We start from the raw sequence: 144,179 nt of genomic DNA, 5'->3' as shown, positions 1-144,179 counted from the left end.
AGATTCATACCAACTATGCATTATTTTTAAGATACATACTATTTCTAAAATATTGAATTTTCTCATCAAAAACAACTGTAAACAGTTGCTTTAAATTTGTCTTACAATTACATTTATTGACATTTTATATTTGTGTGTGTATGCTATTGGGATTAGAATGTACTTACTTATTGCTGATACAGAGAAAACTTTTGTGTTTTATGTAAAGTAAAAGCCCTACAGCAAAGCAATCAGAGTGCCGAATCAGTTCATTGAAAAGTAGTTACCAAAAAATTAATTTTAAATTTACTTATTCCTTGCAATTTTTAACATATAATTCCATAAACACATGCAAAACATATTATTGCATTTTTTTTACCCCCAGCCAAACCATTTCTGTGTGTTTGCTTTTGGTTGGCTGATTATTGAAAACTGCAGTGTTTTCTTACTTAAACCACACTTATTAGTCATCATTTGTAATTTTCAAGTCAGAAAAAGACAAGTATCATATGATTTCATGCATTAAAAAAATCTTTTTCATGTTCATAGTTCAATATTTTGTACACTATTTTATTAATTTGAACAATATCAAATGTACTTGGCTTATTACAGTTGGAAACAAAAACAATGGACTTGATAAGCAAAAACCTCAACTGAGGGAATGTAAATGCTCAGATGTATGGAAATGAAGACTACTCACCTAGAATTAACTCAGTGTGCTGTGAACACTCAACATGATATTTTACATACAGAAAGGAGATCAAGTGGTTAAGTACAAATCAGTTAACTACTAGCCATCGTAAAACCTTTCCTTATATACGTCCTAACAACTTCTCTCTTGGCCACATTGGGGTTTTCATGGAGACAATCAGATGCCTGTCATGTCTTTTGGTTGGGGATTGTGGTTTATTTCATGTTTTGGAATTTCCAGAACATGTTCAGATAAAAAGAGTGGTAGTTTTTATGTGACACTGTATTTTTGCCTCTTAAAAATATTTTGTTTCTTAACTAAATCTGAACATCTTTATGTTTTAATACAGTATAATGCCCATCTGTATCTATTGTCCTAATTGATAATGTGTCATCCTGCATCTGACAACATTGCTTAAAAGATTTTTGTTCTATGGAATTCTGCTTCCATTTTGTCCTTTTTCTTTTGAATGATACCTTCCTTCTTTCATTTTTCTCTTCAATTTTGGGTAAAGACATATATATGTATATTATACATATGTAGAAAAATAGTATTTTGTGCTTAACAGTAAAGCGATTAGTATTAAATTGTTAAAGAATAAAGAATAAACTTTTCTCTAATCATCCTTTCCTCTCTCTCCTTTCCCTTCCCCATTTCTTATATTTTTTTATATCAATTGAGAGGCTTTAGATCTGGATTGCTATTAAACCTTATTTTTCATAAGGAATGTCTTAAGAATTATATCTGAAATTTCTGTTCTTTATAATACAATATTTGAAAGAATTATTTAGATACAATAGTGTTTTACTATGTTTTACTCCTCACGACTTTTATATCACAAAATACCCAACACTTACTTTTTATTTTAATTTTTTAACATACTAGATTATTTGAGTAATTGAGCTATTGTTTCTTCACAAAACAAATCTTGTAATCCTTTATTTTACTCAAGCAATAAAGCAACTTGGCAGAGGGAGATTCAGCGCTTCCCCACTCTTCCTTTGCAGGACACATGTTCGCTAGGAGCCCTGTCCTCAACCAATCCAGCCCCACTGAGTTCTTCTTCCGCGTGTTGACCACCGTCCCAGAATTCCAGGCCCTGCTCTTCCTCCTCTTCCTCCTCCTCTACTTGATGATCCTCTGTGGCAACACAGCCATCATCTGGGTGGTGTGCACGCACAGCTCCCTCCGCACCCCCATGTACTTCTTCCTCTGCAACCTGGCCTTTGTAGAGATCAGCTACACCACGGTGGTGGTGCCTCTGATGCTTTCCAACATTTGGGGAGCCCCGAAGCCCATCCCCCTGGCTGGCTGTGGGGCCCAGATGTTCTTTTTTCTCACTCTTGGTGGTGCTGACTGCTTTCTCTTGGCAATCATGGCCTACGATCGCTACGTGGCCATCTGCCACCCGCTGCACTACACCCTCATCATGACCCAGAAGCTGTGCGCCCAGATGGTGGCGTGCGCGGTGGGCCTGGCCCTGGTCCTCTCCCTGCAGCTCACGTCCTTAATCTTCACCCTGCCCTTCTGCGGGCACCGCCGGGAGATCAACCACTTCCTGTGCGATGTGCCCCCGGTCCTGCGGCTGGCCTGCGCCGACATCCGCGTGCACCAGGCGGTCCTCTACGTGGTGGGCATCCTCGTGCTGACCGTCCCCTTCCTGCTCATCTGTGTGTCCTATGTGTTCATCGCCTCGGCCATCCTGCGCATCCGCTCCTCTGAGGGCCGCCGCCGGGCCTTCTCCACCTGCTCCTCGCACCTCACCGTGGTCCTGCTGCAGTACGGCTTCTGTGCCGTGGTCTACCTGCGGCCCCAGTCCACCTCCTCGGTGGACGAGGACCGCCAGTTTGCCCTGGTCTACACCTTTGTCACCCCCCTCCTCAACCCGCTGATTTACACCCTCAGAAACAAAGATGTCAAAGGTGCTTTGAAAAAGGCCATCAGTAGCAAAGCAGCATCTGAAGCTCTCTGAGGTTTTATTTTTAATTTTTTTTCTTTTTACTAGATACAACTTTATTGTTTTGACAGAATTATATTTCACTTTAATCTTGCATGGCACAAGATATTATTATTGTATTGTAGTACACATGTCAACAGGCGCATAAATTGTTTCTATTATTATACATAAAGATTTCATTGACCAGTTTTGTCAATATGGATGCAAATATTAAAGGGCAATATTTTTTAGCTCTCACTTTAGTTATTGGAAAAATTTTAAGGTTGTTTGGAACAATTGGGAATTTAATGCATATTTTATACTTACAGCACAGATGCTGAGTTCACATTGGAAACATCATCTATATTTTATGTTTCATTAAATTCCCAATTGTCTCTGAGGTTTTAGAGGGACTTGAAGGAGGTGCTTGAGCATGTGGCAACAGGGGAACTCTTACATACAAATGCCAGATATACATTTAATTCTCCAAAGTTTGGATTTTCATTAACTCTGTTCCTGACATGTTTGGTTGCTACACCTCATTTTCTTTTTTTTTTTTTTTAAGTTCTCTGAAACCTTAAAACTCTGAAAACTGGACAGGGATACTGTAGGCTATTGTTCAGTTAGCCACAAATTAAAAGTCTACATTTCCTTTGAAGCAACATCATTATCTTTGAAGCCTTTCCTCTTGAGAAACAATGGTCTTCATTGATTCCTTGAAAAATATTCATAAGGAAATTTCACCTAATATGCCTTATTCTTGTGTTTGTCTTTAAAGTATGATAAGTAAATGCCTGGTCATTTTACCCATTTCCTTTATAAGCCTCTTTCACATGTTACAAGGTCCCTGTTGATGGGTCTAATCTATGCTCCTACATTTCAATCCAGGAATGTACAAGTAGATTAGGGAAGGTGGAACAGAGCCAGTTTGCTCTGAGAATTAACATGTGTTGAGAGTAAACTGCCAGATTTCCAACATAAGACCCTAAATTGTGGGAAAACAAGAGTGGATCATCAAGCGTCACAGTCAAACTCTCTAGTGGTCCTCCTCTGTATTGGTCAGCATGATTTGGAGAAACAGGATCAATAGGATAGAGAGAGGTGTTTTTAAGCAGTTGGCTCATGTGATTGTGGAGTTTGGCAAATCCAAAATGTTCAGCCCAGGCCAGCAGGTTGGAAGTTCCAGCAGGTCTCTTTGTTGCCATCTTGAGTTTGAAGGCAATGGAAGAAGAATCCCTTCCTTTTCTAGGTATCTCAGCCTTTTATCTCAAGACCTAAGTGATTAGATAAGACCCATCCACATTATAGAGGGTAAGCTGCTCTGCACAAAGTCTACTTATTTACATGTTAATCACATCTAAAAAAACACCTTCACAGCAGCATCTTGAGTGGTGTTTGACTAAATGACTGAATACTATGGCCTAGCCAAGTACTACCCCTTGTCAGTTTGGCACTCAGACTCATCTCCTTAAACCATACTTGATCTCATAAAGACAAGAACAAAGCCATACATCTGCTCACCTGATATAATTATCCTGCATATAACCAAATATTGCTAGCACTTTCCCCAGAAAAGAATGCAAAGTCCTTGGGTGATGTTCACCTTTCTCCTTTTTACTCTGTAACTTAAACACTATTATGTAAAGTTAATACATTTTATGTTAAATTGCAACAGGATGAGAGAGGGACAAAATACACACATACATGCACACAAACATATTCATTAAAAATATAGAAAAGTAAAAAAAAAAAAAATATATAGAAAAGTACACTCAACTATTACAGTCCTCATTTCTGCAAATGGTATGTGTTCAAAACTGGTATTTATAAATCCCTTCTTCCAATACCCATTCCATATTCCCTTTTTCCTCAGAAAGTATCACAGCTTGTTATGGTTCTTTGCCTAGTGGAGTGACCAAAATTTTCCTTCCTGAAAGCTCTGGGACTTTAGCAGGACTTTAGCAGTCCTGCTTGAATTGGGTATTATAGTGGTCCATTAATTTTAACCACAGGGCATTGTAGTGCTAAGAAATACCTGAAGGGATCTCCTGTATTAACGGCATACTCTTCATTACCTCCACTGTGGAGCAGCAGTGAATTCCCCCTTCATAATCAGGATCAAGTACCCGAGTCATGTGTATTTACCTGTTGATACAGGGTCATGAGGAGCCCAAAATGGCCAGGTGACAGCCTTAATTTCCAGTTCAATAGAATCATTTTTGCATCTCCTGGTGGAATCATTCCTCCCACTAGTACAAAGACCTGACAAAGACCTGTTGACTGGGCAGCCCAGGTGGCTCAGCGGTTTAGCACTGCCTTCGGCCCAGGGCATGATCCTGGGGACCTGAGATTGACTCCCACGTTGGGCTCCCTGCATGGAGCCTGCTTCTCCCTCTGCCTGTGTCTCTTCCTCTCTCTCTCTCTCTCTCTCTCTCTCTCTTTCTCTCTGTCTCTCATGAATAAATAAAGAAAACAAATCTTTAAAAAAATCAAAGACCTGTTGACCAGCAGAACTTAAAGTCATGGGGGCAGAAAGCAATAATTTTGCAAGTGGATAACCAGAGTGCCACTCCCATTTCCACCCATTGATTTGTAAGTCCTCGTTATGGAAGGAGTAGCTGGCACCATAACTAAATCTTTAAAAGGTCATTCACTTCACGAAGCCAGATACTTCAGAATGGTGCAGAACATGGTAAGACCATGAACATGGACCCATTTATGTGATTCATTTACTATAAAGTAAGTTCCTTAAGAAAAAAAAAATGTATGGAACACCATGACTGTAAAAGAAACACTCTGTAAGTATGTAGTTTAGGTAGAAGCATTATGTGCAGGGAAGACAAACTCATATCCAGAGTAAGTGCCAGTATGCTTCCCAAACCAGGAGAAAACCACAGGATGGGATAAGGGACCCACTGGACACACTGTGTGATAAATTTGGGCTTAAAAATCCATTAATCGGGGATCCTTGGGTGGCGCAGCGGTTTGGCGCCTGCCTTTGGCCCAGGGCGCGATCCTGGAGACCCGGGATCGAGTCCCACATCGGGCTCCCGGTGCATGGAGCCTGCTTCTCCCTCTGCCTGTGTCTCTGCCTCTCTCTCTCTCTCTCTCTCTGTGACTATCATAAATAAATAAAAATTTAAAAAAATAAAAAAAATAAAAATCCATTAATCAAGTGGCATCCAGAAGCACCTACTCTGACTAGGGATTCCAGCAACTTCTGGTTTTCCTGGAGCTAGTGTCATTCACTGCTGGGGTATAGCAGTCCTAAAAATTCTGATTATTTTCTTCCTCACAATGTAGTCATTTTGCTAAAGGTCTATAGGTCTGTTTGGAGAATTCAGGGGAATAGCTTAATGGTATAAATTTTGGCAGCACACTGAGATCCTTCCTCATGAGGACTTAGTCTCCCCTTCATTCCAGGGGTTCTAGGTCTGTACACTAACTTATGTCTGGGAATTGATTCTCTGTTTTATGATTCCAGTTAGACTTTTGTTTACTTGACCTGAGACTACTCCACATATACAGATCAAGTAAGAAGGTAGTAGACTTCTCAACCATTTCACTTCTAGGAACACTGTGATCCACTAGCCAAGGCCATAGGTCTCTGTAATCAGACAATTCTGACCACTGCTTTGGCTCTCTGTGCATTATGGCAACCACACCCACCTTGCCTTTCACAATTATGTACTATCACTTGGTTCTTACCACCCTGGGATCCAACTATTTTTACTGTACATTTCCCAATTTAGTGGCAGCAGATCTTACTGTACTTTCTTTCTCTTAGGATTTTATTTACTTATTTATTTAAAATAAAGAGAGTGCTTACACACATGTGCATAAGCAGAGGGAAGGGCAGAGGAGAAGCAAGCTCTCTGCTGAGCAGGGAGCTGGACATGATACTCCATCCCAGGACCCTGGGACCATGACCTGATCCAAAAACAGGTCAACTGATTGAACCACCCAGGCATCTATCAAGGTTTTCTGACAGAGAAAAAAGCAATCACTCAGCTCTTGAAAAATACTGGGGCTCCCCTTACAAATTTTTTTCTCACTATCATTATGAAGGGTGTGTCTTCTGGACTCTCCTGGGGTAGATAAGCAGGTTTTAAATGACAAATCCACTCTCATATCCTATCTCCTGAAGCCTTTGAATTATTTTCTCTATGGTATACCAAGACAGGGCTGGTATTTCAACTCATTTTGGTGTAGACCACCTAACAATCAAATTGTTAGAGCCCTTTCTAATCCCCCAAGCTGTAAAATTAATCTAGAATCCATGCTTTGATGGGCCCATGTCATTAAGCTCAGCCTGATACAGCATTGTGTACCTACCATCATTAACCCACATATGTAATATCCATTTCTACACATATTCCCACAGATATTTATGTAAATTGTAAAAAATCATGTAGCTCTTTTACAGTGCAATACCTGTTCATAATAGGTTAGACCTTGTACCTCACTGGGTACTTGAGACTAGTTATAGGTCTAGAAGCAAAGAAGAATTGTGGGAATGAGTCCTATGGAAAACCAGCAGTGTCTCACAAGACAAATCCCTCAGAGGAGACCATTACAGACAAGTGTAAGATTAATCTCCTCAGTGGGAGTAGTATGGCTCATTCTGTTGGCAAAGAAAACTCAGAATTTAGAGGTTCTATGCCCCAGATTCATCAGCATTATCCCGTATATCCCCATTCCAACTTTCAAGATCCCATTCCTTCCCAATTATTTTTTTCAGTTTTTTTTTAAACTTAAATGCAACTTGCCAACATATAACACCCAGTTCTCATCTCATCAAGTTTCCTCTTCAGTGCCTGTCACTCAGCTACCCCATCCACCCACCCACCCACCTCCCCCTCCCCTTTGGCAACCCTTTGTTTCCTGGAGTTAGTCTTTCATGATTTGTTTCCCTCTCTAATTTTTCCCACTCAGTTCCCCTCCTTTCCCTTAAATGGCCAGCGACTTAGTCATGTACCAAACCCGGGGTGGAGGTGGAAGAGGCCTAGAAGCCCCACACTGCTCTGACTAGTGATTCACATCCCTCAGCACACCCCCCAGCATGCCCTTTCCTGGAAAAGGCAACGTCTACACTGAAACTACCTCTGCCGCCTAGCTTCACTTCACAATCTGGCCTGGGGAACTTGATGGAATATTCTCTACAAGTGAACAGAAGAATAAAAAGATGGTCTTCAAAAAAAAATGGCAAATTGAATTTTATAAAGGACTATCAAGGGACTATTTCTTATATTCTACGTATGAGTAAAACCATATGATGATTATCCTTCTCCAAGGATAATGACTTATTTCACTCAACCTAATACCCTTCAGTTCCATCCACATCATTCCTTCCCAATTAATGCCTTTGGGTTTCAGGAGGAAACCCTGTGAGGTTGGGAATCTCATTTGCATTGCAAATCAGCCATTCACAGAATGAGATTCTGGGTTTGGTTTTCAGAAACCTCAGCTCTGCAACTATAGGACACACTGGTCTCTCAGGGCAGACATGGAAGTTTTCAGGTCATTTATGCAACAGTTGAGAATCAGGATTCTCCAGGAAGCAGAATCAATAGGTTGTATGGGGAGAAAGAGGAGGGAAAAAAGAAAAATTTATTTTATGGAATTGGCTCAGGCAACTGTAGGTCTAGTGAGTTCAAAATCTGCAGGGAAGGCCAGCAGGCTGAAGACCCAGGTAAGAGTTGATGTTACAACTTGAATGTGAAGTTAGTCTAGAGGCAGAATTCCCTTTTCCTCAGGGAAGCCCAGTTTTTTTTTCTCTTAAGGCTATCAACTAATTAGATGAGATCCATCCACATAAGAGATGGTACTGTGCTTTACTCAAATCCTCCTGATTTAATGGTTAATCTACCTTATAAATACCTTCAGGAAAATAAGACAAACCGTGAGAGTCTCCTAACTCTAGGAAACAAACAAAGGGTTGCAGAAGGGGAGGTGGAGGGGGGGATGGGGTAACTGGGTGACAGGCATTAAGGAGGTCCCATGATGAGATGACCACTGGGTTAGTTATACTATATGTTGGCAAATTGAATTTAATTTTTAAAAAGTACCTTCACAAGTAATATCCAGACTGGCATTTGATCAAATATTTAGGGACTGTGTCCCAGCCAAGTTAACACATAAAATTGACTACTGAAGCCCAGGAAATGACAAAAAAGGATCTGATATAACTTCAAATCACAGTGGCATTATTTATGTTTCTATATTATAAAACTGTGAGGAAATGCCTTTAACAGCATTTTATTCACTAGGAACTCATAAAGTATTACTTCAAAATATGCAGTCATCTAGGTCTTAGAACTATATTGAATTTCAAAAAATTCTCACTCTGATTAGTTTTAATCTTCAGAAAAAGATTAAAGCTTTAGTCTAAGTTGTTGAAAGCAGTGTGACATTCTTTTAAAAATAGATAATCTTTCTCTACTCAATTCCCTTGGGATCCTGAACCACTGAGTTTTCATGCTCAATATTCAGTGGACATTATTAGATGAAATCACAAGAACCAAGTTAGTTCTATTTTTGCCACCGACTTGTTGTATGCTATACAAATCAGGTCACTTCTCTGTATCTCATTTTCTTAATGAAGGTCCCTGGATGATAGGATCTCCAAAGTCCTCATGCCTGGATATGCTTAAATTTCAGTATTTTTTATTTTAGGAATGCTGGGTTTGTTTTTTGTTTGTTTATTTTTCAGTTCTGAGTTCTTTATTACTTCCATTGCATTTCTCTCTGTTTGAATTGCTTTCTTCCCAAGATTTCATGGCTAACTTCTTATCATATATGTTTCAGGTCAAGTGTCACCTCCTCAAAAAAAGGTTTTTGATGACCTTCTTCCTCTAATCATTATCTATCCCTTTAACTTGTTATATTTTCTTCATGGTAATCATCACTATCTGATAATATCTAACTGACTTATTTACCGTGTTTATTGCCTGTTTCACTAACAACAATGTAAGCTCCTTGAAAGCAGGAATCTTGCTTGTCTTATCTGTCTTTGTTCCCAGACTCAACAGTGATGGGCACATCATGTTACATAAATACTTGTTTAATCAATCAATCAATGATGAACCAAACTCTAAATGAGTGTACCCTAAGTCTGTGTAATTATTAACTATCAAAAAGACTGTATCTACTGTGTGTTCCATTGTGAAAGATCTAACAGACTAATGGAGGCAAGGGAAAGAGAAATGCAATAAAGGTAAAGATATTAAAAATTTGCAAGTTTAGTATAGCAAAGTAATATCTGAGCAGAGACATAATCGAAGCTAGAAAGTCTGTATGGTACATCAAGTGAAAATATATGGTTTATTCAAATTCTGGAAGACCACACTAAGGCAGTTATTCAAAAAGTAACAGGAAAGTTAAATATCTGCCCAGTAACCCCCTCAATTCATTCCTTTATGTTCAACCAAGGTTACTAGGGCCCCTTTTTCCGTATAAAATATAAAATACAGTCTTAGTTCCCCAGGGTGATAATAATTTGGGACTTGGGCTGGCCCAGCTATGACAATAGGATGAGAGTCAATTCCCTGAAGCAGGAGGCACAAATGACCTTGATTAGCAGCCTTCCTATTTCTCAGGAAATTATACTGGATGCTGAGAATGTTGATAAAGGGTTTAATACTGGTCTTCACTTTGACAAGCATACAGCAGCTCTTCCATTGACAGGAGATCCCAAGTGCAGGGACAGTTTTGATTTGGACTCATTATCTAGTAACAAGGGAGATCAACAACCATCCAACTACCTCCTGGGAGATGGAACTTATAGGACAAGACTCTAAATAGCAGAGCAATTTACTCCTCCCACAGCTTTTGGTTCTCCAGGCTCACAGTCCTCCTCTCTCTCTCTTCACCAAAGCAGTCAGCCCTCACCTGCTGGTTTCCATCCCTTATGGGCATAACCAAGGAGACTGGCTTGGTACACTCCTTTCTCTTCTCATGATGAAGGTAAGAGGAAGTCTTTTTCTGCCTCCTTCTAGAGTCACTATAATCCAGGCACTCGGTGATACCAGGCTAGAAAATAAGTAATGTTTACATATAGAGATTCTAGGATTTCAGAGCTCCTTCAGCCAACCGCTTACAGCATTTCTCTGAATTCACTTGGAAGGCTTGTTCTTCTGATTAAAATGGTAATAACTAATCTTAGCCTAAAAAATATTGAATGAATAGCTAACGTAAATTTGGAAAAGGCTTCAGGATTCATAAAAACCCTCTTCTTAAAAAGCACTTCATTTAATCCTCTGCTATGAAGCAGGTATTATTAATATCATTCCTTTAAAAGATTCAAAGAAAAGAGAGAAAAATTAACATTTATTATGCAACTTAATAGGTTTCACACATCAAACCAAGTGTTACTAAGTATTTTATCCCATTTAATGTCACCACAGCTCCATTAGGTGGAATATTATTACTTACATCTTCTAAATATAAGGAAACAGAAATTAATATGAGTTGATCTTCCCCAGTGACATTGCTATTAATAGTAGATTGAGATTCTACCTCAACCTGGTATTGCCAAATCCACCAACCCCCTTGTTTTACACAATGCAAACTTGATATTGAGAGCCACTCTAGTGTAGACTCCCTGTATTTCCAGAATGCACATGGACAAGGTTTCCCACGACACTCTTGCCACCTGGGGCTGGACTGGGTGGAGAGGTAAGAAGGAAAATGCAGATACAGATGTGGGATGTGACTTGGAGACATTGAGGCAGGTGTGAATTCATGAACAGATGCCAGCCTAGACAGATTTCCAGAGATGATGCTAAAGTACTTTTATTTCACATCTGCCCTAGGCAACATGTTTAGTAACAACTTGGAATAACAAGTTGATGATATGTGGATTTAATAACCTTCACTCTCTTTGAGCCACAAAATCTACTATTTCATCTGTCCAGAATATAGACCCCATTACTGTGCCTACCTCTCTTCTTCTAGTTAATTCCTGCTTTTCAGATGTAAGCTTAAATATTACTTCTTCTAGAAAGCCATTTCAGAATTTCCTAATCACAAACTATGCCAGAGCCACATGGTGTATAATCTTATAACACACTGCTCCTTTACAGCATTTAATCACACACACACACACACACACACACATATATATATATATATATATATATAAAATAGCAAACATATAAGATATATGTAATATATTATCAATCATAAATACAAATATAAATACAGCAGATTCTTTAACAGCCTCTCTGTTTAGGATATACAACTACTTGGCACAACTGTGCCATTTTGATTACCATTGTTATGTGGGGCTTAGCACTTAATCAATACAAAATAAAGATGAGGGATTGCAGGAAGGATAGTTAAGGATAGTTAAGTCACAAATTGTGGAATTTTTTTAAATGTCAATTTCAGGGATGCCTGGGTGGCTCAGCAGTTGGGCGTCTGCCTTCCTTTGGCTCAGGGCCTGATCCTGGAGTTCCAGTGTCATCATAAAATTCTCCAAAGTCATCATTAGCACACAGATTCCAAAGCCCTCTAGCAAATATAAGTGGAAAACTAGCCCTAGATGTGTTTGTTGTAACTTTCTACATGTTATGTTCCTGAATGGCAGCATTTTTTCCACAATGCAGCCTAATGTTGGTTACCATGTTGTTTTCCATGAGGCTCTTAAATAGGTGATTTGATTATGAAATCATCTCAAAAGTAAAAGGGAAAATGAAAAAAATATATGTACATTAGGCTTGGTGATATGGGAGATGAAAATGTAGTTCAAGGAAGATGGCTGCCCTTGAACTTACAAAAAATAATAATCTGTTATTAGGCTGCTTTTGCTATTGCAGTAGATACTTTACATAATGATCTCTTTTACTCCAAACAACAGCCCCAGAACTAAGCATAAATACTATCCCTATTTCTCAAATAAAGAAACTAAGACCTAGAGAAATTAGATATTGCCTAGCATCACAGAGCCAGGATTTGGGATTATACAAGCCACATCATTTAATTTCAAAACTCATCTCACACACTGATGCACTGCCCCTACTCCTCATGTTTTAATAAAATGTTGAATATGACAGACGATGTTAGAAATCATTTGGAACATGATTGAAGTTCAAAAAAGGAAAAGAGAATGAATAGCTTTTCATGCCCTGGGTGTTCTGAATATTTGTGACAGTCTAATTACATTTCCCCCTATGCTTGTAACACAGAGCTGGGTCTATTTGGATGATTTGTCCTGGAGTGGTGCTTCTGGATTAAGATTTTTCTTCAAAGCTCATCATAAATAATGTTGAAAATAGGCAAATTGAAACAATATCACACTTTTTCCTTCTTGAATATGAGGTGATCTTGGGAAAATAGTGGAATGGATGCCCTATGAGAGTTATGTCTGTTTATCTCAAAGTTTTTAAGGAAACAGCAAATCCAAGAAGGAAGCTGGATTTCCCTTTAGCTCCTTAGAAGAGAAGAAAAATAGAGGGAGACTGAGTGTCTTTCTTATTCACCCTCACACTCAGGGGGAGGATTCTTAGATCTCCAACAGCTTATGTTCACACATTTCCCTATACCGCCACAAGTCAGGAGGAGCCCTATGATAAATCTCCCTGTTTCCTTCAAGTCCTACACTTCTGATTGGATATGGATAGAGAAACCAGGAGAGGGAAGGTTTTGTATTCCGAGGTTCATCTCTGATACATCTATCTCAGACCTATGTGAACTCTTTGTCCATGGGCATCTTTTTATTTCTTAATTTTCCATCATTAGACTAGCTTTTCAGTGTTACATCTATATACATGTGTCAATACCTCAGGAGGCATTGTGTGTAAATAAATGTATGAATGAACAAGTGAATGAATGAATAGCTTCCTGCCCTCTCCTTAATGACCCCCATTTTCAAGAATTCTTGACACTTGTGAATTTACTGAAAGAATTAATTTTCACTGCACTTCCACTAAAAATCATTTTGAAGACCATAAACTTACTTTGCCTCTTTTTCTCAAGAAATTCTTACACAACTCTTGGGACTTAGAAATTAGGTTGTAGATACTTATGTCAGGAGATTTCATGAAAGAGGAAGAAAAGAAAGAATTAGCTCTAATAATTCTAAGTTTCTAACTCCAGACCTATTATATTAGAATATGGCTCAGAGTGTGAACTAATAATATATTGGTCTGATTTTTCTTCCTGTCTTTATAACTCTTGGCAGAAAACACTCTGTTAACTCAATGACCTGGGGAAATCGCTCACTGTTGATGGAATTTGGGTTCCTGGCCTATCCCTCCCACCCAGAGCTCCGTGTCTTGTCCTTCCTTGGAGTCAGCCTAATTTATACCTTGATCATCAGTGGGAATGTTCTAATTGTAGTGGCCATCCAGACAGAAGCCCGCCTACACACACCCATGTACTATTTCTTGGGAAGCCTCTCGGGAATAGAAATATGCTACACTGCTGTGGTGGTGCCCCACATCTTGGCCAACATCCTACGGCCAGAGAAGACCATCACCCTCCTGGGCTGTGCCACTCAGATGATCTTCTTCATCGGGCTCGGCAGTGCCGATTGCTTCCTCTTGGCTGCCATGGCCTATGACCGGTATGTTGCTATTTGCCACCCTTTGCAGTACCCTCTCACCATGACTTTAACTCTCTGTGTCCGCTTGGTCATGGCCTCTGTGGTGATTGGCTTGTTCCTGTCCACACAACTGGTGGCCTTCATCTTCTCTCTGCCATTCTGCCGGGCTCGGAGTATCGAGCATTTCTTTTGTGATGTCCCACCAGTGATGCGTCTTGTTTGTGCCAATAGCCATGTCCATGAGCAGTCAGTGCTGGTGGCAGCCACACTGGCCATTGCCATGCCTTTCTTCCTCATTGCCACTTCCTACACCTTCATTGTGGCCGCTGTGCTCAAGATTCACTCAACAGCTGGGCGTCACCGGGCCTTCTCCACCTGCTCTTCCCACCTCTCTGTGGTCCTGCTGCAGTATGGCTGTTGCGCCTTCATGTACCTGCGCCCCAACTCCAGCTACTATCCCAAGCAAGATCAGTTCATCTCACTGGTATACACATTGGGAACCCCACTGCTCAACCCACTTATCTACACCCTGAGGAACAGTGAAATGAAGGGGACCTTGGGGAGAGTTCTTACCAGGAATTGCCTCTCCCAGAACAACTAGGGGAGGGTACAACCTTCAGGAAAGAGTTTGGTTCCAACTCGTGCAAATCTCCATGCCACTGGGATTTCTCCCAGACAATGTTAAAAGTAATCTTTAAAAAATGGTATAAACTATCTGGATACCATCTAGCTATGTGTGCCAGAGACCTTTAAAATGCTTCTACTATTTTACTCGGTAATTCTGTTCTAGAAAGGAAATTAACAAATGAGCATAACAATAGGAAGTGACAAGTATAACACAGCATCTCAGGTATCATCTGGAAAGAGATAGCTCAGTCAATAAATTCTGACTGAAATAAAATAATAGGAGGATTATATAGAGAAGTATGAGTAAAGGAACCAACATGGATGGCAACACACTTACATACTAGCCATAGCAGGAAGTCATGATAACTCTTAGACCTCAGGCACATAAGAGCATACAGTATTATCAGAGATCAGTAAAAGCTAGATTTATTGAGAGAAAACATTTGGGAGTAACTGTGGCTTTAGGCGGGAAAAGTAACAATTGACAGAACTACAGGCATGCAAGTAGAGAGTAGGAAGGTAAATACCCCAACATCTCCCTGCTCATACCATCCTAAACCTTTATCCTGTCTCCCATTGGCCAAACCCAACTGGAAGCAAGGGGGCAGTGTTGACCAAATGTTCAGTTCTCAGAAATTAGCCTATTGGAGCAAGACAGTGCAGAAAAGGACGTTGAGAATTAGGGGCAAGCAGAAAATAACCAGAAAAAGATTATTATATAGTATTTTATGTAGAAAAGAAAATATGTTAATAATCCCATAATAAAGTATTGGCTAAACAATTAATGTATGCAACAATATTGTTCAGACCCTCTGCTCTCTGATGCATGTCCTCCAACCAACTCTTATTTTCCGGGAAGAGTAAAAGTAACTTCCATGCTACCTTACTGAATTCTTGTTTTCCCATCACTTATATGTGGTAATACTTTGTTATCTTGTCAGTGTTTGAAGTTTTTAATGAGATGATTTTTTTGTGTCTTTTTTTAATATTCTCTATGTCATCTAGCATTTTAGGTAGCAAATGACTTCTTAGTAAGTTCATTTATCAGTGATTTTCTATAGTCAATAATCTCTAGTTATATAATTAAAGTAGTGGTTTTCATGCAAGTTTACAGATAGGCAATGAAAAAAGATTTGTGGCACAGCACAAACCTTAAAACCACACTACCTGGGTTTGTATCTTTCTACCTGTGTGACAAGGGAAAAATCACTTAAACTCGCGATACTTTGATTTTATTTTCAATCAAATGGAAATTACAATAAATCTATCACTAAAGGATCAAATGAATTAATACAGGTTTTATAATAAGCCCTATATACATGATATCAATTATTATTACTATCATTTTGGGTACACAGAGGTAAAACAAAGGAAGAGAATTGGAGAGAATATTTTCACAGGTGATGTTATGAGAGGTTCCCCAACCATCTTCTCTATATTCCCTCAGAATGTTCTGCTGAGTTCATCAAATAGAGTTTAGTTCTACACCATTTTCAGGCTTGAGGGTGTTAGCAATAACAATGAAAGGTAAATTTACCTGAGATAATTCCTTATTTTGGGAATTTACCAAAAATTTAAGCCGTTTGAGATACTTTGAGGTGAAAGAATTGTATTTTAATTGTAATTTTTAAAGTAGTAATGAATGTAATGACTTCTTAATTTTTAATTTAAATTCAATTAGCCAACATATAGTAAATCATTAGTTTCAGATGTAGACTTCTGTTATTCATCAGTTGCATATAACACCCAGTGCTCATTACATCAAGTGCCCTCCTTAATGCCCATCACTCAGTTACCCCATCCCCATACTCATTTCCCCTCCAGTAATCCTCTGTTTGTTTCCTATAGTTGAGTCTCTTACAGTTTGTCTTCCTCTCTGATTTTGTCTGATTTTATTTTTCTCTCCCTTCCCCTATGATCCTCTGTTTTGTTTCTTAAGTTCCACATGTGAGTGAAACCATATGATAATTGTCTTTCTCAATTAACTTATTTCATTCAGCATAATACCCTCCAGTTCCATCCACATCAAAGGAAATGGTAATATTTCATCCTTTTTGATGGCTGAGTGATATTCTATTGTGTATATACATTACTTCTTCTTTATCAAGTCATCTGTTGATGAACACCTAGGTTGTTTCCACAGTTGGCTGGATGTAGTGATTTTAAAGGAAACCTTTCTCATTCTACCTAAATCTATTGAAATGATTAACAAAATACATATGTTTTAGTCAATTTGGGCTACTATAACAGCATACTACAAATTGGGGTGCTGAAACAGTAGAAGTTTAATCCTTATATTCTGGAGGCTAGGAAGTCCAAAATCAATGTGCCAGCAGATCCAGTGTCTGGTGAAGACACTATTCCTGGTTTGCAGACAGCTGTCTTCCTATTGTCGCTTCATATTGTGGGGAAAGAAAGAATTCCAGTCTCTTTCTCTTCTTATATGGACACTAATCCATTCATTATGGCTCCACCCTCATGAGCTAGTTATCTATCAAAGACTCCATCTCCAAATACTGCGACAGTGGGGATTAGGCTTCAACATTTAAACAGAGAGGTGGGGGTGGGAACACAAACAAAACAAAACAAAAACAAAAACAAAAAACAATGGTAGAAGACATAACCAGGGATCAAACCCAGGCAATATGGCATCAGAGTCCATACACTTAATCAATATGCTCTATTGCTCTTCCCAGAACAGCTTAGTGTCCAGTGTCCAGTGAACCAAACAGCAAGGAGGCAGTGTTACTTGAGACACAGGGTGAAGCAGAGAGCAACAGAGACTGGTATGGTAGGAGATAAGATAAAATATGACAGAAGACAAGATAAGAGATTACAGAAAGTCAAAATCATGGAGCAATTTATAGATCATAGTAAGAACTTTGATTTTACCCAAAATAAGGTGCAAGGCCACCAAAGAGATTTGAGCAGAGTAGAAGCATTATTAGGCTTACATTTTAAGTGATTCACTCTGCCTGCAGAGTAGAAAATATGCTATTAAAGAGGAAAGAGGGGATCAGAGTCTTGTTAGGCATATATTGTAACCATCTAGGCAAGTAATCATATTTTGGATATCTTTGAAGGCAAAGCCAATAGGATTTTAAACAGACTGGACATGGGATGTGAGTAGAAGAGGGGAGTCAAAGATGACTCCAAAATTTTGTGACCTGTAAAAGTGGAATAATGAGATGCTATTTACTAAAATTGAGAATCCTATGAGAAAATAAAATTTAGTGCAGAAAATCAAGAATTGTTCAAGAATTTTAGGTATGTTGCATTTGAAATATGCTTTGGATATCTAGATCAGAAAAAAAGAAGGCTGGTACCATCACAAATTCACAATGACCAATACCTGGATGGTACTTCATTAAGCTTACCTGTCCTTATTTTCATCCTCCTCACACTCCTTGGCTGGATTCTTTATTGTCCTGACACCCAAATGTTGGTGCACCCCAGGCCTCAGTCCTTGGTCTTTTTCTTTCTGACTTCACTCACCTCTTAAAGTAATCTCTCTTGATGCCGTAGTTTTAATATATTTGTATATTTATATATACTTAAAATTCCTGCAATTGGCTGGCATAGAGTAATCATTCAGAAAATATTAGCAATGTTATAAGCTATTCCCCCTGCACTGGAGCCAGGGACCTCACAGAAGATTTCATGATACTAAGCTTGGACCAGTGTCATTGCAATTACTCTGGAGCATGCTTGATTATGTGGTATTGAATTTGTTGAGGCTGATTCTACTGAATTCCAAAACCTGGAACTTTATCAAGGAGTCCTCATGAAAGGCAAATAAGTCTATAAAGATCATTGATATGTACTTACTATAATTGAGCTAATTAGATACCATTGTTGGCAAATACCATAAATGATTTCTATAGAACTTTTCCTGATGTTTTAAAAATACCCTTGCTGTACTTTAAAAAGATTTATTGCGGTTCTAAAAAAATTTTATTGTTGCAAGAACACAACATGAAATTTATCCTATGAAATGTGAAGTGTATACTATATCATAATTACCTTCTAAATCATTCAAAAATATCCCTGTAAACTAAGTATAGGGGCAATAAGTAAGTGTTTCAGATGATTAAAGGAATCAATCTAAATTAGCTACGTATTTATCTGAAATACTAAAAAATAAAAACCACTAAATGTCCAATATTAGGGAATAGTTTAATAAATTGTGGAATATCAATACTACTTATTAGTCGCAAAAAGTGTAAGTGTGAACATAATATTTAAAAAGGAAGACATTCAGGGCACCTGGGTGGCTCAGTGGTTGAGCATCTGCCTTTGGCTCAAGTCGTGATCCCCAGGTCCTGGGATGGAGTCCCACATCAGGCTCCCCAGAGGGAGCCTGCTTCTCCTTCTGCCTATGTCTCTGCCTCTCCATCTGTTCTCTCATGAATAAATAAATAATTTTTTTAAAATTAATTAATAAAATAATAAAATAAAAATAAAAGGAAAGACATTTAGAGGCACCTGGGTTGCTCAGTCAGTTGATCATCCAACTCGTGATTTTGGCTCAAGTCACAATCTCAGGGTCCTAGGATCAAGCCTGCATCAGGCTCTGCATGGGGCAGGGATGTCTGCTTGAGGATTTTCTCCCTCCCTCTCCTTCTGGCCCTCTCTCCACACTCTCACTCTCTCTGCGTGTGTGTGTGTGTGTGTGTGTGTGTATGTGTATGTGTATGTGTATGTGTATGTGTATGTCTCTCTCTTTCATTAAAATAAATAAATCTTTTAAGATAGAAAGAATGTAAGAAAAGGAAGGAAGGAAAGAAGGAAGGGAAGGAGGGAGGGGACATACTGTTACATGGAAACTATTGCAAGAGTGTAAAATGTTTGTAGGAATGAGGTCATCTGAACAAGTAAATGTATCTGTGTGGGAGAAAAAAGGAAAAAAATCTGAATGCAACCTCCCTATGCACTAGCCCACTCCCTCAGTTATAAGAACTGGCATAGACTTACATTCCATTGTCATGAATATAAAAAGGCAAACTGTCTTCATTCACATGGACTTTAGATATTTTGGAGCTTTATGGATAAGTTTGATTTGCTTATTTTGACTTTATTTTTTTTATTTTTTTTTTATTTTGACTTTAGAGGAGATCTTTTCATGTGAAGTTGCCTGTACCCTAAGTTTTCCCTTCTTTCCCCTGGCTGGTACGTCATTTCATAGATTAGTTGAATGCCTGGCAGAGGCCTTCCCAGGACACAGGGTAAGTAACCCTTGTATCCCACTTGTCTACAACATCACTCTCTTCCACTGTCTCTTCCATTGCCCTTACCTTCTTCTGCTTCTTTTCTATAGCACCCATTCCTCCAGCACATTATTAAATGAGCTTATTCTTATTTATTGCTTATGATCTGTCTTCCTCCCTCCAAGAACATAATCTCTATGAGGATAAAATCATTGTCTGTTTTGTATTCTGAAGGATCCCAAGGATTGGAAGTAGGGCCTGGATGACCACAGGAATGCAATAAATATTTGTTAGATATTGAATAAAAACTCATCTTTGATAATGGACATGAAACAAGGAGGCTGAACATGGCTAAAAATTAATGGCAGCAATGATAAGAAAGTATGTGATTTAAGCCCATGAAGTCTGGAGGAAGGTGGAAAAGGAAGAAACAGAGAAGAAAAACATGGTAAGGCAGAGTTGGAAATATCACTATAACAACAACAACAACAACAATACCTTTCAATGAGTAGGAAAGTATCGACAGGAGAAAAACCTTGATCAAGAAACAAAAATAAGTAAGACAAAAGAAAATGAAGCCAAAGGTCAGAAGGAATGATTATGGGAAAATCCTTCATAAATTTTCTGCTTCTCAAGAAAAAGGTACCCACCATTCACATAACTTTAGAGCTATAAGGATCCATGACATCCATTTAATAGCATACCTCACATCCCAAATCAGGAGCCCACATGAGAGCTTCATAACTTGCCTGGTCAAAGTACCACACAACAGAGCACTAACTGGACTCCAGATCCCCAGATGCCTAGGCTAGGGCTGAATTAGTGCATCACACATGGGCCATGAGCTCAGGCTGAAATGAATGTGTGCATTCAACAATGCTCAGTGGGTGGTTGTCTGGAATACAACATTGAAAAATTCCCCAGTGTGTGCAGGTAAGGAATGAGGATACCCTCATGGAATTCCCAGATAGTAATTGTCTATAGTGACCACTTAGAAGACTTGTCCAGTAATCTGGCTTAGTTGATCAACTTGGGAAATTTTCCTCAAATTCTTTCTACTTGGGTTCAGTTGAAGGGAAAACCACGGGGGAAATTCCTCGTCTTTGGGGACCCATTAATTTTAAAGACATTTCATAAAGGACACTGAACAATCTGATTAAATCAGGCAAGACTGGACTCTGAGTGGATGTATCAGAATCTATTTTCTATCACTAAGAAAGAGACAGCTCTTCGAATTCAGAATTTGAATTAGGATTATTCCATAGTATCATCCTTCCAGAGGATAGGTCTCTCACTCGGCTCCACCTTGATCATAAATTTATAAGAGATGTCTCTTCTCTTGGCTTTTAGTATGTAAAGGACACTTCTCTGTTTTTATCTGGACATTACAGAGGTATCATATACATCTACTTGTCCTCTCCAGAAGATACTGTGCAACACAAAGTCCATGGATCTTCATTCTGTTTTACCCTAAAAAAAGTCAGTGGGCTCTCCTTATTTTCCATGGCAAGAACTCAACATCTCAGCAAAAGAGTTAACCTTCTCTTTAGTGAATTTCCTTAGGTGGCTGATGGATTGAAGATAATCTCAAAGCGGTAAGGGAGCATCTCAAGAGACTTTATTCCTTTGATTGATTTGATTTTGATTTGATTTTTAAAAATGGTAATAAGACTGGGACGCATGGGTGACTCAGCAGTTGAGCCTCTGTCTTTGGCTGGGGCATGATCCCAGACCCGGGATGGAGTCCCACATCAGGCTCCCTACCAGGAGCCTGCTTCCCTCTCTGCCTATGTCTCATCCTTTCTCTCTGTGTCTCTCGTGAATAAATAAATAAAATCTTTAAGAAATAAAAAATAAAAATGGTAATAAGAGACACAAATTCCTCTAAGGTTTTACTACTGGAGAAAAACATTCCTATATATCAATATTGAATTGTGGAAAACCAATGAGTTATCAGAGTGGCTGTTACTATCCACTTGTGCAGATATAGAAAAGATAACTCTGATAAGTGGTTGATTTGCTCAGTATCATATAGCTAGTAAGTGTAAAGCCATAATAAAATAGGTCTTTTGCCTTTTCTTTCACTATTTCTTCCATGGGACCACCCTAAAGAGTATAGCATGATATTCACTTTTTTCAAGTAGCATTATTAAACCCTAAGCATTATTAAACCATTCAATGGTGCTATGTGAGGGGGAAATAGTCCATGGTCAAAAGAGTTGGAAATTTTTCAAGTAAAAGAACCTGTTTGCTCTACAATAGGACCTCAGAGAACTTTGTTGTGCTAATATGCATTGGAAATCTTGAAAGGAAGTGACAATGTTTTCAATTTTCTCATGAAAACTCATTTCTGAATGAGTTTCTTAATTCTTAAAGAATTAAGAATTCTTAAAGTTTAAGAATTAGTTCCTCAAAGGATGTTTCAAATTTTTTTTTTTTAAGATTTCATTTTATTCGTGAGAAACACAGAATGAGAGAAAGGTGGAGACACAGGCAGAGGGAGAAGCAGGCTCCATGCGGGAAGCCCAATGTGGAACTGGATACCAGGACCCCAGATCACCCCCTGAGCCAAAGGCAGGTGCTCAATCACTGAGCCACCCAGGTGTCCCAAATGTTTAAATTCTTTTGTTATGTGCCCTGTTTCCTTATGAGGCTGAAGTTGGCAATTATGTCATAATTTTCCTATGTCTATCCACATAGCTGAGCCCAAGACTTTAGTTTATAATGGGCACTCAATAAATATTCGCTTGATTCATTTATGGGTAGGGCACAGTATCTTAGAGTTGGGGTGAGGAGGAGGTTCTCTAGAGGTTCATAGAAGGTGCACCTATCTCTAGATTTGGGGGAAAATGACAATCAGGGAAAGCTTTCTGGGGGAGATGTCACCTGGGCTGAGTTCCAAAGGGATGTATCTAGGGAGTGTGAAGGGATACTCTTGTACAAAGTAGCCAGAACAGATAATGTGAAGTCCCCAGAACAAGACCATGGAAAGGAACTGAAAGTGTTCTGTAGAGCCGGGGTAGAAAGAGCAGTAAAGAGAGTGGGAAAAGAGCAACTCTTAGAAATTGGGCAGAACATTTAATGCACACTACTGTTAATTCTCACCGTAGCTCCAAAAGGTAACTAAAGTGTACTTAGAATTCTGAGATTACTAGTCTATCGCAGAACCAGAACACTCACTCTTGTTGGGAGATCAAATATCTCCTAAAAGCGTAATTAACTTGATAATGGTGTGGTGGGCACCATTACGGGAAAGACCTTGGGGCAGAAGATGTACTGAAGAGTTCTCAAAATATTCAATAAAAGATGTTTCTTCCCTTACCGGTGTGCACAGTGCTCACCTGAGTCTGGACATGCTTTTCAGTAGCAGTACCAGACTCACACTAACTATCCTTTCTGCCTGGATGTTTGCACCCTCTAAGTTAAGTAGCCTTTGATGTAAATGAAAAAGTGAGCTATAGAGATATATATAGAGTCCAGTCTCTGCTAACTAATACACTGAATGTGGATGCTGGCCTCAGGTATGCCCATCACCAGCCATATGCTTTTGGACAGGCTTAGTCTTGACAGACCTCGGTTTTTGCATGTAGGATACAAAAGGATAGAACTGGTCACTCTTGAGTCCCCTTACAATTCCCAGATACAGATTTGACTTTCTGTATGTTTTATAAATGAGCACACATTTAACCTATGACTAGACCTTGCTGTGGGTTTCGTGGTTCCTTGAATTTCCCAACATTATCAAACTTATTGGTTCAACAAGTACATCAAGAGTTTAATTACTAGCCTTCCCACCATTCATTTGTCAACTGAATCTATACTACCCAAGCCCTTCAACGTGTAGTGGATAAATGACCATTGGCTTGAGAAAGCCTCAGTCTATGTGGAGCTGAAGTAATTGCAGGATAACTGGGCTGTAGAAAGAGCCACTGAGTGTTGGCTCTGAAAGGAAGTTTAAAGGGCATGACATTTAACTACAAAAGAATTCAATTTAGTTCAAATCAAATCAATCATGATAGGGATATACTGGTAAACAAGACAGATGTTCTTGCCCTTGTAGAGCCTAAATATGGCCCTGACTGATATGTTTCTCAGACTGGTGCTGCCAGAGTGGAGTGTTTAAACATCAAATCTCCAAGGAAGGAATACAAGCACCCAAAATTGAGTGAATTCACAAGTAATGATGGTAACAGGGTTGGGAGGTTCTCAGAATAGTAGAGTGAAAAACCTTTGAAAATGAACGCTGGAGAGGAAAATCCTAATTTGTAAATACAAATTCTGATGTGTTTGGTTTTTCAATAGGCTATAGTCTCACCTTGGATATGTGTGTGAGTTTGTCCTTGAAATCACTCTGTAGTCACTTGTCCTAGCAGACATCACTCTCAAAATGCTACATGTCTTGCTTTATCTCCAAATTATGTTTTGCACCAAATGTTGTATGTTCGTATTTAGGTACGATGTTGCTCATTTGAGGTTCATGTCTTACTAAGATAGAATCATCTTTAAATGTTTTCCTGAATCCAGATCTAGCTTATGTGGTTTTCATCATATATAATTAAAATTATTTCACTAAAATCTCTTTTCTTTTTTGTTTTATTTTCTCTGTTGCTCATTTTATTATTCACAGTTTAGCAGAGCAACTGAAAGGCCTGGAGGGATTCAGCTCTAGAAGAATCTCACTATCCATTCTGGAAAAGATAAGAACCAAAGGGTAAATATCTAGGGGAAACTCACCATCCTGAAAAAAACAGGGGAGGGCACTTACATTCATTGGACACTTGTTATGTCCCAGACACATTATATATTTGAAATATTTAATCTTCACAAATTCCGTATAAGTTTCCATATTCACATCCCGAATCACACATCAAAGAACCAAGGCTTACCAAGCAACACAATTAGCATAAAATTAAATTAGCAAAAAAAATTAAATTAGCAAATAAAGGGACTAGATTTCAACTCCATATCTAATTGAATCCAAAAATCCATGTGATTGACACCCTACCAGCTTTCCTTCCCAACACCGTGTTGAAATACCAATGAATAAAGGAAACCTGCTAATTTACTATATATTTGCCAAATTGCACATGTTCATTGTAAAATTTGTAAATGCAGAAAAGCATGTCATAAACAAAAAGATTCGCAATCCTACTCATTCTGCAATATCCATTATTAATATTTTCAAAAATGTTCTTTCGTATTTTTATGAACAGATATCATTATTTTTAATGGAATCATGATGTAATGCTTTTTTATAACCTGCTTTTCATGAGCCATCCTCATCTTATTAAGTATATTTCTGCAGCATCATTTTCAAATGATTGCTTGTCCTATCCCATGGAGAGGCCACAATTAATTTAAGGTTTTTCCTATTACTGATATTTTGGTTGATAGTTTTCACCACAATATAGAACAGTGGAATAATTTTATGCACAGACTCATGGTTAGTTTATTAGAATAAATTCCTTAAAATAATATTGCTGAAGCAAAGCATATGCATTTCTTTAAGTCTTTTATTACATATCACCAAATTGCACTTCACAAATTTTTCTAGCACCTTATACTTCCACTAGCAATATTTGGGGATGTGTCTCTCCTTGCAACTTTAACAACAGCAGATACTTTCTTTTTTTTCCCACTGTCAGTTTGCAAGTAGAAAATAGTATCTGATACTATCTTTTTTTTCCCACTGTCAGTTTGTAAGTAGAAAATAGTATCTGATTCTGCTTCATTGTATGTTTATTTGAATATTAATGAGGTTGAATTTGCATGTTTGTATTTGTGGGTTTTTTTGAATTGCCTATTCAGGTCCTCTATTCCTTTTTTCTAATGAGGGATTTATTTTTGCCAGATTATATAAAATTTCATCTTCTACTCAGTTTGCTTAGTGTATTTTTGACCCACAGATCTTTTAAATTTTTATTCTGTCAAAATATCAACATTTTTGTGGATTCTGCTTATTTGCTTGCAAATCTTTTGTAGTCTTAGGTCTGAAAAAAGTTCATCTACATTATCTTGTGGTTTTCTTCCTGTTTTTTAAATATTTGAATCTCAAGTCCACCAGAAATAAATTTTGATGCATAACGCATTAGGGAGTTCTTTTTTTTTTTTTTAATGATTCACCCATTGCCCTAAGTCCATATTAGGAAATTGATCCTCTCTAACTGATTTGAATAGTGACAATAGTGAATATACATTGACTGTGTACTCTATGCCTTGACTGTTCTAAGTGCTTTTGCAAAATAATTCGAGTCTCACAACAACCTGAGAAATAGGTACATTTATTTTCAGATCCATTTTACAGATGATAAAACTGATGCAAAAAATAGAGGAAATATAATGCAGTGATTAAGACAAGAGACTCTGGAGCCAGCCCATGTTTTTTTCTTTGTTTGTTTTGTTTTGTTTTTTCCAGCCCATGTTTAAATTGTCATTCCAACACTTGCTAGCTGTGTGACATTGGGTAAGTCATTTACCCTCTCTGTGCATTAATTTTCTCATATGTAAAGCAAGTGTAAGAACCCCTTTCTAGAAGACCATTGTGAAATAAATTAAGAAATGGAAAGTGCCCAAATTAATGCCTGACCCAATGAGTACTATAGAACACTTGGCTACTATCAATGGTTCTTTCTGTTCTAGTGTGCTGGAGCTCTAGTGCTCTGCAGATACCATTTTGATTTATGATATAACATAGGATATATTTTATAACATATGATTGTGATATGTTTTAATGTCTCGTGATGCAAATTTTGTTCTGTTTTGGCACTTTTTTTTAACATTCTCTTGTTCATTCTTCCACGGATTTTGATAGAATTATATAGAAGTCACACGTTACTTCAGAGCCAATTAACACTAAAATATTGGGTTTTCCATACAGGTATATATATATACACACACAAAGCTTAGCAGTTTTCTTCAAGTAGTTCCTGCTTGTTAGTTTTTAGGTTGATTCACTGGCCTATTTATTATTCACCTATTCATTTTGGTGGTTGTTTGAGGGAAGGGCATTTTCTAACTAACATTGATAGAAAACAGAAAGTCCTACAATCCAAAGCATGGACTACATACTTAATCATTTTACTTTAACTTAAAATATTCCAATGGGCATTTATTTATCAACCTTTTGATATAAAGCCAGGGGCTTTGAGTTTGTATCACCTAAAATCAAAGCCTTTCTTCTCAGACATTATCTACTAATTCCAGTGTTAGCTTTTGTAACAACAGAGTGAACATTTAGACTCACGTTCAATATAAATATTAAGTTATTCCAAATTTCCCTCTAAGTCTTTTATTGTGGTCCAGCTCATATGTTATTCCACAAAAATTTTTGGCAACTCATAATTATCAAGCATTCAACTCTTAGATTTTGTAATACTTGAGAAAATTACATAATTACAACACAAATACAAGCAATATAAGTTGGTTTGGGGAAAATCCAACTGCCATGTATGCAATTCAGACATAGTAAAATAGCAACAGGTCTCTTGTGTTCAGCATATCATGGTCATCATTTAGTATGTTGAATAGATGTAATGAACAATGTGATTAATCTGAAACAGCAGTTCAGTGAAGATTATTAGTTAAGAGATCCTCTGCTACATGTCATTTGGATCTAGCCACTCCAATGAATATTTTATTAGTCCAAATTTTTCAGTTGGTTCTGTTGTGTTTTCAGCTAGATAGTCAAATCTAACTCCTGCCTAACTTTGTCTCCTTCCATTGGTTAGATCACAGAACACACCACGCTAAACTAAAGCAATGCTAGCCTTCCTTTGTCACTGTATGTGCACCTGGTGGATTATATAAATATGAAATTCCATCTTTAATAGAACACAAACTTCATTTAAACTTATTTTCAGAAGTTAAATATTTACTTTTCTTATTTAAGCTATTTTATCTTATATGCTTGCTCACATTTTCTTTGTTTGAGCCTTCTGTTCCCTGTACTATCTTTACTTTTTAAATCAGATCATTTGGAATGGATATGCTGAGTTTTATTCTACTGATGATCCTTGTTCAGAAATATATGTTTGAATAGGTATTTCTCTGATTAGTCACATCTAAATGAAATATCTCTTGAGTCTTTCCTTATATAGGCTGTGGAAATTATTTCAGGATTATTTTATTTCCCCCATCCTTCCCTATCAATTTCCTAATGCTACAGTTCATGGTTTTAAATGTGCAGGGTTATTTTAATTTTTGCATTTTGCATTATGAATATTTTCAAGAACTATCCTCAGAATTTTTTAACAATATTTTTTGCATCAAGCATTTGGTGTTAAATATATATTTGACTCTTTGATTTCTCAAATCCAATTTTTACATTACAACTTCTCCAGTCCTGGATTATGTGCTCTGATTAATCCCCCAGCAATCAGGAGTCTTGGTTGAGGAATTGTTTTCATTGTATTTAGTCTGAGAAAGTCTGTCTGTTGCTTTTGAACATAAGTCACTAAAACCTGGGTACAGAATTCTTTCACACCAATTTGTTTTTCTTAGAACTATAGATATTACTTTATCATCTCTTGGGTTATTACATTGAAAAGTTGTAGTATTTTTTTGTATATATTTTTTGGAGTTCAATTGAACTGAAGTTGCTTAGTCTATAGGTACTTTTCCCTTCCCAGGTGCTTTTAAAGCTCTTTTCTTATTCACCTGTGTGTTCTGATGTCTATTTCAATCCTGTTATTGTATTTTTCATTTCATTATTGTCTTTTCTTATCTTGGGCAGCCACAACTTAATTATTCCTTAGTCCCTACAGTCCCCTACTATGTGCATCTGTCCAAGTCCAAAAGTTTAGGTTCCTGACTGGAAATTTAGAAAAAAAAAATAAGCAAACAAGAGGATTTATATTAAAAGTGCATATTGGGGGGTGCCTGGGTGGCTCAGTTGGTTAGACATCTGCCTTCAGTATGGGTCAAGATCCTGGGGTCCTGGGATTGAGCCCTGCATTGGTGGGGGGAGGTCCCAGCACAGCAAGGAGTCTGCTTCTCCCTCTCCTCCCCGCTGCTGTTCTATCTCTGTTGCTATCTCTGTACCTCTCAAATAAATAAAATCTTTTAAAAATAAATAAATAAAATAAAAGTGTATATCGGAAGGATTGGAATAAAAGGGGTTTGCCCAGTTTTATGTGAGCCAAAATAACTGGATGAGAAGTGAACTCATGAGTAAATTATAGCCCAGCCATAAAATGGGATATTATAAAACAACAGAAAGCAGAGTCTTGGTACTCAGAACACCAAGAATAACTTTTGTAGACACAGTGTTGCAGCCAGTTAAGATATGATACATACTCTATCATTACACATATGAATTGAAACAGAAACTGATCTACAGTGACAAGAGTCAAAGAATAATTCACCTTTGTGAGGTAGAAAGGAGATGAAAAGGCATTGAGGGAGACACTTGATGGGATGAGCACTGGATGTTATGCTATATGTTGGCAAATCAAACTCCAATAAAAAAATATACAAAAAGAAAAAAGAAAAGATGCTTGTAGGTTTCCTGGAATTGTTCAGTTTGTTCATGTTGGTGATGGTTATACTAGTGTAGTTACTATGTAAAAAAAACAAAAAACAAAAAACAAAAACTGTACCTTACTATTCATGAACTTCTCTGTATATTTCAATAAGAATGTTTACAAAAAAAGTGAGCAATACATCCATTTGTCTAATTTTGAAAATATCTGCAACTACCCAACTCTTCCATTAAATACAAGCAAAGAATTAGCCCTTGTCAATGAGATGTAAAATATCAGAGCAAAAAAAAAAAAAAAAAAAAAAAGACATTTCACCAAGAATAGCTACACGTCTTTGACATCAGAAAGTTCTACAGAGGAGTAGCTATGTCAATTATGGAGATTTCCATGGACAAAGATTCCATACTCTCTAGTGGGAATCACCCCAAGTGCTGAAATCAGAAAGTAGATACTAAATGCTAAATCAAAGATCAAATTTACTATTCTGCTTTTCTTCCCACAACAAAACAGTTTGGCAGAGGGAGATTCAGCACTTCCCCACTCTTCCTTTGCAGGACACATGTTCGCTAGGAGCCCTGTCCTCAACCAATCCGGCCCCCCTGAGTTCTTCTTCCGCGTGTTGACCACCGTCCCAGAATTCCAGGCCCTGCTCTTCCTCCTCTTCCTCCTCCTCTACTTGATGATCCTCTGTGGCAACACAGCCATCATCTGGGTGGTGTGCACGCACAGCTCCCTCCGCACCCCCATGTACTTCTTCCTCTGCAACCTGGCCTTCCTGGAAATCTGCTACACCACGGTGGTGGTGCCTCTGATGCTTTCCAACATTTGGGGGGCCCCGAAGCCCATCCCCCTGGCTGGCTGTGGGGCCCAGATGTTCTTTTTTGTCACCCTCGGCAGCACTGACTGCTTTCTCTTGGCAATCATGGCCTACGATCGCTACGTGGCCATCTGCCACCCGCTGCACTACACCCTCATCATGACCCAGAAGCTGTGCGCCCAGATGGTGGCGTGCGCGGTGGGCCTGGCCCTGGTCCTCTCCCTGCAGCTCACGTCCTTAATCTTCACCCTGCCCTTCTGCGGGCACCGCCGGGAGATCAACCACTTCCTGTGCGATGTGCCCCCGGTCCTGCGGCTGGCCTGCGCCGACATCCGCGTGCACCAGGCCGTCCTCTACGTGGTGGGCATCCTCGTGCTGACCGTCCCCTTCCTGCTCATCTGTGTGTCCTATGTGTTCATCGCCTCGGCCATCCTGCGCATCCGCTCCGCCGAGGGCCGCCGCCGGGCCTTCTCCACCTGCTCCTCGCACCTCACCGTGGTCCTGCTGCAGTACGGCTGTTGCAGCCTCGTCTACCTGCGGCCCCGCTCCAGCTCCTCGGTGGACGAGGACCGCCAGATCGCCCTGGTCTACACCTTCGTCACCCCCCTCCTCAACCCGCTGATTTACACCCTCAGGAACAAGGATGTCAAAGGTGCCCTGAGGAATGCCGTCCTCCATAAAGCAGCCTCTGGTGCCAGTTGAAGCTCCAGGGGCCTGGGGAGGCTGTCTGTCGGTTGCCATGACGATGAACTCTGAGCAACAAATACAGAATTAGAGTACTTACTTTCCCACACTTTGAGTTGCTCATTCTTTTGCCATATTTGTCCCCATGTCTCCACTCTGCACTTAGTTCCTTGAAGCGCTCTGAATAAGACTGGAAATTTTAGGCAAAACTTTCAATGCGGGACCTCAAGTCTGCTGGCCCTACAGTTGTTTTTTTTTAAGATTTTATTTATTTATTCATGAGAGATAGATAGATAGAGAAAGAGAGAGAGGGAGGGAGGCAGAGACACAGGCAGAGGGAGAAGCAGGCTCCATGCAGGAACCTGATGTGGGACTGGATCCTGGGTCTCCAGGGTCATGCCCCAGCTGAAGGCAGGCACTAAACCGCTGAGCCACCCAGGGATCCCCTGCTGGCCCTACTTTAAAGGTTCACGGCTCAATCATGGCAATTGCTCCATCAGGACCCCTACCCCCACCCCATGCATGCTATGAATAAAGCCTGGTACCTTCTGACGCCCTGCCTCCTATGAGGGCAAGGTTGCTAAGATCTATTCACAGAGACATATATCTTACTAAAAGAAATATATTTGATTATTGTTTTAGATTAAAAGGGGAGTGTATTTTGTTTAAGATTTTATTTATTTATTTATTCATGAGAGATACAGAGACAGAGAGAGGCAGAGACATAGGCAGAGGGAGAAGCAGGCTCCATGCAGGGAGCCTGATGCAGGACTGAATCCCAGGACCCCAGGATCATGACCTGAGCCAAAGGCAGACGCTCAACTACTGGGCCACCCAGGTGCCCGAAATGGGAGCATATTTAATGCATCAATTTCCTTCCTTCCATACATCCCGACTGGTGCCCTTCCTTGTCTTTCATTCCTGGGTGTCAGGAAGTGGTCAGACTTGGCATCCATTGACTAAGCACGTACAGGGAGCCACTCATGCTGTGGTGTGGAAGCTGCATCTGCTCGATGTCTGTATAAGCCATCTGTTCTGGCCTTCACATGGCTGTGCTCTTCTTCCTCCCTTCTATCTGTGCTTTCTGAATGGTTGTTGTTTGCAGACCCACTCAGCAGGTGGCGCCACTGGTCCTGCCACCGCAGCACGTCCTGCTGGCAGGTGGTGGTTCCCTGCTCCTGGACCTGTGCCTGGACCACAAACAACCCTCTATAGAATTGGCTTCTTCTGTGCTTTGCACAGCGGACATCACGCTGCCCAACCTTCTCATTTACCCTGCGGAACAATGAGGTAAAGAGAGCTCCAAGGACAGTTCTTAACCAGAAATGACCTGCTCCAGAACAGCTTGGGGCCTGTCAGGAAAGGGTCTGGATCCAGCCCACAAAGTGACTTTAGTTAGCAATCCCAGGAAGAGCGAGAGTGTCCTCCAGTGAGTACTATAATTAATGTCAGGACTTGGTATGACCTTTTTAAATGCCATAGGGCTAATTATACCAAAGCCCTAAACACATTCCTTTTCATTGATTCAATAATTCTTGTTCTAAAATCATAACCCCAAAAAATTAAGTCAAAAACTGAAACTATAAGGCTGACATTTACAAAATGAAAAGATATTAAAATCTCACTCCCAGTGTTGGACACATGACTACAACATACTTACCATTGTATATAAATTGATGTTTTATAATAAGGGACAATACTTATCATTATAATAGTAAGTGATAAGAGCTAGGTATAAAACTGCATTTACAAGAGCCCAGTTTTGTAAAAATATAAGTGCAGAATAATGAACAGAAGAACACCAGAAAGTTAATGGTTCTCATCTGTGATCTGTAGAATTATAAACAATAGTTTCTTCTTTAATAATTTATTCATTTTTCCATGTTTTGTAAAATGAAGCTGTATTACTCTCATAAGCAGAAAAATGATAATTTCTGAAAGGAATCCAAGGCTAATATAGATTCATTTTGCCACAGAACTCAGAGCATGATCCTCCACCTTTCATATTTTTCCTAGGCTAGCACTTTTTGTTTCAGTTACTTCTCTTTGAAACTACTGTTTTTGATGCTTTTAGTTTTTTTTATAATAAATTTATTCTTTATTGGTGTTCAATTTGCCAACATACAGAATAACACCCAGTGCTCATCCCGTCAAGTGCCCCCCTCAGTGCCCGTCACCCAGTCACCCCCACCCCCCGCCCTCCTCCCCTTCCACCACCCCTAGTTCGTTTCCCAGAGTTAGGAGTCTTTATGTTCTGTCTCCCTTTCTGATATTTCCCACACATTTCTTTTCCCTTCCCTTATTGCTTTTAGTTTTTTTTAAGATTTTATTTATTTTTTTTTTAAATTTTTATTTATTTATGATAGTCACAGAGAGAGAGAGAGAGAGAGAGAGAGAGAGGCAGGCAGAGGGACAGAGGCATAGGCAGAGGGAGAAGCAGGCTCCATGCACCGGGAGCCCGATGTGGGATTCGATCCCGGGTCTCCAGAATCGCGCCCTGGGCCAAAGGCAGGCGCCAAACCGCTGCGCCACCCAGGGATCCCAGATTTTATTTATTTAAGAGAAAAAGAGAGCACAAGCAGGGGGAGGGGCAAAGGGAGAGGGACAAGCAGACTCCCCACTGAGCTCAGAGCTCCATGTGGGGCTCAATCCTTAGACCCCAAGATCATGACCTGAGCTGAAGTCAGATGCTTAACTGACTGAGCCATACAGACACCCTGATGCTTTTAATTTTTTACATGATACCACATGGGAATAAGGAGAAGGACTACACAGTGTTAATTATTCTGGGAACTGTCATGGGTTTTAACAATGTATTAGAAATGCCTTTGCTTCTACCTGAATGCTAGAGGAGAGGGAAAAAACTCCTTGGTTGGCAGGTTGCTTATCAACCCACGCAGGCCAAGCCACATCAGGACAGAATGAATCATTAAATGTACACACTGTGCGAGGCATTGTTGGAAAAGCAAACACAAGGAAAGTTTCCAACTGTGTTTCCATGCCTTCTTTCATTTTTATCTAATGTCACAAATCATATAGAAAATTAACTTGGAACCCAAAAAGAAGATGAACTGTTACTCTATCAGGAAGAAGGCTCTAGAGCGATGATCAGTCCTTTCAGCTGAAATCCTAGGCTGCTATCCCAGTTACCTTGTTCTACAGTTTTTAGCTGAATTAGAGTTCTTTTTTTCCTTTTTCTTTTTAAATTAAACACCACATTACATGCAGTACAACATGAGAATCACTTCCATTCCCTGAAATGACAGTGTTTACAAATAACTTTGCTAGAAACATCATCATGTCTTCTTTTTTTTTTTTTTTTTTTTTGTATTTTTTTTTTATTGGAGCTCAACTTGCCAGCATATAGAATAATCATGTCTTCTTAAACTTTTTATCACTGGTACCTTGACACACTGGATTTCTCCAGCTCCTTTCTTATGATTCAATCAGTACATGAAAGGAAGGGTTAGCCACAGTGGTGGGAGTAGGGTTTTCATGTGGGAATTTCTTCCCAGCATTTCTCAAAAACAATTATTTATTTTCAAACCCAAATTCTCAGAAAAGGTAGATGAGAAATTTGGAAGACTGGAAAAGGTATTATAACTCTCCTGCAAGAACTAAAGTATAGTAAGCAACACAGAGAGGCTACTGGTTTAGAGGAATCCACTCTAGTTGAGGGCAAAACAAGAGCAGGAAACATGACACTCAGAGTCAAAGGTTAAATTTATGTTTCAGCAATGAGGACAAGAAGCACTGGGTGAGAAAGAGTCATAACTAGATCAGTCTTGCTGGTAGCTGTTTCCATGTGTGAGTTCATGGCCCTGTCTGCTGCTAACAGTGAATCATCCTCGCAAATAAAATAAACATTCATAAGTGTATATGCCTAGGAAACTTTATACAAATCCTATGAGTGATTTTCCAAGAAATAACACATTTTGGAAGCAAATAAGTCCTTAGATCGGTGGTTTTGACATGTGATTCTGCACAGTACTGTTAATGTTAAAGGGAGATCTGAATGTTTATTTATACAGATACCACCCAGTAATGTTCATGGGAATTTTCCAGATTTGAGTATTTTCTGCAGTCTGGAGTACTTGGTAAATACCAATACACCTAATATTTTAATTATTAAAATTTAAATACCTATAATAATGAGTAAAGAGGAGAAAGAATGGCGAGAATCTTTTTACATGGCTTAATTTTTTGCATTCCTGAAAATCTCTAGGAATTCCAATTTCTCCTTCCCTCATGTTGAAGACCAAGGAAACCATATAAGGAGTGTATGTTTGTGCATGTGTGTATTGTCCAGTTACAGCTAATGACTGCAGATGGAGAGATGGCTACATAAGAGAAGGATGGAATGAAAGAGATGAAGCAACAACACATCTTGGGCAGATTGTTTGCTTTGTGGGTATTATATGCCAGAAATAAACTACAGTATCACTCCATCAAGCATTGCAACAGACATTTTCATAATGACGATCACATTCCCATTCCTCACCCCCTCTTTCCCTCTCCTTTTCCCTCTCCTAGTAGTTACTTTGAAAACCACATTATAAAATTATGGATTCTAATGAAAATAATTAGAAGCTTGAAATATGGTGGTATTGCCTGAGCCTCTTTTTGCCCACCAGCTCAAATCTGAGAATTGTTCTAGTTGCTTCTTCTTGATTTCAGTCCAGCTCTCATAAGCAGGAAAAAGCATGGTGATCATAGCACTGGGAAAAAGAAGCTACTCAACAGAGATGGTGTACAATGTTGTGTAACCATCCCCAGAGACCACAGATCATATACTTGGTGATCTTTATGAAACTATTTTAGAAAGACACTTTGATGCCATAATACAATTGCTTCAATAAATATTTATTGTGGGCATTCATTTACTCATTTTTAAACAAATATTTAGAGAGAATCTACTATTTGCCAAAGTTTCTGACTCCATGGATCTAATGTTCATGAGGGAGAAAAAAGACAATACATAAATAGACAAATGCTATGAAAATAAGGAGAAGAGGGCAGGGATTTGGGATAAAGAAGAAGAGTGTTGAAGGATGGTGACTTGGGAATGATAAAGAGCCTATATTATGTACCTGGTACTGGGCTATATGCTTGAATTCATAGACAAAACATAAGATACCTGCTTTCAAGGAGGCTACCAACTATGGGGAACAGAAACACACAATTATAAGTCAATCTTTTTTTTTCTAAAGTGGAGAAGAATAATATATGCAAGAAGCCCATGGTATAAGATATGCCCATGTCTTCCTCAATGTAAGTTTTGGTAAGTTTTTGCATGTGTTCTCAAAGGTTTATATCATTTTCCATGACCAAGGAGCTTTTAGAAACACTGACTCCAAAATGTCTAAGATTCCTTCCACTTGCACATATGAGACCACAAGCCTCCAGCAAATCCCTGTAAGTATATGTAAGTGTCCACTGGCTTGTTATATCTTGACCCTTCTTATTTCTGAGAAACTGCCACATATCTGGTCTCCTCTCTTGTCTAGTGTGGACTAACTTCCTATTAGACCATCTTGGAGGATGATAGCTTCTCTCTGGATGTTACTATAAGAGCATCCTTGGCTTCACACTGCCTCCTAGCTTCTGTTTCCAAAAATCCCACCAAAGATTTAATATCTCACCCTTTGCTTATCTGGGAGAAAAGACAAGGCAAAAAAAGATTTTTCCATGAACTCCAATGTGAACATAATTCAAATTTCACTTTAAGCAAAAAGGAAAATGTAGTGAGCTTACTTTGTTTTTATTATATTTTAATCAAAATGTAAATAACATACAATAAAATACATAGATTTCAAATGGTTCAGTTTGACGTATTTGGGCAATAGATTTCAAATGGTTCAGTTTGACGTATATGGGCAATTGTATTCAATAATAAAATCTTTCCATCACCCTGGAAATTTGCCTTGTTCCTCTTTCCAATCAATCCCTCTCCCTGCCGATCGACCACTATTCTGACTTCTATCCCCAAAGACAAGTGTGCCCATTCAGGAATTTCATATGAATGGAACTCATATAGTAAGTATTCTTTAGCATCTGGCTTCTGTCACTTAACATGATGTTTTTGAGACTTGTACAGGTGGCTGTGTATTTCAGCAATTTGTTCTATTTAATAGCTGAATCGTATTCCATTGTATGAATATACAACAATTTGTTAATACAATTTCTTTACCCACTGTAAGCTTGATTCTAATGTCTCCTCTGCACTCCTGTTTCTGAATCTCTTATGCTTGACACATGAAATGGGCACTTATCATTGGATGGGTACTCTGACCCCCATAATCCAGATCTTCTGCATTCCCATGCTCCACAGGCCAGAGCCTAACACACGTGTCTCAACCAGACCTTTCTGGAGATATTTTGTTATCTGAGCTGTTGGTGCTTTTTATCAGTGTTTATCTCAGACCAGCTGAAAGAGGAGGCTGGGAGTGTGGAGCTCTTAAGATATACTCCCAAGGCTGCTGACACCTCAGAACAAACAAAAGAGAAGGGCCTAGTGTCTGTTGAGCTGCTAAGTAGGTTCCCGGGACCATAATCACCAGTTTTTTGGTATGCAAATAGGGGATCTTATAGGTTAAGTGACATGCCTAAGGTCACACACCCATTAGGTGGCAGAGCTAGAAGTCAAAGCCAGGTCTGTCTCACTTCAAAGTCCCTGCTGCTTCTACTACCTCTGCATCAAAGAGCATAACCAGAAAACACTGGATTAGAAACCACTTAATGTGGTTCTACTTTTGGTTCTAAGCCAAAACTAATCAACTGACGTTAACAAGTCATCCACCCCTCAATTTACTCATTTGTACAATGAGTGATGCCTTAGTTGAGCTTTGCAGTGCCCTCCAGCTCTAGATTCCATGACTGTTTGTGGAATAACTCCACACTGCAGAATTTATAAGTGACTAGAAATGATTAGTAAGGAAATGGTAAATGCAAAAGCAGCACCTTTCCCCGTCATTAAAAGCGTGCCAGGATCAGGTTCCAAGTTACAACATTTCAACTTTACTCTTCTTTTAAGAAGCCTCCATATTAGCAACATTGGTCTCTTTACTGAACCCAGATCATGGCATACATGGTCCTACAGCCTGGCCTCTGCTCATACCATCCTCCAGCTTCAGACTCCCTCTCTGTGTCTTCCCACCTATGTAAACCCTACCTATGTTAAAAGAATGCCTCTAGTTTATGTCCACCATGAAATATTTACTTATTACCCCAGTCTACAGATAGTTCTCTCTCTGAATTCCTGCAGCATTTTCCCTACCATGCTTGGTACCTGACAGCAAACACTGTATTTGTCTCCACCTGCCATTTGTAACTTTAAGATCTTACTTCTTGATCACATCTTCTATCTGCAAGTCCACTATAGACTCCTGGAAGGTAGAACCTGAGTGTTAGCCCTCAGACTTCCCCATAATACTTAGGCCAGAACAAGAACAGGATATGGAGAAAAGCTCAAGTAATGTTTTATTAATAAACTTTGAACAGATCAAATATAGTTGGAAGCTTAGGAGATTTTCCTAAGTCCTTTTTTGAGAGGGCTAACCCTTAGTTTCTACCTTCACAATTTCACAGCATGGCAGAGAAAAGGGACTCCCAGTTTCTGAAACCTTGAATCAGGGTAATTCTGAACTCTGGAGGAAAGACTCTAATGAACAATCACAACAACCAGAACCTGAAAGGTCAGGACAACTAAGTATTCATACCCCTCAGGGGAACAGAAGACAACAGAGATCAGCCAAAATGTGAGCCAAGAGCTAGGGAATCTAATGAAAGATGAAGAAGAGAGATGAAGAATCTCAGTCAGAGCCTTTAGGGCCAGCTACAGGCAGGAGGACTGTGACTTGTTTTGCTAACACTCTTGCTGCAATTTTCCAAGAGATCAAGACTCACCACCTCCTTGCAGGGATCTCCACAGGGACGTTATCACCCCCACGTGGGCAAAAATTAGTACTTGGAGCTGAAAAAAGAATCTTAGATTTTTTTTTATTTTTATTTTTTATTTTTTTTAATGGGGGTTGAGAAGCAAAGGGAAAGAAAGAGAGAGAATCTTAAACAGGCTCCACGCCCAGTACAGAACCCAGTGCAGGACTAGATCTCATAACCCAGAGATCATGAAGTGAGTCAAAATCAAGAGTCAGACACTTAACCAACTGAGCTACCCAGGCACCCCAAAAATCTTAAATATTTTATCCATTTGTGGCTCTCCAAAGCTCATCCCTATCTGACAAAATCTTATTCTGTAGTATTTAATTTCATAGGAGCTGGACAGGATTGAAGATAAAAGATATAAAGGGTCTTTAAGAGAATACTAATGGAGGATAGTCAGAAGAAAGGCAGGATAGGGGCCCTATCCTAAGAGGAAACTACCCTTAAATGGAAAAAGATCCCATCTTGTTATTCCACACCACCCTGAAAGGAGTCGAGTAAACACCTGATGGGTAGATGAGCATGTGAACAAAAACTTTATTGGGTGACAGGTGCATGGAGGGTTAATCAGATTAAAACAGCTCACCAACAATCTCATAAAATCCCTAGACTTAGAAACTCCAACAGCAACCCCTCAGGTGCTCTCCCTCTTTGGGAGCTTTGTACTATCGTCCAGTAAACTTTGCTTTGCTACCCACCACTCTTCATCTGCCTACCTCTTCCTCTCCAAGAACCCCATGCACTGAAGGAAAAGAAATCCTGAACCAGTACCTGGGCAATAATGAATACAAGATTGAGAAATGCTGCTCTTGACTGACAGAGCTTCTATTTCCCTTCTCGGAGTATTTTTACTCTCTTGGAAAAATGGAGGCCCCACAGTATGGTATGAAATGTAGAGATGAAAGCAGCATGAGTACATCTGAGTAGCACAGAGGTGGGTGAATTAGACACTAACCCTATAAATACTGTCTCATTTCTAAGGACACTGCTTGCCTCCCAAACTCTCTTTCCAAGGCCTCTGAGCCACCAGACATCCACAAGAACCCAAATACCAAACCTGCTAACACAAAGCTCCCCTCGTCTTCCGGACTCAGATTAATAGCCATGTTTCAGAACATGGTTCCTGACTTCCTGTGGGGCCTGTAGAAATATAAATCCAGGCCAACAGCTTTTGGAATCACTTGCCCCAAGACTTCATTGCAGTTTCAACATCTCCAGGAGTGGAATTTTAAACCAATCTTGGATGATCTGATCAGCAGCAATGAGGTCATCCGTGAGGTAGGTTCTGTTCCCCATGAGAAGATGAGGTGAACTATACAATAAGATCTCCAGCCCTTCCTCCTAAGGGAATATGGCCTTGCCTTGAAACAATCCTTTTCTTTTATTAAGAACTTCCTTGTCTATCCCCCTACTTTCTTTAAAAACCTTCCATTTTGTACAGCTCCTCAGAATTCTCCTCTACTTGCTAGTGCAATGGCACTCAATTCATGAATCCCTTAGTAAAGCAAATCAGATTTTCAAATGTACTTGGTTGAATTTTGTCTTTTAACACCATGAAGGGCCTAATTGGGTGACTAGAAGTTCAGAAGAGTCAAGTCCCCACGGTCAACAAGAAGCAAGAGATGACAAGGAACAAGGTTCAGGAGCATCTCTTCTTTTTCTCCTCCCTGAACTCCTGGCTGTGGTATCTCCTTGGAGTGGAGTCCCACATGCTGAGTGAACACGTCTGCTAACTGATTTTGGTCCCTTCATGCTTATGTGCAATCTCCCTGCAGTAAAGCATTTTGCCATGTTGTTTGCATCTAGCCTTGCCTCCTTCCCTCTGATGTCTGCACCTCCCTATCTTCCAAACAGAATGTCAAGATCTAAATTCGTGCTCCCAGGTCTGCTTTCTAGAAGACCCATGCTGAGATAGTAGTTGTCTTAGTCATTTCAGGCTACTATAACAAACTATCATAAATGAGGTGGCTTATGACAACAGAGCTTTATTTCTCACACTTCTGAACGTCGGAAGTCTGAGATGAAGGTATGGGCAGATTCATTGTCTGGTGGGAGCTCACTTCTTAGCTCATAGATGGTTGTCTTCTCCATGGCAGAAAGGGAGAGGGGACTCTCTGGGGTCTCTGTTCTAAGGGCACTAATCTCATTCAAGAGAGATGACCTCATGACCTAATCACCTCCAAAAGACACCTCCCCAACCTCCTACTACCACCATTCCAGGGGTTAGGTCTCAACATATGAATCTAAGGGGGACACAAACATTCAGACCATAGCAGTAGTAGAAGAAGGAACTCATAATTATGTCTCATGGGCAAGGTGCAGAAATAAATGCTATGGTTCCACCCACATTTCCTACCTAGCTCTGACCAGATGGATAGACAATAGAATAATAGCTCGCCCTCTCTTTCTTCTCCATTACCCAGTTATTTTAAATATTACCAGTGAATAACTATACAGTTAGTCTATAGGTCAAATCATTTCCTGTTGAGGAGGGAGGGAGTGTTCCTGGTTTGGGCAAGAAATACCTGCACTATGTTAGGAGGCACATGTAAGCATTAAAAGGGATGTATTGATTTAGGCCCTATCTCTGGCTATATAGCATTCCTTGCTCCTGCCCATATCAGGGTTTGCCCATTTCAGTATATCTGTGAACCACCCCAAATCATGTCAGTATTTTTTTTTAAGATTTTATTTATTTATTCATGAGAAACACACAGAGAGAGGCAGAGACACAGTTGGAGGGAGAAGCAGGCTCCACACAGGGAGCCTGATGTGGGACTCAATCCCAGGACCACAAGATCACAAACTGAGCCAAAGGCAGACACCCAACCACTGAGCCACCCAGGTGCCTCCAGTATGTTTCTTTTCAATATTAAAACCCAGAGTTTATTTCATTCATTAGTCACAGCTAAGAGCCCTGCCTGTTGAATTCCTGAATCCCGGGATTCCCTTCCAACACTACCATCCATTTAAGTGGTACAAAGGCATCTCCCCTTCCACTACAGATGGCATCTCTTTGGAGTCATAACCCCTACTGCGGGAATTTCACTCAATTCTTGAGGTATTTACTAAGTGCTCCTCCTCTACTAGGCATTACATAGGAAACAGAAGGAGTTCAAAATATTTACCATCTCTGAGAACACAAGATACACAGCAAACTATTCACTTGCTCCAAAGAGCAGCAACAAGGAAAGCACAAGTGGAAAAAGACACCTGAAAACAAAAAAAAAAAAAAAAAAAGAAAAGAAAAGCAGAGCTGCCCATCTATTCCCCATTTACATCACTGAGGCTGAGATTTGAAAACAACAGTCTGTTTGAGGAAAATGCTTCAGGGATATGATCCCCAGTGACATCGAAAGAGCTTAATGTCCCCTGAGAGCCCAGCACCAGGACTTGTACTTGGGCAAAGAGTTTGGTTCTGAAAAATACATAAGAGCAGCTCTCAGGCTCTCCCCTGCTACCCTGTCAACAGTCAGTTAAGCTAATGGGTCTAGATTCCAGTAACTTCCGGAGATCTTACCATCCTTCAGAGGTGGGCCTTTTTAGACATTACTGCTGCTCTTCACCAGATAGACAAGTGCCTCAGGGACTCAAAACAATTAGTGTGGGACTGGGGGGCAGTGGGAGAGACAGCAGAGGAAGGTGAAATTAGAGATTGTCACTCAAAACTACACATGTCGCCTTTTGCCATTTTAGTCAAGCCCAAACCCAGGGCTCGGTGAACACAGGATCCTCTAAAGCAGGTCTGTGTCTTGTCCTGAGATTTAGATATAGATGTATGCCAGTTCATCTCATTGTAGCTTTGGGTGGGAGTCTCCCCTCTGTAGGTAAGTTTCCTCTCTCGGATTTGTAAGCCAAACTTCTCAGGGGCAAGGAGACCTGCTCAGATCTACTCTCGGTATCCACTGCCCTTTGGTTTTCCAGAATCCCAGAGGAGGAGGATTCCTGGGTTTTGGCTTCCTCATGGAAGGAAAAGCCATTTGGGGTTGTGGCTATCCCTAACTTTTCAGAGATTAGTGAAGAAACAGGAAGAGTGAGAGGAGGCAATACGAGGAGAGCAGAAAGATGGGAAGGAACCCAACACTCTGGCTCTGGGGCCACTGTTCTTTTCAATTGGCCACAGAGAAACCAGACTGGGTCCAGTCTCCCTTCCCTGGCTCTGGGCTACACCTTGGGTGGTCGTTCTAGCTTCCTGGTCAATTTTAGTTTTAAAGATAACTTCTACTTTGGTACTAAAGACCCACTTCCAGGTATTCAAAAGCCTAGCCCAATTTCAAACTTCAATTTCACATGCTTCAAAGCATGGGTCCTACCCCCGGAGCTCAGGTAGCCTGAGTATGCGTAGTGGGAAGGAAGAATGGGAGTGGGTACTAGGATTAAAGTCTTCAAGTCTGCTGCCATGGAAGACTGGCAGTGGGTGAGTTTAATGTGGCAGGCATGCTCTGTCATGACACTATTTGGGGTTCTCCAGAGGCCTCCTTTCCCAGACAACTGCTTCAGGGCAATGAATTTTCTCCCTGATTTTTTTATGATCCCCCTTTCATGAAAGAGCCATTCCATGACCTCACTGCTACAGCTTCCTCTCCTCTGTCAGGTACTTTTTTGGCTGGAGTTCCAACAGCAACCGACAGCACTTACTTGACCTGTGGGAAACTCACCTATTCATGCCATGTCGTGGTGAGGGTGCAGAATTGCCCCCACCCCTGCCACAAGGGCCTAATCCAGTGAGCCTCTCACCTTTAGAAGTGGGACACAAACACAAGTCTTCAGGTTCTTAAGAAGCCCCTTAAACTTTCTCCGTTCTTCACCTAACATCTAGCCATCAGTGAAGCAAATGTCTGGCTTCCCTTCCTGCACACATTGTCCAAGAGCAGCTCTTCTGGCGGCCTCCCCCTAACGAGAGTGTGCAGGAGCACCCACATGGCGGTGTATTTCAGTAAGCACTCCTAACCCCTACCTCATGTCTCCTTCCCAAAAGCTTCACTCAATGACTCTTCCCATTTGTGTCTTCTTAGATTTCAAGATGAAAGTGAATGCTGAGGAAGGGTATAGGGCCATTCTGTTCATTTTTAAGTAATTCCTTTCAGGGATATCTAGCATCTTTAGAATATGGAGTACATCTCGTCTGTTATCCTTGGTTTAAGACATTTAACTACATTTAACTACATTTAACATAACCATCACTCTCAGAGTCATGCTCAAATTTAAAATGTGTTCATGGGATCCCTGGGTGGCGCGGCGGTTTGGCGCCTGCCTTTGGCCCAGGGCGCGATCCTGGAGACCCGGGATCGAATCCCACATCGGGCTCCCGGTGCTTGGAGCCTGCTTCTCCCTCTGCCTGTGTCTCTGCCTCTCTCTCTCTCTCTCTGTGTGACTATCATGAATAAATAAATTTAAAAAAAAAATTTAAAATGTGTTCATGGAGAAGTGTCTATGGTGATGGCTGTCTTTCCTTTCTAAGGCATTTCCTGAGTGTCTGCACTGCTGACATAGTTCCTTATTAAGTAGTCTCTTAAAAGTTTGTTTTGCCAAAAACAAACTCCACCTCCTTGCAATGGCCATAGCCAAATGGTACCATACTGGTTTTTCTTTGGGGGCATGAAGACTTTGTGTTTCTTTCTCCAGATCAGCAGATATATGCATCAAGGAAATCGAACCACCATCTCTGGGTTCCTCCTTCTGGGACTCTCCAGCCAGGCTGAGCACCAAAAGCTTCTCTTTGTGCTTTTCCTAGGTATGTACCTGGTCACTGTGGTCGGGAATGGGCTCATCATTCTGGCCATTGGCTTGGATTCTTACCTTCACACTCCCATGTATCTCTTCCTTGCCAATCTGTCCTTTGCTGATATTTCCTCCATATCCACCTCAGTCCCCAAGATGCTGATGAATATTCAGACCAAAACTCAATCTATCTCCTATGAAAGTTGCATCACACAGATGTACTTTTCTATTGTGTTTGTTGTTATTGACAATTTCCTCTTGGGAGTCATGGCCTATGACCGCTTTGTGGCTATCTGCCACCCTCTGAACTATGTGACCCTCATGCAACCCAGAATCTGCGTTTTGCTCACAGTCATTCCGTGGGTCCTCAGTAACGTGGTCGCCCTAACACACACCCTTCTGCTCATTCCATTGCTCTTCTGTGACAGCAACATTCTCCCACACTTCTTCTGTGACTTGGCTCCTCTGCTCAAACTGTCCTGCTCAGACACAAGTATCAATGAACTCATGTTGTTTATCGTGGGCTCATCAGTTGTCACCTTCCCCTTTGCCTTAATTCTCTTCTCCTACATCTGCATTGTCAAGGCTATCCTGAGAATCTCATCCATGGAGGGAAAACGGAAAGCCTTCACCACCTGTGGCTCTCATTTGACTGTTGTATTACTCTTCTATGGGACCATTATAGGGGTTTACTTCTTCCCCTCATCCACTCACCCTGATGACAGAGATAAGATTGGTGCAGTGCTCTTCACTGTGGTGACACCCATGATAAACCCCTTCATCTATAGCCTGAGGAACAAGGACGTGAAAGTTGCCCTAAGAAAGCTCATTAATAGAAAACATTCCTGTCTTTGATGCCCTGGACATCTGAATTCTTTTTATCCTCATAACCATTTGGATGATTCTGCCCAGAGTTTGTGACACTGATGTGACAGTTCAGCTTTAGATCTGCCTCCTATTCTAACCCTTGAGGGGTTGGGGCTTTTCCACATAGCTCTGGTCTTGGAAACAAAGCCCTAACCCCCTTGGTAAGTCACAAGCATAATGCATATCTTGATTCGAATCTATGTTACTACAAATGGGTGAAAATTGTTTATACCTCAGACAATATCAACTGAAGGTAGTACATACAGTCTCTGTTTTACAGCTTTGAAAACAGTTGCCACTAATTCCTTTATTCAATATAGATTTTTCTAGGTCAATTTTTCTCAAAGTTTGTTTTGCCAAAACCACTATCCAGTAAGATGTTCATAGAAAGGTCCCACATCCAAATAATTTGGGGGCAACCCTGAGCTCAATGAAGCAAAATGTCTTCTCAGAGACATTTGGTACTTCTCAGAGCCTTTGGTATAGTATACAGTTCCAGGAGGATAGTATGGCATGCAGCAATTCTAAAAACTAAACTTAATCATATATAACGTGATTCATCACAAAGTAGTTCATAGGACCAGTATGCAAAGCACATTTGGGAAAATGCATTCAATGAAAAATCAGAGAGCATACATATAGAAGGCATCAGGTCTAGTCCTGACTCTTCCCTGAGTAGTTATGAGATGTAAGGCATGTCAACTCACTTTTTTCAGCCTATTTTCTCATCTATAAAATAAGGCCATTGGTTCCAGTTGTTTCCCACTGAGGGTATATATTAGAATTATCTAGAGGAAATTTCCTAAAGGAATGCACATTCTCAGACCTTGCAGGTGCCTTCTCTGCTCAACCAGCTGCAGTGGTCTTGGGTTCAGTTTGGCAATTAAACTCACAATATATACCAATTGTCAAGCTTTGAGAAAACTGTAAGTAAGGGTACAGGACAGCCACATAACATACACAATGACATCACAGTAGAGGTCTCATGATTCCCAGGCACAGCTTCTAAATATCTTGGTCTTTCCATACTTGGAATGTTCATGGTCATGAGAGAGAGAGTACTCAGTGGGTGTGGACCACCTAGGTTCAGGAAAACTTCAGCTCTGGGGTTCCTTAGGCATTATGCCTTCTTTCTTGACAGTCCCCTTAAGGGTATATGACTACCCCTGTTCTGGTGCAGCTGCATCTCAGCAAACATAAGTTTCTCATCAAATACGGACTCTTCCACAACCAATTTTAACAAACAGATAAAAGTGGTCAAGCGCTTCAAAACCATTACAGCACAGCTGACCTGCCTCTTGGATCCAGCATACATGTAGACAGTTTTGGAACTTATTGCAAGAGGGATTAGACCAACAGTCAAACCTCAGACTTCTTTGAGGCTGAGAAAGGCTACAAACAAAGTTTTACTGTTTGCTTTCCAAAGTTCACCCTGCACCTACTAACCCAGACTCCAGCGAAGGAATCGGGCTCTTATATTCTGGAAACTTCCCTCAGGTGACCTAAAGCATTATTGAACCACATGAACTCTGAGTTCCACTCTTGCTCTGGGATTTCTGCGAATCTGGATGCCAACTGGTTGATGGAGATGTCTGCTGCAGATATCTCTACCTCAAATATACTCTAGAGCTTCCCAGAAGAGCGTGGTCTTTTTCTCTGTCCGATTCTTTTAAAAAATATTTTCAGCTTTGGAGCAAACTATTACTAGTTATTTAATCTAATTCCTCTAACAATTGCATTGTAGTATGAGGAGATTTGGTTCTAAATCCTGGTTTTTCAGGAAGTTGTGATTCAACTGCGTGATCCAAGGAAAATCATTTAATTTACTTAAGCTGTTTGTGGCTAAATGGACATGTATGTCAGACAACTACCATAGTTCTTAGTATATCATGGACACTCGGGGGGAAAAAAAAGTATTCCTCTTTTGTAACTGTCCCCTGGCTCCCAATCTCAATCCACTTGCCCTACCAAACTATGTTTATTTATCCCCAATCTAATAAGACTTCTCTTCTTCTCTAAACTTATAAAAATCTAACCTCTTTAAGAGGAAATATATAATCAGCCACCCACCTTTCTCTCTGGTATCTCAAACTTTTATGCTTAATTTGAGTCTTCATTATAAATTTAAAATCCACTTGCTTTTATATGAGTTACCAAACTAGCCTCTTAGTCCTTCCTCAAATACCTCAGAATCCACCCAGTTCCACCCACAGCTCCCACATGAACCCTGCCTTCACTACTACACGGAAAGCAGTAGAGAGTCTTATATTTGTAATCAAGAGACTTGGAGTCTGTAGCTAACTTACTGTGTGACAAGCCATGTTACCAACCTCAGTTTCTTTCTCTGTAATATAACAATTGGTCTAATATGAACAAAGAAGATACTACAATAGCATTATCATGAAAACCCATTTATGTAGAATAGCATATGCAGAAAGAGATGCCTAGGAAAAGAGTCAACAGAATATTGACAGTGGTTGTTTCAGATCGTGTTTTCCAATAATGGTCACAAGAATATTTCCATCCTTGAAGAACTTTGCCACATCCTCATCAAAAAATGGGAGTCTGTGTCTCTCTCCTTGAACCTGGAGGACTTTGGGGCTGTTTCGACTAATAGAGCACCCTACAAGTTGTCCTGCATGATTTCTAAAATTCTTAGAAAAGCCAGTACAGCCTCCATCTTCCAGCTTCTCAGGACAGCACCTCTGGAGTTCTGAGTTTCCCTGTAAAAAAGTCCCACTACTCTGAAGCCACCATGCTGGAGAGACCATGTGGAAAGGTCTCAGCGAGTCAGAGAGAGATGCCCAAGGAGCTCCAGCTGTTTCAGCCTTTGAGTCTCTGGGTGACTCCCATCAGTCTCCATCATGGGAGTGAGAGAACATTTAGCTGATCCAGTGTCCACATGGGCTGTCAGCACCAGAGACCCCAAGTGAAAACTTCCTAGCTGAGTCCTGTCAACTCCTAGAACTGTGAGAGGTAACAGTAAAATGACTGTCCTTGTTTTAAGTCCCTACATTTTGGGGTGGTTTGTTATACAACAGTATGTAACAAAAATAGTGGGTTTTGTCTCAAAAAATGCAGGGATTTACATAACACTGTTATTGCTTTAACATTTTACACTGACTGTCACTCTAGGAAGAAAAATAATTTTTTTTATTTTAAGAAAGATAAACTATCTTGCCTCTTACACCATCATGCTTAACATGGTTCCAGAATCTTCTCAGTTACAGAAACATCAATTGGGCAGATCTGTAATTTTCTCTCTTCCGGTTTCATCCAGCCCAGTATGTGATAGAATAACAACCAGCAGGGTTATAACCAGGTAATATGGTTTGAATTGGTCATCATCCTTGTGGGCCAGCCCTCCATTTCCTCCAGCTCCTAGGCTCCAAACCTTATCCAATCTAAGACACAGCTCCATTCTCAGTGAGTAACAGGGAAGCTAATTTGGTAGGGATGGATTTGGATGCAAGTTGGAATTTTGCTTGAGGAAGTGAATTAGGATTAAGTTTAAGACACAAAAGACAAATGATTAAGAAAATAAAGAACCGCAAATTTTTATGAAAGCCTTGACAAGTTTTCACAGAAAAGAGGCATACATCTGGACCTAGATGCCCGAATTCCCCTAAAAGATTCTTGTATTTGTCATCCCAACAAACATCTATGATAAACCTTCTATTTGCCAGGCTCTGGCCCTGGGACTAAAAGGATGGGTAATTCACAGTCTGTGCCCTCGGTGCGTTCACAAACCAGAGAGAGAAACTGACACAAAAATAATTTTAAGTGATTTGTAAGACTGGATAAACAAAGACAATATTTAGCCAATAATTAATGTCATTAGATTTTAGAATACATAAAGATTTTGCGCAAAGCACAGTCAACTGAACTTTATACTATTCTTGTGCTTTTGTGTTAGCCGTACCTGAAAAAAGCCAATTTGTGGCCTTATGAATAAATTAACAGAAATCCCTGCCACCTAAATGGAGGTAACACAAATGCAAGAGAAATGTTTAGAAAAACAAACTGAAAAAAAATCCACACATGGTGGTAGGCATGACTTGTAAAACCTGATTCAGGGAGGAGGCTGGTGGGATGGCGTAACTGGGTGACGGGCACTAAGGAAGGCATTGATGGGATGAGCACTGAGTGTTATACTATATGTTGGCTAATTTAATTTAAATAAAACATTTTTAAAATAAAAATTAAAAAATAAAATAAAGATGCCTGGGCTTTTAAGAGACCTTTACCATAATTCATAAAGATGGAAATGTGGATAACTATCGACAATACGAAATAGAAAAATTAATTGCTCTAATAAACATAAGCACATACAAAAAAGCCTAATGCATAAAGAGTCAGCAGATATGCATTAATTTATTTACTAAACAAGTAAGTTCTGAGTACCTAGTGAGAGTCAAAAGCAAAACAGGACAGTATCATTGCTTTCCTGGCTTTTCCTTCACAGAGGAGGCGACAGACAGGGAATGTATGAATAAATAAATGATGGCCATACTATGATGTAGCAAGAAGGCCTGTGATAAAAAGTGAAGGAGGGTCAGAGGGTAGACAGTGACCCTGCATGGACTAGCTAGCTATTTGAGATGGAAAGGAGAGGAGTTGGGGGAGGCCTTTCTTAGGAATCTGAGTAGAGAACTGAAGAAAATAAGAGAGTGAGCCATGAGAAGATCTGGGTAAACACAGTCCAGGAAAAGGGAAGAGTAGGCGAGAAAGATCCTGCTGCAGGAACAGGGTGGCACCCTCACAGAACAGTGAGCCAGGTGGACTAGGGGGATGAGGGAGGTAAACAGTCATGGTGGTAGCTCGGGACCCAACTTGGCTGAACCGTTTCAGGCCATGGAGAAGATTTTGGGGTTTTTTTGTTTTTGTTTTTTAATTTAAATTCAATTTGCCAACATACAGTAGTATAACACTCAGTGCTCGTCCCATCAAGTGCCCTCCTTAGTGCCCATCACCCAGTCACCCCATCTCCCACCCAACTCCCCTTCTGCAACCATTTGTTTTGTTTCCCAGAGTTAGGAGTCTCCCATGGTTTGTCTTCCTCTCTGATTTTTCCCAACTCAGTTTCCCCTCCTTTCCTTATGGCCCCTTGCACTATTTCTTATATTCCATATATGAGTGGGACCATATGATGATTGTCTTTCTCTGCTTGAGTTATTTCACTCAGCATAATACCCTCCAGTTCCATCCACGTGGATGTAAATGATAGGTATTCATCCTTTCTGATGGTTGAGAAGACTTTGAATTTTATTTAAATATTCTCTGTATTTGATCCATGGAACTGGGTGAAATTACCTAGGGGCGACTACAGAGAGACAGAGAAAGACCTATGACCAAGCCCTGCATGACTCTAACATTTAGAAATATGGATCCAGCACAGAAGTCAGAGAAGCAGGAGCTGGGGAGGCAGGAAACTAGAATAAAGTCAAGTCAGGAAGACTGAGGAAGAAAGTGAAAATTCTTCCAAGAAAAAAGAGGGATCATCTGTTTCAAATATCACAGAAGCCAAACCATCAGCTATTTGATCTTCCTTTGTGATCTGCTCATCACCCCGGGGCAGCAGTCATCCCCAGCAACCTGTCTACCAGTCCCGCAACCTCAGAATCCAATCCACATGGACTCCTAACTCTGGGAAATGAACAAGGGGTAGTGGAAGGGGGAGGTGGGCAGGGGGATGGGTTGACCGGGTGACGGGCACTGAGGAGGGCACTTGACGGGATGAGCACTGGGTGTTATTGTTATACTATATGTTGGCAAATCAAACTCCAATAAAAAAAAAAAAGAAGAACAATCCACATGGAAACCACCGCCCGCACAACACTTTCCCAGAAGATGAAAACATCTCAAATTTCTTCTTTGTTCCCATTTTCCTTCCATTGCTTATGCCTTTCTCTCTTTATTCTCCTTTTAATAGAGGAATTTAGATGACTCAGAAGTACAATCTCCTTTTAAAACTGGCATATGGCTTTAGGCAATACCATCTGTGATCTTTTTAACCAACCAAGAATGCTCAAGAACATCTTCTACTTTTTTTTTTATAATAAAAGCAATACTATATTGTAACCAAGTACAGTTGATCTTAAAAATACAAGAATCGCCTAACATTCCAAAAGCAATCAATGTAATCTACCTATTAATAAGCACAAAATAGGAGATCCTGGGTGGCTCAGTGGTTGAGCGTCTATCTTTGGCTCAGGTCATAATCCCAGGGTCCTCGCAGGGAGCCTGCTTCTCCCTCTGCCTGTGTCTCTGCCTATCTCTCTGTGTCTCTCATGAATAAGTAAATAAAAATCTTTTTTAAAAAAAGCACAAAATTAAACTATATGATCATCCTAGTGAATAAGAAAAATCTTCTGACAAAATTCAAAATCCATTAATAATTAAAAAAAAAAAAACTCTCACAAACTAGGAATCAAAGGGAACTCCCTTAAGCTGACAAAAAGTATCTATGAAAACCCTACATAGTGATTGGTGAAAGTTTCTCCTATAATCAACAATAGGAGAGGAACGTGCCATCTCATAATTTCTATTCAGCACTGTATTGGAAAGGAAATAAGTCAGGCAGAGAAAGACAAACACTGTATGATCTCACTTGTATGTGGAATCTAAGAAAACCAAACACAGAAGCAGAGATTGGATTTGATAGATGACAGATAGGTGATAGATGATAGATAAAAATAATTAAATACATATTAAATGGTAAAAAAATAACAATTGGTCAGTGTTTGGAAAGAAATATTGAATTCTTAAGCCATTACTGAAGATTGACAAGAAAGACATGAAGGCAAGGTCGGTGACTGCTTAGAGGCACCATACTGAGGAACTACGAACTACGTATTGGAAGCAACAGAAATCCAGATGCTTCTGAAATGATTTTCTCCAACCTGAGAATTGGAGCCTGGGAGGGACAGAAGGGGAAATTCCCAAAGAATATCATCTGGGAGCACACTCTTTGGAGTGAGACTTGAGATAAGGTACTCTCTGGTCAGCTGCTCCTTGCTGCAGAACTTGGGCAGGTTGTATCACCTGTTTGGCTTCTGTATCCTCCTTTTTGCTAAATGAGATCAATCAGAATGACTTTCCATTCAAGTTGTTAGGACTAAAGTAAATCATTCACATAAAGCTTTTAGCATAGTGCCCAGCATTAATTTGTGTATTTAAGTGTATGTTCCTTTAAGAGCCAAGTTAAAAAAAAAAATTAGTGAACTCCACTTCTGGAGGTGTCTGGACCCAAGGCTGATCTCAGCCCAGAAGAGAGGTTCCAGAGAGCTCTGAAATGAAGAGGCCCGCAGATGCCCACTGGGCTGTGAACCCTGGGACAATCACCATAATCACACTAATTAATGTTTACAGAACTTCACCCAGCACCTTCCTGTTGCCCACATGCACCGAGTTGCCATGAGAATAAATGTGATACACATAAAACCAGGCTCAGAGTAAATGCTCAATAAGTTTTATTTCACAGTTGAGAAAACAGACTGACAGGCCCTCACTAATCTGAAGTCATACAGCTGTGAAGTGACAGCCTGGACACTTTGGTGCCAAACCCTGAGATGTCCTACAACACGAACGCCTCTATCCCTTGCCACAGAAGCTGAGGTGTCAGAGGAACATTTGCATGGCAGTTAATGTTGGAAAAACAGCCCCCAAGAGGCACTCTGTGGGGTTGTTTTACCCATTCTGCAGCTTCTAAGTGATTTGTGCAAAAACACATATAAAGACTGGCGTGTAAACTCAAATCTCTTGGCTCCCAGGGCAATTTTTCCTCTATATCTTCTCCTAAACATGCCCAGCCAACTCTTTTATAAAAGTTTTGTCCTGTAGGTCCTTAAAATGAAAATTCCTAAAGCTCAAGAAGCTGCCATTTATTTAACGTACACACGTCATTTGCTCATATACGACAACAGGCCCACGCACACACACACATACAGACACCTGCTCTCACATCATGCAATACTAGCACATCAGGGCTGCAAAATAAATCTGTTGACTGCCTGATACCTTTACAGATTGGACTTGTATCTTTTCTTTTCATGATAAAAGAAAAAATAAATGTGCAATAACAATAAATTCCAGATTGAGTGACTGAAGATTGTAGAAGCAGACCGTGTATGGCAAGTAAGAGCTCAGGCTCCACTGGGCTGGAAGCCCCATTCAACCACTTGCTTCCTGTCCTGGGGAAAATTGCTCAGCCTCACTGAATCTCTGGTGCCTCCTCTCCCTACAAAACAGAGCTAAGCCTCCCCATGTCGTGGTGAGAGGTCAGAAAATTCCTGCAGCACACATCACAATTCCTAGAAGGTGGTAACTGTCTGAAAAATGTTAGTTACTATATATAATTTTTTATTATTAGTCAAAATCCACAGAAACATTAAGAAGGAAACAATGAAAGAATAAATGATGGGATTTGGAAAAATCCCTTTGGATCAAAACAGAGGTTGCCTTTGTAGACAGCTTTTGGATTTGCCAAATATTTTTACTTCACTCATTAAGTAAATGCTGTGTACAGCATTCAACAGATATTAGCAAATAAGACAGACATGGTCCATGCGTTGGATCCTCAAGAATCTAGTCCTATAAAGTAGGTAAACACACTTGGCGGATAAAAACAAACAAACAAACTGAGAACTAAGGAGGTTGGACACAAAGGTTGACTCTGGAACCTGAGAGTCATGTATTTATTCAACACATATTTACTGGGTGCCTTTTACGTGCTTACTAGGTGCTGTCCTAGGTGCTGTGCTAGGTGCTTGGCTAGGCACTGCACACCACAGAAATGAATCTCACAGATAAAAATGCTTCGCCTCATGTAGTCTACTTTTTAATTGTTGAGATTGAGACAACATCGAATATGCAGCATATAGTATATCAGATGGTGGCAAGTATTTCATAGAATAAGAAGTCATGAAGTGGAGAGGGGAAGTTCGGGTGCAATTTTAAGTAGAGTTGCCTGGGAAAGTTTCCCCAAGTAGGTGCTACTTAAGGATAGGATGGAGAAACGAAGGAACGACATATTTGGCAAGAGTCCATCTAGGTCCTTCCAGAAGCCTTTGGCCTGTTCAGAGCTTTCCTAAACGCCTCCTTCACTTCCTTATTCCTCAGACTATAGATGAAGGGGTTCAGCAGAGGGGTCACCACTGTGTAGAGCACTGACACCACTCGGTCTCCCTCGGAGGGCTGGTCCTCGTTACCTCGCAGGTACATGAAGATGAGGGTGCCGAAGAAGAGGGACACAGCCGTGAGGTGAGAGGCGCAGGTAGAGAAGGTCTTGGCCCGGCCCCCCGCAGAGGGGATCCTCATGATGGCCACAACAATAAACAGGTAGGACACCAAGATCGCCACCACACAAATAGGCATGACAAAGATGGCAAACACAACAATGACCACCTCCTGGGTGTAGCTGTCCCCACAGGTCAGCTTTAACAGAGGGGGAAGGTCACAGAAAATAAAGTCAATCTCGTTGTCCCCGCAGAAGGAGAGGGAGAAGGCTGTGATTGTTCGAACAAAGGCGCTGGAGAAACCAGCCCCATAAGCCCCAGCCACGAACCCCCAGCGCGCCTTCTCGGTCATGATGGTGACATACAGCAGGGGCCGGCACACGGCCACGTAGCGGTCATAGGCCATGAGAGCCAGCAGGTAGCAGTCGATGGAAGCAAAGAAGGTGAAGAGGAAGAACTGAGCGGTGCAGCAGGTGTAGGACAGCGCTGCCCCCCGCTGCAGCAGCACCGCCAGCATCTGTGGCACGATGGTGGACGAGTAGCAGATGTCCACGAAGGACAGGTGGCCGAGGAGGAAGTACATCGGGGTGTGCAGCCGGCCATCCACTCGGATCAGAAGGACCATCCCCGCGTTCCCCAACAAGGTGATGACATAAAAACCCAAAAACAGCAGGAAGAGAGGAAGCCCCCACTCAGGATGCTCGCTGAATGCAGTGAGGAAGAACTCGGTCACGATGGTGTGGTTCCTCCTGGCCATGTGCCTGCGGAGGACTGACAGGAGAGGCAGGTGAGGGGGCTGGAGGCAAGTGCAAGTCATCACAAGTAAGAAAGCTTTAACCAGGGTATCTGAGGGGAGGCACCAGACTCGAACAAAGTTTGGAGTCTAACTGGAAATGGACAAAAACAGAGCTCACTATAAGGTAAGATAAAAAGTCGGGCACCTGGGTGGCTCAGTAGGTGAGGCATCCAACTCTTGGTTTTGGCTCAGGTCATGATTTCAGCTGCAAGAGCTCGGGCCCCACGTCCTCTGGGCTTGGTTCTGGTAGGCGGGGGGAGTGGAGTCTGCTTAAGATTCTCTCTCTCCCTCTGCTCCTCCCCCACTTCTCTTCCTCTCTAAAAAACAATAAAATAAAAAGTGATGAATGCTTCGATTACACTAAGAATGGACAGCAAGCGATTCCCTGACTTACAAGTCAGCTCTTGTATTTGCAACCCTGTCCCCAATTAGCTGTTTGATCTTAAACAAGGCACTTAACCTCTCTGAACCTCAATTTCCTCTTCTGCCAGAGGGGGATCATAATATCTGCCCTACTTACCAGATGAGGTTAATGCATAGATTAAAACAGATGCAAAAGTGCATTGGAAAGCTAAAAGCACTGCATACATATATGGTAGCTATTTAAAATTTTAAATGAATGTTTTAAGGAAGGAAAATTTATATTCTACGAACAAAGGAGCATGAACCAAAAAAAAAGTTTAAAAAGCCCATTAGCAATCAGCAATGGGCTCCGCTTGTAGGAATATTTCTATTCTCAGTCTAAAAGCAGGCATGTTTAACAAATAGCTATTATCCTAATTAGGGGTGGCTGGCTTATTAAGGGTTTTTCGCTTGTTGTTTTTTGTAAGTACTAGCAATAACCTTGGAAGCAAAACAACCACCATAAGCTCCTTTCAGCACCTAACAAAACACAGTAAGCACTATTTGGTTGCTCTCACCATCCTGGAAAACAGCAGTAGTGTGATAATAGCATCCAAATTTGAAAGCAGAAATATTTCTGCACTCTGGTGTCTTAGGCTTGTTAGAGGAGTCTCAGCTAATGGATGTGAAGTCCTTAGGGTTCTAGAACAGGGATGTAAAGGAGGACTTTGATTCTATTTGATTACCTGATGCACCAGCGGCCAGGCCAATATGGAGCAGAGCCATTAGCAAAAATAGCAAAGGAAAGAAGTTAGATCTGGAAGCTGAAGGCTGGGCACGGACCATCATCACCTGAATCTCTCTTTGTTAATGCCTTCCTCCTTCATGTAGCATTACCTCTGCCGGCAACCTACCGATCCAGAGGAAACCTGTGTTCTAGATCACCCACACAAGATGTGTGACCCTAAGCAAGTCACTTTTCCTTTCTGAACTTCATTTACCTTGTCTGTGTTCCCTTTCAATAAACAATGATACAGCATGAGTCCATAATCATAGCAACCAAGGTGAGGTGAGGTGGCTTCCAGACCTGTCTGTCCTCACTTCATGGAGTCTCTCTCTTTCCTCTCACCTTTGGCAAAATAATAAATCCCTGACACTAGAGCTTCCTGGGACTTTGTCAGACTCAGATGACATAACAGGTCTAGAGGGGCTAGCCTTTCTTGCTGAGCTTCTGATCCAGGAGTAAACCTTGCTGGCGGTGCTTCCTATATTCACTGCCCCAGCATCATGCCTGAATTGGTCCCTGAGGGGAGTCTCCAGGGAAAGGCAATTTATCCTCATGTGACTTCTAGCGAGGTGTCTAAGATCTTTGAGGATGTCTCTCTAATTTCCAACTCCAAAACCCACATCCCACGTCCTGCTGTCACTCAGCAGCATCCAATGGGGCTGGTTCCTGGTCTTGCCACATTTCTGCTTTGTGCCAAAAGGAATGTGCTTTTTTGAAGGTTTCCTATATCTCAGTTGGGAATTTTGTCAAGGGATTTGCCCACTGCCACTCTAGCCAGCTCTGACCTGATCCCAAAAGGAGACTGTTTTGTAAGTGTAAGCTTTTACTTTCCATCACCAAGAATTGGTGACTCTGAAAGTTCACTGTTTGGCAGAAACAGAATCATGCAAATGGGGAGTCACGAGAAAAATTGTTGGGGAGGCAGATGTGTGAGTGGTAAACAAACTTCTACCAGGCAAACAGCAAATTCTTTATGGTGATTGAGCTCTCCTCCATAGTACTGGTTCTCAAACTGGTCCTCCTGGTGCATAAGAATTGCCCAGGGAATTTATTTAAAACATGAATACTATCATCCCACCTCCAGAAATTCTGATAGAGTGCCTCTGCTGCCATGGGGAGCAGACTTCTACATTGTTAACAGGCATCCCAGGTGGTTCCAGGGAGGAAAATACTTTTACTGTTCTCACAGGTTTGAAAATCCCTGCAGACTGTATCGCCCATGTGGAAATTCATATAGCATAGCAGCATATTAAATGATCCATGAGGTCCTATAATTAAGAAACTTTGCCAATGCAGGGCACCTGGGGGGCTAGTCAGTTAAGCATCTGACTCTTGGTTTCAGCTCAGGTCATGTTCTTGTGGGTTGCGAGATTGGCCCCACCTTGTGCTCTGTGCTCAGTGCTCAGCAGGGAGTCTGCTTGGGGGTTCTCTCCTTCTGCTCCCCCCATGCACACATGTGCCCTCTCTCTCTGGAGTGAATAAATAAATCTTTATTTTAAAAAGGAGAAGAAACCTTGCCAACATTCTTAACCCACTGTTTCCCAAAAATATTTGACCACAGAACCTTGTTTTCACTGAGAGCAGATTAGCAACTTTGCAGAATTTGAGTTCCCAGGGATGGATGCGCCTTATGCATTACAGCTCTGAAAAAGTTCAGCAGTTGACCAAATGCCAAACAGCAAAGCCATAATCATTCCAAGAAAAGGCATCTCCTGATGACTCATCATCTCGAAATCTGGCTCCATTAAGTCTCTGCAGACTGGCTGCCCCAAGAGCAATGGCTCCTACTGTGAAAGACTTTGGGAGGGGGTCAGGCAGGCAGTAGCATCCTTCCAGACAGATTCCTCGGGAGCTTTTTAAAAAAGACTTATCTTTCAGTTCTGAAGAGGGTCCAATGGCTGATCTCCTGCAGCCACTTCTTCCCCAGGAGAAATAGGCTGCTGAGACCATCAGAACCCTACTTTCAGGAAGCTATGGTACAATTTTAAACTACCATCAGATAATTAGTAAGACTTTAGTCATCATGAGGCCAGCCTCAGGAAGCAGAATGGACCTCAAAGACTGTAGACCCAAATGTCACACTTGTGAATATTGGGGTCTATATAATACAGTAGGGGAAGTTTAGAGGTATGTTGCTGAGAACTACAGATATGACCAACTTGTCTCCTGATTTACAAATTCAGGGCTTGGTGGTAGCTGAACCAAAATGTGAAAGGGAAATCCAGTAGAATAATAATAGCCCAATAAAAGACCATGTAAGTGGCTTACTATAAGCCAGCTGACTCTTCTATGATGATAAATGATGATGATGATGATAGATAGATAGATAGATAGATAGATAGATAGATAGATAGATAATTAGGTAAAAAGAAAGATAGATGAATTAGCTGATTGAATCCATGCAACAACTCCATGAGTTAGGTACGGTTACAATCCTCATTTTAAGGGGATAAGAACCTGTAGGCAGACAGTTGAAGCAGATCATCAATACTGCCAAAGTGAGGGGCAGAGCCAGAGTTTGAATCCAAGCAGTCTGGCTCCAGAATGCCTACTCTTAACCTCTATACTCTATTGCAAACCCTCATGAGGATGTCTCTGAACCCCATATTTGGGGTCTTTATATTCTTTCTAGCCTTTTAGAAAAGAAGGACTGGCCCTAGAATGGGACCTATATTGCAGAGTAAGCAGATTATCATAGAAAATTCTGAGAGTACTTGGCCAGGCAGTATCACAGCCCCAGAGAAAGGATGGACTCAGCATTGCCCTCAACCCCATATGACCTCACCCTTCTAAGGGCAGATGATTGGATGAGGAGAAAACTTGACCTGAGCTCATCGCAGGAATAATCCTTTCTTCCTCCAAAAGGCTCTTTTCTTGAACTACTTTAAGTGGGTATCTGTTTCTTGTGGCTAAGGAGTCACATCTCACAATCTGCAGGAGGCGTTAAGAAGACAAGTTTGGGTGTAAGGAGGACATGTCTTCAGTATTTACCCTGGGATCCATCTCTGTTATCTTCCACCACCCATGGTGGATCTCATGCCAGTAATTCAAGGTTAAGGACTCCTGTGGGCCCATAAATTTACTTTGGAAGCACTTATCCTGATGTGACAGTTCATCATTGTTTTCCCCACCCTCGCTTTACATATTGTGGAACTGCCAGATTTTTAGAGGATCCCATAAGATCTAGAACTACAGGGGACATTAGAAGTTAAATGGCCTGAGCTTTCCAATTTATAGGCAAACAGGCTGCAGTCCCCAAATGGGAAGATAGTCAGTGGTTGGATTAGTTCATTTGATTTCCAACCATAACTTTTCAAGGCCGAACTGGATAATTGGCACCTTACCCAGTGCCTCCTTACTTCTCCCAAATACAGAAAAAGCCCCAAATAAAGATGACCAGATAATCAAGTGAGTTTTTCATGATTCAGTTCTAATTCTTAAAAATGCATTATCTGCCCTTCCTAAACCCTGGTACAAGTCTCTGCCACTGCTTCCTTGATAGTTGTCTCAAAGTTTTCTTGGAGCTTCTATATCTGAACTTCCCAAAATGGTGGAGTTAGAACTTTAGGGATCTAGTCAAGCTCCTCATAAATGTGGAGAATGAGATCCTAAAAGTCATTCTGGGCTTCTCGATGAAGTCTTTCTTCTCAGTGGTAAGCCACAGAAGCCCAGCACCTAACATGGCTGAAACACACAAATGAATTCACTTCAAGACTCTTAAAATCTTGGGAAGTGAAGAGGAGGGTGCAGCTAAACATTAGGAACAACTGGGACTGGTAACTCTCATGAAAACAAAAATTTCTCTAGTGTCCATAATGGTCTCTGACTATCAGCTTTAGTTTTTCCCAACCCAACTTCTTCCACAAAGTAGAAAAAAAATGGCCAATGGTTATGTCCACCCTTCACATGCCCCAGCTTTTCCACCACAGAAAAGATGAAAATCACTTTTTCTGGTGCCAAGTTAAAAAAAAAAATTCTAAGGAAGGCCTCAGACGTCATATGGCCAAGGGACAAGGTACCAGGATTGGCCTAATGTTGGTCAGGTGCCTACCTCAGGGCCAGTCAGTGGAATCCAGAAAGATGGGCTCTACAGAGAAGCAGAAGTGCTCATGTGAACTCAGGGTCAGATTCCCAGATAAGAGGGGATGCTAGTCTGCTTCTAAGCACCAACTTGGGGAAGCAAGAGGCATTAGAGCTGGAAGCAGATGTGTCGCTGTTGTTTAAACAGTTCATGTTTATATCCTCCCGACAGATCTAACTACCATCAACAGAGCATTGGAAAGACAATTGCTGTTTGATGATGTCTTTAAGCTTGACATCCTGACCACCTAAGGCCCATGCAAAGTGTGCAGAGTTCATCTCTGGCCACTCCACCTTCCTTGGTTTGAGGCCCAGTCCCACACTTCTCCATTACTTAGGTTCGGGTGCTCACTCATCCTAACCTTTGCTCAGGGAGGGCTCCCTATCAAACAAAGTGGGTGGTGATGCATTATGTGGGTCCTCTCCTCAAATACTTTATACTTTAATAGGGTTAAAGGCCAGATATATAGAATGTCAGACCACAGAGGGGCTCTTAGAATTCTCATATTCCAGCCTCTCCCCAATTTTTCAGGTGGAGAAATTGAGGTACAGAATTGGGAATTCCCTTATGGAAGGACACAGAGCTAGTTAGTGACAGTCACCACCCAGCATTCTTTCTATCAGGCTCTGGTCCCCAGAAAAGAAAGCCACACAAGCTGATTTTAAGCAAAGGAATGGAAAGCAAAGAAAGGGGATCAAGAGGGAATCATGCCCCTTCTTGATTTCTTGCAAATTATGCCTTATTGCTCATGTCTACTGCAATCAATGTATGGTAATATCTACTAATTGGGGCTGCCCCTAGAAGAGCTATGGTTTTTCTTTCTCCACCTCCTGGACCAAGCAGTGTGGTCCCCAGGACCTCTCTTTCAGGTCTGAAGCAAAAAAGGCTGGGAGAGTCTCCTGAAGCCACCAGAGAGCCCATGATACCAATAAGTCCCTTCTTTGAGAGCTCCTGGAGGACCCGGCTTCCTTCCTTCATGAAGGAAACCATGTTCTGGCAGGCACTTGAGGAGGGTTAGGGGAGGCATCCAGCTGAGTTCCAGGCAGGAGACCAGGAGAGTGTGGGTAGAGTATTATACTCACCAACCCCTTATTGAGCTGGATATCCAACATCTCTCCAGAAGACCTTTTTTTATTACCCTTTTAGGTATTACAGCCACATTCAGAACCTTCCCACAGATGGTCTTTTCTGGTCTGAATAGCATAGTATGCTCTATGAAGATTTTTGAATGATTTAATCAACTATATATTTTTTATTAAAACAGGACTTTTAAAGTTAAAATATCTCAACAAAAAGAATCACAGTTTGTTTTATTTGAATGACTTCAACACAAGATGTAGCAAGATGTAAGAAAATACCAACACTTATTTACAACCAGGTAACCTTCATGTTATCAACTACTCTTTTTTTTTAATTTTTATTTATTTATGATAGTCACACAGAGAGAGAGAGAGGCAGAAACATAGGCAGAGGGAGAAGCAGGCTCCATGCACCGGGAGCCTGACATGGGATTCGATCCCGGGTCTCCAGGATTGTGCCCTGAGCCAAAGGCAGGCGCTAAACCGCTGCGCCACCCAGGGATCCCCAACTACTCTTTTAAAATATCTAATGTAGGGGTGCCCGGGTGGCTCAGTTAATGAACCATCTGACTCTTGATCTCAGCTCAGGTCTTGAGCTCAGGGTCAGGGGTTCAAGCCCCTCATTGGGCTCCACACTGGGAGGGGAGCCTGCTTTTAAAAAATAAGTAAACAAAATAAAAATACCTAGTTTAACTCTGTCTGTACTTCTTTTTTTTTTTTTAAGAATTTGTTTATTTATTTATAGAGACACAGAGAGAGAATGAGAGGCAGAGACACAGGCAGAGGGAGAAGCAGGCCCCACGCAGAGAGCCCGACACGGGACTCGATCCGGGGTCTCCAAGATCACGCCCCAGGCTGCAGGCGGTGCCAAACCGCTGCGCCACCGGGGCTGCCCTCTGTCTGTACTTCTATACATATGTGGATACCTCAGGATATTTTTTTTAATTTAAATTCAATTAGGCAACATATAGTACATCATTAGTTTCAGAGGTAGAGGTCAGTGATTCATTAGTTGCATATAACACCCAGTGCTCATCACATCACGTGTCATTCTTAATGCCCATCACCCAGTTACATTTTTCTTGACCGTCCCTGAGCTCTCCATATAGAGTAAAAAGTGTATGACATCCCCTATACAACACTGGGGCTTTATGGCCACTAGTTCCTACAGACAGTTCAGTTGGCCCCTTCCTCTTAAACAGCAGCCTTCAACTACCTGCTTAGAATTCCCCCTGCTTAGAAGGAGTTGTCTCCTTAGGCCTGGCAGCTCATTCTCTTAGCATTTACTTTCAATTCATGGTGTGCTCCATGCCTTCCAGAAGATTCCAAGAGAGCAGATAGCTATTTGGCATACTGCTCTTATTCATACAGATCCCATGTTGTCTCTTCAATCAGGAGGAAACTTCGCATAACTGATCTGAGCTTTCTAAGCCCTTCCTTAACCTTTGCCACCACCTATAACACAGTTGACATGGAAGCTATCTATCAACCATCCCTCTTGTGGAGCTGTAGATTTTCAACCTGGGCTTTCATAACCAGACAAACCACCATTAAATGGATCAAGTATTTCTTATGACAATTATAATATATATTTTAAATCATCCTGTCCTCTAGAAATACACATAACATCTTTGAAGATTTTAATGTGTTTTATTTTACTGCAGGTGATCTTAAATTGAGTATCCTTTGTACAAGTTCACCCTGGATCTTCAACTTTTCATTTAGCTGCTTCTTCCAATTTAAAATCCTGCTACTGGTATTCTCTGCTTTTCAAAAGTTCACGTTGCCCCCCTTTGCTTTTACAAAAGACCTGTTTTTGGCTAACTGAAAGAAATCCAAAGAGCATTTTCCCTTTTACAAAAAATGACAAAAGGCTAAAATAATGTTCAGCAGACACCCCGAAGAGCCAGAGCAGCCCCACTAAGCTTCCTCCCCAGGAACTATACTCAGCTGCTCAGCATCAAGCCACCATAACTCTGAACTGTGTCTGTGAGCATCTGTGCTTTATCTCAACTTATTCTGCATATCTATTAGCAAGATATGTCCTAAGGTATCAGAAAAGCCTAGGAGAGGTTATTTTGGTGATCTGGAAATGCTCAAAAAATTTTCCATATAAACTAGTGGTAATTGCTTCTTTGCTTTATGCCAATTTTGGCTTAAGAAAGGTTTCATAACAAAAAAAAAAAAAAAAAGAAAGAAAGAAAAGAAAGGTTTCATAGGAGGCCCTACTTTCAGATACCACGGCAGAGCTATACTGGAATCCCAGGTATGACACTGCATTTTTGGCTGGCTGAGTTTGGAATCATCCCTCGTTTGCAAGATACCGTCACCTCCCTTTTCTCTTCCATGATGGTTTACATCATTCATATGCCTGGGATCTTGTCTTTTGATATCCAAGGGACAGGGAGAAAAGGAGTTTGACTTCCAGGAATAAGGGTCAATATAATAACAGAAAATGAGATGTGAGTGGCCTGTTCCTCTTAGTGCCTTGATTGAGCACCTGTGAGTTAGAGAAGTGAAGATCAAGACCAACAGACTCTGAAAGCCTTCAGACACAGGTTGAGCTATTACAGACACAGGCATCCGATGCAGGATAACCCTCCAGCCCACCTGTGTGTGGAATGCAGCAGTGCTTTGCCTCCCTGAGATCAAAAACTGTAAGGACGTAAAGTCTATATTGATGATATACACACTGCAGATACTCTCGTGGGCAGTGGGAATGGTATCAATTCACAAAATGGATTCTCAGCAAATAATATGACATGTGGGGGCTGGAACAGGTGGGGAAGAAGGAAGAACAGGATATACTTCCAGTGGTAATCAGAGTTGACAGGCATGTCATCCTAGGCAATTTTTTGGTGATTCCTGTCAGGCACTCCTATAAACTACTGCAAGAGTCTGAAGAATACTTTGAGCAGGGTCAGCTTTATTAACTGGACCATCGAACTACTACTTTAATCATTAAACATGAATGCAATCTAAATGTTGAATCCTAATTGATGACATAATTCTGAAGTGTATCGGAGTGAAGAGTACTGATACTGATATCAGCAACTCACTGAGAAATGCATTTTTAAAATAAGATGAATTGGAGGACGAATTAGTGGATGGGTAAATGAATATCTGTGATAAAGCAAATATAACAATATACTGGCAATAGCAGAATCTAAGTATTTGGGTATAAACAGCTCACTATGCATTATTTTCAACATTTCTATATGATAGAGATCTTTCATAGGAAAGTCTGCAACAACTGCCATCTTGTTTTATAGTCACAGACCTGTCATGTGCCACATCTGGATTACCCAGGATTTAACTGCACATCCATTTGTCATTTGGCCTGGAAGTAAGAGCTCTTCTCCCAATCTTCTTGCAGGTAGCCTCTTCCTTTTCTTCTCTTTTCTCTCTGGAACTAAAAGTTCTGGTTCCTTTTTATACCTTGTACCATGACACATCTATTTAAACATTGAGCGTGCCATGAATAATGAACGTCCAGAACACTGGCACTGCAGAAGACATGATTCTCAGGATTTTCCAAGTTGGAAATGATCAGTACAACTCAGCTCTTTTGAGAACTTTCCTCAGGGCCTCCTTCACTTCCTTATTCCTCATGCTATAAATGAGGGGGTTCAACATGGGGATCACTGTTGTGTAGAACACAGACACCACCCGATCCTCCTGTGAAGAGTGGCCAGAGTTATCTCTGAGGTACATGAAGATGAGGGTGCCGAAGAAGAGGGACACAGTCGTGAGGTGAGAGGCGCAGGTAGAGAAGGTCTTGGCCCGGCCCCCCGCAGAGGGGATCCTCATGATGGCCACAACAATAAACAGGTAGGACACCAAGATCGCCACCATGCAGGCAGGGATGACAAAGATGGCAAACACAACAATGACCACCTCCTGGGTATAGCTGTCCCCACAGGTCAGCTTTAACAAAGGAGGAAGGTCACAGAAAATAAAGTCAATCTCGTTGTCCCCGCAGAAGGAGAGGGAGAAGGCTGTGATTGTTCGAACAAAGGCACTGGAGAAACCAGCCCCATAAGCCCCAGCCACGAACCCCCAGCGCGCCTTCTCGGTCATGATGGTGACATACAGCAGGGGCCGGCACACGGCCACGTAGCGGTCATAGGCCATGAGGGCCAGCAGGTAGCAGTCAATGGAGCCAAAGAAGGTGAAGAGGAAGAACTGAGCAGCGCAGCAGGTGTAGGACAACGCTGCCCCCCGCTGCAGCAGCACCTCCAGCATCTGCGGCACGATGGTGGACGAGTAGCAGATGTCCACGAAGGACAGGTGGCCGAGGAGGAAGTACATCGGGGTGTGCAGCCGGCCATCCACTCGGATCAGAAGGACCATCCCCGCGTTCCCCAGCAGGCTGATGACATAAATGGATAGAAACAGGAGGAAGAGAGGAAGTCCCCACTCAGGACAGTCGGTAAATGCAATAAGGAGGAATTCGCTCACCAAGGTGACATTCTTCTCTGCCATGGAGCTGGAGGTGCCTGATGCGGCTAAGGACGAGAAGCCAGGTCAGAAGCTATAAATAGGACTGACCTGATTTCTAGCTTATGTTCATTTAGCCAGTGTTATGGGTGAAATGTGCCACCTGCTGTGTGGGACTTCAGAGATGACTGGTTTTGGCTCCTGCCTTCAAGGGGATTCTGAGAGACAGAGTCATCATATATGTCAAGAAAGCCATGCATGTGAACATTTCAGAAGAGGATTGCACCTTTATTGCTAGTCAGCTGTGAGCTCCTGTGAGTCAAATGACCATTTAAAAAATCTTTTTAAATATTTTATTTAAATTCAATTTGCCAACATATAGTATAATACCCAGTGCTCATCTCATCAAGTCTCCGCCTTAGTACCCATCACCCAGTGACCCGCTCCCTCATCCACCTCCCCTTCTGCAACCCTTTATTTGTTTCCCAGAGTTAGGAGTCTCTCATGGTTTGTCGTCCTCTCTAATTTTTCCCCATTCAGTTTCCCTCCTTTCCCTTATGGTTGGTCCCTTTCACTATTTCTTATATTCCACATATGAGTGAAACCATATGATGATTGTCCTTCTCCGATTGACTTATTTCACTCAGCATAATACTGTCCTTAACCAAAATTTCCCAGTCACTCCAATAGGGGCTGATACATCCTGTCTACCAGGAGAGTATCTATCTCAGGGCTTTGTTGCTTTTTCTCTAAGACCACAGTTCTTCTCTTAGTTCAAACCCTCGTCATCTCTTGCCTGGATCAAAACCACAGCAGTGCAACTAACAGCTCTCTCTGCCTTCAGACACACTCCTTGCCAAATCTTGCTCTTCATTGCAGCCAGAGTAATCTTTCTAAGACTGTAATTAGATCACGCCTTACTCCCCTGTTAAAATCCAGCTCTGGTAGCCCATCACAGGTAGTACAGGATGTTCTGCAGACCCCTCAGCATGTCAGGGAAAACCCTCCACAGGGTCCTCCCTCCCTACTTCCCTGGGCCCCTTGCTTACCTCTTACAGATCACACCTGGGGCCACACCCCATCCTCTCACACGACTCTTCAGCCACACTGGATCATTTGCAGCTTCTCTAATCCCCATGTTCTCTCTCATCCCTGTGCCTTCTACAGGCCACCTCTTCTGGCAAAACACCTTATATTTCCCATCCCCAGGGTCAGATCATACATCTCACAAAAAAAAAGTCTCTCTTGAGTCTGTCTTCATTGGGTCTAATATGCCTTTGTAGAATAAATGAAGTTGTCAAATAAGATACAAAGTACCTTGCAAAGGGAAAGGCTCTATACAAATGTTCAAGTGATTATTTTCATTTTCTGAAAATGTTTAAAAGCAAAAAAAAAAAAATGTCATGAAAACCAATCAACATTCACAGAGATCTTAAGCCATGCTTAGGCTTCATCTTCCATTCTCAACCTAACAAGGAGCTTCCTTAACAGAAAGCCACTGACTTAATCAGAGCCTCTTAGTTTGCCAAAAATTTATTTTATAAGAACTGATATTGTCCTTAATAATAGAAACACAGAGATAGAAACTATTCTAAATGGGGGCACCTGGATGGCTCAGTTGTTAAGCGTCTGACTCATGATTTTGGCTCGGGTCATGATTTCAGTCAGGGTCATGGGATCAAACCCCACATGGGATGCCCCACTCAGCAAGGATTCTGCTTGAGATTCTCTCTCCCTCTCCTTCTGCCCCTCCTCTCTCTCTCTCTCTCTCTCTCTCAAATAAAAAAAATACATATTTTTTTAAATGAAAGAATTATTCTAAATTATTTCAGTATTAACTCATCTAATCCCCATGACCACTTTCCAAAGTAGGAACTTTTATTATCCTCGTCTTACAGATGAATCTGGAAACAGATCGAAGGAGATGATGTCACATGCCCAACACTACACAGCCAGTAAATAAAACTGTCATTAAGAAGAACGCTGCACACAGAAGCACTATGTGTATCATTACTGGGCTTTGCACACATTACATGTCTGCTCCTCTGGCCCAACTGGACATGCAGTGATAGCTGCACAGCAGTCAACTCCTTTCCAAAAGCTGATGGGGACTTTTTGTGCTAACGGACAGAAAGTCCTTGGCAGAGTTGCAATGCAGCAAGATAAAGAAGATATTTGATCATCTTTAAAGCATTAGATCTTGGCAGCTAGTTGAACTGATGTACTGGGGCGGGGGGAGGGGAGCGGGGGGGTAGAATTATAAATAAAAGAAATTGGATCTGGGGATCTAAACTGAGCATGAACCAAGAAAACTGGATCTGTTCTCTCCCTTGAATCTCACTCCACCTTTACCTGGCCAGCCCTCTTCTCTCTACGTCCTAAGAGGTCATTAGTCTTCCACGGCTCAGAGCATCCTACAGGTATAGGGGAAAGACTACCACTCTGGCAGCAGGAGGCCTGAGTGGTTCCTGCCCTCCCATACCTGCTCAACTATGATGATGAGCAGGTGACTTAATCTCTTAGGGCCTCAGTGTCCTTTCCCCCCACACACACTCCACTCACACACAAAACAGTGAATCAACCTAGGAACAATCATGTCGTAGCTATCCCAATGTCAGTGCCTCGTCTTCAACCACCTTGCAAGTTTTGATCTGTCAAGAACTCTCTTCTCTCTGCCCTCAACCTGTTTTCTTAATCTGGGAAATCTGGTTAAAAGGAATATCTCACCCTGGTTTTTGTTCAGTTGTAGGCTGGAATAGAAGAAGCTGGAGACCAGCCTCTTTTTGTGGGCTCTTGGCTCTAACACAATGCCCTTTAGGAGAAGACACTAATAGTTGGTATAAAAGCTCTAAAGTCTCCATTCGGTGGCTAAAGTGGTGTCTAAGGAAAGGCAATTATTGCTCACGTGGATTTTTAATGAGGCTCCTGGTCCCAGTCCCAGCCCCCAAAGCCCTGTGACATGCCCACTGCACGAGGGATAAAAGTCCTGCATCCTGGTTCTGCACAGTGCCCTGAGGAGTGAGACGCCTCTAGTCTAACTTCTCCAGTCAGAACCATGTCAGAAATCCTGCCCATTGCTACCCTTGTCATAGTGGCCGTATCCTACAAGAAGGGTGTTTTTAAACAGAAGGTTTTCATTTGCATAACCCAGAAGCACAAGCCCAGGAAGACCTCAGAAGACAAGTTGTATCTTCTAAATTTGCCCTCCCTAGGGGTGGAATGTTTCATTAAGTGTCAGGCTCTCACTCTCCCTCTTACTCACTCTCTCTCTTAAAAGCAAATAAAACCATGGGGAAAAACAACAGCCTAGTATATTGCCCAGAGGAGAAACTGGCAAGTTCTTTCTGTTGGCATGGCCAGCAATCTGCATCTTTGACACTGTAATATTGTTTAAACCCCAAATTCATAAGCATTTTGCCAAGTCACTGAATTTCAATACATTTTAGTTCAGAAAAAGAAATAAGAGTAGTGGGAGGGAGCAAAATAATTGTTCTCTTTGACAGGAGAAGAGAAAAAAAATCACCACATAGTTCATTAACCCATTACTGTGCTAAGAATTCTTTAAAAAGAGCATGAGATACAAAATGAAACAGACCTCTCCAAAAGAGAAAACACATGCCTCTCCACAAGGAATGTGCAATCTAACAGATAATCATCCATCTGACAAGGTTACAAGCACTAAACTCTTAATTAAGGGGATGTACACAAGGTGTCATGGGGATTCAGTGTAAATCAAGATTACTTATAGGGGGAACAGATCAGGGAGGACTTCCGAGGAGGCGATAGTTTGGACAGAGGTAGGGGGGCAGGGATGATGGGCAAAACTCTTCAGGAAAGGAGCCAATGTGAGGAAATTTCCAGGGTCAGAACAGCCTGGGATAATGGGGTGGTACAAGACAGGTCCAGGACTCAGGTGAGGTGAGTAAGGCACTCATCTTGTATGCAAAAGTTAAGGTGGTACTGAAAACAGTAAACAAGGTATACAATAATGTAAGATAATTAAAAAGTCAAAATTAACGCAAAAATAAAATCTAGGGGGAGCAAAATATCAAGCTTTCAAATAAAGACAGCAGTATCATTGATTGTCCTTCTGCCTCCATGTCTAATGGCTTAACCCAGCAATGGGACTAGGAGGTGAGCTTGAAAAAGAAGGGCAAGACCAAGAGCTTCCAGGAACAGGTTTAACAAGTGCTTTTTAATCATCTGGATGTATTCCACTTCTTTTCTCTCTGCCCTCCACTTAGGAAAAGAACATGAAGGGAGGTCAATTTAATTAAGATCTAATCCTTGCAGAGAGGATCCTCATTTCAAAGCCTTCTCTTTATCTCTCCTCACTAGAGCCCATGGATTGAGAGATAATTTCTCATTTGTATCAATGAGGAAAAAAGGACAAGAGGAGTCCAAGGTCATTAGTTAAGTGGCGAGTGGACTAGAAATTTGGTCTGGCCCATGCATACTGGTTGCTAATGGTCTCTGCCCAGACCACAGCCTGAACTGCCCAAGAGGACATTGTTTTATGACATTTCCCTGCCCAACACACACACATGCACATATACACCAAAGCTCATTGGGTGAAAAGGTGAATCCTCTGGGCTACGCTGTATTAACAAATTACCTTAAAATCACAATGGCTTTGCACACCATCTGTTCATGTTTGCCCATAGAAAATCCAGGTTAGATAAGTTGTCCTCCATCTGATAGCTATGATGTTTGAAAGAGGTAGGCACCTGGGGGGGCTCTGTCAGTTAAGCATCTAGGACTCTTGATTTCAGCTCAGCTCATGATCCCAGGGTCGTGACATCAAGCACTCAGTTGGGCTCTCTGCTCAGTGTGGAGTCTGCTTGAGATCCTCTCCCTCTGCCCCATCCCCACTTGTGCTGTCTCTCCCAATCTGAAAAAAAAAAAAAAAGAAGAAAGAAAGAAAGAAAGAAAGAAAGAAAGAAAGAAAGAAAGAAAGAAAGAAAGAAAGAAAAAAAGAATGTTAATGCAGGGGATGAGCAGGGAAATGTCATCATACAGTATATCACTAAAAACCAGGCCCCTGGAAGTGGTCTGCCTCACTCCCCTCCACATCCCCAGGGACCAGAATCTAGTCATCCAGTCACATGGCTTCTGCAGGGGATGCTAGAATATGTGCAGAAACACATAGATATTTGTGCAAACAAATGTATGGGTTAAAATCTCTGCCACATCCTATGTTTTTTGTGCAGAACAAACTCTAGAACTAGCCTCCCCCCACCATGTTTCCAAGGACACTCAAGGGCTCACTATTGCCCTCTGTTTTCCTGCATCCACTAAAGCATTGTTGACATGCATGCTCACTTCAATGACTGTTCACCCTTCCCAGAGCCACATCACACCAAGCATAGAGCTTGGCCTTTTTGCGTATTCCTTCATTCTCTAAAGCAAAATTAACATGATGTTTATTTGGGCAACTGATTGACTTTTAATAAAGATGTTGTAGAAAATGTAAGAGGTTCCTGGTACTAGACAGAAGGGGGAGGGGGATTCCTCAGCTATTCCCATCACAGGGAATTTATCACTGGCTGCTCCTCACCGTTGCCTTAAGGCTACCTGTTCCCAAAAAGACCCAAAGATTTCTCTGCTCAGATAATCTATTATTTATATTTCTCTTCTCCTGTTCCCCAGTCTTCCAAATTCCTACGCAACCCAATCCACTGGAAGAAGACTCAAAATTGTTGAGCCCCACATCAGGGTCCCTGCGCAATGGGAAGCCTGCTTCTCCCTCTCCCACTTGAGCTCTCTGTCACTCTCTCATTCTCTCAAATAAATAATTGAAATCTTTTTTAAAAATTCCAGTTAGTTAACATATAGTGTGATATCAGTTTCAGGTGTACAGTGTAGTGATTCATGACTTACATACAACACCCAGTGCTTATAACAAGTCCCCTCCTTAATGCCCATCACCCACTTAACCCATCCCCCACCCACCACCTCTCCAATAATCCTCAGTGTGTTCTCTATAGTTAAGTGTCTTTTTTGTGGTTTGACTCTCCTTTCCCCCCTATGTTCATATGCTTTTGTTTTGTTTTTTAAATTCCACAAGAGTGAAATTATATGGTAGTTGTCTTTCTCTGATTTTTTTCACTTTACATAATACTCTCTAGCCTCATCCACATCATTGTAAATGGCAAGATTTCATTATGTTGATGGCTGAATAATATTCCGAGATTATATATATATATATATATATATATATATATATATATATATCCCATGTCTTCTTTATCCATTTATCAGACAATGGACATTTGGGCTCTTTCCATAGTTTAGCTATTGTTGATAAAGCCACTATAAACATTCAAGGTGCATGTGTCCCTTTGAATCAGTTTTTTGTATCTTTTGGGTAAATACCTAGTAGGGCAATTGCTGGATTGTAGGAGAGCTCTATTTTTAACTTTCTGAGGAACTTCCACCCTGTTTTCCAGAGTGGCAGCACCAGTTTGCATTCCCACCAGCAGTGCAAGAGGGTTTCCCTCTCTCTGCATCCTCACCAACATCTGCTGTTTCCTGAGGTGTTAATTTTAGTCATTCTGACAGGTATAAGGTGGAATTTTATTGTAGTTTTGATTTGTTAATACCTTCAATTTCAATCATACATTAGAGATTCTTAAATTTCTTAATCAAAATGCTCTTTAGGTGTTTTTCTCAACAGAGAGAATTTCTCTTTTTAGGAAAAGAAAATTAGATCAAACCCCAGCTAACATTTAAATTTTTTTCTTTTAGCACACCAAAAAAAGGATTCGGGGCTCAAAGATGTCTGGAAAACTAGGTTATATGAAGCTAAACAATTGTCTTTACTAAAGGATTTCTCAGAGACCTCAGTTTAATAATACACTTTGCAAATCTCTGAAATGAAGTATATATTATGCAGCACTTCTCAAAAGTATTTGACCATGGAATATTTATTTGGCTACTGTGGTGTGACAAACAACCACAAATTCCGCCATACATGACAACAAGCATTTATTCTCACACTCTTTAGTCTATGGATCAGCCAGGATTTGGCTTTCTCAATTTGGCTTTCCTAGCTTGGCCAAGCTGGAGCTTGGCTCTCAATTTGTTTCACGTGTCTCTCATCATCTATGGGACAGCAAGCTACCCAGGACATGTTCTTCTTCCAACAACAGCAGAAGTGCAAGTGGGAAAAGCCATATTACCAGAGCACATTTCAAGTCTTTGCTTGCATCAGGGATGCTAATGTCCATCAACCAAGGAAAGTCACTCTTTCGAGCTCAGCATCCTAGAGCAGGGGAGTAAATTCTACTCACAGTGGAAGATGAATAAAGCAAATATTTTCTCAACAATAATCCAGTCTTCCCTATTGTCCATAAACATTCATGTTCTACCCATCAATCAAATGCCACATACACTTACCACCTCCCTGCAAGCTTCAAAAAATTACATGATTTGGATCAAAGTTTAGATTGTGTGATCTCTACCAGGTCCAGATGCAGCTCATCTTGGTCCAGAAAACTATGAACTAAAAAAACAAGTTTTCTACCTGCTCTACAAACACTCAACCTACATTGGTGAGCCAGACAGGATCACCACAGTAAACACACTCATTAGAAAAGGAAAGAATGGGAGGCACGTGGTAGTTACTGGTCCATAGCAATTCTGAAATCCTACTAGGCAGAGATCACCATGTTCCCCTCACCCTGAGGTAAGAAATATGCCTCATGAGAATGTGAATCTCCTGCCTGGTGGTGGCTGGGGGAGTGGGAATTTCTCATGGATGTTAGAGCTTTTTCATATCCCAAAGTGCCTTAATCCTAAATGCAGATAGCCTTTCCTCCTTTTAAAAAAAAAAGATTTTTTATTTATTTATAAAAGTAAGAGTGAGAGCAAGAGGGAGAGAGCATGAATGGTGGGGAGGGGCAAAGGGAAAGGGAGAAGTGGAATCCATGATGAGCAGGGGCTCAATCCCAGGACCCTGAGATCACAACCTGAGCCAAAGGTAGCCACCTCACTGACTGAGACACCCAGGAGCTCACCTTTCCTTTTTCAGTTAGGATTCTCTAACCCATTAGAGTTTACAAGAAAAAAGACATTATAAATTTTGGTCAGGAATATAAATCCTAGTATCCAATGGCCTGGACTGGAATCCTGGTTCCATTATTTTCTAGCTGTTTAGTCTTGGAAAATATTCATAATCTCTCTGTATTTCCTGTATATTGGGAATTTTAGTACCAACATCATAAAGTTCTGGGGAAAAAATCAACAAAAAAGCAATGGATGAGAGAATATAAAGCTACTCTTCAGTAAGATACCTTGTACTTCACCATCAGCAGGCTCATTCCCAGACCACTTCCCAAATTCCACCTTTCTTATGATTTCCTATCTAAATCTCTATACATTCACTGATGTTGTAGAGTTCACACCAATTCATTAAGACAGCAGTAAACCTTTCTACACATTTTAATTAATATAGAACCAATTAATTATACTTGAATACTTCTGATAACCACAAAAATAGCTACTGGGTGTCCACTATGTGCTGCGCATCATACTAAGCACTTTACATGTAACTTATCACTTAAAAATTTTAAATGTATTTTTTAAGTTTTTATTTAAATTCCAGTTAGTTAACACAGTGTACTGTTAGTTTCAGCCATACAATATAGTGATTCAACACTTCCATACAACAGCTAGTGCTCCTCCCAACAAGTGTACTCCTTCATCCCCCCAAAATAAAATTTTAAATCACTTAAACAAAACATAGCATTCTCACTCCCACAAGGAAATATTCTCACAAGTGATAAGGCCCTCTTTCTTTGGATGATAGTTCTCACAAATCCATTATGCAATTCCATCCCATCATCTCCCGGACCCATTTTTGTCTTCTCTACATCAATATTAATGTTACTGCTGATATCAACCCTCCCTGTTGTTGTTATTACATAATTTAATTTAAAATACTTAGCAACATTTCTGCCCATTAAATATGGGATTTCTTTGTTGATATTCTGTCCCCATTTTCCATCACTTCCCCTGGAGGTAAGCTTCATGGGAAACTCCTTACTGGAAGATTCTCTACCTCTGAAGGCCTGGTTCCATGCTTTGTATGCTGTTAACACTTGCAAACAATAATGAAAGCCCAGATGGTTACTTAAACAGAAGACGCTTTTCATGAGCATTTTGCAGAGCTCTGATGATAATGAGTACAACTTGGCTTTATTAAGAACTTTCCTGGGATTCCTGGGTAGCTCGGTGGTTGAGCATCTGCCTTTGGCTCAGGGTGTGATCCAGCTCCGGGGATCGAATCCCACATCGGGCTCCCCGTGGAGATCCTGCTTCTCTCTCTGCCTGTGTCTCTGCTTCTCTCTCTGTGTCTCTCATGAATAAATAAATAAAAATTATTTTTTAAAAAAAGAACTTTCTTCAGGGCTTCCCTCACTTCCTCATTCCTCAAGCTATAAAATCAAAAGTTCAGCCTGGAGCTCACTACTCTGTAGAATGTGGTCACAGCCTTTTCCCCTTCCAGGAACTTGTCTAAATCATTGCATACATCAAGAAAAGCTCGAGTCACAAAGGTCGCCCCAACTGTGGTTATATATAAGGCAAAGGTAGAGCAGGATTTGGATGACAACCTAATTTGCAAATGTTTAGATATCCTGATTGATGAAAAGGTAAATGAACAGGATCAAGCTAGTCTGGTCAGAACTGTAGAGAGTAAATCACATATAGTAGCAGAAATCACATAAGGAGAAATCAAATATAGCAGCTCCCTGCCCCCAGGTCAGTGCCAGCAACAGTGGGAGGTCACAGAAAATGAAACCAATTGATGAGGGCGACAGAAGGAGAGGGATATGTGATATGCATAGATAGGATTACATTTGTCAAACGCTCTAAAATATGCAGCCAGACTTTGGCAGCTTCTGCCAGATATCTTGGGAGTCATGCCGGTGGCATAAAGCAAGGGTGACAATGGCTACAAAATAATCATAGACGCATCTGAAAATCCAACCAGTATTTCCAAAGATGAGACCCTAATTTCAGTCAAGTAATATTTGAGATTTTAAGCACTGGCTTTCCACCCCTGCCATCAATTCCCACTACCCAATGCCCTCAGTTCCTTATAGCCTTGTTTTACCTCTATGATTCAGGAAGCACCCATTACTTGTCATTCACTTTTCCTTCAAGAGCAGACCTGATATTTCCTGGACTAAAGGAAACAATTAAATATCTAAATAGATTTTTAAATGCATTTTTAAAAAATAGTCTTGACACTAAATCTTTTAATTGCAAAAGAAACGGTTTTGAAAAATAAGATTTTCCTTGATATTCCCTAAAAAGGATCTTTTAATTTAATCAGCAATCCTGGAAGACAGGAAGCAGACAGTTTATATCCTGAGTACTCATTTCTTACTGAAAAGGGGAAAGAAAAGATGTTATCAGCAGGTGGGAGAGGAGAAAATCAGAGTATCCTGATTAGATTACAGACATATGGCTAGATTATGTATAGATAGATTATAGATGTTAAGAAGGGGTTAATGCCCCAACACCCTCCAACCCAACATGATTCCCAAAGGAGGTCAGTAGGTGATGTAAACCCCCGTTTCATTTTGTAGAAGTCTGGAAGAGAGGATACCTGTGCTTTACTTTCTCAGGTGGTGGTAAGCCTACTAGGGAGACTCTGTATCCAACATGGCAGCAGAGCCACATACCAACAATGGTTGATGAATGTGTTTAGACAGAGGGACTAAGAACATTTTCACAGAATACTGATACCTCACTATAAAAAACTGATGAAAAAGATTAGAACACCAAAGGAGCATTACAGTCGTACAAAAAGAATGCAGGGTATAAGTTTTAAGAGAGAAGCCATGATGAGGACAGCAGCCCATATGATCATATGACAAGAGGAACCAGAAACAATTGGCTCCCTCTGAGGAGGATAGTGAGAACAGAGGAATTAATTGTACTAAAAGTCCTACTCCCAATGCCAAGATGATACATTAATCTTCTGGGAATTTAGATTACTACCAAGAGAAAGAAGGGAATAAAGGAGGAGAGAGAATTTTGAACTGGTTTTGAATCCTAAATAAGCCATGTTTAAAACTGAGTTTCCTTGGGGTGCCTGGCCAGTTCAGTCTATAGAGCATCTGATTCTTGATCTTGGGGTCATGAGTTCAAAGCCCCACATTGGATGTAGAGATTACTTTTTTAAAAAGGAATAGAAGGGGTGCCTGGGTGACTCAGTCAATTGAGCATCTGCCTTTGCCTCAAGTCATGATCTCAGGGCCCAGAGATCAAGCCCCCGTTGGGCTCCTTGCTCTGTGGGGAGTCTGCTTCTCCCTCTCCCTCTGCCCCTCCCCCTTGCTTGTTCTCTCTCTCTCTCTCTCTCAGGTAAATAAAGAAAATCTATAAATAAATAAATAGGGATAAAAAAACTTTTAAAAAGGACAGTAAACTATAACAAATTTTTTAAAGAAGTCTAAAAATATTTTTAAAGTAAAACAGAATTACTCTGGGTTGGGAAAGATTCTTTTTCTTTCTTTATTTCTTTTGCCTTCAGTGGGAAAAAGATTGAGTTCAGTTTAAATAAAATTTTAAGATGTTATTTTTGTTGCCCACCTATACTGCGACTATAAATTTTATAACTATTATACCTATTGGAATATAGAGCAAAATGTCAGCAAGAGAAACAAGAATCATGAAAAAAATTACAAGGCACAAAAAAATACTTATCTGTTTAATTAAAGCTCAAGGAGAACATACAAAGAGAATGATAAAACTTAAGAAATAATTGAAGGAAGTTCCCTTGAGCTAAAAACAAAAAACAAAACAAAACAAAAAAACTTAAGCCTTCAGACCCAAAGAGCTCACCAAGATCCTGATACCAATATTGAAAATAGGCATACTTCTAGACTCAAGAATAGAACAAGTAGAGGGGCCTGGTTGGGTCAGTTGGTAGAGCATTTAACTCTTAACCTTGAGGCTATGAGTTCAATCCCCACATTGCAAGTAGTGTTTACTTAATAAAAAAAAAAAGAATATTTTAAAGAATACAATGAATATACCATACATTTCTGTAAAAGAAAAAAATAAAACAAAACAAAGTGATCTATAAGGGAACAAGAAATAGACTACCATCAAATTTTTATCTACTATATCAAATGCTAGAAGTCAAATGAAAGAAAATGTCTATAAAGATTACGGAAACTGATTTTGATCTAGAATTTAATTCCCAACTATTCTCTCATCACAATGTAGGGCACAAAGAAATTACCAAAGGTCTAGCCAAAAAGAACACCAACTATTTTGACATATCAAAAGAGCCTGTTCAGTTACACTGGAGACAAAATGGAACTCATACTGAAATTTCAAACTTTTTAGAAATAACAGATTAGTATATATTAAAATCTGTGAACAATCAAAAGAGAGAAAGGCTAGACTTGTAAATGCATTCATTAGAAGATACGGAAAATGAAACAAACTAGGTGTGTTGCAAGTAAATACTAACACACATATAGACACACACACACTCATGAACAAAAGAAGCCAGAAGGAAGTAAAACAGGGAAAGAGAAGAGAAAAAGTAAAAGTTACAATATATAAGACAAATTGTTTAGTGCACTTGATAAATAAAACCAGGAGCTGGCTCTTTGAAATGATCAGTACAATAGAAAACATATTGTCAGTCCACTCAAAAGAGACAAACAACAAAACAAGTGAACGCCATTAGGACTGAAGAATGAAAAAAATACAGTCCATAGAGGTCATTTTAAATTATGAGAAAGAATAGATCATATATATCAGATCCATAAAAAATTAAATATGACCCAGAGCCATGTGTATCAATAAGGATAAAAATGAAATCAGAGATGGATTCATAAAGGTTTCAAAAATATCATTATACTTCTATCTTTTTAAAGATTTTTTTATTTATTTATTCATGAGAATACACAGAGAGGAGAGAGAGAGGCAGAGATACATGCAGAGAGAGAAGCAGGCTCCATGCAGGGAACCCGACGCGAGGTTTGCCAACTATTAACATTTTACTATGTTTATCTAATATTTTAAAGTTAAAAGTGGGGCAGCCCGGGTGGCTCAGCGGTTTAGTGCCCCCTGTAGCCCAGGATGCAATCCTGGTGTCCCTGGATCGAGTCCCACGTCGGGTTTCCTGCATGGAGCCTGCTTCTCCCTCTGCCTGTATCTCTGCCTCTGTGTGTGTGTGTCTCTTATGAATAAATAAATAAGATAGTTTTTTAAAAATTCTTTATATTTTTCTGGATGATTAAGATATTACATAATAAAAATTAAAGTAGGATACCCTATATAATTTTTTAACATTACATTTGGAAATCTAAATGCCATCCTTTATTTCTCTGGAAAAAACAAATTATTAAATTAGTACAGAAGAAATAGAGAGCTAAGTACATCACCAAAGTCGAAAAGCAATTAACCCCACTTGCATCAAAGGCATCAGAATAAGATAGATTTTATGGTGATATTCTTGGAACCTGCAAAAAATAGTTCCTGACATATTTAAACACCAAGTATATAACAGATATAACAACACTAGTAGTAAAACCAGAAGCACTGAGGGGGGCATTTGATGGGATGAGCACAGGGTGTTATGCTATATGTTAGCAAATTGAACTCCAATTTTAAAAAATACCAAAAAAAGAATACACACACACACACACACACACACACACACAAATAAAAGTGAACATTAATCTCACTTACTTAACTCAATTACAAAATTTTGGAATAAAAAGTTAGCAAAGTGAGTCAGTCTATTGGTGTAAAAAAATAAACCTTTAAGGATCCTTCTTCTGAAGAAGCAAGGATAGTCCAACATTAGAAAGTCTCTTAATGTTAAAAAAAAAAAAAAGTCTCTTGGGATCCCTGGGTGGCGCAGTGGTTTAGCGCCTGCCTTTAGCCCAGGGCGTGATCCTGGAGACCGGGGATCGAATCCCACGTCGGGCTCCCGGTGCATGGAGCCTGCTTCTCCCTCTGCCTGTCTCTCTCACTGTGTGCCTATCATAAATAAGTAAAAAAAAATTTTTTAAAGTCTCTTAATGTGATTTATTTTTAGCATATGCTAAAAGAAAATTTCAAATGGCCATAGTGATATATGCTCCCCCCAAAAAGTGCTTGATAAAATTTAACACTTATTCTTTACTTCAAAATATAGACAACAAAAAAGAACAAGTTTGAAAATCAGGAATAGACTTATTTATGTTGATAAGGGAGGTTGTATTCCAGAAATCAGCAGTGGACACCATACTTAATGGTGACACACTAAAAGCATTTCCATTGGGATGCCTGGGTGGCTCAGCAGTTGAGTGTCTGCCTTAGGCTCAGGGCCTGATTACAGGATCAAGTCCCACAGCAGGCTCCCTGAAGGGAGTCTGCTTCTCCCTCTGCCTATGTCTCTGCCTTTCTCTCTGTGTCTCTCATGAATAAATAAATAAAATCTTTTAAATAAATAAATTAATTAAGTAAAAGCATTTCCACTGACATCATGTCTGGAGCAAAACAGCTGCCCTTCACAGTATTTATTTAACATGTCTTTAGAAGTTATAACCAATGCAACAGATTTTTTATATAAAATAAACTGTTAAAAATTCAAGTGGAAGTGGAAAATTGTTATAATTTATGTATTATATATATTGATATGGAGAAAACTAGAAAACAAACTGAAAATCATCATAAGTTCATAAGAGATTTCTGTGTGACATCTACATGCACGAAAAACATTTTTAAAAATTAATAGCTATAATTGCCATGCTGGTAGCAGCAGCCATATGTGACTATTAAGCTCTGGATATGAAGCTAGTCAGAATTAAGATGTATTCTCACATAAACACTGGATTTTAAGGATTTAATATGGAAAAATAAAGTAAAATATCTTATTAACAATGTTTATAAGTTATACATTGAAATGATAGTATTTTAGATACATTGTGTCAAATAAAATATGCTATGAAAAATTAATTTCACCTATTAATATTTAATGTGACTGTAAGAAAATCTTAACTGTATTTGTAATTCATACTATATTTCTATTGAACAGTGTTGGATTAGACAATGCAACAAAAGAGAGATTTTAATTCATACCATAACACAAAGAACAATCACTATTTAAGAAGCAACTTAATAAGTATCATTCTATATAAAGAAAATTATAAAATCCATAATTATAAAATCCATAAAGGACATAATTTTATAAAATTACAGAAAGACACAGGGCGCCTGGGTGGTGCAGTTGGTTTAGTGCCCAACTCTTGGTTTCAGCTCAGGTAGTGATCTCAGGGTCGTGAGATGAGTCCCACATCAAATCTGTGTTCAGCAGAGTCCACATGGGATTTTTTCTCCCTACCCCTCTTGCCCTTCCAGCTCCTGCTCTCTCTCTCTCTCTCTCTCTCTCATTCTCTTTCTCTCTGTCTCTCTCATTCTCTCTCTCTCTCTTTCAAATAAATACATGAGGGGCACCTTTGTGGCTAAGTGGTTGAGTTCTGCCTTTGGCTCAGGTCGTGATCCCAGGATCCTGGGATTGAGTCCTGCATTGGGCTCCCCACAGGCAGCCTGCTTCTCCCTCTGCCCATGTCTCTGCCTCTCTCTTTGTGAATAAATAAATAAAATCTTTAAAAAAAAATAAGTAGGTGGATCTTTAAAAGAAAAAAAAACAGAAGATATGTATAAGTGGGAAGAGATTGCAATTTTGTTAGAAGGGAAGGCTCATTAATAATGTAAGAATGTCAGTTCTCATAGAATTAGATCTATTATTTCAATGCAAGTTCAATCCAATAAGCTTTTTGTTTATGCTGTTTGATTGCTCGTGAGGATTGTATCGATGACTCCTACAAAGGGCCACTCTTTCGCATGCCTTTTGCAGTGTGATTGAAGCTTTGAGAAAGAGTGTGGCCCTTGACTGGGGTCATAGAGAGTGAGTCAATTTCCCCACCCTTTGAATATTTGCCTGCCTGTTTTATGACTGTATTCAGCAGAATGCAGCCGAAGAGACGGCATTCTAAGTTCTGAGGCTCAGCCTTCACAGACCTTACACATGTCTGCTCTGATTCTGAGTCCCTGCCACTGCTGTGTGCACAAGCTTGAGCTAGCCTGTTGGAGGATGAGGCACCACTGGGAGGAGAGCCCAGTGGTCCCAGCCAAGGACTGCCTCCAGCCAGCTAAAACCCCAAATATGTGGGAGAACTAGCCAAGCTATGACCCAATCCAAAGTTGACCACAGATATATGAGCCTCCCCAGCTAAAATCAGAAACACTATCTAACTAACCCATAGACTCGTGAGCAATAACAAAAGCTTTTTCTTAAGCCAATGAGTTATTATGACAATGGGTAACTGACACATTGTTAAAGCATTGACAAGTTGATCTTAAAGTTTATCTAGAACTTTGGATGCATCACCAAAGACTGAAATATCTTGCTCTAACAGACAGCAAAATACATTCCAAACCTTCAAAAATTAAAGACACTACACTACTAAAATATATCTGGGAGTGGGGGGAGTAAATACTGAAAACAAACTCAAGAACATGTGGAATAAGATATGAAAATGAAGTGTCAGATTAATGGATAAAGAAACTAATAAATAGTATCCAATTAGCTTATCACATCAAAAAACAATTTATGAATCAAAATTATCCACAAAAATACAAGAGACTACTTTTATAAACTTTGGGTAGAGAAGGACAGCAGGGAAGCTGGCATCCTTTATCATGAAACTTAAACATTGCACCTTGCCCGGTGTTGGACAAGCTTTGGGGGGCACCTGGCAGGAGCTGATACGGCAGCAGTCTGAGCAGGGTGCCACAGCAACTAGGTGAACCAGAAAGAAAGAGACCAAATACCTAAAATCATAAATCACGGGAATAAATAAATAAATAAATAAATAAATAAATAAATAAAACACTAACAAAAATATTTGAGAATCCCAGGCTCTGTACTCAATGCATTTAACCAGATATCATATATTAGGGTAAAGGAAGTTAGTAACTATTATTATTGTTGCTGTTATTATTATTATTATTATTATTATTACTATTACTATTATTATTTGGTTAGCTCAAGGAGGCTTTTTGGTGACACACCATTTCTGCCTCTTTCTTGCAAGTTGAAAGGCTTAAGAGAAGCAATTTTTAAATAAGAGGTCTGGGGAGTATGTTGTAATTTTCTTGCACTGAATAAACAGCAGAATTCCCATGTTCAACCCTGGAGCCCCGGGAGGTGCATAATCTTGTACAGGTTGGATCTTCCGATGGAATTTCCCTAAAGATGTGTGCACTGAGGTACCTGAGGGGAGGGGTTTCCCTAAAGCATTACTCACTGGGGTGCGTGAGGTCAAGGAACATATTTACTCTCTCTCTGCCACTGCTGACAATACCTGGCCCCCTCAGTCAACAAATACTCATCCACTGTCTACTAGGTGCCAGGCAGGGTCCTGGAAGTGTTGGGAACATCACCAGGGAGGCTCACATGTGCCCCCCCCCCCAAAGCCTGTTGGGGGAAAAAAAACCAGACATTATTAAGTGGTTTGTGTATTTCAAAAGCAAGCCCAAGGGTGCCACAGGAGCAAGCCACCAGTAAACTTAGTCTCTCTGGGGGATCAGGGAAAGCTCCATAATGTGGCAAAACTTAATTTGAGAGCCCAGAACATGGGAGATACCATTGGTAAAACAGTCCCTTCACAAAAGCAATCACGAAGTCATGAAGCCACGGGTGGTAAGAGCAAATGATCAGGAGAGTTTTAAATGAAACCCTTGGAAGAAACAAAGGTGGTCTTCTCTCATTCCATACACAGCCTGTGTTACGTGCTAGGAGCTATGATAAACGGGTCCAGCCTGGAGGAATGCATTCTCTTAGCCATCATTTGTTCCACAAATATTTACTGGGTGTTACTAAATGCCAGGAGCTGCTTTAGCCACTGAGGACACAGCAGAGAACCCTGCCCTTATGAACTTACATAGTTGTGAGGGGACAAAATAAAATACAAAAGGAAAACCCATAGTATCGTTAGAGGATTGCTGTCCCCCTAGGACCCATGGTTCCTGGTCATGCCACTCCAAAGAATGAAGAAGGAGACCAGACCAAGACCAGCAAAGCAAAGTTTATTGAGCAAGAGTGTAAAGCTCCGGGAGAGGGAGGGGACCTGAGAGGGTTGCTGTTTTGGCATTCAAATCTAGGGGCTTAAACTGTGGAAGGAGCCTTGGTGTCCAACGAAAGATGAATGGATAAAGAAGATGTGGTTTATGTATACAATGGAATATTACTCAGCTATTAGAAATGACAAATACCCACCATTTGCTTCAACATGGATGGAACTGGAGGGTATTATGCTGAGTGAAGTAAGTCAGTCGGAGAAGGACAAACATTATATGTTCTCATTCATTTGGAGAATATAAATAATAGTGAAAGGGAATATAAGGGAAGGGGGAAGAAATGTGTGAGAAATATCAGAAAGGGAGACAGAACGTAAAGACTGCTAACTCTGGGAAACGAACTAGGGGTGGTAGAAGGGGAGAAGGGTGGGGGGTGGGAGTGAATGGGTGACGGGCACTGGGGGTTATTCTGTATGTTAGTAAATTGAACACCAATAAAAAATAAATTAAAAAAAAAAAAAAAAACAAATCTAGGGGCTTTTTTTAAGATTTTATTTATTTATTTGTTTGTTTGTTTGTTTGTTTATGAGAGACACACAGAGGGAGGCAGACACAGGCAGAGGGAGAAGCAGGCTCCCTGCTGGAAGCCCGATACAGGACTCGATCCCAGGACCCCAGGATCACGACCTGAGCCGAAGGCAGATGCTCAACCTCCGTGCCACCCAGGTGTCCCTCTAGGGGCTTTTATAAGCTCTTTAGGGGGACAATCTTAAGCATCCTGAGTGTGGGCCCCCTGTGATTGGCTGCTAAGGTGTGCCAATAATGGCTTCGGTCATATACCTGTTTACCTATCGGGTTATTGTTCAAGTGTTGTTAGTCTTTTGGGCTGACATCTAGAGACTAGCTGCTTCCACTTGTGATAGCGACCAATGTTTTATGGTTACTTGTTTTGTTTCAGGATGTTTTGCAAAAGTCACTTTTGCAGAGACTGCTAGACAGGATGCTATTGTGGTCTTGTCTAAGCTGTAAAACAGGATGCTAGTGTAATTTTGTCTTAGCTGTCCAGGCTTTTTTGCTTTTTTGTTGGGGACCCTGGCCCTGACTACCTAAGTGTCCAATGAATTCCTAACAGTATGTCAGATGGGGTAAGTGCTATACAGAAAAATACAGCAGAAAAGCATGTCAGTGGGGTGCCTGGGTGGCTCTGTGCTGTTGAGCATGGAGCCTGCTTAAGATTCTCTCTCCCTAAAATAAATAAATTAATTAATTAATTAATTAATTAAAAAAATTTCTCTCTCCCTCTCTTTCTGCCCCTCCCCCACCCCACCCCATCCCACCTCCCCTGCTCACATGTTCTCTTCTCTCTCAAAAAAAATAAATAAAAAAACAGGCCACCTGTATGGCTCAGTGGCTGAGTGTCTACCTTCTGCTCAGGTCGTGATCCTGGAGTTCTGGGATGGAGTCGCACATCAGGCTCCCCAGTGGGAGCCTGCTTCTCTCTCTGCCTATATCTCTGCCTTTCTCTGTGTGTCTCTCATAAATAAATAGGTAAAATCTGTTTTAAAAAATTTTAATTAAAAAATTAAAAAAAGAAAGAGAAGGATGCTAGGGAGATTGTTTGCAATTTCAAATAGGGTGCTTGGAGGCTGCATGAGGTGATATTTGAGCAAAGATTCGAAGGAGTCAAGGAAGCAAATTATAATGGTATCTGGAGAAAACATTACAGCAGGGGGAATAGCAAATGCAAAGACCCTGAGGTGAGATCACTGCTGGTGTGTTCAAGGATCCACAAGGAGTTCAGAGGTTCAAAGTCTATCAGAAGAAACAGTAAGTATTACATGGCCGACAAGTAGATGAGGAAATGCTCTGCATCACTTGCCATCAGGGAAATACAAATCAAAACCACAATGAGATACCACCTCACACCAGTGAGAATGGGGAAAATTAACAAGGCAGGAAACAACAAATGTTGGAGAGGATGTGGAGAAAGGGGAACACTCTTGCACTGTTGGTGGGAATAGGAACTGGTGCAGCCACTCTGGAAAACTGTGTGGAGGTTCCTCAAAGAGTTAAAAATAGACCTGCCCTACGACCCAGCAATTGCACTGTTGGGTATTTACCCCAAAGATACAGATGCAATGAAACGCCGGGACACCTGCACCCCGATGTTTCTAGCAGCAATGTCCACAATAGCCAAACTGTGGAAGGAGCCTCGGTGTCCATCGAAAGATGAGTGGATAAAGAAGCTGTGGTCTATGTATACAATGGAATATTGCTCAGCCATTAGAAATGACGAATACCCACCATTTGCTTCAACATGGATGGACCTGGAGGGTATTATGCTGAGTGAAATAAGTCAATTGGAAAAGGATAAACATTATATGGTCTCACTTATATGGGGAATATAAAAAATAGTGAAAGGGATCATAGGGGAAAGGAGGGGAACTGAGTGGGAAGTATCAGAGGAATACAAAGCATGAGAGTCTCCTAACTCTGAGAAACCAACAAGGGGTAGTGGAAGGGGAGGTGGGAGGGGGTATGGGGTGACTGGGTGACGGGCACTGAGGGGGGCACTTGACAGTATGAGCATCGGGTGCTATGCTATATGTTGGCAAATCAAACTTCAATAAATAAATAAATACACACACACACACACACACATATATATATATGAAGGAAATATTTTAAAATTACCATGACAACGGATGATGCCATGTCGTTTTGCTAATGAATGAAGGGAGAACATGGTAGACTTCTGGTGCTGGGCAGCAGAGAGAATGTTGGCTATTGCTAGAAGAACCTGGGCAGCAAGGTCAGTGTTACACTGAACCACTTTGCACATGACAGGTGGGAAGAAACTGATTTGGCAGCATGGGGATGGGTGCCGACAAGGCCAACCCTATCATTCTCACCTGAAACCCACCTCACCTTCCCCGAACAGTATTTTTCCACCTCTGTACATTGTTCTTTTTTGGCTCATGACCCGCTCTTCTGCAATTGTAATCTCAATCTGAGGGTGTAGAAAACACTGCCGTGTGCCGCAGCAGGACCCCTGGGTCTTCCTCCCCGTCCCCTGCCCCTTCCCTGACTGGCTGTGTGATCCTGGGAAAGCCTCTCTATCTCTCTGCTTCCACTTCCTCAGTTGTTTTATTATCCCCCTTCCCCACCCCCAGTTGAGGACAAGAATCTGGACAAACTGTAATATCATGATTATCTCCTCTTTCTCTTTCCCACTCCACCAGTTCTTACATGTGGTTACAGGTAGGGTGGGACACGTCCTCGGTCTGTGGGCTCTGGCCTCCCACAACACTCGGCAAGTGTGCTCTGCCCCCGCACCGTTGTGGCCAATCAATGGCTGACCCGCGTCCCCAAGGAGAGGTCATTGCTGATCTTGGGGTTCCTTGCACCTTCTCTCCCATCTGCATTGGTAAAAGCATTTGCCCTGTTGGGCTATCTCTAACAATGGTTAAGGGAGCCCCAGTTCTAGTTCTGACTTGTCCTGTGAGGAGTCACCAGTCTTCCAGAGTCCAGTTTCCTCTGTCTGAATAATGAGGATCATAGGCCCTGCCCCCCTCACTAGATGTGACCTGGGAGAAAGTCATTTTGTAGGTACAGGGCTCACTCCACACTCTGCCCAGAGGTAATGGGAACCTATTCACCCAGGGAAAGACAGGGCCCATTGTAGCCACCAGTCTGTCCCTCTGGGGTCGGCTACTTCATCAACTTTCTCCCTTTAATCTTCAACACAAGAGAAACCTTAGGGGAAAGAAGTAGGACAGGCACAGTGCCTGGAGAAGCAATTGGCACAGTCTGCAGGTTGGCATGACCTTTGCCAGCTCTCAGTGGTTGAGAAATGGTGGCAATTATTCTTAGCATCTGATGCACAAGCATTTTATGAGTCTCAAAATGTCCAGGCAAAAAAAAAAAAAAAGAAAAAGAAAGAAAAGAAAGGAAAAAAGAAAAGGAACAAGGTCAGGGAAATACTCCTGTGATAAAGGGGGTACCGGGGAGGGTCAGGTGAGAACCACCTGCAAATTCAGTCAGGGTCTCATTTTTCACTGTGGAAGGTACTCTAGATTCCCCAGGCTGAAACTCATACAAACACACACAGACACACTGTTTGTTAGCCTTAAAAATAGAACTGCCAGTTATTTCACCAGCAAACAATGGGCTTATTTGGGAATAGCAGAAATGTGCTATCGGGACAAACAAGCTGCAGCAAAAGGACAGGCAAGTCCAACAAGAGAGAGGAACATGCTTTTAGGGAGAAGGAGAAGGAGGGAGCTGGGAGGGATAATTTTAAACAAAACCTCATTGGAGAGAGGCAAGAGTTCAGGGTGATGCTCCTCTCCTTGGCTAGGTAGCAGGGGTAGCTGATTTCCTGTAGGAAACTCAATGTACACCTTTCCCTGTTGGGGCCTGTACTTGATTGTGTTTTCCTGCGGCAGTTGCTCAGCCAGGGGGTCTGTGACTGATCATTCCTCCTGCAGCTGACACTGAGTAGGAGCCTCCGCCTCCCCTTCTAGCATTCTGAGTCCACTTTCATGAGGTTTCCTTTTATTATAACTTCCCACAATACATACACCTATTTCCTGCCTTCAAGAATTACATAAGCTACCACGAGAGGTAGATCATATATGTAATCAATCATTTCCAAACCAGGATAGAAATCCAAGGGAGATAATATCTAAGGAAGTGGCATTTGAGCTAAAACCTGACACACAATTGCAAATTCCCTATTCACCTTGCCTTGCCTTATTTTTCTCTGTAGGAATTATCTAAAATAACATTTAATTCAGTTATTATATTTCTGGTCTATTGTCCTCACCCCTACGTATACTCTGACCACGGCTTCTCCTTCGCTTTTTTCCCACTGTATTCCTTCTAGTAGAGAAAAAAGCAAAGAGATAAAAACTGATGAGCTCTTATATTTGCCAAGTACCTTAGACCTTTCAGAATAACGTCCCCTTCATTTTATCCTCAGAAGAGCTCTATGAAGAACTGAGGTCCTTTGACTCTCCCCATTCTATTTAAGCAGTAACATAGGCAGAGGGTAGGGGAAGGGGATGGAGGGTTGCTCAAGGTCATTCACCTAACACCCGCCAACCATACAGAGGTATCTTAGAATCTCTCCTGGCATTTAGGAGGCACTTGAACTACAGAAATTATGATTTCATTTTTCTTATACCATATTTTTCAAAAAAAAGTATTAAACTACTTTTTTAATGCTATCAGCTGGCTCTGTGAATATTTTTCTGACTCCTTTGACTTTCTTGCTTCCTTACAGTGCCAGAAAATAATTACCCTTCACTTTAGCACCCTTGTTTCACTGGGACCCGGGAAGGTGTTTTTCCCTCTACCAGAGGGTGGCATAGATAGTTTGGCTAATGCAAGGCTCCTGCCTGTCCCTTGCTGCTTAATAGCATGTGTTCACGAATCATATCATTAGTACAGTTGCAGGTTACAGAGTCTGAGTTCTACAACCCTGACAACCCATTATTACAATGATACTCCTTCTATGTATCATTATGAAAAACCCATTTAAACAAAATGCAATATTTCTAAAGGATGAAAAATTATTTTCTCCAAGATGTTGGGACATTTTTACTGATTATGACTTCTCATTACTGGTAACAGATGACACTAATGGCATGTGAGTGTGTTACACAGTTGCAAAGGGAGGTTAGAATAACTGTCAGGAGCTTTCCTGAAGGGCTTCTTCATTTTTTTGTTTCCCCAGGATTGAAATCAAAGCATTCCCTGTAAGAGCCCAAAGTCCACAAGGTTTTTCACGAATGCCCCCCAGCTGCTGCCTACAATACGATTTGTTGCAGGCTGAGTGGAAGATGGTGGGATCTGTAAAGATTCCTCAATTCCTCCAAGCTATCATCAATCTAACAATAAATCTTTTGATCTGGACTCTGGAATATCAGCTATGTGGGTTCTGTATATTTTCCTGGGGGACATCTGGGCAAGAATGTGCTTCTATTTTGTTGCTCTCTACCAAAGGCTGTGAGAAGCAACATATATTCTAGTATCCTGATATTTGGTCAACAAGGCCCCTGACATCCCCATTTCTGTGGGCCTGTAGTCTGAGTCCCAGGTGATGATAGGTGATAGTCCTTCCTTTGCCAGCATATACCAGGAAATGTCAATTACTCATCCTACAACAGGGAGGGAAGTCCCCACAGTGTCACACGTGATACCACATGTTTTCTCAGAGTCTGGTTTTACACATGTTACTCCTGATATCCCTTGATTTTTGTACTAGTTAAGATATTTAGAATCAAGTATCAGAAACCGACTCAAATGAACTGAAGATTTTTTAAAAAGGATTTATTGGGAGGACTGAAGGGATCCTTACAGAACACGCAGGCAAGCACAAAGCCCTTAGAGAGCACATCTCCTGACAAGCTACCAGGAACAGGAGCTACCAAGCAGTGTAGCTCCTTGGTACCAGGATCTACCAAGCAGTGTGTCTTTCTCTCTTTTTTTTTTTAATTCTTTTACGTTTTATTGAAGTATAGTTGACACACAAAGATACATTAGTTCAGTTGTATACATAGTGATTTGACAAGTCACAACCTTCTTAAAATTACAGTAGGAGCACATGTTGTAGTAGTAAAAACAAAACAAGAAAAACAATAACAAAAAGAGCATTGATGATTTGGTTGGGCATAAAAAGAAAGGTAAAAATCACCTTTTCCACCCCACTCAGAGTCATCATGCAGAGACAACCACAGGAACTAGGGTAACATCTGCTCTGAGGTCTGGCTTCTTCCTCTACCTAATTGCTGAATATTTTTGAGCCTTAGTTTACCTAACTGTAAAATGGGAAGAAGAATAAGAGTTGCTTTGTAGGGCTTTTGCAACAACTAAATGGGCAGCGTTTCTTCACCTCTCATCTCTATTTCTCTACACATCAACTTCCTCTTTCTCTTCCCCTGAAGAATTGCTTCCTTTGTAATTCAGTCCTCATGATAGCATTCGGCCAAGCACTGCTCCCAGTCACACATACCGCAGGTCCAACTCCCTAGAACAATTTGTCTTTCATGGTTGCAATTTCTAATTCCTGCAGAAGGGTCTTCCAATCGCCCACCTTGAGTCAGGTGGCCTCTCCTGTTCCAGTGAACTGTGGTCATGAAGGTTGGGCTACCTTGGTTATTGAGCACCCATTTCTGTCCTTTTGGCCATGGTGTCTCCAACGCTGGGAATGAGAGTAAAAGCATTCAATGGCTCTATTATGAGCCTTGGCAGTCTCCAAAGGCATGTGATACAGCGAGAACCTGGATTCTTAATGCAACTGTGTAATACTCATGACTCTGGACTGCTACCTCCAGACATAATCTACTCATTTCACTTAAAATGGTTACTAAGAAACCTATCTAAAGCACAGCAGACCTAGGAAGCCATGTTTCTATCATATGACCCAAACTGTGAATGTGAATGTCCAAGGGACAACCTACCCAATAGTGTGTGGACCAGTTGATCCATATTCTTTCCCTAGAGAATTCCAACCAAGAAATACAGATAGTGTGATCAGTTTCATTGTAAAACCTTGACCCAATTCATCATGTATATTTGAGGACTAGTGGCCATGTTGAGTCCTTTACAAACAGCGGAAGTTTATAAAAAGAAGGACACAGGTCAGGGTGAAGTAGAGAGAAATCAGACCACGCAACCCTGAGACACAAGAACATAGTTTTGGTTGCCAGTGCTTCTGGAGTCTATTTCCTATGAGGTCTGGCCACAGCGTGGCCTCATGTCCATGAAATTGCCTATTTTGTCTTTACAGTAAAATCTCCCACTTCTACTGAGCTAGCTTGGGTAGAGTTCCATTTGCCACAACCAACAATCCTACGAGAGCCCAGGAGCCCAGGTTGGGTGAGGAGTGAGCCCTGAAGGGTAGGAGATCATCTCCTTGGCCAGTTAGCCATAGAACTCCAAAGAGAATCAGGTCATACCCATACCTACTCACATCTGCCTCTTCTGTTTTCATAAAATAAAGTTCTCAGAGTTCTTTAAACACCACCAACCTGTTTTCCAAGCCTTATTGGGACTTGCTGGTGAGAGGTTACTGGGCACTGAAACACCAATGCAGTTTTTCCTGGGCAAGATGTGCTATGCTCACCTGGTTGACAGGTGATGGTCAGTAGAACTTTCAAGTCTGACATAGGGCATGAAGCAGTTGCTCCTGCAACCATTTCATAATCTCCTTCCTTCTTTCCCTCCATCCCTCAATCCCTCCTTCCCCTTCTCTCTCTTCCTCTCTCTCTCCCTTCCTTCCTCTCAACCATTATCTTTGTTACTAGAGGAAAAGAATGCAGTGATGGGTGAAAGAGACACAGCCCCCGCCCTGGAGGAGTTTATAATCCAGCCGGGAAAATAGACAGTGATTAAATATTAAAATACCACCCCAAAATGTAAAATCACACTTGTGTCAAGAACTACAAAGGAGATATATAAGCAGCTGTGAGAAAGGACCAGAAATTCATATGATTCCCATCAGAAGAGTCCTGGGAGGCCTCCTGCGAAAGTGAGCCGAGTTCTGAATGTCAATAGGAATAGGTAAGAAGTGTGTAGAAGAAGCACAGGGGATGACCTGGGCAGGTCCTGGACTGGAATTAGCCAAGGTCATATATTTGAGAGACTAGAAGGAGCCAGTGTGACCAAGGCTCAGCTAAGGGGAGCATGGTGCATAATAAGCAAAGGGGTTGGGGAAGGCCAAAGTATGTAGGGTCTTGCAAGCCATGTTCAGGGTTTGGTCTTCATCCTCAGAGCAACTGAAACCATATGTTTCAAAGAATCAGGTTGACTCACAGGTTATTGGAGGCAGTGCCTCTATCCCGTAGGGAGTTCAACCTTTCCTGTTCTCCCTCATCCACAGCCTTCCCCTAATCCTCACGATAGTCTCATAGGCTATTCTGTACCTGGAACCATCAGGCATTGACTTTACAACTACAGAGGGCTCTGTTATGCAGGTCATTAACTAAAAATTACCAAATGTACATTATATATACATAATATATATATATACACTTTATATATACAGATACAGATATATGTACTTGATAGATACTACATACAGATTATGTGTATATATCTTTATATCTGTCTAAAAAACATATAGATAGGAAAATAGCTGGAATACTATTTGAGAGAAGGGTTTTAGCTTCTAACAAGTATCATCTAGGGTGAAATTTTCTTAGGTCATGGTTGATATTCTGGACTCAGCCCGCTCATACAGCCACTCTGCACTGAGCAAAATGACTAGAAAGAAGAACTCACCACAAAAGTAAGAATCAGAAACAGTATTCTCTGACACAGAGTTACAGAATTTGGATTACAATTCACTGTCAGAAAGCCAATTCAGAAGCACAATTATAAAGCTCCTGATGGCTCTGGAAAAAAAGCATAAAGGATTCAAGAGACTTCAAGACTGCAGAATTTAGATCTAATCAGGCCAAAATTAAAAAGCAATTAAATGAGATGCAATCCAAACAGGAGGTCCTAATGATGATGGGTAATGAGGTGGAAGAAAGAGTGAGTGACATAGAAGACAAGTTGATGGCAAGGAAGGAAGCTGAGGAAAAAAGAGAAAAACAATTAAAAGACCAAGAGGAAAGGTTAAGGGAAATTAATGACAGCCTCAGAAGGAAAAAAATCTATGTATAATTGGGGTTCCAGAGAGCGCTGAGAGGAACAGAGGGCCAGAAAGCATATTTGAACAAATTATAGCTGATAACTTCCCTAATCTGGGGGGGGGGGCAGGAACAGGCACTCAGATCCAGGATATAGAGAGGTTCCCCCACTAAAATCAATAAAAACCATTCAACATCTCGACATTTAATAGTGAAACTTGTAAATTCCAAAGATAAAGAGAAAACCCTTAAGACAGTGAGAAACAAGAGATCCCTAACTTATATGAGGAGAAATATTAGATTAATAGCAGACCTCTCCACAGAGACCCCACAGACCAGAAAGGGCTTACAGGATATAGTCAGGGACTCAATGAGAAGAACGTGCAGCCAAGAATACTTCATCCAGCAAGGCTCTCATTCAGAAAAGGAGAGATAAAGAGCTTCCAAGATAGGCAGAAACTGAAAGAATATGTGACCACCAAACCAGCTCTGCAAGAAGTATTAAGGGAGATCCTGTAAAAGAAAGACAAAGCCCAAAGAAATAATCCACAAAAACAGGGACTGAATAGGTATTACGATGGCACTAAATTCATATCTTTCAATAGTAACACTGAACGTGAATGGGCTAAATGACCCCATCAAAAGATGCAGGGTTTCAGACTGGATAAAAAAGCAAGAATGAACAAGGGGTGATAGAAAGGGAGGTGGGCAGGAGGTGGGGGTGACTGGGTGACAGGCACTGAGTGGGGCACTTGATGGGATGAGCACTGGGTGTTATGCTATATGTTGGCAAATTGAACTCCAATAATAAATAAATAAACATAAATAAATAAATAAATAAATAAATAAATAAATAAATAAGCAAGACCCATCTATTTGTTGTTTACAAGAGACTCATTTGAGACCTAAGGACACTTCCAGCCTGAAAATGAAAGGTTGGAGAACCATATACCATTCCAATGGTCCTCAAAAGAAAGCTGAGGTAGCAATCCTCATACCAGATAAATTAAAATTTATCTCAAAGACTGTAGTAAGAAATGAAGAGGGACACTATATCATACTTAAAGGATCTATCCAACAAGAGGACCTAACAATCATGAATATTTATGCCCCTAATGTGGGAGCTGCTAAGTATATCAATCAATTAATAACCAAAGTAAAGACATACTTAGATAATACACTAATAGTAGGAGAACTTCAACACAGCACTTTCTGGAAATGACAGATATTCCAGGCACAACATCACCAAAGAAACAAGAGCTTTAAATGATACACTGGATCAGATAGATTTCACAGATATTTACAGAACTTTGCACCCGAACGCAACTGAATACATATTCTTCTCAAGTGCACATGGAACTTTCTCCAGAATAGACCACATACTGGGTCACAAATCAGGTCTCAACTGATACCAAAACATTGGGATTGTCCCCTGCATATTTTCAGACCACAATGCTTTGAAACTTGAACTCAATCACAAGAAATTTGGAAGAAATTGAAACACGTGGAGGTTAAAGAGCATCCTGCTAAAAGATGAATGGGTCAACCAGAAAATTAGAGAAGAATTAAAAAGATTCATGGAAATTAATGAAAATGAAGATACAATCATTCAAAATCTTTGGGATACAGCAAAAGCAGTCCTAAGAGGGAAATACATCGCAATATAAGCATCCCTCAAAAAATTGGAAAAAACTCAAATACACAAGCTAACCTCGAACCTTAAGGAACTGGATAAAGAACAGCAAATAAAACTTACACCCAGCAGAAGAGAGTTAATAAAGATTTGAGCAGAACTTAATGAAATAGAGACGAAAAGAACTGTAGAACAGATTAAAAAAAAAAAAACAGGAGTTGGTTCTTTGAAAGAATTAATAATATAGATAAAACATTAGCCAGCCTTATAAAAAAGAAAAGACAAAGGACTCAAATTAATAGAATCATGAATGAAAGAGGAGAGATCACAACCAATACCAAGGGAATACAAACGATCTTAAAAACGTATTATGAGCAGTTATACACCAATAAATTGGGCAATTTAGAAGAAATGGATGCATTTCCGAAAAACCACAAATTACCAAAACTGAAACAAGAGGAAATAGAAAACCTGAACAGGCCAATAACCAGGGAGGAAATTGAAGCAGTCATCAAAAACCTCCCAAGACACAAAAGTCCAGGGCCAGATGGCTACCCTGGGGAATTCCATCAAACATTTATTGAAGAAACCATACCTATTCTACTAAAGCTGTTCCAAAAGATAGAAAGGGATGGAATACTTCCAAACTCATTTTATGAGGCCAGCATCACCTTAATTCCAAAACCAGACAAAGACCGCACCAAAAAGGAGAATTATAAACCAATATCCCTGATGAACATGGATGCAAAAATTCTCAACAAGATACTAGCCTGTAGGATCCAACAATACATTAAGAAGATTATTCACCATGATCAAGTGGGATTTATCCCTGGGATGCAAGGTTAGTTCAACACTCATAAAACAATCAATGTGATTGATCATATCAACAAGAGAAAAAACAAGAACCATATGATCCTCTCAATAGATTCAGAGAAAGCATTTGACAAAATACAGCATCCACTCCTGATCAAAACTCTTTGATTTGTAGGGATAGACGGAACATTCCTCAGCATCTTAAAAGCCATCTATGAAAAGCCCACAGCAAATATCATTCTCAATGGGGAAATATTGAGTGCCTTTCCCCTAAGATCAGGAACATGACAGGGATGTCCACTCTCACCACTGCTACTCAACATAATACTAGAAGTCCTAGCCTCAGCAATCAGACAACAAAAAGAAATAAAAGGCATTCAAATTGGCAAAGAAGAAGTCAAACTCTCCCTCTTTGCAGATGACATGATACTGTACCTAGAAAACCCAAAAGACTCCACCCCAAGATTGCTAGAACTCATACAGCAATTTGGCAGTGTGGCAGGATACAAAATCAATGCCCAGAAATCTGGCATTTCTATACCCTGACAATGAGACTGAAGAAAGAGAAATTAAGGAGTCAATCCCATTTACAATTGCACCCAAAAGCATAAGATACCTAGGATACACCTAACCAAAGAGGTAAAGGGTCTATACCCTAAAAACTACAGAACACTTCTGAAAGAAATTGAGGAAGACACAAAGAGATGGAAAAATATTCCATGCTCATGGATTGGAAGAATTAATATTGTGAAAATGCCAGTGCTACCCAGGGCAATTTACACATTCAATGCAATCTCTATCAAAATACCATGTACTTTCTTCAGAGAGCTGGAACAAATCATCTTAAGATTTGTGTGGAATCACAAAAGACGCTGAAGACCCAGCAGAATATTGAAAAAGAATACCATAGCCGGGGTCATCACAATGCCAGATTTCAGGTTATACTACAAAGCTGTGATCATCAAGACAGTGTGGTACTGGCACAAAAACAGACACATAGATCAATGGAACAGAATAGAAAACCCAGAAGTGGACCCTGAACTTTATGGTCAACTAATATTCGACAAAGCAGGAAAGACTATCCACTGGAAAAAGGACAGTCTCTTCAATAAATGGTGCTGGGAAAATTGGACATCCACATGCAGAAGAATGAAACTAGACCATTCTCTTACACCAGACACAAAGATAAACTCAAAATGGATGAAAGATCTAAATGTGAGACAAGATTCCATCAAAATCCTAGAGGAGAACACAGGCAACACCCTTTTTGAATTTCGCCACAGCAACTTCTAGCAAGATACATCCATGAAGGCAAGGGAAACAAAAGCAAAAATGAACAATTGGAACTTCATCAAGTATGGTTTCACTTATATGGGAAATATAAAAAATAGTGAAAAGGAATAAAGGGGAAAGGGGAGGCAATGAGTGGGAAATATCAGAGAAGGTGACAGAACATGACTCCTAACTCTGGGAAATGAACAAGGGGTAGTGGAAGGGGAGGTGGGCAGGGGATGGCGTGACTGCGGGACGGGCACTGAGGGGGCACTTGACAGGATGAGCCCTGGGTGTTATGCTATATGTTGGCAAATCGAACTCCAATTAAAAAAAATATACAAAAAAAATATGGATAGATACATACAGAATAAGGGAAAGACAGAAAGACAGACATACAAAGAGAGAGGCAGACAGAGGGACTATGGATTGACACAGTGGAAATCTCAGAATTTTCCCTGTCTCCAAAATATTTGCTATCACGACATTATTACATTTGTTAAGCTCTTTATTTACTATTTAAACTAAAGTACATATTTAAGCCACATGGCTAATAGTAACATACCTTTAATATAGCAGAGACACTAGACATATTTTTTGTTAGTATCACAAGATGTCACTCACCAAGAAGACCAATTTGAATCAAAGAAAAGACTAAATTACAGCTTTATACTTGAGCTAATTGCTAACAAAGTCATTCTGAAGAATGTTTTAACGATTGAATGTTAAGACTGCTCTGCCCAATGTCACAGCTGATCACAACGGATCTCCAGACCCTACCTCATGGGTCTCCATCTCCTCCCCTCTGTGCAGGACTCAAGGCCATGATCATGACTATTCTGTGAAGTTTCCAAAATAGTGAATACAGAATAGGATGATGGTAAATGGTTATTTTAAGAATAAAGTGGAGGAGCACCTGGGTGGCTCAGTGGTTGAGCGTCTGCTTTCGGCTCAGGTCTTTACTCCAGGATCCTGGGATCGAGTCCCACATCAGGCTCGCTGCAGGGAGCCTGCTTCCCCCTCTGCCTTTGTCTCTGCATCTCTCTCTGTGTGTTTCATGAATAAATAAATAAAATCTTTTTTAAAAAAGAATAAATTGGAATCTTTTTCAATAATCACAATTCCTTATAAAGAAAACAGGCTAATGCACTCATCAGGCTAAAAACTAATCAAAGGCTTTTCTTAAACTATCTTCTTGATGAGGCTATTAATTTGCAGCCATCTATAATGCCAATATCATTTTTTTTCCCTTGGCAGTAGGGGCAATGTTGTTTTGAAGCAGTCAGTCTAAATGAACAGACATCCCTGTATATTTCCTCCAGAACTTCACTTTGCCAAACCTGAGCACGCCCTGAAGGGAATTCCTCTTTATGCAGCGGTGCCACTGGCATCAAAATGAAATTTAAGATCACTCGTTCTGTTTTTCCAGTAAAGAATTCCGGTTCTATTTACAGAAGCCAAATGTTAACCATTTTTGTGAATACTCAGAAGTTTTCTTTGCCTCAAGCTCTGTGTCTAGATCAATCTACTGAGGCTGCCATAACAAAATACCACAGACTGGATGGATTCATTTTCTCACTTTTCTAGAAGCTGGAAGCCCAAGATCAGAGCGTCTGTGTGGTCAGATTCTGATGAGTGCTCTCTTCCTGATTTGCAGATGGCCACCTTCTTGCTGTGTCCTCACATGGTACAGACAGCAAGCTCTCTGGGGTCTCTTGTTACAAGGACACTGAGCCTATCAGATTAGGGCCCCATCCTTATGATTTCAGTTAATCTTAATTACTTTCTTACTTCAAATACTACCACACTGGGATTTAGGGCTTTAACATACAAATGGGGAAGGAGTGGAAAAAATTCAGTGCATTGCAGCAGTCGATAACCATAGGCAGACCCTACCTGCATGGAAAAATTGAAATCATAATATAGTAAAATTTGAATAATCCCGAGGATTTGGAGGGACTTACCCTTAGCAAGGCTTGAAATTAAGAAGCGTAAATAGAGGGACCTCTTAAAAAACCTTTTTTCCCTTGAATAAACATCATCCTCACCTTCATTTATGTTCTTGATTGCACAATTATGCCTGTATACACATGTGTTTGTGTATAACATATAATACACATCATGTTATACACATCATATTATACACATACAATACACATCACATAATAACCTATTATCAAGTTAACAAAGTCTTGGTTCAAGAAACCTTTCTAAAAGGAAGAACCACTGGAGATTACAGATGAGTGTTATATATTGATAACATATCATATACTGAGAACAAAAGCCTCTCCCTCAAGAAACCATCACTAAATGAATGTCAAAGGCTTCTGCCTTTACTCCTAACTGACCACTTCTGACACCCAGTAGAACTGTAACAAATGTTTAATTCAGGGGCTGAGTGGCTCAGTCAGTTGATTTCTACTCAGGTCATGATCTCAGGGTTACGAGATCAAGCCCGGAATCAGGCTCCACACTCAGCGGGGAACCTAATGGAGATTCTCTCTCCCTCTGCCTCTCCCCCCACATTATACATGCACGTACACATGCTGTCTCTCTTAAATAAATAAATAAATCTTTTTAAAATTTAAATTCAATTAACCAACACATAGTACATCATTCATTTCAGATGTAGTGTTCAATAATTCAACAGTTGTGTATAACACCTAGTAATAAATCTTTTTTTTTTAAAGGGTTAATCAATTGAATCTTAAGAGTCTTGAACTACTGATCAAATACCACCATCAGGAAAGAGACCAGGATGTCACAAGGGCACAGAGGCTGGTGGAAGTTCCTACAGAAGTGTGGAAAAAGCAAAGTTAACTCCATTCAATTAATAAATATGTTAATCAAGTACTTACTACATGCAGAGATTGTGTTAAAAGAGGATCAGTCCAGCCAAGAAGACAGGCACGTTTTGAAAAATACTATGGGCCAAAATGGTGGAATGAATGGAGACCCACTGGGAACAGAGAAAGAAGGAAGAGGTCCTGCTGAGCCTTGGTGGAGACTGCGGTGGTTCAAGGAGGGAAGGGCAAGGAGCCCATGCACTGGGAAGACTGAATGGAATTTCCCGAGTTGGAAGAAAGGAAGCGGCAGGGGTGGATAACAGGCTGAGAGAGAAAGTGCTGGGAAAGCTTCCCTAGAGCAAGTGACAGCTGGGCTAGACATGATTGATAAGGGGAGTGCACTGAATAGAAAGCCAAAGTAATGACATTCCCAAACCCAGACCAGCTTGGACAAGGCCCCAGAAGGTATGAGAGTGTGGTTGCTTTGGGACCCAGCAGATAGACCCCTGTGCCTTTTTGCCATTTCCCCACATCCTGAATCTGAAGACCCAGATGTGACTCTCCCAAAGTATCCAGCAGTTGCCCACTGCACCGCCCCACCCTGCCTCCACAATCGCTGGTCTTCCCTTCTGGAAATATCTTGAGATCCATGTAATGATGTTCCCCAGCTGTCACCACCACCTTTTATCGAAACCTCCCTGTCCTTGTTTGGGTCAATAAAGGCTTTCTGTTCCCCTTAGGGACTATGTAAAGGTATTACTCTTGCCTGTAAAGACATCACTGGCTCAGAGTTTTATTCTCTCTTGAAAACAAATGAATGTCAGCCAAGGTCCTTGTGGCTTTGCTCAAAGGACTAAGTGGTTCTGTGAGAATTCCAGGCACCAAGACATAGCAAATGGGACAAATATTTGGAGATAGTACAGCTGTCCTCCAACCATACTGATCATAAAAATAGTTTCTCAAGGCTTATAATTATTTTACATTTCTCTGCTACTTATATGTAGTTAAGAGACCCAGTAGTTCTCCCTTCTGTTTGTTCTGGGGTGCTTAACTACACATAAATAGCTGAGAAATGTAAAATAATTATAAGCACCTTGAGAAACTGTTTTTACAGTCAGTATGGTTGGAGAGTTATAAGAAAAATAGTTTCTAAATTCTGGGCAGAGAGAAGAGAAACTAAGGAGTCTGGGTTGGAACTAAAATTGATCCTGTAGCAAAGACGAATGTCGGGCATAGCTGACAGCAGGAAAGGGGAGAGGTGACATAGGGAAGAATTTCTAGGGCTTACTCCTCAAGACTAGGCATCCAATGATGCAAAAATAAAGGTAAAACTTGTCTGTTTCATGTCCTCAAATTATAACAAATGCTTAAAAAAATAATTCCTCTGTTATAATAAAAAAAAGATCTTGCCATAACAAACGCTGTTCTTTTCCCTCCTTATGTCCGAGTCAATACGGTGTTCTCACTGTATCCCTGCAAAGCAAGTGTTGTTATTATCCCCATTCCACAGCTGAGGAAACAGGCTTGGAATGATGAAGGCAAGGTTCAAACCCTGGTCTGTCTGACTCCCCAACCACACTATTGTTAAAAAAAAACAAAAAAAAACAAAAAAAAAAGGCCCAGCTTTAAGACACAATCTTGACTCCTTCATGGACAGCAGGGCCAGGGCCCAGGTGAGGCCAGTGAGGTGCCCAGAGCACAAAATTTAAGGAAGGCTCATTCTCATGTTCAGGCACTGACCCTGCACTTGCATGACCCTGAGAGTGAACACCTACTTTAGAGTGGTTGCTGTGTCACACCATCTTCAAGGGACCTATAATGGTCAGTTTTAATTGTTAACTGGCTCGGCTATGGTGCCAGCAGCTTACTCAAACACCAGCCTAAATATTGCTGTGAAGGTATTTTTTTTTAAGTGTGATTAACATTTAAATCAGTAGACATTGAGTACAGCAGATGACCCTCCATAACGGGGGGAGGACCTTGTCTAATCAGTTGAAGGCCTGAAGAGAAAAAATAGTTTTCGCAAAAGAGAAGAAGCTCTGCCCCCAGACTTCCTTCAGACTGAGGACCCATCAGTTCGTCCCTGGGTCTCCAGCCTGCAGGCCTGCTTTGGAGACTCAGACACACTCCCCCACAATCATGTGAGCCAATTCCTTAAAAAAAAAAAAAAAGGCAGATAGATAGATGATAGATAGATAGATAGATAGATAGATAGATAGATAGATAGATATGATAGAGATGATAGATATGATAGATAAATCATGATGGATAGAGATTCTATTGTTTGTGTTTCTTTGGGGAACACTGACTAATACAAGACCTGAAAATCACCATCATCTAAGCAATTTAAAACAGGCACGTAACAGTTCACCTAATAGAAGAACTCAGTGTGGTGGGAAGTAAGCCTCATCACAGGTAAAAATGTGGATCCGAAGACAGACTGTCAATGTTCAATTCTAGCCTCACTACTGGCTATCTGTGTGGCTTTGAGCAACTTCCTTAACATCCCTGGGCTGCCACCTCCTCATCCATAAATGGGAAATAATATCAGTCTTTACCTCAAAGAGCTGCTCTGGAGATTCCGTGGGATGATGCATGTAGAATGCTCAGGATGACCCTTGGGCCAATAACTGGTCTCGAGAGAAGTCAATGTGCATCCGTTTGCTAGGGCTTCTGTAACCAAGTACCCCAAACTGAATGGCTTAAACAACAGGAGGTTATTGCCTCACAGCTCAGGAGGCTAGGAGTCCAAAAACAAGGCGTCAGTGGGTTGGTTCCTTCTGAGAGCTGTGAGGAAAGGGCTGTCCCAGGTCTCTGCCCCAGGCTCCTGGAGAGTCATCTTCTCTCTATCTCTCTTCCAATCACCTTCCCTCCTTTATGTGTGTCTTTGGGGCCAGATTTCCCCTTTTCACAAGGACATCAGCCATATTGGGCTAGAGCTCCCTCTAAGGACCTCATTTTAACTTGATTTCTTCTGTAAAGATCTGTCTTCAAATAAAGTCACACTCTGAGATCCTGGGAGTTTGGATTTCAGCAGATGAGTTTGGCAGCAGACAGAATTCAACAATTTACACCAGAATTATAATGCCATTGGATTCACCCAGACAACAAGTTCCTCGCTGCCTGTGGTAGATTGTGTTTCCCCTAAACCAGACCCTGAGACAGAGGTTTTTAGGCCAGTGGTTTATGTGGGAGGTGATTTAGGAACTATAGGTAGAGAAGTGGGGAGGACAGACAGGGAAAAGGAGGAAGCCAGAGCAGGCCATGTCCATGAGCAGCTTCCTGACATTGTTCCCTGAGGCTCAGACCTGCTAGGACTTCTGGGAGGTAGCACGGAGCACACCTCAGAGCTGGCCTCCCCCAGGAACAAGAGGTCTGGGAATTTACCTATAAGAGTCCCGTCACTCCTTCACTGAAGACAGCTCCTAGGCCCTTAACCCCCTGGCCAGTGTTTACATGGGCCATGTGGCTGGGCCCATCAGGGCTGGGAGGGTAGGAGACGGTCCCTCACGTAGCCGAGGGTCACATCAGGATGTAGTCAGACTTCACACCACACGGAGGGTGTGTGGAAGGTCTCCCTTCTCTGCCAGAATGCTTTTTTCACAGGCTCCAGGAAGGAGGGTTAGGAGTTCCAGTGAGGAAATCCTCTCACCAGCCACAGGTGCCAGTTCTCCCTGGATGTGCATTTTCTGAGTATCACAATAATGGATAAAAAGGTGCATTTTAAAAAAAAAAAAAAAAAAAAAAGGTGCATTGTAATCGTATTGGATTGGGAGGTAGTATCCATTCCCACTCCTTTTAGACTCTCTCAGTGTCATCACAGGACAACAACAAAAAAATCCATAGCATTGATTTTTATCACAAAGCCAAAACACTCTACCTTATTAGTGATTGATACAGCCTGCAGAAGACCTTCGGTGTTCAGGTCCCTGGGCTGAGTATGGAGACTTCAGATCTTACTTTCCCTTTGTGCACATGGGAGTTTTGTCCCAAGCTGCTTTCCATCCTCCATGCTCTCTGTCTTTCTGTCTCTCTCTCTATCTCTGCCTCTGTCTGTCTCTCTTCCTCTTTCTCCACTGCCTTGCCACTTCCAATAATTCTGGCTCTTTCGGTCCTTTTCAGACTTGCTTATGTAACTTCCTCATCCTCTATTATTACCAGCAATTAATATTTATTGCCATGAAATGATGAGAGGTTGTACATAACAGATTAATTCCAGAGACCCCCTTCTTTCCATCAAATCCTAATCCTTCCTTCATCCTATCTGCTCTTCTCAAATGCTGAGTCATATTCTAGTGATATAGTGGTACTATTAATAATCCTTCACATTTTTATAGCTCAGGAAGTCAACCAAGGTTAGAAAAGTTTTGAAATGGCCTTCTAGTGCAGAAGCTGTGCTACTAACTGTATGTAATCCCCCTTTTCTCTAGGACAGGAGTGGCGAATTGGTGGGCCTTAAGAGAAAGCCAACAGATGGGCTTTGTTTGCTACATGAAGGATTTCAAAAATGAAGGAATTTCCCATTTAAACCATCCAATTGCAAATTTCTTGAAAAAAAAAATGTTGCAACACAAGTAATGCTTGGTTAGAGCTGAGAGGAGGTTGCTCCTTTGACAGGACAGGGCCCCTGCCATTCACAAGTCCCCACTCCAATTCTCTTCAGTCCATAGCTCTCTGTTGCTTAGCTCTTGACAGCTGAATCTTCTACAACAATCCCCAAGAATCCCATAAGTGTATGGTTGAGCACCCCGAGGTAAAAAGATGCTCACCACCTGCAATCACAACCCACTTCTTCCCTGAACTGGTCACTCCAGAGCCTTTCCTCAAACTCTGGTAGCCAAAGCACCCACCCCTGACCCTAGCCCATCTCCTCAACACTAAACAAAGGAAGAGTTCTCCACTGAGTTTTCTCCAGAGTAGCCCTGGACTACTCCCCAGTTCCTGGTCTAACTTGGCTTCTAACTTGTTTGCCAACTAGATTTTTATTTTCTGGACACGATCTACTCTGTTTTTGTTCCCTTGAAAGTATAAAATCCAAAAATGAAGGTTTTCCCTCTTGATAGATTCAGCTTCAACACTTTATCTTTGAGAATTCCATCCATGCACTAATTAAAGAAGTGTTTACTAAAACACTTACCAGGTGCCAGGCACTGTGCCAGGCGCTGGTATCACATTGGCAAGCAGCGAAAGTTCAGTGCCTGCCTTCCTAAAGCTCACACTCCAGTGGGGAGACAGCATTACTCTGAAATCTCCCAAAGACACATAAACTTACACTGTGAGGTAGGCAAAAGAAATTCCAGATGATTCCAAGAACAGAGTCATAAAAATAAAATGAAATTTTAACAAATCTAGGGAAAAACATGGGTGAATAATGTAATTATCTTAAAGAGGCTTTTCTAATCACAACAGGAAACCTCAAGGCTACAAAGGAAAAATGGATAGATCCAACTACATCAAATTTTAACATTTTTGGAAGCTAAAAGCACCATAAACATACTCAAAAGACAGACTTGGGAAAATAATCGCAACACCAATGACAAACAAAGGACTGATTTCCCCAATATGCAAATTACTCTTACAAATCAATTGAGAAAGCACATAAAAAATTTACAAAAGAAATACCAATGAGTCAAACAAATGAGACAATTCTGAGCCTCATGAATAATGAAAGAAATACAAATTAAAATAATGAGATATTTTCTAAGTAAATATTGGCCATGATATTTTAGGAGTGATACTCCCTGGAGCTGTCAACGTGAAGGGAAGCTGGCATGCTTGTTCACTGCGCGTTGAAATGGCCCTTCTACAGGAAACTCAGTCATTGGCTCACTTTAAGTGTTCTGATTCTGTTATTTTAATTGTTCCTATTCTTTATTCTTTCATCCAACCTATCCCCTGTCACATCATGGCTTCCTGACCTAGCTTACATCTGCACCTTCTGGGACCCTCATACCAACCCTGTGGATTCTACTCAGTCTGTAATTTGGGGGACTCAGAACCCTGTGCTCCTGGCCTACAGGGTTTTCACACAGCCCATCCCCGTTGTCTTAGCTCTCCTAGGAAATTTGACAATGGCCTGGTTAACTCCACAGTGTCCCTGCCAAGGTTCCTGATAAAGAGAAAATCTGAACAGTCCAGGAGTGTCTTCCTACTCCAGCTCCCTCACCTATAGTAGATGATGATTCAAACTGAAAAAAACACATAAAGACCTGAAGATCCTGGTGAAACTGAGTAACATCAGAACCAGGATAGTGGAGGTGATGCTAGAGGCAGTTCCACACAATGTAAAGAAATGGAAACTAGGGGCACCTGGGTGGCTCAGTGGTTGAGTGTCTGCCTTTAGTTCGGGTCATGATGGGTCCCGGCATCAAGTGCCTTATCAGGCTTCCCACAGGGAGCCTGCTTCTCTGGCTATGTCTCTGCCTTTCTGTGTGTCTATCATGAATAAATAAATAAAATCTTTTAAAAAGAAAGAAAGGAATAAAGGAAAACTAAACGTTAATTCACTGACCTCATCATCTAGAAGCATCTGTTCCCAGCAGAGACTGGTTGTGTCTGCATGGTTTTCATGAGATAATAATACCCCTAGATCTCTGTTCCCCCAGCATGTGTGATTCACACCCCTTATGCAATGCTTGCACTCTAATGTCTGTGCAGCCCCACAAACCATAAACAGGAGAGATATACCTTATGCCATTTGTATTGTGAAAGCAATACTCATGCTGAAAACAGTTTTCCAAATTGTCTTTCACTCTCCTGCAGGTTTGGACCTTCTTTCCTTCCTTAAGGAACATCTCCTCCCCCAGATAAACTGTGAAAGTGAATAATGCAACACCACCCTCTCTGTGGCAACTTTAAAACACAGATGCTGTTTAACCAGGGTTCAATTAACCATTCCTGGCTTAATTTGCCAGGAGGAGCCAACAATATATAAGAAAGCAGAAGGGTGGATCTGAAGATGAATTGAAAACCCTTTTCTGTCAATCCTATGAATTTTTATACCATATCTTCTCTCATTATATTAAGGATTTCAGCAAATGATAGTTGAGTGCCTCTTTTTAGTAAATGGTGCTGGGGAAACTGGATATTCACATGCAAAAGAATGAAGTTAGACCCTTATCTTACACCATATACAAAAAATTAACTCAAGATGAATCAAAGATGCAAGCATAAGAGCTAAAACTACAAACTAAGAGAAGAAAACTTAGGGGGTCTTCATGACGTTGGATTTGGCAATGATTTCTTAGATGTGACACCAAGAAGATAGGTGACAAAGAAAAAAAAACAGGCAAATGGGACTTCATCACATTGAAAACTTTCAGATATGAAAGGACACAATCAAGAGTGAAGACGCAATCCTTAGGATGGGCAAAAATATTTGCAAATCATATATCTGATAAGAGATTAGTGTCCAGAATATATAAAGAACATGTGCAATTCAACAACAATTTTAAAATGAGCAAAGGACTCGAATGAACATTTCTCCAAAGAAAATACACAAGTGGCCTAAAAGATATTCAACATCATTAATCATAAGAGTCAGCCCTGGTGGCGCAGCGGTTTAGTGCCGCCTGCAGGCCAGGGTGTGATCCTGGAGACCCAGGATCAAGTCCCACATCGGGCTCCCTGCATGGGGCCTGCTTCTCCCTCTTCCTGTGTCTCTGCCTCTCTCTCCCTCTCTCTCGCTCTGTGTCTCAAATAAATAAATAAATAAATAAAAATAAATTTTAAAAAATCATTAGAGTCATCCAAATCAAAACCACGATGAAATACCACTTCATACCCATTAGGATGGACATAAAAACATAAAAACAGAAGTGACAATAACAAGTGTTGGCATAGATGTGGAAAAAATGAAACCCTTCTGCATTATTGGTGAGGATGTAGACAGTGCAGCCACTGTGAAAAGCAAGAAGTGATTTCTCAAAAACTAAACATATATTTGCCATATGATCCCGCAATTTCACTCCTAGATGTATACCCAAAAGAGTTGAAACAGGGGCTTAAACGAATGTTCATACATCAATATTCATAACAGCATTGTTCACAACAGCCAAGATATGGAAACAATTTAAATGTCTATCCATAGATAAATGGATAGAGAAAATGTGGTATCTACATACAATAGAATATTATTCAGCCTTAAAAAAAAAAAAAACAAAAACGAAGTCCTGCCATCTGCAACAACATGGGTAAAACTAGAAGATATTATGCTGAGTGAAATAAGCCAGTTGTGGAAGGACAAATACTGCATAATTCCATGTATATGATGAGTATCTAACACTGTCAAACTCATAGCAGCAGAGATTACAATAGCAATTTCCAGAGGGGCTGGGGAGTAGGAGAAATGGGGAGCTATTTTTGGTGGATATATTTGAAATTATATTCATACTGGAAAGGAAACAATCACCTCTCAGCTTTCTGTCCAGTATCTCTGACACAGGGAATTATGTTATAAAAATCCATGTCTCCAGTGTTTTGCATAGCACTCAGTACATTTTAACATACCATTTTACATACTATATTATTTACTTACTTCTCATGTTTGAAATTTATTGTCTATCTCCTCAATTAGTATGTAAGCTCCACAAAAGGGAAGACTTTTTGCCTATCTCCTTCATGGATAGAGCTTCCAAACCACTAGAGCAGTGCCCAGCATACAATAGTCTCCCAATAAATAATTTATTGAATTAATGAAAAATATTTTAGATTATGTCTATAGTAAAAATATAAAGCAACAAGTGGGGGCACCTGGATAACTCAGTCAGTTAAGCGACTGGCTCCTGATTTCAACTCAGGTCATGATCTCAAGGTCGTGGGATTGACCATACTGAGCAGAGTCTGCTTAAAGTTCTCTTTTCCTCTCCCTCTGCCCTTCCCTCTTCTCTGTCTCTCTCTCTCTCTCTCAAATAAATAAATAAATAGATAAATAAATAAATAAACAAACAAACAAAAACAAAATCTTTTTAAAAAAACAGATTTAAACAGGTTATTTTTATAATACCCTTTTTGGGAGTTTTAAAATCCAAAAAACCAAATTTCCTAAAAGATTCAAATTAGGGGGATGCCTGAATGGCTCAGTGGTTGAGCACCTGCCTTTGGCCCAGGGCATAATCCTGGAGTCCCAGGATCGAGTCCCACATCGGGCTCCCTGCATGGAGCCTGCTTCTCCCTCTGCCTGTGTCTCTGCCTCTCTCTGTGTGTCTCTCATGAATAAATAAATAAAATCTTTTTAAAAAGTGAAAAAAAAAAGATTCAAATTAGGAAGAGTTCAAATATTCACCCCATTAGAAGGGGGAAAATGCACTTTTGTTATTGCTGTTGATGTCTTTTTTTTTTTTTGTCTTTGTACTATTATGCTTTAAATAAGGATAAAGTTATGTTGAGAAAAAGAAAAATACACAATGTTCTTTTCCACAATTTCCAGTGTAGTTCATGGTTTTTGAAGAAGAGATGAGTGCAAACAGCTGAGACCGTCTTTCCCAACAGGATTAAACAGATGAATTGTACAGTGTCCATGAACCATCTTGGTCTCCACAAACCACCTGGCAGATGCACCACAGGGAAGCAGGCAGGCTACTTTCCTTTCAACTTCTATCAGCTTTCCCCAATTTCTCGGGTGATTTATCCTCCTCATCCTGTATCTAAGTAAGGTTCAGGAGAAAATATTCTTTGAGGTTTGAATTCAGCATCAGGAAAAATGAGATTCAGAGCCTAGAGCTGTCTTACCTTCTTTGAACTCTATTACCAATAAAACCTTTTAGCCAAAATGCTTCATCCTTTTTTTGCCCTCTACCCCTCTTGTTGCTAAAAAGAATGAGAGACCCATGGGGAGTGGCGATGTTGGGGCTCAAGCCACTCTGTTCTTGTGGTCACTTGCATATGGCTGTGTTGAAAGTATTTTTCCTTTCTTGAAGGTTAAACCAATAGGATGTGAGCATGGGGACAGAGAAAAAATCTGAAAAGTATTTTATCTGTCCTACTGATCTTCATGCCAAAAAAAAAATCTTTTTTTGCGGTTGTTGGTGATCTTATCTGAAGTGATGACATCCACACCCATACACAAAAGTAAACATATAAATGTACACTCAAACCAAAGGGTCAAGATTATGTGCTGTGTTGGTTATACTCCACAATTCTACCCTATACTCACACCCTTATGTGCTAACCTAGTTTATTTGGCTTTAGATCTACATTTCAAATTAATGGATGTGAAAAATGGAAATCATGATTAAAATATTGGTATTGTCTCTCCCCTAGGTTTTATGGAGAAATAATTGACATATAATGCTGGGTAAGTTTAACATGTGCAATGTGATGATTTCACGCACATATGTGCTGTGAAATGTTTACCACAATGAAGTTAACACATTCTTCACTTCACATAACCACCATTTTGTCATTGCTGTTGTTGTTGTTGTTGTTTTGGTACAAACATTTAAGATTTACTCTCATGGCAATTTTCATGCATATGATACAGTACTGTTAACTATAGTCACCATGTTGTTCATCAAACCCAGAGCTTATTCATCTTATGTTGGTAAGTTTGTACACTTTGACCAATATCTCCCTATTTCCCCAATCCTCAGGCTCTGGTAACCATCAATCTACTCTCTGTTTCCATGAATTTGACTTTTTAGATTTCCCAAAAAAGTGAGGTCATACAGTATTTGTCTTTCCCTGTATGACTTCTTTCACTTAACCTAATACCCTCTAGGTCCATCCATCTCACTTTGTTACAAAAAGTGAGATTTTTCCCTTTTTATGACTGAATAATATTCCCATGTGTGTATGCCACATTTTCTTTATCCATAGACACTTAGGTTGCTTCCATGTTTTGGATATCATGAATAATTTTGCAAGAAACATAGGAATGTAGATATCTCTTAAATATCCCAAATTCATTTTATTTGGATAAAATACTCAGAAGTGGGATTGCTCGTTCACATGATAGTCCTATTTGTAATCTTTTGGGAACCTCCCTACTGTTTTCCATTGTGGTTACACCTATTTATATTCCCACCAACGGTGCACAAGAGTTCTCTTTTCTCCACATTCTTACCAATGTTTGTTAGTTCTTGCCTTTTTGAGAGTAGCCATTCTAACAAATGTGAAGCAGTGACTCATGATGGTTTTTATTTGCATTTCCCTATGATTAGCAATGCTGAGTATCACTATGTATCCGTTTTCATGTACCTGTTATCCGTTTGTATGTTTTCTTTGGGAAAATACCTATTCAGGTCCTCTACGCATTTTTAATTTGTTTGTTTTATTGCTATTGAGTTGTATGAGTTCTTTATATATTTTAGATACTAATCCCTTATCAGACACATAGTTTGCCCATATTTTCTCCCACTCATAGGTTGCCTTTTCATTTTACTGATCATTTCTTTTGTTGTGCAGAAGCTTTTTAGTCTGATGTAGGCTCACTTGTTGATTTTTGTTTGTTGCCTTTGCTGCTGGTGCCAAAAGGCCTTGGCTGTCATCATGCACCCTCAGGGCTACAGGGCTTTCCATAGACATATGCACAATAGTGAAGGCTGCTGACAAGAGTCAGGTTCTAAGCATGTCAGTGCACAGGTGGAAAGGCTAGCCTTGAGTGCACACAAGGCAGTGAAGTTCAGCTGTGGGAGTCTAAGCTGGAATTTTGCACTCACACAGCCACAGAGACCTGGGCTGGCCGCTGGTACAGAGGGGACAGTGGTAAAGAAGTGGGAGGGACTCAGGTGGCTGGCATCTGCACACACAGAAATCCATGGGGTGAAAACCAGTGAAATCTGGATGGGGTCCACAACTATGCTGGCTGTTGGTTTCTTCAGTGGTGAAAGCTTCTGTGTTCCTTTGCAGAGCAGGTCACTGGGAACCATGGTCATTTTCACTGTGTAACTGATACTGGCAGCTCCTGCTCTTCCTCCTTGTTCGTAGCCATGTCTTGGTGGAGAAAACTAAGTGAGTCCTCTGTACATTGCCCTGAAAGGTGAGAACCCTGGTCATTCACTGCAATCTCCCATTTCTTGGTGAAGGAAACTATTTCTAGGTGGGGAGTTCCCTCTCGGCACTAAGCAGTGCCAGCATGGGGAATGGAATTAATGCAGGCAAAAAGAAACTGTTTTTCCTTCCCTATTTGTAGGATTATTCTCCTTTTTTTTTTTTTTTTTTTTTGTTCCACTGTGTTGTTGAAATTTCTCAAGTGGATTGATGAGCTCTCCCAGGGCTGTTTTATTCATATATAGTTGCATAATTATGGGTCTTTGTGGGGTCTCCTACACTGGCATCTTAATGACACCATTTTTTGAGATACTAAGTGATGAGATGAATATAGCACTTTGTCTCTATATCACTATAGTTAAACAGATCCATTCAAAGTCTGAAGGTCTGCTTTCTTCATCTATTCTGTATCATTTTTCATAGATTAAGACCAAAGTATTACAGCTGAAAACTTATTCCAAAAACTAGTGCCTAAGGATACAAAATCAATGCCCCCCCCCAAAAAAAATCAATGTCCAGAAGTGAGTGGCATTTCTATACACTAACAATGAGACTGAAGAAAGAGAAATTAAGGAATCAATCCCATTTACAATTGTACCAAAAAGCATAAGATACCTAGGAATAAACCTAACCAGAGAGGTAAAGGATCTATACCCTAAAAACTACAAAACACTTCTGAAAGAAATTGAGAAAGACACAAAGAGATTGAAAAATATTCCATGCTCATGGACTGGAAGAATTAATATTGTGAAAATATTACTGCTACCCAGGGCAATCTACACATTCAATGCAATCTCTATCAAAATACCATGTACTTTCTTCAGAGAGCTGGAACAAATCATCTTAAGATTTGTGTGGAATCACAAAAGACCCCGAATAGTCAGGGGAATATTGCAAAAGAAAACCAGAGCCAGGGGCATCACAATGCTGGATTTCAAGTTATATTGCAAAGCTGTGATCATCAAGACAGTGTGGTGCTGGCACAAAAACAGACACATAGATCAATGGAACACAACAGAGAACCCAGAAGTGGGCCCTCAACTCTATGATCAACTAATATTTGACAAAGCAAGAAAGATCATCCAAAGAAAAAGGACAGTCTCTTCAATAAATGGTGTTGGGAAAATTGACAGCCACGTGCAGAAGAATGAAACTGGACCATTCTCTTACACCATACACAAAGATAAACTCAAAATAGATGAAAGATCTAAATGTGAGAAAAAAATCCTAGAGGAGAACACAGGCAACACCCTTTTTGAATTTGGCCACAGCAACTTCTTGCAAGATACATCTATGAAGGAAAGGGAAACAAAAACAAAAATGAACTATTGAGACTTCATCAAGATAAAAAGCTTCTGCACAGCAAAAGAACAGTCAACAAAACTAAAAGACAACCTACAGAATGGGAGAAGATATTTGCAAATGACCTATCAGATAAAGGGCTAGTATCCAAGATCTATAAAGAACTTATTAAACTCAACAGCAAAGAAACAAACAATCCAATCATGAAATGGGCAAAAGACATGAAGAGAAATCTCACCGAGGAAGACATAGACAATAAGCACATGAGAAAATGTTCTGCATCATTTGTCATCAGGGAAATACAAATCAAAACCACAATGAGATACCACCTCACACCAGTGAGAATGGGGAAAATTAATAAGACAGGAAACAACAAATGTTAGAGAGGATGTGGAGAAGGGGAACCCTCTTGCACTGTTGGTGGGAATGGGAACTGGGGCAGCCACTCTGGAAAACTGTGTGAAGGTTCCTCAAAGAGTTAAAAATAGACCTGCCCTATGACCCAGCAATTGCACTGTTGGAGATTTACCCCAAAGATACAGATACAGTGAAAAGCTGAGACACCTGCACCCCAATGTTTATAGCAGCAATGTCCACAATAGCCAAACTGTGGAAGAAGCCTCAGTGTCCATTGAAAGATGAATGGATAAAGAAGATGTGATATGTATATATGTATATATATATATATATATATATATATATATATATATATATAAATGGAATATTGCTCAGCCATTAGAAATGACAAATACCCACCATTTGTTTCAACATGGATAGAACTGGAGGGTATATGCTAAGTGAAGTAAGTCATTTGGAGAAGGACAATCATTATATGGTTTCACTCATATGGGAAATATAAAAAAAAATAGTGAAAGGGATTATAGGGGAAAGGAGAGAAAATAAGTTGGAAAAATCAGAGAGGGTGACAAAATATGAGACATTCTTAACTCTGGGAAACAAACAAGGGGTAGTGGAAGGGGAGGTGGGCGGGGGTATGGGGTGACTGGGTGACGGGCACTGAGGGGGGCACTTGACGGGATGAGCACTGGGTGTTATACTATATGTTAGTAAATCGAACCCCAATTAAAAAATATACAAAAAGAATAGACATCACCTAAAAAGAAAAAAACAACAACAAAAACTAGTGCCTAAAAAAAAGAAATGCACACCTAGAAGTTGAAGGGGATAAAAAAGAAAAAGATGCCTATATTACCAACTGGATTTTCTTAGTCAGGGTTCTCTAGAGATCCCAACCAATAGGATATATATATATATATATATACACACACACATGTGGATATATATCATATATGGATATATATATATCATATATGGATATATATGGAGATTTTTCTTAAGCCACTTCATGGTGGTTTGTGGTGGTGAAACTATCACCACAATCTATATTGTATATTTTGAAATGTGTTAAAAGAGTTGATCTTATGTTAATTATTCTTATCACAAAATAATAATAAATAAGGAAGGTGATAGGCAACTTTTGGAGGTAGTCTGTTGACTACATAGGAAACTTATCATAAATAATTGGCTCACTCAGATCCTTATATGAAGGCTAAAACAATCCAAGAGACCCAGGAAAGCAGTGGTGTAATTCAGTCTGAAACCTGAGAACCAGCAAAGCCAAAGGTGTGAATCCCAGTCCAAGTACAGAAGAAAACTGATATCCAAGTTCAGACAATGAGGCAGAGAAGGGGGAATGAATTCTTCTGTCCTCTACCTATTGTTCTATTCAAGCCTTCAATGGATTGGATGATGCCCACCCATTTGGGGAGGGCAACCTGCTTTACAAAGTCCACAGATTCAAATGCAAGTATCTTCTGGAAGCATCCTCACAGATACACCAGAAATAATGTTTAGCCAAATATCCGGGCACCCTGTGACCAGTCAAAATTGACACATAAAATCAACCATCAGAAGATTCTATTTCCTAAAAGATTATGTGTAGAGTCCATTTCCAGAATGAAACCTTTCAAGAACAAGAAAAGGATGTTCATTCTGGCCACTTTTTTAAAAAATATTTTATTTATTTATTCATGAGAGACAGACAGAGAGAGGCAGAGACATAGGCAGAGGGAGAAGCGGGCTTCACGCAGGAAGCCCGATGTGAGACTCAATCCCGGGACTCCGGGATCACACCCTGAGCCAAAGGCAGACGCTCAGCCACTAAGCCACCCAGGCATCCCAATTCTGGCCACTTTTATTCAGCTTAGTACTGGAAGTCCTAGTCCAGACACGAAAAAGAAATAAAAGGCATCCAAAGTGGTCAAGCAGAAGTAACATGGTAACTATCTGTGCATGACATGATACTGTATAGAGAAAACTAAAGATTCCACACATACACATACACACACAAAAACAAATTAGAACCAATAAAGAAGTTCAGTAAAGTTGCAGAATACAAAATTAATATACAGATATCTGTTGTGTTTCTATACACTAATAACGAAGGAGCAGAAAGAGAAATTAAGAAAACAATCCCATTTATAATTGCAACAAATATAATAAAATACCTAGGAATAAATTTGGCCAAAACGAAAGACCTAGGCTCTGAAAATTATAAGACATTGCTGAAAGAGACTGAAGACAATACAAACAAATGGAAAGATATGCCGTGTTTGTGGATTGGAAGAATTAATATTATTAAAAAGTCCACACTACCCAAAGCAATTTACAGATTTAATGCAACCCCTATCAAAATACCAATAACATTTCTCACAGAAATAGAACAAATAATACTAAAATTTGAACCTCAAAAGACCCCAAATAGCCAAAGCAATCTTGAGAAAGAACACAGCTGAAGGTATCAAAAACCTAGATTTCAAGATAAATTACAAAGTTGCGGTAATCAAAACTGTATCGTGGTAGCACAGAAATAGATACATAATTAATTGGAAAGATAAAAAACCCAGAAGTAAACCTACACTTTATGGTTAGTCTATAATAAAGGAGGCAAGAATATACAATGGAGAAAATATATCTCTTAAACAAATAGTGTTGGGCAAACTGGCCAGCCTCGTGAAAAGAATGAAACTGGACCACTTTCTTAGACCATAAACAAAATGAGTTAAATGGATTAAAAACCTAAATGTGAGACCTGAAACCAAACGTGAGACTAGAAAAAAACATAGGCAGTAAATTACTTGACATCAGCCATGGAAAAAATTTTTTAGATATGTTTCCTCAAGCAAGGGAAACAAAAACAAAAAAAAACCTATTGGAAATACACCAAAATAAACAGCTTTTGCACAGCCAAGGAAACCATCAGCAAAACAAAAAGGCAACTACTAAATGGGGGAAGATATTTGCAAATGATATATCCAATAAGAGATTAATATCCAAAATATATGAAGAATTTATGCACTCAAAAAAAAAAAGAATTTATGCACTCAACACACATACACAAACAATCTGATTAAAATGGGCAGAGGACCTGAAAGACATTTTTCCAAATAAGACATACAGATGGTCAACAAACACATGAAAATATGCTCCACATCACTCATCATTATGGAAATGCAAATCAAAGACACAGATATCACCTCACACCTCACACCTATCCTAGTCAGAATAGCTAGATCAAAAAGAGAAGAAATAACAAGTGTTGACAGGGATATGGAGAAAAGGGAACCCTCATTCACTGTTGGCAGAAATGTAAATTGGTGCAGCCACTGTGAAAACAGTATGGAGGTTTCTTGAAAAATTAAAAATAGAAATACCATATGATCTAATAATTCCACTACTGGGTATTTACCCAGAGAAAATGAACACAGTAATTTGGAAAGATATTTGCACCCCTATGTTTATTGCAGAATTATTTACAATAGCCAAGATATGAAAGGAATCCAAGCATCCATCAGTAGATGAATGAATAAAAAAGTGGTATATATACACCATAGAATTTTAGTCATTCAACCATAAAAAAAATGAAATTTTGCCATTTGTGACAACGTGAGAGGACTTAGAGGGCATTATGCTAAATGAAATAAGTCGGGGAAAGACAAATGCCACATGACTTCACTTATATGTGGAATCTAAAAAACAAAACAAAAAAACAGATTCAAATACAGAGAACAAATTGGTGGTTATCAGAAGGGTAGGGGGGTGATATAGATAAAGGTGATTAAGAGGTACAAACTTCCAGTTATAAATTAAAGAAGTCACAGAGATGAAAAGTACACCATGGAGAATATAGTCAATAATATTGTAATAATGTCGTACTGTGATAGGAAGTGGCTATACTTATCACAGTGAGCACTGAGTAATGTATAGAATTGTCATATCACTGTGTCATTACACCTGAAAATAATATAACATTGTATGTCACCTATATTTCAATAATAAAAATAAAAAATAAAAAGAATGATATCTATGAGATAAGTAAAAACTCTTGGCACAGAACCCTGTATCCATTAGGTAATTTAATAAATGTTTTCACTCATTTATTCATATATGCAAGCAGAAATTGACCATAAATGGCCATTTCTTCCAGTGCCTTCTCACATTAATCAGAGAATTATCCACTAAAACACACTAAAACATCATTTTATTTGTACCCACTTGGTGCAGCCCTGAGGCAACTGTATTTACATCAGATACTGTACATGAACCAAAAGTCATTCATTTATGGACTATTTGTTGCCACTCACCAAGCAGAAGGTGGGAAGAATGTTGGCAGCTCCCACCACTACCAAAATAGCACACTCACTATCTTTTTCTCTATTTATGTATTTTTAAGTTGAAGGCTATTCCTGACTTTAAGCATGTAAGAAGCCCTGCAAGGGGCTATTTGATTTCTTCAACCTACTGGCACAATCTGGCATACAGCAGGAGTTAATGAAAATGTGTTGCCCAATTGAGAGGGAGAAGTTGATAGCCATTATGATGTATACCTAAGGGAGGTCACATGCAGGGAAAGAAAGGTATACCAATGAAAAAGCAGATGCCTCCAAAAATATATTTCCCCAATTTCACCATTTTGCTAAGAATCAGTCCTATACCAACATCATGGCCATACACTTGCAAGCTTTCTCTGACCTGATACGTATTTTAGAATGAAGCACACAGTCTTGTGTGGAAACCAACCCATGTCCTGGATGTACCATCTGTTGCTTCTTCTTTTTTTAAGATTTATTTATTTATTTATTCATGAGAGACAGAGAGAGAGAGGCAGAGACACAGGCAGAGGGAGAAGCAGTCTCCATGCAGGGAGCCTGACATGGGACTCGATCCCTGGTCCCCAGGATCAGGCCCTGGGCTGAAGGCAGCGCTAAACCGCTGAACCACCCGGGCTGCCCCCATCTGTTGCTTCTTAGATGAAATGAGCATGCATCCCTCCCTCTCAACCACCACAGGCCACAAGCCACCATTCCCACCCATCACACTGCAGCCAACGGGATCTTTTTCAAATTCAGATCTGATTATTTCATGCCTCCCTCTTGGAGTAAAGTCCACAAGTCCTTAAGTGAGCCCACAAGGCTCTCTGTGACCCAGTTGTTCCTGAATTCTCAGGCTGCCTCTAACACTCCACCCCTCTCCTTATGTTGCAGCCACTCTGGCTTCCCTCAGCTCCCTAACCCATGACTATGACATACTTACTCTTTAAGCTTCAGTATAAATGTTAGTTCCTCAGGGAAGTCTTTTCTTACCACACCAAACTAGGTCAGAATCCTACTATACAGTGTAACAATATCCTGTGCTGTTTTTTCTCACTTTCCAAAGTCATATGAAAAAAATCAATTAACTGCAATGGTTTGTATCTGTCTATGCCCCAAATTCTAATCCCCATGAAGGAGAAGCCATGTCTATCTTATTTATTTCCATATCCTGAACCTAGTATTATGTCCGATACATAGTAGATAGTCAGTAAACATTTGCTGGATTGATGAATAAGATTGTGTCATCTCCATGGAGACATCTTCCAAGTAATATTTCTAGCAGATGTGGAGATCATTAAAAGGTGGCAGTCAGGAATCCCTGGATGGCTCAGCGGGTTAGTGCCTGCCTTCAGCCCAGGGCGTGGTCCTGGAGTCCCGGTATTGAGTCCCACATCAGGCTCCCCGCATGGAGCCTGCTTCTCTCTCTGCCTGTGTCTCTGCCTCTCTCATAAATAAATAAATAAAATCTTAAAAAAAAAAAAGGTGGCAGTCAGATTCGTGGTCATCTGTCTTCTGACAATAAAGTAAATGTCCTACAGGAGATGGAAGTAGATAATGATTTTCATTATTGGAGAATAGAAAACAGCTGGAGATGGTCCTTGAAAAAATTCTTCAGAAATAAACTAGAACTTCTGCCCTTTGGTGATCAAGAAATATTTCAAAATTATATAGGGAATTCAGTTCAGCTCTTCATCAGAACAAATTATTTCCAGTAATTAATGCAAATCATTGCATCTTTCTTTTATTCTACAGGGTCTTGGTCCTTCATGCTCTCTTGGGAAATAAGCTACCATATTCTAGGTGAACGTATTCTAGGTGAACACTTCCCAGGTTACATCTCCTTTCTCTCCCCTCCATTTATCCTTTCCTCTTTTTAGCTACTTGTATTTTCTTTGACAAACACCTAAATTGGATATGATTGAATGTTGAGAAAAGGTTTCTTTGGTCAAGGCTAATTCCCACCCCACTACCTACAACCAAAGAATGTAATTGCCCTCACTATGTAAACAAGAAGTTATTGTTTTGAACTTCTTCAAGTGCAAAAGTTAGCGTAGTAGCTTGAATTTTTTGAATTCAAGTAGCTGAGAATACACTTAGCAATATTCAGGACAAGTAAGAAAGTCAATTTTACATTTTATAGCATGTTATTATTTATAAAGCCCTTTGGCATTCCATCTCTCTTGATCCTGGCTTTAATCATAGAAAGGCAGAAATTCTTACTGATGTGAAAACTGGGGCAGAGAATTTCTGACTGAAGGTCATAGAACTAATAAAGAAATTGCTGGAATCCAAAGCTATATTTCTTTTTGCTTCAATATGCCTTTGTAATTATGAAATCTGGTTTATGTGTTAAGGAGAGAAGCCAAACCTGACAGGTGACTTGCTGGAACTTTGAACTGATGGAGCTCAAGTCTTAGTCTGCTTGGGAAACCTTCATCCCATTGAAAGCTTTCTTCAGAGCCTCCTTCACTTCCTTGTTTCTCAAGCTATAGATCATTGGGTTCAACATAGGGATGACCACAGTGTAAAATACTGACACAATCTTGTCCTCCCCAAGGGACTTTCCCATGTTACCTTTCAGGTATATGAATATGAGTGTCCCAAAGAAAAGAGCTACTGCGGTCATGTGAGAAGCACAGGTGGAGAAAGTCTTGGCTTTGCCACCTGCTGTACGAATCTTCAGAATAGCCTGAATGATGAAAAAGTAGGATATAAGAATCACTGAAATACTGGTTGTAATGACCAAGAAAGCTAAGAGGTAAATGACCCGTTCCCGTAACTTGGTGTCACTACAGGCAAGCTTCAGCAGGGGTGGGAGGTCACAAAAGAAGAAGTCCACGTGGTTGGACTTACAGAAAGAGATAGAGAAGGTACACCCAGTGCGGATCACAGCATTGACCATGGCACCAGCATATGCCCCAGTCACCAGCCCCAGGCAAGTCTGTGGTGTCATGGCAGTGGCATAGAGGAGGGGGTTACACACCGCCACATAGCGGTCATAGGCCATCACAGCCAAAAGGAAACATTCAGTGCTAGCACAGAGGGTAAAGAAGAAGAACTGAGTGGCACAGCACTCATAGGTGATGGCCATCTTATCGGTACCCAAGGTTTCAAGAAACTGAGGGACAATGACAGAGGAATAGCAAATATCCAAGAAGGAAAGATGGCAGAGGAAGAAGTACATGGGGGTTTGGAGACGAGGGTCTCTCTGAATCAACACGATCATGCCCAGGTTGCCCACCAAGGTAATGAAATAAAGGACCAGAAACACAAGGAAGAGACCCATCTGCAGCTCTGCCGGCAGCTGGAACCCCAGCAGAATGAATTCCGTCACCATGGTGCCATTCTTCTCCATGAATCCTAGGTCATCCACTGAAATCAAAAAATAAAATCTCATTAAAGATAAACTAAGGTGATTGATTTGATCATTCTCAGCAACGATAATCATCTTTTAGATGTGTCGAGCACTTCACATTTTTTACAAACTTTATATCAATTGATCCTTTGGAAATCCTTCAGAGCATATATTGTTAATTCCATTTTTGAGAGAAACATAGGAGGGTCAAAGAGGTGAAGTGACTAGTTTGTGATTTCGTAGCAGAGAGGCAAAGCTGGAGCTAGGACTCTGTTTCTTAGACATTTCCAAACTTCTAACAGGTGCCAAATTGGAAACCTTCATCAGCCTCACTATGGAGCCAGAAAACACTCCGTTGGAGAAACCCTAGTGGTATAGTTTTAAATACATGGGCTTTGAAATCAGATCTAGGTTCAAATCCCTTGAGACCTTGGACTAGTTAATTCATCTTTCTGGACCTCAGGCTCCTTGTTGGAGTAATAGGGATTTCAACTCCAAAGTCGCAGTACTGTTGTGAAGAACATAAGAGATATACTGTTCCCAGCACATGATCTGACTCACACACTTAGAATTTTTTTTCTAAATTCGGCAATAACAGAGTAACATGCTCCTAGGTTCATGTACATTTTGGAATCTTTTAATCTCCAAGTCTACTCCCCCCTGGAGTCTCAATATCAACTCTATCTTTCTTTATGGTTGTTTCTGATATGCATGTGAACACAATGGAGCTGGATGCAACACAGTGAGCCATGAAGAACAAGCTCTGTTAGATCCTCTACAACCTGTTGCCTGCCAAGTCACTTCTTCCTCTCTGCTCCTGCCAAGCAGCATGGCCTGGTTTCCAAATTCTCCTCTTATTCCAAAAGACCTGTCCCATTTTTTTCAATGCCAGATCATTATCAATCAATGAGATACATGAATTGAGCCACTCCAGAATTAGCCTGCACAGCTCATTAAAGGACAAAAGCAGCACACTGAGTTCAGAATTCTAATTCAGATAGAGTCCTTGCCAAGTATTTGGACAGTCTTGTCTCTGGACCTTTGGATGCTGATGATTTGGGATAATGGGAATACTGAAGGTGGACTTCAAAGGTGGTTATTTTTGTCCTCCTTCCATCTTTGAAATAAGAACTGAATTTAAGAAAGATCTCATAGGATTTCAGATAAATAAGAAAATGAAGCTTTGATCAATGTTTGACTAAAGCTGATCTATGGATGAAATAAAGGTCAGCATCTGGTGTTTTTCCCCTACTGAATTCCTGACAATGTGAATATTTAGAAGGTTTTTTTCCCCCCTAACAGCCTAATCTAATCTTGACCTTCAGCCAAAACAATGATTTGCTCTGTTCTAAAAGGAATTCACACAAATCATCCTGACCAAAGGGGAAAACAAAGAGAGGGAGGGAGGGAGAGAGAGAGAGAGAGAGAGAGGCTATATTCATTTATTTATTCAATAAGAAGCTACTGAGAACTTACCATGTGCCACACATTCTTCTGGTTGCTCAGTACAATGTAGACAAGAATCTTTGCTCTTGTAGAACAGCCATTCTAGCAGAAAGCCAGTCACATGCAATACATTTTTTCAAACAAGTATGTTTTTCTATCATGATATATAATGACAAGTGCTTTGAAAACACACACACACACACACGCACACACACACATGCACACACACCAAGGTGTGGAGAAATGAGAAAGCCAAAGTAAAGAAGGGTTATTAAAAAGGACCGGTAGAAGGTTCATTGAAAAGGTGACATTTTAGCAGAAATGCTGGGGATCAAGTAACTATTTACACTTATTTGCACGCTTCTATCCACAAACAGAGGTAGAATACTAAGACACAAATCATCACCATGGGACCACCCTACTCCCAGTATGAAATATATGGAGTTTTTCAGGTCCTTATGAGACATTTTCAAGGCAGCTTTGTTCAGAACTGTCAGCTTCCTAATATAGAGAGAAGCCCCTGAGGTATGACAGTCTCAATGATCAGCCTACAATCACTGTGTAGAGAAACAGTATGGAGAGTCTTCAAAAAATTAAAAATAGAATTACCATATGATCCACTAATTCCACTATTGGGTATTTACCCAAAGAAAAAGAAAACACTGATTCAAAAAAAGAGAGATGCGCTTCTATGTTTCTGGCAGCATTGTTGACAATAGCCAAGATATGGAAGCAATCCAAGTGTCCATCCATAGATGAATGGATAAAGAAGACTATATACCATACCATGTCTTTATACACACACACACACACACACACACACACACACACACACCATGGAATACTATTCAGCCATTTAAAAAATAAGATTTTGCCATTTTTAGCAATGTAGATGGACCTAGAGAGTATAATGCTAAGTAAAATAAGTCAGACAGAGAAAGACAAATACCATAAGATTTCACAAATACCGTGTGATTTTACTCCTAAATTCCAAATTTTGAACTTGATATAAAACAAATGATTCTATCTCTCTCTAAAATAAATGAATCTTTAAAAAAAAATAAATACAAAGAAGGGACCCTAGGTGGCTCAGTTGGTTAAGCGTCTGATTCTTGCTTTCAGTTCAGGTCATGACCTCAGAGTCATGAGATAGAGCCCCATGTTGGGTTCCGGGCTCATTGGGGAGTCTGCTTGAATTCTTTCTCTCTTGAAATTCTCTCTCTTTCTCTTCCTTTGCCTCTCCTCTCCATCTACCCTGCACACACACTCTCTCTCTAATAAATAAATCTTTAAAAAAATAAATAAAACATGAAAAAAAAAAACCAAAGAAAAAAGAGACACAAAACAAAACAAAAAAAACCCAGACTTTTAAATACAGAGAACAAACTGGTGGTTACCAGAGGGAGGTAGGTGGAGGATGGGTAAACTATACTTAACATGATAAGCACTGAGTCATGGATAGAAATGTTGAATCACTATATTGTACATCTGAAACTAACACAACACTGTACATTAATTTCAATTCAATGAAAAACAAAAAAAATGTTTTGAATATAAGGCTGGGCTCCCAACCATACAGCATTGTGGCTAAGAAAATGAACACAGACAGTGCTTATTTCAAACTTGGACTCATGTCGTTTTTATTTGTGAGAACTTGGGTGAGGTTCTTGACCTCTAGAGACTCAGTCTCCATATCTCTGCAAGAACAGCAGTGCTGGGGCAGTTGGGTGGCTCAGTGGTTGAGCGTCTGCCTTTGGCTCAGGTCATGATCCTGGGGTCCTGGGATCGAGTTCTACATCAGGCTCCCTGCAGGGAGCCTGCTTCTCCCTCTTCTTGTTTCTGTCTTTCTTTCTCTCTGTGTCTCTCATGAATAAATAAATAAAATCTTTTAAAAAGAAAAAACAAAGAACAGCAGTGCTGTGCTGTAAGAAGTAAAAGATATTCTTCGCGGATGCACTGTTTCCATGCACTGTTCCTAGTATGCAGGAAAGGGTCAATGCACTTAATTGTTACAAAAATGACTTTTCAGCCACGAGGTTGTTCTGCCGTTCAAAAATGTCATTGATCTCCATTTTATCACTGAGGCATGGGGTGGTTAGATCAACTTTCCCAAGGGCACACAGTTAAGAAATGGCACCAGGACTTCTGGCTCCAAATTTGTTTTATTTCCACTAACTTACCCCAGGGCTCATCGCTTTGGCCCAGGAGCTGAGATGCAGCGGTCAGGTTTCACAGCCCGAGCTGGGGAGGCGTGGGTCAGGAGACCCACTTCATTCTAGACACTTTTAGGTCTCCTCTGGGGGACAGAAGCTATTTTCCTTGGAGGGAGAAGTGTCACACTAGGGGAGAGGCAGCTGAATAGGACAAACCCGGGAGAGTAGAGATAGTAGGAAGAGTGGAAACTGCATCTCCAGCATGAATTCAAGCCTGGTTTCTGCCCAGATGGACTGTGTAAACTGAAGTCACTATCTCCTGTCTCTGGGTCTGTGTCCTCACATGAAGAGGCTACACAGAAGCACCTCCATGCTGTAGCCTGTTCTGTAACATGAGGGTCTCATTTCTCCTCTTAAAAGTCCACTGAGAGCTGGAAAGAACACATCTTGATCATGTTAATGAAGAATGGCAGGGAGATAGCCCTCCCTGTGTGCTAGATACTGTTCTAGGTGCTTTACATCAACTGCCCCATTTACTTCTCACAACACCTCACCCCAAAATATATTGTCATTGTCTCTATTTTTGGCCCGAAAGACAAAGGCCTGCAAAGAGGAATTGATGTGGTTGAAATAAAACCATGAAACTAGGATTTGAACCACATCTGTTGGTCTCCCAGCCATGACCCCAGCCCTTATTCATTGACTCATGAGTATGGTTGTAATGAATTATCAGGTAAGGAGCAACATTTTTATGCCTGTAATTTTTTAGCAGCTTTACATAAATGACCCACTACATTTGGGCAAGGAGGGAAGGAACATGAGTTAAATAAAGATTTTGGGGAAACTGTTCTAATTTTGAGTTGGAAACACTGCATACATCTCCCCTTTTGCTGTATCACCTGTTTCTGTCATGTCTTGTCTGCAGGGATGGGAGGGTAGAAAGATGCACAGGGCTCCCATCAGAATCAGACTCTGATGAAGAGTGTGCAGCCACCAAGGAGCCATCATCTCTAGCACAGCTCAAAGTAGCAGCAAGACAAAGGCCATGTGAACTAGCCTTGCTCCTGGCTCCTCCGCATCATCTACCACCTATCTGCACTTTGCCCAGATCTCATCCCTCATTTTTAATTTATTGTATCTTAGTACATGCCGTGCATTTTTATAAGCCACTTCAAGTCTCTTTTGGAAAGAAATATTTATGAATAAATAAATGCAAAATAAAATTGCCTCTTTGCCAGATGCCAGCACAATCCGAATAAGTAGCCCTATCATCATTAGACCAATAAGAGTGCCTCCAGAAGACTTTGCCAAATGGGTTCTGGAAAGACAGGGCACAAACGGTGATTCAATCCAAGTCAGACTGATCTATGGGTGATGAAGAAAGGCAGATGCTCAAGGGAGAAAATAGAAAGCTTAGGAAGGACTCCAGGTCTGTGCTACTGCAGCCGGCTCCTGAAATCCTCATAAATCCAGGTTCCTAAAATGGCCGAGGCCTCCATTTTGAGATGGTGAACTGCATGGAGGTTGCCTTAACTCAAAACACACCTCCATGTGATTTTTCTGAGTGTCAGGTAGTCCCATTTTGCCAAGGGCAGAGGACGATTTTAAAGAAAACCAAAGTTGCCGAGGTCTGTTGGTCTGCGGAGGAGCCAGAAAGTTTGGCTGCTCCAAAAACAGGCCTGCCTTGCCTCTGATATGCTGTCTAAATTCCTGAACCCATTCAAAATGATCAATAATTCTAGCTAGAACAGTCAGTTGGTTTCCTAATGATGGAGTCAGGGAAAACACATAGCACTCCACAAAATCTTCAGGCAGAGAGAAGACCCACAGGGGGCCTGCCTCAATGTGGCCTCCGAGGAAACTATTTCATCCCAGACAACCTAGATAGACTAAATTGCTGAGGAAATATGAATAGATCATTGAAGCAGCCGTTTCCTGTTTTTGAAGCTGGTAAAATAGTGGAAATTGCTCACTCGTAAGGATGCACAGGAAGAAAGTGCATCCTTAATGTCATCACGAACCCACCACGCTCCATGTTGAGCAACATCAGCATTTCACATTCTCAGCGATCTGTTATCTAATAGTTGATCCAACACAGAAATAGTTTATTTGCACACAGGCCTCCCTGGGCAGACCTCTGTAAGTCTAGGTTGTCTTTCCTCCCACCCCTTGTCACCTGTGCTCAAGACCCACAGCCCACCATAAACACACCTAAAATGTGTAATTCTTACAATCTCCAAAGCTAAAGGAGAAAGACCTCAGGATCGCCTGCTTTCTGAGATGAAGGATTCTCCCTCAAATTTCCACTGAACCTCAAAAAACTAACAGGGGTACCAGAAGAAAGAAAGCCCCATGGACTTTGGTGTTTATCTGTCATAGAGCAGAGGAAACACTGTCCTAGGAGCCGAGGGGCTGCCATGAATCAAACAATAAAAATACATGCAGAGATGATTTTAAAAGTAAAAAGTTAAAAAAAATAAAATAAAAGTAAAAAGTTTGCACTTGGAAGGGATTGTTCTAAGTGTCCAGACACCATCTTTGCAATAACGCATGCTGTGGAAAATATACTGCCATGGATCTGAGGAGTATTTATATAGCTCAGCAAAACTAATCCACTTAGATCTTCCAAGGCAGGTTTAAAGTCATTTAAAAATGGTGAGATACAAAGGTGGTATGATGAGCTTAAAGTTATGTAGCCACTGCTCTCAGCTGGAAGTACGCAACAAAGATTCATAAAAGATCTGCTTTTATACTCTGTGCCAGACAGGGTTCTGGATGCCGGGGATGTCGTGATGAATATATAGAACTAAAGAGACATGGATGACAGTTATTCCCCCTCTGCCACTATAATAGAACTGGGATCATCTGCCTGTGATGACCTGAAGAGGAAAAAGGAACAAAGAAATGAAGTACAAGATGCTTTGACTGCTACTCAAAGTGTTAGGGGGGACTTGGGTCCTCGGAAAGTTTCAATGGTGAAACACATAGCGGCTTCTTCCACCTACACTCTGCCTGTGTTCTGGTAACAAAGCGGCTCAACCTAGAGATCAAAATAGAGTCCTCAAAAACTTGTTTGGAAAAAAAAAAAAAGAACTTCAGTTGGTCATTTTCTAGTTTGATTTAAACTCATAAAGACATAGGAAAAGATTTTCCAGCAAGCCTCCCTGCAAATAGCAGAAAGGCAGAGCCAGCATGCTGTCACCAAGGGAGGCTACTTTTCTGTTCTGGCACAGTGGGGTCAGACCCCAGCCAGCTGCCTACAGCCTCTGGGCCTCAGCTCGTTCTTCTAGAAGATGGACATGCAGCTCCCTAAGTCACAGGAGTGTTGCAGGATGAAATGAGATGGCATATCGTGTGTTCAGTAAGCATTGATTCTGGGCACCTGGGGCACCTGGAAGACGCAATTGAGCATCTACCTTCGGCTCAGGTCATGATCCCAGAGTCCTGGGATCGAGTCCCACATCGGGCTCCCTGCAAGGAGCCTGCTTCTCCTTCTGCCTATGTCTCTGCCTCTCTCTGTGTGTCTCTCACGAATAAATAAATAAAATTGTAAATAAATAAATAAACATTGATTCTGTTGCACACCAGGGAAGGTGTGAGCTTCCCCTTCCCCAAATTACAAATGACTCTCAGGACCCCCCATTATCAGCACACCCATTATCACATATGATCCTCACACAACCCACTTTCAGATGAGGGAAGTGGGACTCAGAAGGAGCAACAGACTTGTCCAAAAGTCACACCGCTAGAAAGAAAAGACAGAACTGGGACCCAGAACACTTCCCACCACACTGCCCAGCCCTTCCCCACGGTGGTGATATAGATGGGAGGTATGGGGGAAAGATCTGAAAAATGGAAATGGTTCTTCTTCACTTTGTGGTCCAACAACCAACTTCTAAAACAGCATATGAAGTCTATCCAAATGCTGACTCCAAATCCCTCCACTTCTCCTTCACCAGGGCCTGCTCTGACCCATCTGCTACCTGGGCTGAGTGCACAGTAGCATCTTGGAATGTAAAGGAGGCTCTAAAGGTCATGGTTTTGCCCTTCTGCCTTCAGATAGGGTACGCAAAGATGACAAGGGAGAGGCACCGAGATGAGGTGGGTCTTGCCTAGAAGCAAACTGTCAGTGGAAGAGGCTAGGAGTGATTAGAGCCCAGATTCACTCTCAGCCTCACAAGACACTCTCCTGCCAAGATAGCTCCTCCTTTTCTGAGCTGTAGTATTGCTTTTCTGATGCCCACAACTACTTGAGATCTCCACTTCTGAGAGAGAGGTGAGGACAGATGGATCACCTTCATTTAAAAGAGGATTGGGAGAAGAAAGGATGTGGTGATGGGGACACCTAGACAGAGCCAGCCTTTAAAGCATGAGTATCAGGTCTCTTTTGCTCTGGATGGGGCTCCTTCAACCCCTGACCTCCTCAGAGCCTCTTCCAAAGTCAGTGCCCAGCTGACCACTCCTAAATGAGAGACTTCAGTTCTCTTGCCTTAGGGGCAGCTCAGCCCAGTACCCAGCACAAGTAGCTTCATGGATCCTAGCTGTAAGAATCTAGATTTATCTCTCACCCACAACAGAAACCCTCTCTGCAGCATCGCTGATGACTGGTCTTTGAGCTACTAGTGACCCTTCCTGACAAATCATAGTGATGAATACCTTAGATTTCCCACCAAGGAAGACACCTGGGAGGCTCAGTGGTTTAGAATCTGCCTTTGGTCAGAGCGTGATCCCGGGGTCCTGGGATGGAGTCCCACATCAGGCTCCCCGTGGGGAACCTGCTTCTCCCTCTGCCTATATCTCTGTCTCTCTTTCTGTGTCTCTCATGAATAAACAAATAAGTAAATCTTTAAAATAAATTAATAAATAAATCTCCCACCAAGGGGATCACTCTGTTTTAGAGCCCACTTATAGCTAACAGCTCTTGCTGTAATGCCAGTACTATCACATTCCACATGCGTGCCAGAGAGTTCCAAGCTTCTCAAAGATTCAATAAGGTAGCTGTTTGCTCTTGATACTTACTTTGTTGTCTTCATTTTCCATGGGGTCTCACCTACCTTGTATATTCTCATTCTGAAAACAATCCTCTGAAGCAGGTGTGAGAGGCATCATCATAAGTCCCATGTTATAGATGAAGAAACTAAAACCCCAAAGGCTAAGTGTCATGGGTCACTGCAAGGGGGAAGCGACTAGTAACTCCGAGCACACTGGGCTTCCCAGCGAGTACTAGCTTTGGCTCTATTCTCTTAAGAAGAAAAAGAGATACACTTGTTTTACGTGAGAGGAAACCAAGATTCATATTGTCAGGTTCACTTTGCATCTGGACTGCAGTTCCTTTTCTCTGGGATCTGCCATTGTTCACACTCACCTCCAGTGGGACCAATCCAGAAAATGGGGCCAGGGGTGAGGTGAGGGGCAGAGCAGAATGTGGTGTCTAAGTGGGGCTTTGGGGGGCCAGAGGAATAAGCATGTTCAGCACCTGTCACTTTCAAGCCCCAGCATCCACAAGTACGCCTATTAATAGGTGCCTGCATCTCTGCCCTGTCCTGGGCATTCCAGGAAGGCAATTAGACCGGGGCAGGGACGCTTTTCACTGATGGGGCTTCTCTAATCAGGCCCTGAGCTGCTAATTAGGCTTCTCTGATCTCCAGAGATGAGAAACCTTCAGAAAAGAGTTCCTGCAAAGTTAGCTGTCTCAATTCCTCCCCATTCACACTTTGTCCTGTCTGACAGCTCCTGCCATAATTAAATCTCATTTAGGGGTTGGGGGAACAGAGAGATCCCACTGCATTCCATTCTCTGAGGGGTTGTCCTCAGCATGACTCCTTCAGACCAATCTCATTGTGAGGGCTCAGCGATGAAATAAGTGATTATGTGGAGTCCCATCAGCCTGCGGACCCCTTTACTCAACTAAGATTAGTGGTCGATACATACAGGCCTTTGGGCCATGCCCAGCACACCACACCAGTTTTATCTAAGGTAACTCATGGTGGGCTCCCGACAATGACCCCCTGAGGTAGACATCACCTCTCCTGGTGAGGATGCAGAGGCTCAGAGAGGTGCGATGACCACCCATGATCACACAGGTGGGATCAGAACCAGGGGAGGGCTGACTCCACGCACCTCGTTCTTAACCACTATCCTGTACTCCCTGGTATCAGCTGGCTGATTATAAATACAACTGTTCAGGACAGAAACTTTGGCCAAGGTCAAAAAAAGTATAAATGAAGAAATGTAATCCTTATCACCAAACTACTCTAATAGGCACTGTTAACAGTTAGAGGGAAAGATCCTAGAACATAGTTATTTAGCTCATAAGCTCTGGCAGTAGCCTGGGTAGTTTCAAATCCTCCTCTGTGCTGGGGATTTAAGTGAGTTGAGTCCTGAGATGGACACAGAGATTACAGGTGATACACAGAAGACACACAGGACAGGGTCTGGTACTAGGAATATCCTTCCAGAAATTTTTTCTAGAGAAATTTACACATATTTTACACTATTTCTATATATACTGTTCCACTGAGAGGAGTTAAGGAGAGAAAATGTAACTGTACTAAAGCTACTCAGGTGGGAGGGATCTGTGGTGTGGACACCAACCCCGTGGGAAGTGGTGGGGCCTTTCAATGGGCTGCTCATGATGTTGGCACCATTGAACATGAAGCCCCGAGACTCTATACCCTAAATGTCTGAACAATCACAGGAAGAAAAAAACTAACTCCCAAACTTGCCACAGGGGTAGCGAGATGGTCCATGTCTGATGTACCACATGCACTTGAACAATCTCAAAGGTAGCCATGATAACCTGAAGGCAAAAGATGTCCCCAAATTTTATTGTATGTGGAAATCCTCAAAACCCTTGGGTAGAGGAGAGACCCATGAGGAATGGAAGTATATTATATATATATATATATCATTTGAATAGCATTAATCTTGACCAAAAGGGAATTGAGACACATTGATACAATTTAGTAGCATTAATTTAATAAAGCTGTGTGGTATTTCTTGTTGCTGTACATAGGACACACGCACTTGCAACGCTAAGCCTGTACCACCCAGGAGACATAACACCTCCCTTCTAGTCACTCCGTTCCTCCCTCAGGCCTTTCGGTTCCCCTTGCATTGTTGTATCGATCACTGCTCACGTAGAGAAGTCTGTTGATAATCATTTATGCAGGTCCTGTCACTTAGAAACCTTGCTGAACTCCAATAGTTGTCGGTTCATTATTTTGGACTTCCAATATAAATAAAAGTTTCTGTGCATATTTAAAAATATATATACGGTATTTGTTATCTTCACGTGGGGAAAATTTTAAAAATTTAAACATTCCTCCAACACTGGTGTCCACTCAGCATTATACCCTGAGTGCTTTCCACCCTGGTGGTCGCATGAGGTCACATTTGATTCATACTCCCCCCAACTCGATATTTCCCAGAACCTCTCCCGTTCCACAGAGACACCCTCGTGCTGAACCATCGTGTTGCAGTCCAAGCCTGGCCACAGTACATGTGGTACCACAGTGTGTCAGCTTCTGCCCCGAAGTGCTACATCTTGAAATATTCCACCTTCCAGCCTCATGCACCAACAGAACTGGATGAGTACATCTCCCGCATCAGCTACTTGTACACCCACCACCAACAATGTGGCCCCGCCCACCAGGAAGACCCACACACACACCCTCATTCCTTTAGGGCTAATTCTGCACAAGACCACCCCAACCCAGGCCCCCAAGGATACTTTACATTCCTAAACCTCCATGGGGATTGCCATGTTCATCTGTGGCCCTTCTCAGCTTCACCCCATGCACCGCATCCAAGCAAACATGTACTGGGAGATGTTCGTGTTTGAGCCCCAGCTCCTCACATCCAAAATATCCTATTACACCTAAATGATTTGGTCGCTTTGATATTTTCAAATTTTTATTATAAAATAACAGTAATGACTACAGACCTGAGTAGATATTAAGGAATATTTCTGTGAGGTAACTTCCTAGAAGCAGAATGATGGGAAGAAAGGCATTTTCATTTGTGAGGGTCTTTATACAAATTAATAAAACTGATTGTAAGATGCTTTCCAGAACTCCACAGTGTCTGAGGAGCCTGTTGCCCAGCACCTCGCTGGGTATGACCTTGATCTTGGTCTTCTTTATCTATTTGGTGATTATGAAAGCAAAAGGGTAGCTCTGGGCTACATAAAGTGTAATTTTTTTTTTAATTTATTGTGATGTTAAACATTTTTCAAATGTTTAGATATTTATTTCTTCTTTTGCAAATTTAGCATTCGTATACGTTGCTCATTCTTCCAATGAAGCGTTTGACTTTTCTGACTGAATAATAGAAACATTAAGGATGTCTCCTTTTATTTGACAAATATTTGAGCACCTAATGTGTACCCAGAAGTGTTCTAGGTACTGGTCATATAGCTGTGAACAAAATAGATTAAATTCTTCTGCCTTCCTGGGGCTTACATTCTAATAGGCAGAGACAGAAAATAGGGTTATCAACAAACACAAGATGATGTGATAGGCTGGGATAGTGGCAGAGAAGGGGGACTCGAAGTCAGAAATGGTCTCTGACATGGCATTGACACTAGGACCAGCATGAAAAGAACACACAAGAGCATCTTTTTGTTTGAAGAGCATTTCAGACAGAGGGAACAGCAAGTGCAAAGAGCCTGGGGCAGAGATAAGTTGGGATTTCAAGTATTAGACAGAGGGCAGTAGGCGATGAAGAAGGGAGGTACACAGAGGGTAGATTACATAAGATCTCACAGGCCAGGGATGCCTGGGTGACTCAGCAGTTGAGTTTCTTGCCTTCCACTCAAGGCATGATCCCTGGGTCCTGGAATCAAGTCCCACATTGGCTCCCTATGGGGAGCCTGCTTCTCCCTCTGCCTATGACTCTGCCTCTTTCTGTGTCTCTCATGAATAAATAAACAAATCTTTAAAAAAAAAAAAAAAAAAGATCTCACAGGCCAGAATAGGAAATTAGGGTTTTTTTTTAAGTGCAATGAGACATCAGTGAATGATTTTAATATAGGGAAATTATAGAATTGATGTAGGTTTTAAACAGTTGCTCCAAATTCTGAGAAATATGGATTAGAGACAGGCCAAAAAAAAATGCTATATACACAATGGAACATTACTTGGCCATAATAAGGAAGGAAATCCTGCTATTTGTGACAACACGGATGGAGGTTGAGGGCATTATCCTAAGTAAGATAAGTCAGGTGGAGAAAGACAAATACTGTGTGACACCCTTACATGTGGAATCTTAAGAGGCCTTGCTTGTATAGCATAGAGAATGTAATCTGTCATGGTGCAACAACACTGTATGGTGACAGCTGGTATTTATGATTGCGGGTGAGCATAGCGTGAAGTATAGACTCATCCCATCACTGTGTCGTACCCCTGAAACTAATGTCACATTGTGTGTCAACTATATTTTGAAAAATAAATAAATAATCCTGGGACCTCTGGGTGGCTCAGAAGTTGAGCATCTGCCTTTGGCTTAGAGCATGATCCCAGTTCAGGGATCGAGTCCCACATCAGGCTCCCTGTAAGGAGCCTTCCTCTCCCTCTGCCTATGTCTCTGCCTCTCTCTGCGCTCTCATGAATAAATAAAATCTGAAAATAAAAGTAAATAAATAAGTGTTACTTTCTAGTCTATTCCATTGCTTTATATAATGAAATTTTGTGCCAGTACTATCTTGTCTTGATTACGATAGCTCTGTAGTAGAGTCCGAAACCAGGGAGTGTGTTGCAGCCAGCTTCTGTTCTTTCTCAGGATTGCTTTGGCTATTCAGAGCCTTTGGCGGTTCCAGGTGAATTTTAGGATTGTCTATTTTGTTTCTATGAAAAAAATACCACTGGAGGGGCACCTGGGTGGGTCCGTCAGTTAAGCATCTACCTTTGGCTCAGGTCATGATCTCAGGGTCCTGGGATCCAGCCCGACATCCGGCTGCCTGCTCAGTGGGGAGTCTGCTTCTCCCTCTCCCTCTGTCCCTCCCCCTGCTTGTTCTCTCTCTCTCCCTCTCTCTCTCTATCTCTCTCCCTCCCTCTCAGATAAAATAAAATCTTTTTTTAAAATACCACTGAAATTGTGATAGGGATTGCACTGAAGCATCTTTCTTATTGCCCGCCTTGAGCTGTCTCTACTTCACATGGTAAAGAGAAAAGTCTATCAGGAACAGAGAGCATCCCTGAGTATCCCAGTTTCCAGATCAGCACGGCCACCTGCAGCTCCTGTGAGTGTTGGCAGCTAAGAGCTCACAGCTATAGCCTTCTCTGGAGCAGTGCCCTCAGCCAAGGGATCCACCTCCCCAAAGGGGGTCACACTTCCACTCTGTGGGGCAGCCCATGGTCCGTGAGCAGTCAGGATGGACTCCAAAAGACCAAATCCCTTGCCTTGAGGCAGAACTGAGTCAGGGTGTAATTCACACTCCAGAGTGGCCCTAAGGATCAGGCTAGACTCCAACTAAAACTCTATCTCTGCTCTGCTAGTTTCTGCTTCCTTCACTCCTTTACAGATCTCTTCTATGATTGCTCCCTCAGTGACGCACTGGCCCCCAAACTCTTATCTCACATCTTTCTTTTTTTTAAGGAAACAAACCTAAGAGACATCTCTTCCAAGTCAAAGCAAAAGTCCTAGGCTTGATATGAACAAGAACAACAACAAAAATAATTGTATAATACATCAAAGCACTCCAGATCTTTCCAACCTGTCGCCAGGAGAAGAAGGTGATAAATACTGTGGAATCACCCACCTCTCCAAGTTCCTCAGGGCATGTTTAGTGGAATGTTATCATTACTGGCATATTCTCCCTCCTTTTTCTCTATCTTGTCCCAATGGCCACTCTGTTGTCTACAGGAAACACAATATGAGGCACATCCTCTTACCACGCAGATATTTCAATAGGTATTTAATTACAGGAAATGATAATAAATATTGTCCAAAAATGCACTGGAAGATGGAATTCCCTGCACTGCCAGAAGTCCTGGTCTGTGGCTGCCTTCCTTCTCTGTAATATATTCTTGCTCCATCTGTCATCTGCAATGACAAGAACCACCCTGGCTCAGCTGAACGCTTGCTAATTATCAAGGGCTTTTATCCCTGCCATGTTACTTGGAGTGAATGGAGCACATGGCCTCTCTCAGACCCTGCTGATAGAGTTCCGATCCTATATTAATGAGTGGACAAATGTATACAGGGCATGGGAGTGATTTTCCTGAAGCAGAACACACATTAATGGGAGGAACAAGATGGATTCTACAGTCGAGCTAGGCAATAAGACTAACCACCAAGTAATAGCCATTAACAATGTAACACAACTAGAATCAAATGCCAAAGCCTTCAGTTCTAACACACGGAGAATGGGAGTCAGTGACCAGGGAGAGCTGGAATAGCCAGAGAATGTTTCCCACAGAAACTCCAGAAATGGATGTTTAAGGAAGGCGAACAAACAAGCTACTCATGGTATAGATTCAAATGAAGCATGTTTAGACTTCATTAGCCTCATTGAGGCATTAGCCTCATGCCTCCCTGAATCAGTAATCCACCCTTCCTAATGAAATCCTGAGTGGACAGTGCAGCTCACTTCCAGCCCCTGAGATGAGACTTGACATAAGGTCTAAGGGTGGGCACAGTGTAAAGAGGACTTCACCAGGAGTCCTCAGAATTCCAGTCCTGGCACCACCACTAACTGACTGGGACAGCAGGACACTGAGGGAAGAGCAAAGAGAAACCAGTTTCATTCCCTACAGCATCTGCAAATGAGCTTTGAGACTAACATGAGCGCGGAGTCTCGATGAAATCCCACAAGATTTGTTTTTAATGTGTGGGGAGATGAGATAATGAGCTCAAGTGTGTTCTCCCTGACAAGGCTAGCTGTTCCTGGGAGCCCCGAGGCTGTCCCAGGTGCTGACACATGATTCAGGACAACCTTTGTGTGCACTGCGTCCTTCCCCCAAAACCATCCCCAAAGCATTTTAAATATCTCGCTGGTTTGCTTAGTAAGAAGAAACCTAGAATCTGTCAGCTACATTCATCTATCTGAGCAATCTCAGCTGCCTACTACAGAATGCTTAAGTGAACTAGATTAGTTCAATTCCAAATCAAAGATGATTCCAACTGGAGTATCCCACCAGGTAATTAAGGTGTAATTATGACCTTGGTAATGTTGAAGATACTATCTCTGAAGTAAGTAAGCTTGCACACAAGCTAAGGAAGGTAAAACTGGACAGAGAATCTGGCCATTGTCATGGGAACCTGTCATCTGATGGGACTATGTTCAGACTGGGATTTCAGCTCTTGTATGAAATACAAAAGATTGGGTTTTTTTTGGTTTTTGGTTTTTGGTGGTTTTTGTTGTTGTTGTTTTAGAAACCTATAGCTATAATCTCTTTGGGTTTATGTATCACTAGATAAATTTTAGAAAATATATTCCACATATGAGTAAAATCATATGGTATTTGTCTTTCTCTGACTGACTTATTTCACTTAGCATAATACACTCTAGCTCCATCCATGTCATTGCAAATGGCAAGATTTCATACTTTTTTATGGCTGAGTAGTATTCCATTGCATATGTGTACCGCATCTTCTTTATCATAGAGGAAGAAAAGAAAGAGGGGAAACCAAGAAACAGACTCTCAACTATGGAGAACAGACTAGGGGTAACCAGAGGGGAGGTGGATGCGGGAATGGGTTAAATAGGTGATGGAGATTTAGGAGAGCACTTATGGTGAGGAGCATCAGGCATTTTGTGAAAGTGTGAAATGACTGTTGTCCATCTGAAAATAATATTACATTGTATGCTAACCAACTGGAACTTAAATAAAAACTTTTTTAGAAAGACAATATAAACAGTTTCATGGGGCGGGGGCGGGATACTAGACCGCAAAGCTTAGATCCAAGACTTCACTATAAATTACTGTACTACCTGTGATTATGTTGATGGTGGGATTAATCATACATACTAGAGCTTTGGTTTTGGAATAAGACAGACCTGGATTAGAATCTGGGCTTTCTCAGGGTGCCTGGTGAGCTTAATCATAGAATGTGTGACTCAGATTTTGGTGTTGTGAGTTTAAGCCCATGTTGGGTGTAGATTACTTTAAAAAACAAAAAGAATCTGGGTTCTTCCACTGACTAGTCATGTGACCTTGGACAAGTTACTTAACTCTTCAAGTTTTAGTTTCCTTCGGAACAAAATAATACCTCTATCACAGATCATTGTGAGAATTATATGACATAATGTATGCAGGATGTTTAACATTCTGATTGGCATGGAGAAGATGCTCAAAAATGGCTACCAAGATTAGGAAAAGAAGGGTACTACAGTGGTACAGCACCCCAATTTGGTGCTCAGGGAGACCAGGGTTAAGATCTAAACCTCTGGGGCACCTCCAGTGGTTGAGGGTCTGCCTTCAGCTCAGGTCATGATCCTGGGGTCCTGGGATCAAGTCCCACATTGGGTTCACCGCTGGGAGTCTGCTTCTCCCCCTGCCTATGTCTCCGCCTCTCTCTGTGCCTCTCATGAATAAATAAAATCTTTTTTAAAAATCTAAACATCTTCTTTTTCTAGCTGTGAAACCACCAGCAAAATACTTAATGTTTGGAAACTTCAGTTTCCTCTACTGTAAAATAAAGATAAATATTCTCTTCTAATGAGATCAGGTTGGAATGAAATAAAGCCTTTACAGTGCTTAGCATGCTATCTGACTCAGGGCAAGAGCTCAGTAAATATTGACAATAATATTTTTAGACCAATCCTTGTAAGGTGAGGAAAGTTAACTTGTGTAGCACCTTCATTGTCCCCAAAGGATGCAACCTTTGCAAGAAAGAGAAAGAATAATTCTGGAGAAGATTCCAAGTGAAACTAAGCAAAGATTTAGTAGCCATCTCTTCTCTGAAGTCTTCCTCCTAGGTAAGACCATCTCTCTTTCCTCATTCCCTCCAGAGATCTCATATTTGTCTACCCTACATATTTTAATCAAAGCATATTATAAGTATATATATATATATATATATATAACAAGTTATAATGTCAATAAGTGTCCCTAAGCCTTCCTCAAATGTCTGCTGGCCAAAAACCTTGGTTTTCTCTCTTAGAAGCCATTCTGGGTTCAAGAAGTCAGTAGCCACCCTCTACGCTGGCCCAATCCAAGATGCTTGGATTCTCCTTCCCACATAAGATCATACAAAACTGGGTGGAACCAGCTGGTCCTGAAATTCTTCTTCCTGGAAAGTATACTGGAAATTGCCTCTCTGGAAAAAAAGTAGACTCTACATTAGGGGAAAATCCATTCTAACTTTTCAAAAACTCATTATTATAGTCCCATTTTGTTACTAAGCAAATTGGGATTGGTTAAGCAGTTTCTTCAAGAACATACTAAAGGAGAGATTGGGTCCAACTAAGCCTATCTTAACCCAAAAGGAAAGAAGAAGAAGAAAAGACATGGACCACCAAAAAACTCCAAAATCAAACTTAATCTTCTTTCTCTATGGGAGTTGAGTATTTATCCAATAGTCTTAGAAGTACCATGATTTTAAAAGTTGATACTTGAATCTGCAGAAAAAGTAATTTCCTTCCCCTAAGAGGACAGCATAATATGAAGCAAAGACCACAGAATTTGAAGTTAGAAGGTCTCAGATTCATATGTTGCTTCCTAGATGTCTGGTAAGTTAGGCAACCTCCTTAACATCTCTGAACCTCACTTTACTTATCCATACAATAGTCATGGCTATACCCAACTTTTGGAGCTGCTGGAAAGATTAGAGTCAAAGTATGAGATGGGCTTAGCATGCATGTGGCACAAAGCCGGCATGGCTGCATCTTTACTCCAGTGATCTGGGCCACCTACTTCCTGGTCATGCGCATTGAACAGTCTTGTCTCAGAGGAAACTCCAGGATCTTCCCATGAGATAGACAAAATGGTCTATGACAGCTTCAGAATTAGAGGGTGAGAAAGATGTTGAAATCGGGCAAGCTTTTTCATGATCTGAAAACAGGAAGGATCTGATTACCCAAAGAAATGCAGGAAGATTCCTTTAATTTCAGTAATCATAGAGATGCGATTAAATGTAGAAAGGCAGCAAAACAAATTCATCGCAAAAAGCACAGAATTTGCCATCAAACCATTATCGTTCAGAACCCAGCTCTTTCATTTATTAAACTGGGTCACCTTAAACAAATTCATCTCCCAGTAGTTCAAATTCCTTACCAGTTTTAAAAAAAAAAACATTAAAAAATAAATAGAAAAAAAATAGATAAGATAACAGCCCTCAAAGGGCTGTTTCTAGGATACTGTAAGATAATTTTTGCCAAGCCTCAACATCTTTGGTGGAATGGATAAGTAAATGTGCTGTAAGCATACCAAGGAAGACCATAGCAAAACCAGAAAGAACAAATTAGATTTACCTACATGACATGGACAAATCACAAAAATGTAGTGCATGTGGGGGGAAAAAGGATTTGTATCACAAGACCAGGTATGTAAATTTTAAACCACATCAAAATCACTGTATTTTTTAAAGGCACACATATTTTTAAATCAACATGAAAGGATAAACACGGGAGGATATATATTTTGCATACACTAGATTGGTTACCTATGAGAAGCAAGGGAAGGATTGGGTATGGAGAGAGAAGGAAGGAAAATTAATAAAGTAAAAAAGAGCCTTGCCTTGATCAGTAATGATGACTTATCTGGAACTGGCAAGTATGATGAACTCAATTTCAGACCTAAGATCCATAAGTAACAAATCACTTAAAATAGTGCCTACATATTTTATTTACTCAGTAATTTTTAGCTAAAGAGTATGTATGTTCTAGCATAGATATTAGGAAAGTCCTTTCAAAAGCCTCATTTAACCCATATACCTAGACTACAAATCATGGTTTGTGAGAGACAAAAGAATTTTAATGATCATACAACCTAGCCCTACCATTTTGTCGAACAGAAAATAAAGCCCAAGGAGGGGAAGTGAATTTTAAAGGAGACTCAGCTACTTGGTGTCTGCCCTAGAGGTGACAACCATGGAACTTGACTCATCCCCAGTCCTAGCTGCTGGAGTCAGGTTGGGGAAACAACTTCCAGAAACCATGTTTTATATGATACATTAGTGTTTCTCCTTTATTAGTGACCTCTTATTTGAGCTGGAGGAAGCTCCCAAGATTCAAATGGTAAAGATTAAAGGTTCCTGGCTGGCTCAGTCAGAAGAGCATGAGACTCTTGATCTCAAGGTCATGAGTTCAAGCCCCACACTGGGTGTAGAGATTACTTAAAATAAAAATAAATAAGTAAACTTTAAAGACATAATAAGTAAAATGGTAAAAATTAAAGTGGAAAGAAAGATTTTAGCTATTTTTCATTATTATTACTGAGCTATAACTGACTTATAATATTATATAAGTTTAAGCTTACAATGTCAGTTTGAAACATTTATACATTGCAATATATATAGTGTTAACTAGCACCTCTATCACCTCCCACAGTTATTGAGTCCTCTTTGTGGTGAGGATAATTAAGAACTAGTGTTTTAGCAACAACAGTGTTGTTGACTATGATACAATATTTATAATACAATATTGTTGACTATAATCATTATGCTGCCCATTTGATCTCCAGAACTCTTATCTGCCAGTTACAAGTTTTTACTCTTAAACTGCATCTTTTTAATGCCATCTAAAAGGCTTTTGACCACATACTAAATAATTATATAATTTTATTTTTTTAATAATAAATTTATTTTTATTGGTGTTCAATTTGCCAACATACAGAATAACACCCAGTGCTCATCCCGTCAAGTGCTCCCACTCAGTGCCCGCCAACCAGTCACCCCCACCCCCCACCCTCCTCCCCTTCCACCACCCCTAGTTCGTTTCCCAGAGTTAGGAGTCTTCCATGTTCTGTCTCCCTTTCTGATATTTCCTACCCATTTCTTCTCCCTTCCCCTCTATTCCCTTTCACTATTATTTATATTCCCCAAATGAATGAGACCATATAATGTTTGTCCTTCTCCGATAATTTTAAAAACCACATCGGTGGGTAATATGAGGGACCTGTCAACATAAAGAGCAGATTCATCATCTTCCAACTTCTGGAAGCCTTTCATGAGAGGAAGAATTAAATTTGCTGTGAGGGTCTGGAAGGAGTAGAACTGAAACCCATGTGTGGAAGATAAAGAGAGAGAGAGAGACTGCAGATCCAAAACAAGAATTAGCAGCTAGAACTGTCCACAGATGGAGGCTGATACGCTATCCAGATCATCAGGCAGACGGTATGCAATAGAGGACACTTCAGAATCCCATGGGGACTAGAACACATGCTGATCAGTTTCTTCCCAAATCTGAGTCTGTATACCTCTCGTCTTCACAGAAATTTCCAAATACAAACCAGAATTAATTGGAATCAGAAACACCAGCTCAGGGCTCGGTTCCAAAAAATGTGGAAGAACATTGATGCCCAAGGAGAATCAGCCAGGTACAGAATTTCTCAAAAGCAAGCTCTATAAATTGGCCCAGGAATATAAAGCTAATTTCCACCATAGGGAGAAAGAATCTGTCCTTCACGTCTGGGATTTTGTTGTTCCTGTTGTTACTTCTCATCTTCAGATCAATTGTACAAATTGAATTCATGGCCAAGAATAATCTCACCACAGTAGCAGAGTTCATTCTCATGGGCTTTACGGACTACCACATGTGGGAGATTACCCTCTTCCTGATGTTTCTCATTTTCTATATTGTCACCCTTCTGGGGAACGTGGGAATGATCATTCTGATCCAAGTGGATGTCCAACTCCACACCCCCATGTACTTCTTCCTGAGCCATCTCGCCCTGCTGGATGCCTGCTATGCCTCAGTGATCACCCCTCAGATCCTGGGCACACTGGCCACAGGCAAGACAGTCATCTCCTTTGGCCAGTGTGCTACACAGTTCTTTTTCTTCACCATCTGTGCAGGCACAGAGTGTTTCCTGCTGTCAGTGATGGCCTATGACCGCTGTGTCGCTATTAGCAACCCACTGCTCTACACTGTGGTCATGAATCCCAGAATCTGCTGGGGTTTGGTGGTTGGAGCTTACGTCTGTGGGGTGTCAGGAGCCATCTTGCGTACCACATGCACCTTCACCCTCTCCTTCTGTGACTACAATCAAATCAACTTCTTCTTCTGTGATGTCCCACCCCTGTTGAAGCTAGCCTGCAGTGACACAACAAGCACGGAGATTGTCATTGTCTTCTTTGGCAACTTTGTGATCTTGGCCAATGCCTTGGTCATTCTGATATCCTATCTGCTCATCATCAAGGCCATTCTGAAGGTGAAGTCTCCAGGTGGCAAGGTCAAGACTTTCTCCACATGTGCCTCCCACCTCACTGCTGTGGCCCTTTTCTTTGGGACTCTCATCTTCATGTATCTGCGGAGTAGCTCCAACACGTCCCTGGAGGAAGACAAGGTCGTGTCTGTCTTCTACACTGTGTTCATTCCCATGCTAAACCCTCTGATCTATAGCCTAAGAAACAAAGATGTGAAAGCAGCCTTCAGAAAGGTCACTGGTAGATTCCAGGTGTCCCAGAGTGTGTAGATATGAGTGACAGGACCTCTCCTCTTGGTCCATTTTCTTCCCATATCAATAGATCCTAATAGGTCCCAACATTATATGCAAATTAGATCCACAAATAGAGAGAAGGTAGATTGGTATCAGCAGGCACACAAGAAAAACTGCAAATATGGTAAAATTCATTTCCAGCAGTCCCATGATGCTTTTTT

The 144,179-nt window shown here is 40.8% G+C and overlaps 7 protein-coding genes across 15 annotated transcripts; 5 read left to right on the top strand and 2 right to left on the bottom strand.

Annotated features, from left to right (window-relative positions):
- The first annotated feature begins 1,682 nt into the window (after positions 1-1,682).
- On the top strand, positions 1,683-2,642 carry LOC140613647 (olfactory receptor 10Q1-like). The gene has a single exon (XM_072792079.1). It carries the CDS (start codon positions 1,683-1,685, stop codon positions 2,640-2,642), a length of 960 nt encoding a protein of 319 aa, XP_072648180.1.
- Positions 2,643-13,807: 11,165 nt separating this feature from the next.
- Positions 13,808-14,752, top strand: OR10W1 (olfactory receptor family 10 subfamily W member 1). Its single transcript, XM_072791969.1, has one exon. It carries the CDS (start codon positions 13,808-13,810, stop codon positions 14,750-14,752), a length of 945 nt encoding a protein of 314 aa, XP_072648070.1.
- Positions 14,753-30,023: 15,271 nt separating this feature from the next.
- On the top strand, positions 30,024-30,983 carry OR10Q1 (olfactory receptor family 10 subfamily Q member 1). Its single transcript, XM_072792078.1, has one exon. It carries the CDS (start codon positions 30,024-30,026, stop codon positions 30,981-30,983), a length of 960 nt encoding a protein of 319 aa, XP_072648179.1.
- Positions 30,984-31,624: 641 nt separating this feature from the next.
- LOC140612799 (olfactory receptor 9Q2-like) lies at positions 31,625-121,782 on the bottom strand. 9 transcript variants are annotated; one of them, XM_072790904.1, is made up of 5 exons: positions 103,058-104,132; positions 100,572-100,672; positions 70,871-71,146; positions 55,672-55,843; positions 53,006-55,501 (listed from the first exon to the last, which is right to left on the bottom strand). In XM_072790904.1, the coding sequence occupies exons 4-5, from the start codon at positions 55,694-55,696 to the stop codon at positions 54,543-54,545; spliced, it is 984 nt and encodes a 327-aa protein (XP_072647005.1). In that variant the 5' UTR covers positions 55,697-55,843; positions 70,871-71,146; positions 100,572-100,672; positions 103,058-104,132; the 3' UTR covers positions 53,006-54,542. The 9 variants fall into 9 exon arrangements, 1 of the variants encoding a protein (XP_072647005.1); XR_012013928.1 differs by lacking the exons at positions 53,006-55,501; positions 55,672-55,843; positions 103,058-104,132 and adding an exon at positions 31,625-32,240 and having other exon boundaries at positions 100,572-102,057; XR_012013932.1 differs by lacking the exons at positions 53,006-55,501; positions 55,672-55,843; positions 70,871-71,146; positions 103,058-104,132 and adding exons at positions 90,707-91,561; positions 98,630-98,759 and having other exon boundaries at positions 100,572-102,057.
- Positions 44,505-45,482, top strand: LOC140613447 (olfactory receptor 1S1-like). The gene has a single exon (XM_072791968.1). The coding sequence runs from the start codon at positions 44,505-44,507 to the stop codon at positions 45,480-45,482; it is 978 nt and encodes a 325-aa protein (XP_072648069.1).
- LOC140613446 (olfactory receptor 9Q1-like) lies at positions 62,012-66,313 on the bottom strand. Its single transcript, XM_072791967.1, has one exon. It carries the CDS (start codon positions 66,298-66,300, stop codon positions 65,365-65,367), a length of 936 nt encoding a protein of 311 aa, XP_072648068.1. The 5' UTR covers positions 66,301-66,313; the 3' UTR covers positions 62,012-65,364.
- Positions 121,783-143,049: 21,267 nt separating the features above from the next.
- On the top strand, positions 143,050-143,994 carry LOC140613445 (olfactory receptor 9I1-like). Its single transcript, XM_072791966.1, has one exon. The coding sequence runs from the start codon at positions 143,050-143,052 to the stop codon at positions 143,992-143,994; it is 945 nt and encodes a 314-aa protein (XP_072648067.1).
- Positions 143,995-144,179: the final 185 nt, after the last annotated feature.

Source organism: Canis lupus, chromosome 21 (genome assembly GCF_048164855.1).
Source record: "Canis lupus baileyi chromosome 21, mCanLup2.hap1, whole genome shotgun sequence".
In the NCBI taxonomy this organism is placed as follows: domain Eukaryota; kingdom Metazoa; phylum Chordata; class Mammalia; order Carnivora; family Canidae; genus Canis; species Canis lupus.
The sequence above is the reverse complement of the archived record's forward strand: the minus strand, read 5'-3'. Positions and strand labels throughout refer to the sequence as shown.

Bases quoted from the DNA above. Each gene is read 5' to 3' on its own strand.
- OR10W1 (XM_072791969.1), top strand. From the start codon at position 13,808: ATGACCTGGGGAAATCGCTCACTGTTGATGGAATTTGGGTTCCTGGCC.
- LOC140613647 (XM_072792079.1), top strand. From the start codon at position 1,683: ATGTTCGCTAGGAGCCCTGTCCTCAACCAATCCAGCCCCACTGAGTTC.
- LOC140613445 (XM_072791966.1), top strand. From the start codon at position 143,050: ATGGCCAAGAATAATCTCACCACAGTAGCAGAGTTCATTCTCATGGGC.
- LOC140613447 (XM_072791968.1), top strand. From the start codon at position 44,505: ATGAAGACTTTGTGTTTCTTTCTCCAGATCAGCAGATATATGCATCAA.
- OR10Q1 (XM_072792078.1), top strand. From the start codon at position 30,024: ATGTTCGCTAGGAGCCCTGTCCTCAACCAATCCGGCCCCCCTGAGTTC.
- LOC140612799 (XM_072790904.1), bottom strand. From the start codon at position 55,696: ATGCCTCACCTACTGAGCCACCCAG. The intron at 55,502-55,671 runs GTGCCCGACTTT...CTCTCCTGTCAG, and splicing joins TCACCTACTGAGCCACCCAG to TCCTCCGCAGGCACATGGCC.
- LOC140613446 (XM_072791967.1), bottom strand. From the start codon at position 66,300: ATGGCAGAGAAGAATGTCACCTTGGTGAGCGAATTCCTCCTTATTGCA.